This window comes from Grus americana, chromosome 4, assembly GCF_028858705.1.
Source record: "Grus americana isolate bGruAme1 chromosome 4, bGruAme1.mat, whole genome shotgun sequence".
NCBI classification, from domain to species: Eukaryota; Metazoa; Chordata; class Aves; order Gruiformes; family Gruidae; genus Grus; species Grus americana.
This window is the reverse complement of record NC_072855.1, coordinates 26009231-26128827: the sequence shown is the minus strand read 5'-3', so window position 1 is coordinate 26128827 and position 119597 is coordinate 26009231. Positions and strand designations below refer to the sequence as shown.

General features: G+C 43.7%; 1 protein-coding gene across 16 annotated transcripts; it reads left to right on the top strand.

Moving 5' to 3' along the window:
* The first annotated feature begins 38333 nt into the window (after positions 1 to 38333).
* On the top strand, positions 38334 to 119132 carry RBM47 (RNA binding motif protein 47). 16 transcript variants are annotated; one of them, XM_054824091.1, is made up of 7 exons: positions 38334 to 38450; positions 38635 to 38771; positions 97012 to 97162; positions 109257 to 110416; positions 111903 to 112109; positions 115723 to 115925; positions 116324 to 119132. In XM_054824091.1, the coding sequence occupies exons 3-7, from the start codon at positions 97050 to 97052 to the stop codon at positions 116576 to 116578; spliced, it is 1938 nt and encodes a 645-aa protein (XP_054680066.1). In that variant the 5' UTR covers positions 38334 to 38450; positions 38635 to 38771; positions 97012 to 97049; the 3' UTR covers positions 116579 to 119132. The 16 variants fall into 16 exon arrangements, with proteins under 16 accessions (XP_054680066.1, XP_054680072.1, XP_054680080.1 ...); XM_054824092.1 differs by lacking the exon at positions 38334 to 38450 and adding an exon at positions 38518 to 38537; XM_054824097.1 differs by lacking the exon at positions 97012 to 97162.
* Positions 119133 to 119597: the final 465 nt, after the last annotated feature.

Genomic DNA, 119597 nt, shown 5'->3' with positions numbered 1-119597 from the left:
TTCAAAAAACCAAGTTTTGACACTTATTTTTTCTGGATTTATTTTTTTTTTAAAGCTAATGGCCAAATGAGTCCAACAATTGCTAATAGCATCAGAATGATCAACTGTTCACTAGAAGGGTTGTCCAGTTATGTTCTTTACTCAACAACTGTGCTTTTATTTAATTTTCTCTTATAACAATTACGAGAAATCTTGGATTATGCTTTGTAATAAGGAAAAAACCAAGTTTGGTTTGATCTGGAATGTTATAATTTTTCCCCATTCACTCTTCAGACCATTTATTTTACAGCTTGGAGAACAATGACTGCAACTCAGAATAGCACAGAACAACTAACAGGAATTGGCTTGACACTAATAAATGCCCTGGTAGAAAACAGGATTATTAATAAGATGGGTAGAGACTTGGAAAAGAACTGGAGGAAAGCGAGCTGCTTCAGGGATAGTCAGAGTAAGAGACAGAGGAAACAGAGCCCAAGTTTCTAGCCAGAGGCTATCAGAGAAGAAGGAGCAAAGTATAGCGCAGCTCCCAGTCACACAGAAGCAAGGTAAAATGGCCATCATTGCAGCAGTAATTAACATTTTCGATACTCGTGACCTTAGCTTTCCAAGTCTTCAAATAGTATGATTAAGATTTTTTTGTAAAACCACAGCAGTCAGGGTATTAATAAAACATTCCTCTTCAGTTTTATAGGTTATGTAAATGCATTTCTATTGTTTACTTACCAAGAAAAATGCAAGGCTGAGTTCCTTGTTTCTGATGGTTAAGACCTTTAGCTAATATAGTAATCATTGCTGCCAATATTAGAATTGAACAGTGATTTTCTAATCACAAATACTTTTCATAGACATTTCCATCTCAGGCAGAAATTCCCGTTGGCATAAACGAACAATTATCAAAATAATATTGTTTAGCAAATCTAAAGTTTGACATATATATCCATACAAAAAAATCTTTCAGATGTTCTTAAAATAAATGTAGATACATTTATAATATTATTCCTTGAAGTTAAGAACAGGAGAACAATTACCAGTACAAATATTTCCCTGCATAAGCTAATTGCAGCTCAAATGTAAGGATTTAACATATAAGTCACCTCAGTTGCCAGTGTTTATAGTTTATGAAGAAAAACAAGTGTGCTGCATACATTCCATAGAAACCTTTTGTGCAAGACAGTGTTGATTTATGTATATACAAATAAAATTGCAAAGATGTCTGCCAGGAAGATAAAGGAGATACAGCACAGAGAAGTAAAGCACAGTCAGATAATTTGACACCAAAAAACAGTAGTCGTGTGGTTTGGCAAGGTGTAAGAGAGAACATTCTTTCACCTGTCAGGGACAACATGTTCAGGTTTTAGTGACATAAACAACTCATTTAATTTTCATCTTGTACAAAGGTAAGCATATCTATACACAATGGAAAGCCCTGAAGCTATAAACGCATAACGAACTGAAGCTCAAAAGATTTGTTCATGTCACTGCAGTTGCAAATAAAATTATAACCTGCCGTGTTAGTACATTTTTTGTGGAACATGTCTAAAGTGGTGCATAACACTTTCTCTCTCTGTTTTTCTCCTTTCTCCTATAACTTAGGTTCAGAGACAATCTGAATGTCTAGGACAACTTTAGCAGATGCAAAGAAGTGGGATCCTCTGTTCTTCTCCAGCACCCCTGCACAGGTAACACTAGATATCAGGACAGATTTAGGCTCCTGGGGCCCCAGCAGCCTTCCGTCTATCCACCTGCTTCCACTGAACTAAATTTAAACACTCTTACTGAGTTCAGTGATACAGGATCAGGCTTTGTTGCCCCATGCTTCTGCCCAGGTAATATCCACCAGTGGTGTCAGCTTTGAGATCCTTAGTTCATTCCATCAATTGTTCCAAATAATTTCCATTCCATTCACAAGGAAGTTGTAAGTATCGAGTTGCATGGGAGGACTGGTGGTGTGGGGTTGGGCATGTTCCCTTCCGCACTCCAGCTTTCCACTCTGTTACTGATATCCCTCTCACTGTGATGGCAAAGTTTCAGTTACAGAGACCACAAATCTGTGCATGTTAGTTCTGCCTTAAACCCAAATTCACTGCTGTGTCTCTCCTCTGATCTTGCCTCTTCTGTAAGTCTCACATGTCAAGGCCAAGGTAAACTCTAAATGAGACATTAAGATATCTGTGTGTCTAAACAAAGTGAACACACATGCTGCTAATGTCCACAAGCATCTACGTTAGAGTGTTTAGTTTTGTTGTTAGCACAATCAATGATACACCCAAGAATCCTCCTGAGCTTGGTTAAATTTTCTTCCTTTTTCTGGAGGAGAATTCCAGTTTTCAGATTCCTTCCATCTCTAACTAAAGCTCCAGCCCCTTATTTCTAAAACTAAGAATATCTGTCTGCCAGATCAAACAGCTCTTACAACTCTGCCTGTTTATACAGCGTACCCATGCCTGACTTGGGGTGATTTAGCAGATGAGCCGTGCATTCCAGTAGTCTTCCCTGTGACTCCACTATCTTCTAACAGCATTCTTTTGAAGCATTTCAGCCACGGCCATTTTCATGTGTCTCTTAAAAGTTTGCAATATGTGTTAGGCAGTGTTATTAAAAAACCTGTAAAGCTTAAAAAGATGGAGATTCATACTTCCAGGGTTCAAACCCTCAACAGCATAGGCACATATTGTAAGAAATCCTGTTACCATCCAGTAGATTTTACAGGATCAGGCTGTTAACCATAAACTAAGGCAGAAAATGAGCATCTTTGTCATGATTTTCCTGCTTTCTTTGCCTACTGAAAATTATTCATCTAAGAGCTAAGTCTCAATTGAATGTCAACATGCTGACTTTGCAATTTAAGATACACCCGTTTGTTACAGGACATCTTTCTGATTAAGAGCATTCATCACAGTGCCTGTACATATTCTTCTCTGATGATAAAGCTGAGTCCTGTTTCAGAAATCTCTGGCACTGCTCTGCAGATAAGAATATTGTAGAGAAAGCCACGAGTGTAACTCTCCTTGGAATGCCACCAAGCATTTTAAGTCTCAGAATTAACTTAACTCAGCCCTATTCACAAGATCAATCAGTTCCCTCTCAAATATATTTTACATGAAACAGATTTGTGAAAAGTGTTTCTTAAGCAATACAATTTTAATGCAGCTACTGTCGCAGTGTATATGCGTCATCAAATCATTGGCTGGGGATGAAGTTGCTTGATCTATTATGCAGTCATAGGAATAAGAAACACACTGTGCTCCTATTTATTGCTTTTTACCATTTGCAGCTCACTCGATAAGTGCCTTTGCATGAAATTGTCCATTTTGCCCTTCTGAATACTTTGTCACAATATTCCAGCAATAACAACAAAATAGTCTGTTAATAACATGAATCGACAAGTTTTTTTTTAGTATGATCATTGTGTTTTCACCAATACCTAGCAAACAGAGATAATGAAAAGGCACATTCTTTGTCCTGACAAGTCACAGTTGCATTTCCATATTCTTGAAAAAAAAGAAATTAAACAGTTCTCCCAACCAGAGATTAAAAGAATTTAATTCACACAACAAGCAGAGGCAACCTAAGAGTATTCATCAAAGCTAGGAGGATAAAGAGGAGGCATAGTGGTTTTGGATCACAGTTTGTGCTCTGGTCTTTTGCTGGAGTTAAATGTTGCTTGGGACATAACCTGAAATTAGAATACGGCACTGGGTGCCTTGTGACACATCTCAGAGTAGTGCCTTTTTTTAGACCTGTTATCTGTGAAACAGGTAACCTGCTTACCCCAATGACTTTCAAACTTGGCTTTTTGTTGTATAATAGGACAAGTACTGCTTAGGCTTGGAGCCTGTCCTCACAGTGCCTATACTTTCCTCTCTTTGTACTCCTAGTTTCTTTCAGGGAGTGAAGAGCAGCACTGACCTGATATAAAGTCTGGCTCTTTCCTAGCCTTTACCCTGCAGTGTTTAAGTATTCTATAAAATAGGGTAGGCTTTAGAAAACACAGCCTTCCAGCTGATTTCATGCATCTAATAATAGCCTCGTAGGTGAGGAATAGTGCATGTGCCTCATGTAAGCGATCATACTGTCAAAGTAGACAGAGACATACAAGCTACAAGCTCAGAAAGCTAGTTTTACAAGCTGCTGATAGGTTTTGGTTCTTCCCATGCAGATCAAAGGCATCAGTTCAATATTGGGATGGCCAACGTGGAGTGAAGAACACAATTTTCTTCCCTGTGGTGTTAGCATTAAAAGATTTATGCAGTTCTCACAGTTCTCATTGAGGACTGGCCTAAGTGTATCTTGCACTTGACTTCATGACTTACTTGCTTTTTGTGTTACTCAGTGGATGTTGGTGATAAGGTTGTATTTTCTGAGTGGTTAAAGTCATTAATAGCTAGGGCTGTTGCACACTGCAGTGATCATATTGAGCAAAACTTTCCCAAACAGAAATAGCAGTGTGCTTATCTGTCCTAAATCAAAACAGCCATCAGGCTTCCATTTAAAATTTCACTGATTCTGCATCTGTATGCTGGTCTGGTTCAAGCCAAAGAACATTGTGTACATTAGCATTTCACAACTTAGTAATCCATCTCAAACATGGGTTCCCGTAGAGACTATTGGAATTAGATGTGATACTTTTCATAGGAGAAAAAATGTTTCTATTCAAAATACCACAAGGAAACTAACAGGAAAATACTAAGAAAATAATGAGAAAATAAAAGATTGAGAGTATTTTAACATTTATCATCTATCTCCTTTTTCCAAAGCTTTATATCTACTAAATTCTTTGTGAAGCATTCATTCTATTACACCAGCAAAGGATATCATAACATTGTTATAAAATTATGCAGAAGGTTGTTGCTGCTGTATTCTTTCAGTTGTTAAAACCTCCAGTGATAGTATTAATCATAACAGAAGGACTGCAGGGCCCTGAGTTTTCATCTTGTTAAACAGATGAATGAAACACTGATTGTTTGATATCCACGTATTTATTAGTAATTTGGAGGTTTTATTTTTCCTGACAGCAGTTTCCTATGTGCTTCTGAATTCCCCTTAATCTGTAGAAGTATCAATGAAAGGAAAATAAAGGGATGAAAGTCTAAGCACCTTTTTCTCAACCAAGATCTCAAATAGATTTATATTTAAGTTACAGAAAGAGTCCTCAGTTATTTAATCTTTCTTTTCTATTAAATCCCTGTCTTGTTCATTCAGATCAATTCCCCTTGGTTTCAGCAGTTTATTACTGATCATAGCAAGCCCTGGGACAGGCAAAATTCTACATTAACTCACCCAGCTTGACTTGAAACTGCATGAGCTAAAGGTTTGAATGAAACATGCCCTTGTAACATGGAATTGTATCCTCTCTTAATTTACTCATTTAGGTGAGTGACAGTTAGGGAAATTAATAAAGGTTGCTAGAACAAATAAAAAGCATTTTACTTTTGCCTGAGGATATTCACCCAGCAGTTTCATGCCACTTAATTAGCAAAACTTTTGACTTGAGGTCTACCAGTGAAAATGAGAAATAATTATAATTATGTTAATTTCAGTGATACACCAGTGATGAACCTGAACCTTGACTCCTAAACAGGTGTCAAGTTACTCTGAGAAACCTTCCAGGTTTAGTCTCTCAAGTTTGTCTTTCAAGTTCACAGCATGAAGACCAACAACACATTCAAAACTTATGGCAAAAATCTCATATTTATTTTACAGATTTTAGCTCTGATGCTTGGCTGCTTCTGCTCAGCAATAACCCCCCATGATGTGGAAGCTCCCACAGAATGTGTGGTGAAGACAGCTATGGGGTAGGGGGCTACTTTCCTGATCTAAAAGATTTCTAGTAGTGAGCTGTGTTATAATTTTACTACAACCAAGAGAACAGTAAACAGTAGTTAAAACCTGATCTGATTCTAGTGCTGAATTTTCTATATTTCTAGTATACTTCCTAGCAGTGTTCAGACTCTTTAAGCTTACCTTGCAGAACTCTGGTCACACTTACATCCCGATACTTCAATTGCAGCATTTGTAAATGGAACTGTACTGCCTGCTATTTCTCAGCATAAAAAGAAATTCCAGAGGAAAAACAATATTCCCAAACTGAACTTTATGGAATAATACAGATTTTTTTTTTAATTAAACATGACAATAAAATTCTATAATGTTACATTAACTTTATTACACAAAAGATGTTTATGAATTCAATAGATGGCACGGTCAATTTGGCAATGTTTGATCAGACAGCTCAGTTATCTGATTGCATTAACACTACATATCCAAATTCTCCTTATTCTGTCTTTATATCTCTCCCTGTTGGAATCCAAGCCCTGGAGTCAAATAAGAAAATTTCCCCATCTCTTTGAAAATCTTGGATCAAAGGAATGAGTGACAGTTGTGATCTCTGAGAACAGAAAAGCATACACTTTGGTAAGATCTCACTCACTGTTAAGAAACTGTGACTGGAGACACAGCACATTGTTAAAGTGGAGTTAGGGTCAACTTGTGAAGTCCAGAGCTCAAACTTCATCTGCCGCTGAATTACTGTTGTGATTCCTGGTGTAGTGTTTGGATTCAGCCCCACACTGAAAATTGTAGATCCAGCTTTTTCATGTTTGGAACATAATGTTTAAATATGATAAAAATCATGAAGCTTATCTCTAACCTAGCTGGATTTAATCAGAGCCTCTCCAAGCCCCACATGCCAATCTGCTTTTGTTCTGGATTTCTGATCCATTGCCATCACTTCAATTGCTGTGAAAAAATACCGCCTCTAATCAAATGGAGCAGCATCATTAGCTGGTTCAGAAAACTCCTCAGGTATTAAAGAGACCGCTGTGTAGCTAAGTACTCAGTGTTAACTAGTTCAATCAGACTGTTGTTAATCTGGGGAAAAAACGTTGTCATCTACAGCATGATGCATCACAAAATGCAAAGAATAAATCACTCTACATACACTTGAGTATGCAGGAGTTGTAGTCAGCTTGGATGCAGACTGAGAGCTGTCATCCACGCAAGGAAAGCTCTGTCCTGTCCTCAGGAGCATGCATGGTCTCCAGTTCTCCATTGCCACCTCCCGGCCAAGTCCTGGCACACCGGTCTGGGAGGCTCTGCCTTAGCAAGAGGCCTGGGCTTGTGCTGGGATAGCCATTCCCTCTTCACTTCCAAACCAGCTCCACTGTGGGCAGGTAACTGGCATTTCAAGTCTCCCTATGGTGTTGCTCTGGGTTTTTTGCCTTACTCTGGCCCTGCAGGGAAGACTGGTGAACAACGAAAGACATGGCACAAAGGCACCGGGGTCACTGCTTGCATTGTATGTAAACCCGTGTGCAATAATATAAAGGTGTTTCTGGGTATGTGATGTGTATGGTTTGGAAGTATGACACTGCAGGTCCTCACTGCATTTTCAAATTCTAAGCTAGGCTGAGACGCCATCGTTGCATGAGAGATGTCCTCACCCATCTGCCTTGTTGACTCTACGTGTTACCAGCTCACTTTAGGGCAAAGTTCAGTATTTCTTTACTAGCACCCAGGACAAATGAGAAGTGGTGTACAGCCTCATTTGTCTTGCCCTTGCTTCTCCATTTATCTCATTCTCCTATATAACCAATAGTTGGTAGGGGCACATCACATATGTCCATCACAAAAGTAAAGCTAAGTTTAGACATACTTTCATTTAACCAGTGAGTTAAAGCTAATGCCTTCTTACCACGCCTCTCACCCTGGGATTTGTTATCGCTTCTCTGCCAGATATCACTGGTGGAATGGCACACGCGAACACTCTTCAGCCACGTCAGTGCAAAGTCCAATGGCTTCATTTAAGCTGTTGTGCGAGGCGGTTCAAGCTAAGCTGCAGGGTTTTCCATGGACCATAGAAAATGTTCATATATTCTTTTCCATCAGTGGGACTGAGAGAGGCACACATTCAGAGAAGGTAGCATACAGCTGGGAGCCATAGCATTGTAAACTGGCATTTTTTTCTGTGAATATTTTGTGTCTGATTTCTACCATGTCTTTCACTGGGGGCTTTTAACAAAAGTGTACATAGAGCTTGGTCTTATTTAAAGTAAAGTGAAAGACTCATCATTTCATTAAAGTATTCCTCAACTTGCTGGATATGAAACATTTTAACATTAAATTTAGAAAATGCACCCCCCTTATAGTTTTACAGATACATTTTCTATTTAAATCGCAGAAATATATCAAAACATTAAATTGCTGAGTGGTTAATAAATACAACAAAACCAGCAGAAAAATAATATAGTTAGCATTATATAGCCTTTCTTCTGTGCCTCTGGTGGGATGAATATGCCCAGCTTTACAGCAGCAGAGAAGCCATTTTAATTAGATTTTTAAATTAGATTTTATAGACCTCTGAAGACGAAAGGGGCAAATATAGGCCAAAAGATACCACTGACTGCAGAGAAACTCATCATGCACCAGCAGCATCCTGGTAAAGAAGATAATGTTCTCTAGCCTGACTATACTGGAGGAAGAAAGCGTTGCAAGCTCTGCCACAGAAAGAGTGCTTATGTGAGGACTTCAAACTATCAGGCGTGCAGAGGGTCTCTACGTATTTGAACACCTCAGGAAAACATACCAAGATAGAGGGAGACCTGAACTAATGGCAGCAGTTTAGAATTCCTGCATCAGTAGCTTTAAATGCAGTTTTCCAAAGGAAAAACTAATTTACTGAAGGTTTTGTGATGTAGTATGATAAAGCTAAGGCTAGGTCATGGATGCTTTTTTCCTTTGGGTAAATCGTACATGCCAGCCTTCAGGACTGGCAGCTCAGCACTTTTCACCATCTTTCCATTAAGAACATTTTAAATATAAAAAAAAAAGCCCATGGGTCTGCTATTTCTGAAATAGAGCAAAAATCACAATGCTAATTGAGAAGCAAACTTCTGAGACATTGTTTCTTCCTCAATGAGGGTCATGAACTGAAATTTAACTAGATTCAAAGAGCTAACTGGGTAAAAGGGTCAACATTCGGGGTCTCACTGATCATGGTAGCATTATTGTGAGGTCAAGAGCTGTAATATGGATGCTGACTTCTGAGTTGTTTTTCAACTAGTCATCTAGAGCTGTGAAACTAAATGTCTGGGCTGGTACTGACTAATGTGTAAAACACTGTAATTATCAGTGCATTTTGGTGTTTTTTTCTCGCTATAGGATCATCTCAGAGTATTTAACAAGCAGGCAAGCCAGAAGGCAACATTTTTTCTTCCATAAGGACTGGTGGCATATAACCGTGCTATTTTAGTTCTGCATTATGGCTGCAGATATTTTCAGACATTTCCCTTTATTAAATGATGAAAGGTTTCATTCAGCTCGGGAAAATGACTGTTCTTGGCAATTGCTTACAGCGCAGAGAGCAAGGAGTGACTTTCTACCTTTTTTCCCTGCATCTCTACCACTCGTCCAGCAAGGGGAGTTGTAGGAACAATGCAGCCAATTTCTGTCAAAATCTTAAAGAAAAATACCTGTGATCATTAGTAAGGCAAATTCCCCTTTGTCTATGCTACCGTACAACAGGTCAAATGTAAGACATTTATGAGAGACTAATTTACTATCTACTGATTTAGTCTTAGTTTTGCAGGAGTAAAAGGTCTGCCATGTAATTAGGCAGTGTTTTCCTTGATGTTGGGTGCTCATCAATACTAGATTTTTTTTGTTTTGGCTGTCAGTCATTAGCAACTGCGTACATGACAGCTGTGCAGTCCAGCTAGAAGAGACGTGAATATGGTTGAAAGAGAAGGTATAGGTTTGTTTCGGTTTGAATTATTTATTGTAGTATTTTTAAACAAATGGAATAGTGTGACATAAGCAAAGGAAATTAAAATGGCAGCCTGAATTCATTGACTATGCATGATAATAGATATTAACTATGGATTACAGAAAGTTTATACATCTATTCAGCATACAATGTTCCCCCTACCTTGCCTGCATATTGGGCTATTTCATTACTAAAATGTATTCATCCTACTGTCGTATCTTGGTCTATACCCTTGCTGTTTTTCATGGAAGTTTGTTTCTTACTGTTCATTTATCTTACCATAGTACTCTGTCAGGATTAGATCCCATGGTAAGTTGTCGGAGGGGGGTGTGGTGGTGGTGGTGATTTCATTCCTATCTTTGTGTCCACGAACACTTTTGTACTTTTGGGGTAGTAGGAATGCAAGTAGACCCAGGGAACAACGGCAGCAAATAGACTTACGTGCTTTAAGTGAAGCCAGAGCAAAACTCTTTGTAGGATGCGGGCCTTATTCTTATCAAGTTTATCCAATAACTTCCCTCTGGTTAGGTTTTGCTGGCTAGTTTTGTTATCTTTGGTCTCCATTGCTCTCAAACTGTGCAGTGTCACAGTGATCGTTTTTCCCTCTCTCATTAAGCATTTGTTAGACAAAGACATACTATCTTTCATTCACCAAGCTGGGCACCATAATAAACAGGAAAATAACTGGCCAATCCTAAAAGCATTTGGCATTCATGTACAAGGAATAAATATAAATTGGTTTGGGGCCCACTATAACTGGATACTTATAATATGTTTTTTGCCTTAATGCCTTTTATAAACATGCTACCTATGCAGCTCTGGTAGAGCTTTCCATTCTGGGACAGGCTGTTACACTACGACCTCCTTCATTAGGTGTGCATCTAAACTGTAGGGCAGAAGCAGCCTCCAGGCCAGGTAGAAAATACCCAAATCTATACTTTAGTGAAGTTTGGGTTTAGATATGAATCCAGAACTTCACAGCTGGCCCTGCCTCTGAAATAGGCTTTTTCAGGTGGTTTGCTCAACACATCCTCAAAGCTCCGGGGCCATGGTCATGAGAGTCAATGTGACAGTTTGCAAATATATTAATTTCCAGCCATACTCTCCTTCTGCTCTTCTGTCTACTGGTTAGATTAGCCTGACATGATCCTAAATCCAGATTAAAAAATAGCAGAATTTTACTGAAATGAAGTTTGTCTTATCTGCCCACTTCACCACATGGTCAAAGAATGCATTAGCAACCACTTCGCCGGGGATAAATTTATGTGAGTCTTGCCACACACAGAGTTGTCACTGCCAGGAATTGTTTCAGTCAGATTGGGGCAGAGAAATCTTTTCAAAGAGTGGGTGAGGCAAAGCCAGAGCTTTTTCTGGAAGCTTTCTGTGCCAGACTAGGCAATAATGTCAGATCCTCTGCTTCATTTAATCAAAAGGGTGAACTTTTAGCACTGTGAACATGTTGATTTGTTTAGAGCTACATGATCAGGTGGAAATGGGACACAGTCACAGGGGGTAACCACAGAGGAGCCAGGCTGGGAGCAGTCCCTATGAAGCCGTGAAAGTCTTGAACTGAAAAGGAAGAAAATAAGAGGCTGGGCAGTCTCTGCCTCACCAGGCAGGGTCACCATGCTTTTGTACGAGGAGATGATGTAAGGAGTCTGTGGCTGCACATGTGCCATGCTGGGGGGTTTCAAGGTAATCCCCTGCATCTGCCTGCCTAAGATCCTGATGAATATAAAATATTGTGAAATTGTTGTGGATATTTGTGTTTAAGTAGGAAACTGAAGATCCAGTGGTTTTGGCATCTTTCCTTCATTACTTTTCTGATAACCTTCAAGGAAAAATCTTAGGCTAGAAACAGAAAGGTGGAGCTTGAGGCATAGATCTGGCGCAGCTGCACCCTGATAACTGCATGCTCACACACAGGCTGAGCATTGAAATGCAGGCATTTGAAAATGGGAAGGAAAAAAAGTGGATCTACATTTGATACTGTTGGGAAGGAATTGCACTGCTTCTGATCACTTTGTATCTGCACTTTTTTAAAGTCAAAGCAACTTGACTTTTTCCAGGTTCTCTGCCTGGAATAATGTGCCATCAGGAAATGCAGGCATTCTGTCCTACTTCAAAGTCCAGTTGAGACCCAGGGATGAATGTGCACCATTATCTTCCTCACACCCATTTTTCTGGGAGCCCTTCCTTTGTTTACTCACTCCTGAAACAAAACTTATCTGCCACTCTGTTCAGACTACAAAGAAAGTGATTTTCCTTCCCCTTTCATCACTTGTATTTTTTCAACTACCACCTTATCTACAGCCTGAAAGGTGGTATAAGTTGTGTCTTCATTTGAGTACAGCTCCAGGCTTCCACTTAAAACATTACAGACAATGCTTTAGCATCTATTAAGAGCAGTGATCCTGCTCCTTGGATTTAGCTTTACTATATGTAGGTTTGAAAGGTCTGCAATCAGTAATCATCCATCTCTGTAACGTAATTATTTATTAGATTCTAATCAAGAATAAGGATCCCAAATTTGCTCTCTAAATGTGTCTAGGGCTTGGACAAATATTTTCATCACTGGTGTTCTAATTATATAAAATAGATGTGGATGCAAACAGAAAGCAATTTTTCTTCAGGGTTAATAAAAATATAAGTAGATATAAATAAGTATAATATGGTGTTTGATTTTAAAAGAAAAGAAATGTATCATCAAATGTCAGATAATCTCTGAGTTTGGCTTGATTCTAGCTCAATTTCACAAATTAAAGGCAATAAAATATATGTTCATGGACTAACATTTTAAATTATCGTTGTTGGTGGATAACGTTATTAAGGAAATAATCCCTGTGTCTTTTCATGCTAGAGTTGGAGTGGGAGAATTTACAGTCAACTGCATCAAATTTCTGAAGAAATGTTGCCTCAAATGTATATCTGTTGTTATATTTCCCAAGCTTGTAATAAACTGGGTAGATCTAACAAACCAGAACTGCTTCATTTTAATACTGAGTGAAAGAATAGCGAAAGTGTTTTGTTTTGACACAGATTCTTGTAGTGAATGGGTATCTCCATCTGGAGTGGAGTCTTATTCTGGAATTTCTTGCTAGAATAAGAAAGATTAGTGTATTTTAATGGAGTATCTCTATACAATGGTCTACTCAATGGTAGAGAATCCCTAATCCTTTTTTGCTCCCTGAAAATGATAAATTACTACTGTGTATTTACTACAGTTTTTCATTATCTTCATTTACGTTGTGCCCTTTAGCTCCCTGATAGGTAATTAATAATATATTTGGGCTTGGGGTTATTTTTATTTGTAACATTACTCTTGGGGAATCATAACCAATCTGGACTGTACCTGAGCTCATTTTTCAAGTTTTTCTTAAGAGCAAAGTTATTATTCTTCAGACTTCTCAAGCCGAGTCACACATTAATGTTTTCAAAGTAACAACCACAATTAAAATCCCTGCTACCAATTTTTTTTTTAATTGTGTTAAGGTGGGTACCCAAGTTGCTAACCAAGAAAGGTAATTTCATGATCTGGCCTCATAACCTTTTGCACTTGTGCTTTTGCTCTGACATTATGAGCAGTACAATGCTGGCTTTGTCAAAAATATAGACATGTCCTTGAAAACCATTAAAACTGCTTACGCATTCCTTAAATCATGACAGACAGACATGCATGCACATATTCATGAGGGTAAAGCCTTTGCTAGTATAGTAGGAGTTATTGAAATACCACTTGTTATTAAGCAGAACCTTAAAATGCACCTAACAACAATCTCTACTGAACTTTCAGCTGCACTTCTTGTCCATCATTTGTATTGACATGCCTTCTCATTTTTTTGCCACAAAACTAGCAAACCACGCCTTCCTAACATGAAGAGAAGGCAGAGCATTAATTGTTTGGGTGGAACATGGGGATAACAATTACAATGACTCCCAGGACCCTTTTAGTGATCCAGAAAGCTGAACATCAAAGCATTTCCCTTTGCTTCACGTTCTCAGAAAGCAAATCCATAGAGGTACTTGATGTATGTCTGTTTTTTTACTCCTTTTGTGCTGCATGGAGTGTTCTGGCTTCCTGCTATTGTCCCTGTTCTCTGTTTTTGTCCCCATGCCACAGGGCCTGGTGCCTGCCCCTGCCACTAATTGCTTTTGTTTACAGGTAACATGCTGCATGTTGCCACGCAACTCCTTGCCCTTCAGAAAATCCTCTAACTCCCTTTTCTCCTCTGATACAAAGGCAGTGGTGCCAGCAGCTTCTCACTTTTCATATTCAAACCGTCTAGGTTGTGTAAGAGGCACAATATTGCACGCCACTGCTTTGGAAGGTTCGTTGTGGTGGCTTTTAATATGGGAGAGCACAACCTGGACGTGGCAGAAAAGGCAGGGTTTGGAGCTGTTTTCCGAAGCAGTCAGACCCACTGTACTGGATCAATGAGTAGAACATCCATTCCTCTCTGCCTGTCATGGCAAAAACATACCAGTGTGCAGCTGGTCGTGTTAGCATCGCTGCTTTAGCCCAAACTGTAGTAATTTGGGGTTTTAACTTCAGAGGTCCTCAGTGATGGCGGCATTACAGGTGGAGGTTTCCATAGGTGTAAATCCTTCCCCAAGTTCCTCAGAGGCAGAGAGAGCCCACCTTCCTAATATCTTCCTTTCCAGCTCAAGAGGAGGAGATTAGAAATTACTCAGAAGTTGTGAAACTGTACACCAGCTATAACCCCCCTCTGCTGAAGAGCAGAGGATTCAGGAAACCAGTGGCAGTGGCCAGAGCCACTCGAGGGAACAGGTTTGCAAGGAAAAAAAGCAAAAATGAACGGTCCATTTATCTCCCCTAGAACTGCCCAAGAAACCATATACCCCTAATGGGGCCATACGCAATCAAGATAGCAGGAGCAAGCTCAGCAGTTTCAGACCTGAAAGTCTCTTGGGCTGGCAGAGGCTTTGCTGGTCGAACAAGTAATGTTTGTGCTTCCTTGGGCCAGCTTCAGTGAATCCAGCCCCTCACTGCTTGTAATGTTCGGGCAATCTACATCTTGCTGTTCTGTTCTCCAGACCTTTATTCCATGACAAATAAATGACAGTTGTACCTTGCGACCTTTTTCTGCCTCTATGTACAGTGAAATTGAGACTACTGTTAAAGTAGACCCAGGAACATCCATGTTAGTTCATCCCAATTAGTTAATAAATAGATCTGCCCACTCCTGTGCATGCAGTGGAATATTAGAAAACTAAAGTGTATTCCTGTATTTACTCATACCTGTTTATCTTTGTGTATGCTTTCCCTATGTGTCACTATGGCCTCGCTTTGAAGTCTTGGACTAGAACTACTCCTGCACTGATTTCCAGAGGTTTTGTGATACACAAAGGAGTTGCTAATGATGCCAAATAGCACTAGTAAATGCTGGATCTCACAAAGTAGAGGAGATAGATAGATAGGCTGAAATGGGTTCCCATTCAAATGTATCATTCAGATGTGACTTTAGGAAGCAGGAGAAGCTTTTCATTTGAAGAACCAAGGCAAACCTATCCAGTGAGCTTCTACAAGCTGGAGACCAAATGTAGGCACCTCACTTTGCTCTCAGAAATCTGCAGGCCTGGTTTAGCTGTACATTTACATTGTCTGTGATCTGGTGCTAGTGAAGTAGATCTGCATTACGTAACTCTTATCGCAGTTTTTGATAGCTTTCTCTTAATATATGAGCTCCCTTAAATATCCTAATATCAGACAAAAGAGCCATTGTTCAACAACATAAGAGAATGAGATGGGAATTAGCATTATTTCACCAATCAAATATATGCTGGATAATAATTTTATTTCCAGAAAAGTTTTGAAATGCAGTTGCAAGGCAGAATTACCTGAACAGAGAAATTTAAATTGTACATTTTCTTAAATTCTGAATCAAACCAGTGTAGCTCCACTGGAATGGAAATTTTGGATGGGACCTAGTCCAATTTTCACCTTTTCTTTCTTTATAGATGTGGCATCTGCTAAAAAAAAAAAGATGCTTGTGTACACCTGTGTTCTTACGGGTTTTAAATTCTCATTGCATTTAAACATACTCTTTCTGGATACAGGCAGGAGAGAAGGAAAGGGAAAGAAGAGAAGTGGTCAGGCAGAGAGGGAAGCAAGGCGTGTCAGTGCTTCCATGCTGCTCATTGTAGCTGAAAAAGGTATGGAAGAAAGATCTTGTCATCCTTTAGGCTGTGGTTCCAAGGACATTTCTCCTGGTGACTTGTGCTGGTGCAGGCAGCTGCCTCCATTTCCTGGGTGCTCATTCCCGCAATGATACGGTCCCATCAGTTATGTCTGCCAATCTGAAATTTTCTATGGGGACTGGAAACTAGCACCAGAAATGGAAGAAGTGGGATGAAGTGCTTATGTTTGCATCACTACTAAAACAAAAAGACCCGTGGAACCACAGGCTTATAACGGTACCTGGGCAGCTCTGGATCTGGAAGAGGCTGTGAAACCGTGGCATATATTTTATCTCAAATTCCTTGCTCTGTGATAGGTAGAAGGTGGATAGTAAGGGTACTGCAACCAGCTTAATTTTGTAGGAGGGTTTATCTGTAACAAGGTGAATGTTTTGCTGCCTCTTCCAGAGGACTTTCTGACTGCTTTACACTATCTCGGGAAGACAAAGATGAGAATTTGAAGCCCAAAACAAGTCATTCACATAACGCCCAGAAATGCTGAAGTGCTTGGTACTTTATAGCTCATCAAAACCTGGCCAGATCTTGAAAATAATTAAGCCATTTTAAGTCAAAATTCAGGCATATTCAGTCATCATTATACTATGACAGAATTGCGCTATGTTGGATCATGTAACAACCCTGTAAGCAAGGAAAGACTGTTATACTACTAATTAATGTATTATTATGCCAGTATATAGATGAGGAAATGAGAAATGGTAGCTTACCTGACTTGCTCGAGGATGTGTGGAAGCACTCATTTAGCAAAGCTCCCACCAACTGCCTGTGACCAGGAGTGATACCTTGAGGCAGGGAAGGATTTTCACCTCTCTTTGTACATTTAAGTGTTTACACATTCTGTTTTCTAGAATGGTCTCACCTGCAAGATGTGACTCAGCAGGAGAATCTACATGGCCTTTGCGATGGGCTGTAATGTACAACATGGGCAATGCTGAAGTTCTGGGTTATTGTGGAGGCTCCCCCAGCACTCTGCTTCATCTGTCTTCTGGAGGGTGTCCCCTCCTCTGCCAGGATATCTCCCCTGCTCAGCAGCACTAGCTGAACTGCCAAAGCTGAAGGACAGCTGCTGCCCAAACTGGAACCAAAACAACAATTTCCAGGAAAAGCATCCTGTTCTGAGGATTCAGATTCCAGAGTTCATGAAGAATTGTGTGTGAGACCCTCACACTGAGGCATATGCCATTTTTTTGCTTACCAACGTGGTTTTCTGCCATTCAAGACTTCCAAATCCTTCCATTTTATGGATTAGCTAATTTACTATATATGTGGAGGAAAGGAACGGAATTTCTGGACCTGTTTTGCCTGACAGTGGCAGACTCAGCACGTGCTCTTTTTCCATTAGACTACAATGCTAGCTTTATTTACCTTCTCAACTTTTGTATAGGATGTTGCAGGATTTGTTATAAAGCCTTTGCTACTCCACTGGAATCTGTATGTGGAATCCATACTAGAGCTGACTTTGAATAGCTCGTTTGTCCACAGTCATACAACCAGCACAAAAGAAAAGAAGCCAAGTAATGCTGCTGGTTAGAAGTTTCCCCTACTGTTCATCAAAAATAAGCACATCATTAGCTTAAAACCAGCTGAGACTTCTGAGGAGAGTGGATACAATCTGCGAAATCCCAGCTACAACAACAACAACAACAAAATCTGTTAACAGCGTAATTTTTACAGATCTCAGAAGTAATTTAAGAGAGGTGCCCTAGGTCTTGTACATCTTATGTTTTTCTTTCACTGAAGTTTCCCCGAATACTTTACAAATGCTTGCTCTAGCTGGTGAATTTGACACTATTGTTTAATACAATGATGTGTTTGCAACACTGGAACGTAATGTTTTTCTACAATGAAGGGATTTTTTGCATAGCTGTGTTTCCATTCTTTCCCAGTCAATGCTTTGGAATGCTTTAAAAAATGTTTAAAAAAAGAAATAAAACTCCAGCTTCTAGATTTCCTATATATTAGATCCCTTTTATTGCCTTGGAAAATGCCAAGAACCTAAACAAAAGCCTGCTTATCTATGAAGAGAGTTATCAGGCCAAAGAGGGTCTTGCTGAGCTTTTGTTCACCTGTTTGGTTTGTCTGAAGCCTTTCATGAGAGCTGTATTTCTGAATTCTGTTGTTCATGTATTTTATGGGAATGGCTACCTGATTGACTGCATGTATGTAGCTGGATATATGGAATGCCTGCAGAAAAACAAACTGATCATTTTAAAGGCTTTTTCGGGTTGGCTTACAGGCCGAACCCTGTAAGCACAATTTGCATATACAGCACAACACCTGCAATGGCAAAGGAGTGCAGCACTCTTGGTTTTGATTGCTGTGTCACCCAAATGAGTTATATCACTATTATATGATATGACTCATTATGAGGAAGACAAGGTTATTTCCCTATAACCTGAAATCTGTGAGTTATATTGTTTCTGCACATCACTATTAAGTCCAACTTAATAGGCTTGCTTTAAATAGCCATGCAAATAGGGTTTTTTAACAGTTTTCTATTAAATACAAAGGGTTTAAATTCGAAGGGTGTTCTCTGGCCTCAGCATTACATTGTCAGAGTTCGTATGCTACTGAAGAGTTCATATTCAAAGGCAGATCTGCATTGCCATCAAGGTAATAAAACAGTGCTGATATTCACTCTCAAAATCAGATGGGGTAGGGGGTAGGAAAAGAAAGCCTTTAACTTTGCATCTGCCTCTTCCAGTTCTTCCCAGACAGCTTTTTCCAACTCAGAGCAGGAAAACAGGAGGCCTGTCCTACCGTTTCATACAGCCACACCATGGAGTTAATGGGATGACACCACAGCAGTGGGTTCTCCTGGGATAACACCAGGGCAGAAGGGCCACTGTATGGCCTGCCAAAGGGTTTGAAGGGACATTTGGGCCTTTAATGACAAAAAAGCTTCCTCATCCTGGTGTAAGGGATACAAGGAGCCAACATCTGGCAGGAGCAGCATCACAGGAGCTCCTCATCAGCCTCCTTCTGGTCCTGGCCAGGCTGGTCACGTGTGCCACCAGGAGAAGGAAGCTGCATGGGGCACCTTGGTGGCTGTGGGCCTGTGCTTACACCTTGTCCTCTCACGTCCCTGTGCAGAGCACTCCTGAGTGGTGGTCACTGCCTCTCTGCACAGCTTCAAGGAGTCATGGGTGCTCTCAGGGTGCTCTGCTTGGTGTCTCACTTCAGTCCTCTATGGATCCATTTTCTAGCTTGTAACTTTTGCACCATTTTCCTTTTTTTTTCTTTTTTTCATTTGTTGTCCCCTGGAATCAGTTGTTTTTCTTCTCAAGGTTTCTTTTGTTTGTTTTGGGGTTTTTTTAAGGCCTTTAACTCCTGGCAAGGGGACATTTAGAATAAGAGCATTCCTAGGCTTTTATTTTCCTCCTAAAGCCATGATTTTCCCTATCTCTTGATTTTACCAGTTTCTGTTTGTATTGCTGTGTTGGGTTTGCGTGGCAAGGTTTTGGTAGCGGGGGGGCTACAGGGGTGGCTTCTGTGAGAAGCTGCTAGAAGCTTCCCCTGTGTCTGACAGAGCCAATGCCAGCCGGCTCTAAGACGGGCCCGCCGCTGGCCAAGGCCAAGCCAATCAGCGCCTCTGTGATAACATATTTAAGAAGTAGAAAAAACACTTAGAGAGAGAGAGCTTTTGCAGCCGGAGAGAGGAGTGAGAAGATGTAAGAAACTCTGCAGACACCAAGGTCAGTGCAGAAGGAGGGGGAGGAGGAGCTCCAGGCTCCGGAGCAGAGATCCCCCTGCAGCCCGTGGTGAAGGCCATGGTGAAGCAGGCTGTCCCCCTGCAGCCCATGGAGGAAGGATGAGGGGGTGTAGCGATTCCACCTGCAGCCCGTGGAGGACCCCACGCCGGAGCAGGTGGAGGCACCTGAAGGAGGCTGCGGCCCGTGGGAAGCCCACGCTGGAGCAAGTTCCAGGCCGGACCGGTGGACCCGTGGAGAGGGGAGCCCACGCCAGGGCAGGTTTGCTGGCAGGACTTGTGACCCCGTGGGGGACCCCACGCTGGAGCAGTTTGCTCCTGAAGGTCTGCACCCCATGAGAGGGACTCCATGCTGGAGCAGGGGAACGATGAGAGGAGTCCTCCCCCTGAGGATGAAGAAGCAGCAGAAACACCGTGAGATGAACTGACCGTAACCCCCACTCCCCGTCCCCCTGTGCCGCTGAGGGGGGGGAAGGTTGAAGCCGGGAGTGAAGTTGAGCCCGGGAAGATGGGAGGGGTGGGGGGAAGTGTTTTAAGAGTTGATTTTATTTCTCATTCCTCTACTCTGTTTTGCCTAGTAATAAATTAGATGAATTCCCTCTCTAAGTTCGGTCTGTTTTGCTCGTGATGATAATTAGTGAGTGATCTCTCCCTGTCCTTATCTCGACCTGCAAGCATTTCGTTATGCCTTTTCTCCCCTGTTTGGTGAGTGAGGGGAGTGAGAGAGCGGCTCTGGTGGGCACCTGGCCCCCAGCCAGGCTCAACCCACCACAATTGCTTTTGTGAAATGCAGTTTTGCATCCCAACACAAGTGTAATTAGTGTCTGCTAGTAACTGTTTGGTGAGCAGTGTGGGAAAGAATATAGGAATTTTCACATAGGCAGTGGTTTTCTGGGTTTTCCTGACAGTGGTAATGGCTGGGATTTAGCCCGTGATTTCAGAACTCCAGGCTGGAACACATGCAAGAAAATCATAGCAGCAGTTTTTTTCCAGAATACCTTTCTCTTTAGGTCATACAAGTGAGGTCAGCTTCCAGACATGAGGTTTGTATAAGCAGAAGACAACTGACCCAGTTGAGGAGTTTGTGCTGGAGACGTCAAGTTCAGCTGGAAGGAGTTTGTATCTGGACATTTTCAGTTGGCTGAAACTCGGGAAGACAATTTCCCAGTGTGAAGCCTTTGAGACTCTTAACCTCAGACAGTAACGCTGGATCTTGCTGTTCTTCAGGACATGTGAAATTACTTAGGGTTGGAGAATATTACCTGCAAATTGCAGGCAGTTACCTTTGACTGCACTGGGATTTCAGTTCTAGCAGCCACACATACAAGTGGAGTATAACTGGTACCAGTACTGCGCGCTTGAGTTTGACTGGTGCATGTCTTTTGCAAGATCTCACTGTTAAATGTGTGCCTAACTCTACATTATTATGGTATTTTTAAATATAGGGTGGCATTATATAAATGAACAGCTTTACTCAGCAGTTTTCTGCAAATAATAGGCACTTTATTAAAAGAATTCCAGATCAGCTTACAGCTTGACAACCATCTTTAACAACAAACCTCTACTTTCAGGGAATCGACTCGTGCAAAATATTGAAAGATCAAGCCTATGGCTGACGTACTTTTTAAAGATCTTAAAAATTAGGTACCTCGAATATCCTTGCAGAGTGACAGCTCCTTGCTTTCATTAGGAAGGTGTCATTTGTTGAGTGGCAGAGCCTCTTACAGAGGTAGTTTGTAGCAGTTGAAGTATTTCTTTACCAGCATAGTTTATAACAGTAGTACATAAGGAAAATAGTCTATTGGTAGTATATGGTCTAACAGAGGGCAAAGAATTATTTTGCCAGTCTAATTGCCAAGTCACTTGCTTTTTCTTGCACAGGCTAAGTGATTAATTTTGCATTTCTTACAACATAGCTAAGCTGGCAAGAGCTTTAAGCACCATCTGTGCCTGTGCTTACTTAACAGATAAAGTAGAAGCATCAGAAAATTTTGAGAATCTGGGGGAAAAAAAAAGGCAAAACAAAGCAATGCAAGTATGATTCAAAATATCTAATAGCACTCCCCATGCCTTTCCTCAGTGTGCCTTCCCTCAAAGTCAGTCTTTGTTCCAGCCATTTTCAAGCAAAATATAGGTATGTGGGCCTCATTTTCTCATGAAAGCAAATGGCTTGGCTGAGGCAGGCTGTAGGATGATTGTGTTTTGGGTAATCCAAATATAAAAGGTCTTTTAATCCTTCTGCGAGGACAGGGCTGTGCTAGTTAGGGGACCATGGCTTGGCTGGGCCTGGTGTCCCCTCCACGCTTCAGAGCCCAGGGTGGCTGCCCCATGCAGAGGGATGTGAGGTGGCTGTCGCGCAGGCATCGGCTCACTGGTGCAAGGTGCTCGTCTGTCACTCAGCCACAATGACAGACGGAGAAAAGCCTGAAGATCACTCTTCCTCCACCATCCTCCATCTCCCAAAGGAATCTTTTGGCAGGTCTGAGTGTTTCATCCAGACATTCAAAAGCTTTACTTTATCATCTTCCCATCACTGCCAAAAGTTCTGAATACTCTCGTGTGTCAAAAACCATCCTTGCTTTAGATCTGAGATAATTAAAATCAAACAGAAATTGTTACAACTTTAAAAAAAAAGCTTAAAACCTGTGAGTTGAAGATAAGGGGGGACTAACTTACTTTAAAAAATGGTTTCTCCAGTTGACAGGAGTTTAGAAAGCTTCTGTGTTTATACAGGTACCTACAATCTCTCCATCTCTTCACCAAGCATTGAAGTAAATACATGAAGAAGATGTTCATTTCTTCACACATGAAGACCGCTTTCTTTGGTGTATGGTCACAACATGAGCAGGGGCAGATTTTTCTGGCTTCTCAAAACAAAGCCAGCCATCCACATTAGCTCAGCATCCTGCCTGCACTTTATGCTCTTTCTGTTTTCCAGCAAAGGTTCATTCCTGGAAACATCTTGTTCTTGGAATAATCCTGGCAGTCAGACAAAAATGGTCATTTTTTGGCTGCTTTTCTCCAATGGTTTTAGGCTTAGCAGGTTGCTAGTGCTACTGTGTACCAGGCCTTCCACCGAGAGTCTTGGCAGTGGGTGTGTTGTTAGTAACTGCAGAGGTTTGAATCCATCTTTTTCTTCTGAAATTTTCAGAAGGGAAAAATGATTGCTGTACTCCCAGTTTTTCCTCTTGAAGTCTATGGAAAATTAGAAGTTCACAAATGTAGCTCTTCCATAGCGAACAACATAAAAACTTTTAGAGTAGACTTTGAAACCATGTTGTTGCTGCTGTATTTAATCCTTCAGACCATTTTTGCTAACTAATAAGTAAATTTAAGAAAGTTTACTTCAAAACTTAGGTACTAGGTTACTACAGTGCCAGGCTTATATGCTGTAGCTAAAATATACTTTTGATCACACTCTGTAGTGAGTGTATAAGTGGTCATGTTTCTTTTCCAAGTTCCTTCCTAAGAAATTCTAACATTAAGTCTCAGCATAGGTGCTACTCCTAAGCCTTATGGACATAATCTTCCATTTTGCTTATAAATCAATAACAATATTGGTGGGTTTTACTTTTAATTTTCTATGTTCTCCCATTTTAGAACAACGACAGCAGACAAATGTACAAGTACCCGAATGAAGCCCAGCTCCATCTCGGGTCATCTTTGTTCATAAAGGATTGTATACACTGACAAAATATATGCTGTGACCTTCCTTGTGCATTTGTCATTTATAAGGTTTCTAGAGATGCACTCTAAAGATACATTTCTTATTTAGAAAGCAATAAAAGTTTTATTCAAAGAACAAATAACCACTCTGAATATTTGCTTATTCCCCAAATGTGCTTTTTCACATGGGATCACAGGACCAGTCTGCTCCTCTACAGCAGCAGCAAAGCACCATTTTCCTATTACATTGCTGCATCAGCTCTGGGGAGATCTAATTGCAGCTTACCAGTTTCTGAAGGGAGCCTACAGGAAAGATGGTGAGGGACTGTTTATGAGGGAGTGTAGTGACAGGACAAGGGGTAATGGGTTCAAGCTGAAGGAGGGTCGATTTAGATTAGATGTTAGAAAGAAATTCTTTACTGTGAGAGTGGTGAGGCACTGGAACAGGTTGCCCAAACAGGTTGTGGAGGCCCCATCCCTGGAAGTGTTTAAGACCAGGTTGGATGGGGCTTTGGGCAATGTGGTCTAGTGGAGGGTGTCCCTGCCCATGGCAGGAGGGTTGGAACTAGATGATCTTTGAGGTCCCTTCCAACCCTAACCATTCTATGATTCTATGATTCTATGATCTTCTCTCTGCAAAGGGGTACAAAGTTTGCCATTAGAGAACTGCATAGGGAGTGAAAGGACAGTGACAGAGATGGGGTGTGCGGTGGGTGAAACACCCTTCTTCCCATGTAAGGAGTGCAAAGTAATGCAAAGTAATGCTCAGGAGCAATTCTGGTAGTTGGGGATGTTGTAGTCCCCTCCACTCCCAGATCCTGTCTCTCCCACTCAGCCCCAGCTGCATCTGCCCCTCTGGCTGGGCAGCATGATCTGACAGCCAGGGGTTTCTGAGCATGCTAAAGAAGCTAAAAGAGAAACATTTCCAGAAGTCTAGTGGAGGGTGTCCCTGCCTGCAGCAGGGGGTTGGAACTAGATGATCTTTAAGGTCCCTTCCAGCCCAAATCATTCTATGATTCTAAGATTCTATGATTCTAAGAGCACATGGGATGATTCACAGATACACAGTTCCAGGACATCATCCGCTGTCTTGGGTGACACCCATGTCTCCTACATTTAGTATGGGATTTTATGCATTTTCTCCCCCTCCAAATGGGTTAAAAAATGTCCAGTACAAGACAAAAATAAATCAGCTCGCTAATTACTTCTGGAAAGCCAAACTCCTCCTCTGACACTTTGAAGCTTTAGCTCCGGCTGTGTCCTGGCATATCTCCTCTGTGCTTGTTTGCCTACATCCTCCCTGGGTTATTTTCACCATGACTAAAGATTGTCCTCCGGAGGAGCTGACGCAACATGCCGGTACAGCATCCCTTGTGTGATCTGCAGCTCAACAGCCTCCTGTCTCCCCCACATTTGCGCTCTTGGTCTGTGTCAGGGATGACTTCAGTTCTGTTTATCTTGGGGAATCAACACAAATCTGTTTGCAGTCTAGTAGCTTTGAGTTTCCCGAGATTACTCCCAACTGTGGGAGTTGTCCCAAAACATCTCTGCTGTTGTGACTGCTTTAGCCAGCATCTCTTTGAAATGCAGGCTCCAGGTGATTGACTTCCAAGTAAGAGGAGCTGAATGGGTTTAGACAGATTAACATTCTAGCAGTAAGTGGCAGTCATTCCAAGGAGCTAAATCAAATTCTCAAGTGCTCATTAGCAACAGGGGAAGGAGAAAAGAAAAAAAAAAAAAGAAAAAAAAAGAAGAAAAAACCCCTAGTTTGAGAACATAAAAAGAATCAGCACATAATGGAGAGATTTGGTGGAAGCCATTTTCTTCATTAGAGTTTTTCATTGATGGCCATCTCCCTAAAAGGGAGTGCCGCTGCCTAGCATTTGTTCGGAACACAAAGTACGAAGGTGCAGTTGACCTAGGTTCACTTCAAGTTCAGAATCAAGCCGGTGAAGTTTGTCTGGCAAGACATGCATTAACAATGCCGTACTTCAGCAGCAGGGTAAAAACTACTGCAGCTGCCATTTGCTGTCCTGTCTTGGAAGGACTGCTCTACACCCCTGAAAAACAAAACACAAGTCTGCTGTGATGATTTCATTCAGGTCATCCAGGGCACTGCGTGTGCTCGTAATAATTTGTCTGTTTGGAGTGTCCTAATAGGATATAATTGCATAAATCGCTGTGTGGGGGAGGTAAAGAGGCCGTTCACCACTTAGCAATCTGGACAAGAAATACCACTCTGTCTCAGGGCGTGCAGGGACAGCGGCTTCACCACAGGTTCGGAAAGGTGCAGCCTGCGTTTCTCACCAACGCTACCCATTTCCAAACAACACGGTGAGGAGAGGGGCACAAGGTGGCTGTGCAGCAGCCGTCCCCAGCATGGTCACCCTGTGTCCCCCTCCTCTGGCAGCACAGGCCCCTGCCCTGCAGCGTTCCCCTCCCTGGGCACCCACCATTCCTTCCCTCCCCACACTGTCCTCATTGCTCACTTCAGGCATGGGAGCAAGGGTGAAACGTGGGCCTGAATCTTACTAGTGAGTGGAGTAGTTTACATTAATTAAAAATATTTACAGTTTTTTCTTAAGCTTGTTTTCCTAGAGTTCTACAAATCATGCAAACAGATTTTTGCAGTTTAGGCAACTGCACTGCAAAACTTCACCTGTTCTCAGTAAAAACATAATAAAAGGAAAGATTTGAAATTATTAACAACTAGTCCCATGAAAGTAAAATCAGCTCTACCTGGGTAAGATTTTCTATGCAGAGTGAAGTCCCCATTTACCTCTTACATTTCAGAAACACCAGAGGCAAATCCTGCCCCAGGTCCCCCTTGCTGCTTGATTTACTCAGAGAAATATTTTCACTGCTATTTCATGCAGCGCTAATGAGTTTAAAACCCCGTCAGTTCACAGCAGCTGAGCGGTGGTGAGAGCACAACCCTGAGCTGTACCCAGCTACAGACTCGGCTGGAGGAGAGGAGGGAAACCTGAAAGCACCTTGCAGACTTGAATGCTTGAAGAAGAGCTGTCTAAGGGTTTGGTTTAAATCTGGCTTTCTGCACATGGGTGCTCCTGCTGCCAGCCCTCTTGGGCTCTGCTTGGCTCCTGGTTCGTGCTGCTTCATCTCCTGCACTCTCCACCTGCTCTGCGCAATGGTGCTTTGTGCAAGTGAAGCTCACCCTCGGCACAGAAGGAGCATCCCTCATGGAAAATGCCTGGGTGCTCTGGTAACAGTGTCAGCTTGTAGCCTGGAGACAGTTAAATGCATTCCCTCGACCAGCACCCACATTTTTAAATGCCTTTTAGAAAGCTGCTCTCGCTGAAAAAAAAAGCGTCAAAGAGAGCAAGATATCAGGAAATGCTTTTACTGACTTGGTGCAAAGAAAATACTTTTCTTACCCAAATTGACAGAAGCAGCTGAATAAGGCACTTGACCTTCCTTCCTTTCCTCTCCTCCCTCTCTAGGCCTTCTGCCTCTGCAAAGGACATCCCTTCAGCCATTTGACATCCCACCTAGCTTATTTATTCTAGTGATTTATTCTCTTGCATGGTCAGCTCCTGGGTCTATTCAAAATGGTGGACACCTCTTGGTTTGGCTTCTACCTTCAGCTGCTAACGTGCAACCTGGACCTACTTTTCTGTGGACCAGCACTGCCGGCATCGATGGGCATGGCTCCCCGGCAGCATCTGGCACGGCAAAGCCTTCTGCTTGGATCCATCACGCACATACGGTGCTTACATGTTTTTGCGGTGCCACAGAAACAGATGCTGAAACAATAGCAAGCAAATTTTCTTTCTGGGATTCTGAATCTCTCTGTTATAGTCTTGATAATTTAAAAGCAGTAGATTTGTGGATCCAAGACCATTCTGCTTGAAAGAGCTACATACTGCAAAAATGCTTGCAGGAATTTGAGTGATTTCTGCTAGGAAGTGTCATGCATTGCTCCCATGATCACTATTACAAAGTACGATCCTAATTAAAACAAAAACCAAAACCCAACATAAAAAGTAACTTTGTGTTCAGAATCTTGGCTCTTTGCTAGCATAAATTACTATTTCCTTCCCCTCTCCTTTGTATTTCTTCGTTCCTCTAAGCCAACACAGGTAAGGAACAGGGAGTTGGATCCTTTTCCTAAAACACTGTGCATCAGCAGCTTAATAAAACCTACTCACATTCAGCTGTACAGCCCTCACTGCAAGCACTGTGGGCACAATGTGGTCTCCGGGATCATTAGTAGCAGTGAGGATTAATGGACAAGTATCTGTCAGAAAAGGCGTGGGAGTAACTGATCATCCCTTTAGGCAGGGGGCCGCACTGGATGACCTCGCAAACGCTCTTCCAGCATCGTGACTCAGTGATAACATGAGAGGAAAAGGATCCCAGCTTGATTTTCAAGTTGCAGGGCTGCATCTATCAGCTAGGAAAAAAAGCATCCTTCTGTCTGCAAGCAGAGCTCGTTGATAGGTGTGCAAAATTCTCCTGCCATGTAAAATTTTCAGGAATATTTGACAATTTTCTTACAAGTATTTACCACACTTGTACTATGAGGATGCCTGCTAACAGTAGGCTCCCTGTGAAAAATTTTGCTTTTTGTGATATCTGTAATGTATGAGCCTGGAACTGGAGCCCAGATGGCAGTAGGTGTCCTGCTGCCTTGTTAGTTTAGGGAAAAAATGCTGTTTCTTAGAATTCTACCCCATGATGCATCATAAAACTACTATTTGTTTATCAGCTTCAATGGAAACAGATTTATGTTAGAGAAGAATGAATGAAAACAATGTATCTCAGAGATTTAGCTTTTTGTAAAGCCATTGTCAGCATTGCTCTTCTTTCTATCTTCCACAAGAAAACTAAGGGCAACAGCGCTCTAATGAAATTTTCATTTTTTTAAAATAAAGATCCTAATTTCTAAAGGGGAAAAATATTTAACCTCGTGAAACTTTGCTTGATGATGGTGTGAACAGAAGCTGGTGCCACTGCAATAACTTGTGTGCATGATCAGGTTTGTCCCCAGGTGGTGGCTGTTTCTCCATAGCTAGGCAATGCCTTCCCTGCTGCCCCCAGTAGCACCTCACTGGTAGCTCAGGGGCTATTTGTGCTGAGCTAGATGACTTGACCTGAACTGCATTTAGGAGTGCTTACATGATTTTTCTCTGTCGGTTTAACTTCAGCTACCTGCAAGTTAAACCGGTGAATTTTGAGATAAGCTGGGGCTGGATGGGTATGGCTGGGAAAAAGAGAAAAAAAGAAAGTGAAGCATAGTAAAGATTATGGAAGTAGCAGAAAAAAAGAATTAGAAGAAATTAGAGTACTCGTCAGGAAGAAAAAAACCAAACCAAAACCAAACCCAAAAAGCACCTTGGCCATCACAGTAGAAAGTGCTGCTAAGGACAGTCAGTCGTGCCAGCATTAGCTGGAGGGGAGGTGCTTCTGACTGAGTGCACTGCCTTCCTCTCTGTCTCTCCTGCTTAAAACAATTCTGTCTATAATGCCAGTAGATATTTTGGCTTTGTCAAGGTTATTATTAACAAACCACTAATTACTAAGCTAATAGTATTTAAAGAAAAAAAACAATTAAGGCCTATAAAATTCATATAAACTCTCTGCTTTTGTAGGAGCAGTCTGGCAGGGATGGTGGAGTCCATTACACGGCACTGAAGGTAAGTCCCGGCTGGCTTCCAGATAGTGTAAGTCATCAGGTCTGCGGCAACTCATACTTCTCAGCAGAGGTGGGACGGAGTCTGGAAAACTCCTTATTGCAAGATAATAAAAGGTAGTTTTGCATTTGTATTTGACTTCCTAGGTGAAGGAATGTTCAACTAATGATTACTTTGATTAGTAATAGCTCTGCAATAATTAAGCTGAAGCAATTCCTTCTGATCAATGGTTTTTTTCTGATTAATTTAATTAACAAAGAGAAATGCTAATCTAGTGAATGAACACATGAGTTAGCACTGGTTTCTATTTGAACTTCTATATTAAATGTAAATCCCTTGGCCTCATTGTCTTCTCCACATTTGCTTCCTGCCACCTCCCTTTACTCCACTCCGCTCCAGGTTAACTATCCCCTTTGCCTTCCCAGCTGGGCAGGACTCTTCTTCACCATCCATTTGCACTAAATGTTCCTTGTTTCTTTGTTTTTTACCCTCCTGTTTAAAGCTTTATCTTCAGTAGACATCTACCCTCAAGTAGAGGCACGCTGCTAGTATCACCTCCCCATGGCTTCCAACCACCACTGCCAGCAACGTCCCTCTAGTATGGCCCGGACCCGGAGTATAATGTATGAAACAACTTTTCTGTCCAAGTGGCACTGCATTTCTTGGTAAGAGGCTGGTTTAGGGCACACAGATTTATTTGGCCTTCTCTTACTAAGACCAGTCTAAGCCATTAGGTTTTCTTCTAGTTAATCCCATTAATGAGGCTTTGGGCAACCTAGTCTAGTGGAGGGTGTCCCTGCCCATGGCAGGGGGGTTGGAACTAGATGATCTTTGAGGTCCCTTCCAACCCAAACCATTCTGTGATTCTATGATTCTATGATTAATCATCCTGCCATATATTTCATTAGGGTTCCTGATGGGAAAACTTACAGAGGAGCTCATGGTTATTATGATCACTAATACAGCTTATCTTACTGCAATGCTGGAGGGGCTTGGTCATGGATCAGGACCTCGTTATGCTACGTGTTGTCAAATATGGATCACATCCCATATTTTTCCCACAGAATTTATCATCTGAAGAGACAATGTCTTTTACTTTGACAACAAATCTTCCTCGGGATAGAGTACACCTGGACTGGAAATATTATACAACAAGAATTACCATTTTTGTTATTATTTGTACTTACACAAAAGTCAAATCAACTGTGTCCGTGACCCTGTTTGTGACTGTGTCACAAATTTTTCCAGTTACCCTGTATGTGTAATCAAAAGTCGTAGTTTTATTTTGATCTTGTTCTTATTCCGTATGAATTACATATGCAATCCTAAACATTGCTTCTAGGTTAGTTTCTTAAAGAACAGTGAATTGCTTAGAATATTACAAATAAATCTAAAATAATGCACGAATATTAATAGACTGTGTCTTTTATTCGTGTATATACAGTTTGCAGTTTTCACATTGGCAGGGTGAAATTCACTTTTGCAATATATATTTTTAATAAATTTTTCAGGTAGGGAGAATTTAATTCCTCTTTAGAACTGTCTTGTTCGAACCCTCAGATTAACCTGAAAAGATGCTGTGTAATACTGAAAAAGAGGAGAAACCAGAAACTCACAGATGTTCATCATTAGCTAACTCCAGGACACTACAAGTTAATTGAACTGATAAATATGTTTTTTGTATAAAATCACAAATCTGTGTTGAACTGTTTGTCTTGCTGTCATGAATCTACAGGTTCTGGTAAGGGTAGGGGTCCCCTTCAAATATTGGAACAAGACACAGTGTGCTGCTTTTATGTAATTATCACCAGCATTGTCTCACATGCTCCATTGTAAAATAATTATCATAGAAAGGATCAAAACTGGACTTCAGTGCACCTCAGAGTATTCCTGCCAGAGCTCGTCACTCTTTCTAGGTTTCAAGCTGGTTTGACTGGCAAGCAGAGTGTTTTTAACTTTGCTATACCTGATTTGGGACAGCACACTTATTCTGTGCAAATCCAGCTCTTATAATGGTTTGTGGTACAATCTGCTCATCAATGTGATGTGTGTTCCTTTTGTGGTTCTTGGCTTTAAAAAAAAAAAAAAAGACAGCAGAGAAAATATTGTGAGCTGGAAAATTGCCCTGTTACATAGCCTTTTGTCCCTATTTATCAGCAAGATATTTTGTAATGTTGAATTACTCCTTCCATCCCCATTGCTGATGCTTGGCTCTCCTAGTAGTCTGCACCCTCTTTTTCCCTTGTGCATCACCAGTTACTGATTTCTGTGTCCTCTTTGGAGGGTGAGACACAAGCAGCCAGATTCTGGCTTTTGCCCAGCCTTGGCATTTGGGATTTCATCACTGGGGGGGCAGGCAGCAGCTCCCCAAAGCCTGGGATGAGGAAACATGAGTAATGTTTGATCAACAGTGGTCAAGGGCCCAATCTTACTTTTCTTTTAGCTGTATCATGGCCCCATGGAAATGTTTTAAGGAATTACTTTGAAAGTGAGTTAGATGTCCTGGAAGTTGGTTTGTGACATCTGCCACCCGTTATTGAAGGTAGTTGTCAGAGGCTTTCAAGTTCCAGTACCAGAGTGGGTATTAGAAACAACAAGAGTTTCCAAATTTGGGTATCGACACAGAGCTTTGCCTAAAGCCAAGGTAAATGCAAAGATAACCATAATTTCCTGCTGAAATTCATCTTTGGGCATATGTCCTTCTAGGGTTAGAAGGTCAAGAACATTACTCTTGGGTGGGTGGGTTGACTGAAGACAACTCAAGGCTCAGAAGCTGTGAGCTAATGTACAGAGCAGAGAAATTGTTGGACAGTGTACAGCAGAACAGGTGGACAGTCCTACTGAAAGCCTGCAGAGGGGCCTTCTGGTTTACTGTCATCTGTTGCTGCAAATAAACTATTTCATGATTATTTGATTTCTTCTGTGTCCAAGAAATCACACACTTAAATATTTTTGCAAGTAGTCTGAATTGCAATAAATGTTCCTGGTGGTGTTGCAAATTGCTGATTTAAAAAAAAAAAAAAAGAAAGCGCCTTTTAATTTTACCCAGCTATTTAGGTCAAAAAGAACATCAGCGTTTATTAACACAAGGCTTATGTGGGACAGAGATCTCATGTATCTGGATGACCTTCCTGTTTGATGGGTTCCTTTTTCTGCGTTATAGTCCCACAGCCTGTGTCCCGTGTCCTGCTGGAGCACTTCTGTCCATTGGAGAGTGGAGGGGGTTCAGCTCTCACCATTATTTTCAAGTCATTTGAGTACATTGTTTTCTGAGAACCACCCATGGCTATTATGGGATGTGTGTGAACACCCCCTCCTCCTACAGGCACAAACCTTCTTAGTTGTTCTTCTGACCTCTACACAAGCTCACACCCAGCCGAGCACGCAAGTGTCTATAGGCACTGCAGTGATATCTGATGTTGTGTTGGGAGCCTCTCAGACCTTGCTGCTTCTGTGTGCTGGGAGTCAGAAATTGTGAATTTAGGCAGCTTCTTTTGTTTTCTTTCCCCCTTTTACAAGGATTAATAAATAGCTGAGTTCTACTTGGCTTGGGTTTTTGTTCTGTTCTTAGAGCTCGATTTGGTACATAACGATTATTTCCTGCTGAACTGCTTCTGCTGCACTTTGCCTGTTTCACTTCCCTTTCAAGAGAAGTGACTGCAGAGTAAATACCAGACCAGCACTCAGTGTGTCTCCTAGCCAGGGTTAAATCTGACCACAGAGCCTTGTGATTTTACCCAGCTTCTGATTTTACCAGCAACGGCTTCCAGTTTTGAGCTAGAGAAATGTATGTTTGCTATGAAGAGAGCGCCCAGCTTTTTGCCTGTGAATTCTCAACCATCCACAAGGCAGAAGACATCTCCAAGATCTCCAAGATCCCCTGGGCAAACCATCCACTCTTCTGAGCTGAGAAATTGAGAAGAGCAGTGCCACATCCAGAGGTTTTTACCCCAGCATTTTCAGCTCCTTGGTTTATTAGGGGGACTGGAAAACTGCTTCACATATGTGAGAGTGGTCAGAATAATAATAACAGAAAACACATTAGTATTTCTGTGCTGGAGGAGGCGCTGCCCGTGGCTGTGTGAAACTGCAGAGCTCTCTTCCCTCCAGAGCTTTAGTAAAGGCGAGAGGGAAGAAGAGCAGCAGCTTGGTGCAGCACCCTGCTAGTTGTGGCCTTAGGTTGGAGGTGCAGCGAGGGTTACCTAAGGGCATGTTTACATGCAGCCAAGATGCATTGTGTGTCAGACACCCCTGAACTAAAGCACCCCAATGTACCTCTCCGGCTCTAGGAGCCTCCAGGGACTATTTCCTGGCCAAATGCAGCAGGAGCACATGGCACACCTGCCATGCCCGCTCCTCTGAGTAAAGGGATTACATCAAAGATAAAATAGAGCTGCTGCTATCAAAGGCAGGCATTGCTGTGACATCCCTGCGCTGGGGCTTGCAGGGGGGTAGAGCTCCTCTCAGCTCACAGGCCCTGGGCAGAGGGGAACAGCACATGGAGCCGCTGTGGCTGTGGGGCTCCTGTGCATAGCAAACCTCAAAATCAAAAGACTGCCTTGTACCTGGTTCCCACAGGCGTAACCGGCGAAGGAGAGCTGGGACTCAGAGGTCAAGGAGAGTCATTGCAGTGAGATGAAGGGCAGAAAGAGGACAGCAAGCTGCAGCACCACCGGGCAGGCTGCATAGTGTCTGCCAGTGCCAGGCAAGGGCACATCTCCTGGCATGCCATCTCCATCCCAAAGTGTAACATTCAGAATCTCTCACTGTTGTCACAACAGACCTCCATCTTAATGAGGGACTCAAGGAAAAAGCACCAGTGGCTTTTACCTGCTTCTTTTAGTTTGGGAAGGCAGCGTGGAAGAACACATAGGTTTCTTGTAGAAAAACAAATCTTAGCGTGACTTGGGCTGGCACTGCTGGAGTCATGGCAAGGCAGAGGCAAAGTGCTGAGATGGGGAAAAGAATGAGGAGGGCTGAGATACGAAGGGTTTAAGTGAAAGCCTGAATCTGAAAGTGTGTAGATAGAAGACGAGGCCTTTGAGAGGGCTAGGATGGTCAAACTGCCCAGTAGGAAAGCAAGATGTACAGTCTCAGAGAAGACAGTGGGGAGGGAGGGAAGCCACAGAGACAAAGGTTGCAGTCAGCATGCATGGAAGTATGAGAGAGAAAACAGCTCAGGTGAGAAAATATGAGAGGACAAGAGGATGGGGGAAATCATGTCAGCTGCTACAATTTCTTAATAATTCAAATTATAATCCTTATAATTTGGATTATCAAGAATAATTTGAGCTGTTCCATTCAGCTTTTGCATTCAATGTGATGAGGTGTTTTCACAACCACATGAGGAAAAGAGACAAGATTTTTTCCCTACCCGTAGAATATTTCTGAACAAATTCTTCTGTACAAGTCTGTGATGCCTTTCATGAAGTTATGTGTCTGGATTTGATCTTTGAAAGGAAATTCATTCTCTTATATTACGCTCTTTTGGTCTTGGTGGAAAATGATATTGAACCAAGCTGGTTTTGTTAGTAAAAGGCATTATATCCAAGCCACAGGATCTCTGTGCGCATCCGAAGTGACAGGAGTTAGTTTAATAATTCTGGACTGGTACCAGTTGCAAAAAATCTGCAAATATGTTCTGAGGAGAAGCTGGGTGTTTTCAGTATTGGGACCTTCGTTGGTAAGAGGCATTTAAACCTGTAGGCAGAGTCAGCCCTGATACTTTCAGCTATGCTGACAAAGGGCTGATTTTTCTGCCCCGATGCTACGCCGGCTCAGCCAGCTCCCAGCAGAGTGGATAGGACAGAAGACAGAATGGTCCTGGGAGAAGACTGAAGAGCTGTGAGGGTTTCCTTGGGCTCTCTCTTTCCTTCCACTACCCTCCTCCTTACTTGCCCCTGTCTGTCTCATCCCCTCTCCCCAAGAAATGGGGTCCCAGGTCTGCTCCCCACAAGACCTCTCTGGAGGAGAAGGTGCTGTGTCACAGACTAGTCATACTGAGACCTTTTATGTAGGAAATGGCAATATTTCACAAACTACTTTCAGAAATGTTCACCCTCCAAGCTTCAACTTTAACTGGGAAAAGAATCAAACACTGTAAGATTTAAATACTGACTTAATTGCAGACTGTCTTTGCTTACTGAATTACATCCAAATATTTAACCTGTATTCATGTACTAGGAAACATTCTGTGCTAGAAAGCTTAAACAAAAATTTAGAGTTGAAATAGAGGCTTTTTAACTTTTCATTTTTACAGAAGTAACAAATATTCTGCTTCTCCAATTAGTTTTCTGATATTAAGAAACATTTCATTCCTGGGTAACACACTTTCTCACTTGTGTTTTTCATAGTTTCCCAATTAGGAAAAAAAAAAAAAAAGGTTTTCATAATCTCCTGAATGAAATACTGTCGCCAAAATTTCAATGTGCAGTTTCTTGCTGCAATAAAGTCAGTTCTTGGCAGTAGTGATAAACTGTACAATAGGTATGACACAATTGACACCACAATAAGCCATATTCAGAAGGAAGTGTTACAAACTAGGAGACACCCCCAAAAAACCCCAGCCCCCCCAACATTAAATGTTCATAGCCAGACATTTTTTATTGCGATTTTTAGATCAGTTTTGGAGGACACCTTTCTTAATCAAATACTGTTGCCTTTAAAGATTAGTGTTCACAGCCTAATCATGCTGCACTTAGCTTAATTTGCTTTGCTATGGACTCATTAAATTCTTTTCTTTTGGTCAGAAACCCTACCATGGCTTGGCAGAGGAACAGGAAATCTCTGCTCCATGCTACAGGGACTGCTCTTTCATTTTAACCTGTAGACTGGAGGGTGCTGCAGCAAATTGTGGCTGGGTCATTCTTTCCTTCCTATGTAAAGAGCTCACAACCCCTTAAAACACTTTGTCAGCTGAACAATTGGGACTTACAGAGGAAGAAAAATTATTCTGATGTCAAAAAAGCCTCAGACTGCCATTAGATCAATTAGATCTAATGTTTAATTTTATATGACCTGAACCCCCGATGGCAACAATCCCTACAACTGTTCATAAATTTTTGAGGATGCTTTCATCTCATCTCAGCTTGTGATAGATCCAGCATTTGGTGGTCAAGAGGAGACTTTCCTGAATTGCTACTGTCATCTGAATGGCTGCTGTACACTGAGAAAGGAAAGTGCACTTCAGGAACAACCTGGCAACATTTACCTGTTATTTGAACTGGAATCGATGAATCAGAGTACAGTATGAAATACTCTATTTAGTGCCACAAGCAATAAATAGCGGAGGTTTTACAGTACTGTTTTGCTGGCAGCTGTGCAGTGTAGAAATCACTGTCCTCACCAAAGTTTGGAAATCCATTAAAAAGTTGTGAGCAGATGTGTCATGGTCATCCCTATACCTGCAGGGGCATGCAGACAGATGTGGTACCTTGCAGTCTCGCCTGGGCCCATAGAAAGTGTCTTGTGACACACAGGCAGTGAGCAGTAATGGATATTTTAATTGCTGGATGAGCTGTTGCCTGGCATTGGCTCTAACTAGACTCCCCACGTGCTGTAATGCTCTTCACCTGCAGCTGAGCTGCCCTAGAAAAATGTCAAACTCCTTCCTATCTTTGGTATCTTCAAAGCAAACCTATGTGAATCCACCAGAAAAGAAGACATAACTGGCTTTCAGAGAGGATGTCGAATCCAGTCTGACCAGCACTGACAAGGATGTCTCATGGTAGGGTAACTGCGACGACTGTTACAATAAGAGGAATTTTTTTGTTTTTCAGAGATATATCAGTCAGAGGTGAGACCCACAAGTGCATATGAAGAGTCAGTAAAACAGGCAGAGCCACACTTTTAGCAGCGTACGTTACAAAAGTTGGCCTTACCGCACTGATGCGACCACAGCTCTTGGTAGTATAGTTGCCTCCTGGATGCATAGGGCAGTATATTCATGTGTCTTTCCATTTTCTATACTATTCATTGTATTACAAATACTCTAATTTAGAAGAAGTAATCTGTACATGTTGGCAAAGAAGTACTTCTGCCAGTAATGCCTATTTTGCTCCTCTAAATGGAGCATAAGCTCTCTCTACATGAGATGGATTTCCTGGGGACTTCATTGGCAAACTTATCGGATGAAGACACTACGGTGTTGCTTTAGGACAAATGGGCCACGTTTTTATAAGGAAGACGATGCCAGAACACCTAAGAAATTTTTGTATCACTAAGATCCTCATTATTTGCTTTGCTGGACTATTTTTCCTTAATGAATTTAGCTGCATAAAATGTTTGCAGCCAATGCTGAATTCTCATTTTAATTCAAGTACGTGATGACAATTTTCTCCATGGTTATTTGCTCATTAACACTGGTAAGTTCTGAAAGATTTTTTTTTTATATATATACTTGATGCATTTGCTAAAACAGGAATCACATTGCTTTATCAAATTTGGAATTATGATAGTTTGGAGAGAACATACTGCTAACTTGAACTTTGCAACAGGCTGTGTGGCTTTATGTGGTATCCCAATTACAGTTTGATTCATCAGTTTCTGCCTGAAGCAAAACTCTCTTAGGGAGTCAAGGTGGATTTGCTTAGGTAAAACCTGTGGGATTTTTCTCTACTGGAAAATGAATACAATTAGAGAAATACATGTTTAGAAGGACAAACTGCTTTCAAAAAACATAGGTAATATAACAGCAACAAAGCAGTGTGTACTCAGCTCTGAATATTTCTTTTAAAAATTAAGAAGAATTAAGACTTCTTAATTAAGAATTCCTAAGAATTAATTAAGAATAAAAAGAATTATTTTAAAAATTATGAAGAATTAGGAAGAATTAATTTCTGTCACTAGCTTTACCCTCCAATAATATTTATTCTTTAAAGATTTAACGTGTAGGACTCCTAATCTACTGTTTGTTGGGGGCTTACTTTGTCCACCTATCCTAGATGAAGAGCCTGTGTCTAGTCATCAGATGTTAACTGGGGGGGGGGGGGGTGGGCAGAACAACAACTAATCAGTTGCAGAAACCTCCTGCACAGGGAAACAATAAGACCTTTAGATCACTACTGGTGGTAAATATTGTTCTGTTAAATATTTGCATATAAGTGATGAAACATCGACTGGACTGTTCTCCAACAACAACAAAAAAAAAACCCAAAAACCACCAAAAAAACCCCTGCATTTGAACAAAAGTGGCTGAAGGGAGAAGCAGAAAACTTTTTTTAAACTTTTTTGGTTTTTTTTTTTCTTTTTTTCTGTTGCATGACAATGCAAGCAGGAATTACTACTAAAAAAAAATGAAATCTGCTGGTGTGTGCTTCCTGTTGCAGTTTGTTTAGTCACAAGTCTGAATTAGATCTCTCTGTTGGTTGGTTTCATTTACTATAAACAAGTCTTGTGCTTGCTTTGTTTCAATACATCAAAGCCCATAGCCAGGCACAGACAGGTAATGTAAAGGGGGGTGAGAAAGTTTACAGTCTGGCTTCATTGTTTCTTTAAGCATCGAGACAACGGTCAGAGGGATCACCCGGAGGTTAAAAGAAGGCTTGGCTGGTTTGGGTTGGGTTTTGGGGTTGGTTTTTGTTTTTTTTTTTTTAAATAAACTTGTTTCTCTTTTGTTCTTTTTCTAGAAACCACATGTAACTTTAGGTCAGAAAAGGGTAAAATGTGGCACTTCTTTAACCAACGTTACCGCTGCCTTGGGGTAACTGGATCAGGCAAAGGCTCCTGTCCCTGCTATGCTAACGCCGGCGATGCTATCCTTCAGGTGAGTACCAGCGGTTTATTTTCTTTTCAAATCTCCATCCACCTGAAGGATGCAGGTGGCTGAGGGGGGTATTTTCTCATGACTGACACTGCCGAAAAAAAAAAAAAATCACTAGTTTAGCCCTTTAAACATTACAGGGAATCTCTCCCTCCCACAGCATTTTTAGTAAAGCTGCTCAAAAAGTTTGCTTCCTTCTAGCCTTTGCATCTCTACAGGTTTCCCTCTCTCTTTTCATCCTTTTTTTTTTTTTTTTTTTTTTTTATCTGCCCTCTTAAAACAACAGGAATGCTGCACTGGCTCTCAGCCAGCCAAGGCTCAGTGAGCAGGGTAAAATTTCAGTTCAGATTTACGGGAAGGTGTTGGGAGTAAAAATCTGGTTTGGTGAGTTTAAGGAAGGGAGTAGTCAAGAGACAACCTTGCTACTGTGAGTGCAGAGAGAAAGGGAGGAGGAAGGGGGGGATTAAAAAAAAACCCAACACCCAGGCTGAGGATGAGAGACCAATTTTTCCCCTGTCCGAGTTTCAGTGCGTGTTCCTGAGCTCCTGCAGCCTTATCGAATCTGTAAGCAGAAAGTCGGGTCTGGGGCTGGAAGAGCTCCGCGGTGCCGGCGAGGAGCTCAGCGTCCCGCTCAGCGCCCTGGAATGTGCGGCTTAGGGCAGGGGCGAGCAGGGGCTTTAGCTTAGCTGGTACTAATTGCAAGTTTTAGTGCGCAAAAACTCTGTTAAAAAAAAAAAGAAAGAAAGAAAAGAAAAAAAGAGCCAAGAGAGGGGGGTAAGGCTGGGAGAGCTGTTGCTCCAAGCAGCAGTGTGAGGAGTTGCTCAACCCTCATTTAGCAGGGTGGTAGAAAGGAAAATGCATTAGGTTGCTGCCCCGAAACATTGCTGTTGCTGCGAATGGTGCTGGGTGCTGAGGCGGGCTCCAGGTAGGTACCGTCGCTTTTCGGTTTGCTCTGCTCTTACTCTGTCCTTACCTGAGGGTTTACTCTTCTGTGATTGGGTTGACAACGTGAGAGGACAGAAGTTTGCTCAGAAAATACGTTTAAAAATATTTTTAGAGGGAAAAGACAAATGGAGAGAGATTCTCCGTGAAGTTTCGGTGACTCTTTCCAAGCCACGGATTTCTGATGATTCTGAGGAAAGATGACAGATAAGAGGCTAAAGCAGGTATTAAATAAGGACAGAGCGAGAAGTGATCTGCAGATCTGAGTTTTAATTTAAAAGATATATGTTTCTCCGTGTCAAAGAAAAACTACACCATGATGTGCCTAGTGTCTTTGGCGGCAATTTTGGAAGGAGTATTTTGTTTGTGTGGCTGTTTCGTCTTTTTCAACATTTAAAATACTGTGGTTTGCACAGAACGCGGAGCAGTGGCACAAGTGACAGGGAGGTGACAAGAGGGCTCTGAGATAGGCTGCTGTCTGCCAGTCTGTTATAGACATTAGCATAAGAATGGGATCTTATCTGGGAAAAGTTTCTGATGACCGTTTAAAATACATGTATGGATCAGGAGGTCAAGCGTCTCCTGCACTCTGAGGTATGTGTGATTAGATGAGAAATACCAGGGACTCCTAATTCATGTTAAAAGAATAGCTGATTTGGGGTGGGGGGGTGGGGTGTGTTTGTTTGTTTTTTTGTTTTAGAGGGAAAGCTACACAGCTCATTTCTTCTTAGGAATTTAAAATAAAATTTTGAGCTAAAGCCAAAGTATTATACTAGTTAAAGATGGGCTGGGACCTAACAAGTCGCAAAATCCCTCCTAAATGTTACCAGCTCAGCTGGGCTGACCTGGCAGAGGGCAGGAGCGTAAGACCAGGCTGAAATGAGCCGCCCGAGGCTAACACAAATTGACTATTGGTGCCTTTATGCACCTCCTAGACTTTGCAAATGATAATTTGGACAAGCCTGCAATTATTCTTTACCAGTTGAGCCGAGTTCACATGATGCGAGAGGGGGAACTTAGGCGTCTTTCGCAACCGAGGAGGTAGCGAGCGGCCGGGCGCAGGCCGGCTGCCAGCGGGATTGCCGGTGGGCTGCGCGCCCGGCCCGGCGTGCCACAGGTGCCAGGCTGCGGGGGCGAGAGGTCGCCCACGGTGTTAAGCGGAGCCTGGTATACAGCTGGAAAACTGGAAGGCAACGCGCGCTCTTGGAGAGGAAACGGAGATAACGCCGGGAATGCGACGCTGTTTGGTGTCCGGCAGACTCATAGCACAATTGCTGAAGGCTAACAAACTGCTGTCTGGGAGATAAATGAAGATACAAACACTTTTCTTGGGCGTTCGTTCTCTCTCCTTCTCTCCCCGCTCCCCTGCATGTTCCCGTCCCAGGAGAGGTTTTTCTCCTGGCTGGTTTTAAAACCGTGCATCCCGCTGGGAGCTGATGGCAAGGGTTCCCACCTCGCCTCCCTGCGCAGGGAGACGCCGGCTCCCTCCCCTGCTTTCGGGTATCAACATCTTCTGAGACACGGGCTCCGGGCCCTAGGTGTTGTTAGGGAAATATTTAGAGTTGGCTGGCATGTAAACACAATTGCTAATCGTTTCTGTGTGTCCCTGCAGCAGCACAGGATGCAAAATCTTCATTTGAAGTTTTAGGAAGTAGAGGGATGTGCTGCCTTCCATACACCAGATTAAAAAAAAAAAAGTTGAAAACCTTGGAATAAAAGTATTTAATATAAGCAGTGGAGATGGCAGGGCCTTCAGGGAATAATGTTTCAATGGCAGTTTGGTCTGAAGCCTTGACCCTGCGTGGCCTGTGCGTGGCTGGCTTTGGCATGGCTCTCCCAGGCACTGGGGTCTGCTTTTGGGGCTGCTCACTTCCTTTGCCACCACTCTGTAAAATGATACACCCTCTTCTGCAAAAGCTGTGAGAGCATCTGACAGAAGGCAGAGGGGGTTGCTTTTGCTTGTTGGGATATTTTTTCCCCACTGTCAGCTGTTTCCCCCCTGTGAAAATTAAGACCACTTGGGTAAAAAGCTGGAAACAATGCTTTTTTGATAGCTGGTTAAAAATATTTAATCCCAGCAACATAGATGCTGATTCATATTTCTACCATCATAGATATATTGCTGGCTCCGACAACCAGTGAAATTTATTTTTATGGTTTTAAGTGTATACTGAAGTCCTGTTCATGGGGTTGACAATGACATATTCAAAATTTATTAATATCCTATTCTTTTAAAGAGCATCTAGAGAAGAAGATCCAGGAGTTACTCTGGAGTGGGCATACAAGCACCTGTTGGTTTACCATAGGAGGCCAGAGCACTATTAGAGTGACAAACTCCAGCAGATGTTATACTACACTGATAGGTCAAGTATTAACATCATCTTGACTTTTCCATTCAAACCGCTAGCCCTGATCAGCTGTGCATGGTTTCCCAAATCAACATTGCTCTGATTTGTTGAGAAATTTAATAGGGGAAAATATGTGCTCTTTGTGAAAAAACGTTGCCAGAGCCTGTTCCTGTTGAAAATAAGAAATCAATGACTTGGAGGAACATAACGATCAGGTTTGCTTGGTACCAAGGAAGCAGATCTACCTGACTATGAAGAGACTACTGCCATGCCCGTGTATGGGTGTATGTAGTTGCCTCCCTCATCAGGTAGTTGAGATCTCCAAATTACTGATGGCCTAAACTGACAAATCCTTCCTTATATTGTAGTTGAGTCACTTTGAAATTTGTCTCAGATGGGGATTTTGAGGTGCAGTTTTGAAGGTTTCTGTGAACAGAATATTTTTGCATGCTGCTTTAGCAGAAGGAAGGACTCTGACCTTTACCTTTCCAGTAAGATGCCTAAAATAATATTTCTTTCTGCTGTTGTAATTTTTTCTTTCAATAAAATGCTTCCGGGTACACCTAGCTCTTGCCAAGATCAGGAACATCTTCTCAGCAGCCTTGCTGAGACAATGCAGGCTTTGTATAGCTATGGCTGTTCAGGTTTTGGTGACACAGTAAACTCAACAGAGCAAAGCAACTTCTTAGTAACTGCAAAGCTGGCTACCTGGTATTTGAGGGCATTTTTGTCCTTTCCAGTATTTCATTTGCCATGATCACAAGCAAACTTTCATCTGAAATGGAGAGGGGTTATTTATACTGTTTTAAGTGTATGCTTTACAAAATATATGTAGAGTCTGGATGTTATCTTTTACCTAGCTTGACCATAAAGCTGAGACTAAATCAGCATAGATGGGCTTATTTGGCACGAGATGGGAAGACACTAGAAATGCACGAGAATCCTCTACCAAGAATCACAATACAAAAGTAACTTTCAGCTATTTCCAAAGTGGACATGGCTTAACCAACCACTAACAACCAAAATCCTCTCTGTCCTGTTCACCAATGCTGGGGCCATGGGGAGATTTACTCTGGAGAAACACCAGCCTAAGTGATGTAGCTCAGGATTTGCATTTGTGTTTTGGCCTGTTGAGGAGCCAGTGGATGCACTTGAGTTCTACCTTTGGAATAAACTGAAACACTGCCTCTGCATTTCTGTCTCTTATCAGAGAAACTTAGTAAGCTCCACCACAACTCAGGGTGTAGGTTTAGCCTCAGCAAGTTGAGTTCTCGGTAACGTTAAAGATGTCATTAATTATTGCACTGTCATAGACCCGGGATTCCTGACCGGGGTGTTGCTGCTGTGTGTACCTGCTCTGCAGGCGGAGTGGAAGGCCTGTCACTGCCGTGCGGGGTTTATGCATTAAATAACTGGCGAGAGGCAAGAGATGGGTTAGACATGGGGTGGAGCATGAGGAAGTGGTGAGAGGGGTCAGCTGCGTACAGAGCAGGCACAGCATGCTAGCAGCCTGGCTGCTGTTGCACTGTTTCAGCAGCAAGGGAGAGGTTTTTAGAAGGAATTTAAGAGAGATGAGCAAAGTTTCTCTGCAGTTGTGACCAGGAAAGTACTCCCAGGGAGGAATTAGGAGGGAAAATAGAAAAGATACTTGATGAGAAATATAAATTGGGTTCAAAAGCTGCAAAAGGCACCCATTCATCACTCAGCTGAGCTCCGCCTGCCTGCGCAAGCGCTGTGTGTAAGGACACCTTATATTTTATTTGTTATGGAACGGAGAGCTGGTCAAGAGAAGCACCAAAATGAGTGGCACACGGGAAACATCAGGCTATGAAAATGACACTTGTATTTGCATTTGGAAGATGAAACAGTGGAACAAGATTGCAATTACGAAAGCAGAGAAAAGGATGTCACCATGACTGAGCTAACGTGAGGGTGAGACCCTGGAGAAGTGTTTTAGCTACGAGGAAAGATAGAATAGGCAATGTCTTAGACGTGTAAGCAGAAGGCATCAACAGATCTTAGCTGTACCTTGAAAGTGAGGCTGCCCAAATAAAAACTGTGCCCTGCCTGCAAACAGAGCTGTAACTGTCACTGAGGAAAGAACAGAAAAGAGATTATGGGTATCCCTTGAGAATGGGGGTATTAGGGACTCTGCTTTATCCACGTTGAGCTGGAAACGATGGCTAAGTTTTCAGCAGACAGCCTTTCAGAAGACAGCAGAAAAAGTGGGTGAGGGGCATCAGCTGGGCTGGATATTGATGGGGAAGCAAACTGAAGGAAATTGAAGTATAGGAAGAAATTGCAATTGAACTTGGTAGCAAGACAAGGGTTAAAAGCAAAAGAGAAGTCATCAGGGTTGATGGAGTGGAAATCACAGAAAGGCTGAATGGTGAGACATAATGGGGGAGGCTAATGGATGGTGCTGAATGGGACCACTTGAAGGTTAGTGCAGGGGAAATTCAGCAGTAGAGAGCCTGGAGTCTGAGCAGTGCATGCCAAATAAGCGGTCTTTTTTTATGAGTAAAAGAAAAGGACCAGGGCAGCAGAGGAAGGGAATAGGTGAGGTGGACACAGCATGATGAGGGGATGATACGGGTCATCAGCATAAATCAGCAACAGTGAGAAGAGGAAAATGGAGAATCAAAACCAGAGGAGGAAGGTGGTGGACTTGGGTGAAGGGGAGGTGTCTGCCAGGCAGGGAAGGGCGTGAATGAGAAGAGAGGGATCCTTGCAAAGAGAAGGAGGAGGGAGGAAGAGGAGAAAAGATCAACCCACTGAATACAGTCTGATCCCAGTTAGGGAAAATCTGAGACAGAGATGCTTCAGTAGGGTTTGAAAGCCTTGCTGCTGAAGTCACAAGGTTTCAGGACCTAGAGGGAGGGAGGGAGGTATGAAGAGACTGTGGCTAACAGGTCTTTAAAGCGGTAGTGTGTGATGGAGTGAGAAATAGAGGCTGTGAGGACTGGGCAGGCAGCACACAGGGTGCGCCTGCAGGAGCTCTCAGGGCTGGGGAGAGAGGAAGAACCAGAGCTGGGAAAAAAGACACCAAAGGCAAGGAGGGAAGATAGTCAAACACAAACGTGCACGCAGGGACATGTTTTTACAGCAAAAGAGCGTGTTCAGCTCACCTTAATAAAATATTCACATTATTAACATGACTTTAGGCCATGTCCACGTCATGTGCCTGCTTTTGGCAGTAAAATTTCTGTTGGCTGTGGACGCTGCAATTTCACTAGAGTTCACATGCTGGTACCCACATCCTAATGTGAGGGCTACTCCTCACAGAGAGCGTTTCACTGTCATTAGTATTCCCATTAAAGATAGCACTAATAAGGTGCCTGAAGCCCGCAGGAGCATAGTTGCAGGTAAAGCTGCAAGCAGAGATAGATTTCATGGGTGGATGTATTCAGACTTTTGGGATTGCAGTACAATCTGTGGCTTTTGAAGTTTGACTCTGTCCTTGGCTTCTTGGCCTCATGAAGTGGGCAAGAAAAGACCCACCTTTATCTGACTTGCTGAATGTGCACGTTCAGTGGATGGGAAGCTGGAGGCACTTCAGATTGGATCAAGGAGATCTGAACGTGCCTATCGTTTCTGCGCTGTGTTTCTTACTCAGTGTTTATGAAGTAAACAGGGCGAGGAGATGATGCTGACAAGGTTGTCTGCTCACCCTGAGCACTCAGGCCCAGGGCAGCTGCAGACGTACCCAGCCATGCTGTACAACCCCAGGGCCCAGGAGCAAGCTTCAACCAGGCCACAGCTGTCCTGCAAGGAACGGAAAAAAAAAAAAAAAAGGGTGCTCTGCCTCCCATGGCATGTGATCGGTGGGAACGCAGTCTGAGACAGGCAGTCTGAGACAGGCAGCGGCTCCTGAATGTGTCTGTGGCTGCTCTGCTCCTCACTGCCTTGTTAGCGCCAGCCTGCAGCTCCTGGAGCCTGTCCTGATATTGAAAGGTCTTTCCTCTGACCTCTGTTTTACTATGGGTGTTTGCAGGTCTTTATTTGAGATGCTGAGAAGATCAGAGACCATGTCTTCTGATGTTCAATTTTTATTTCTCTTGAAAATCCATTTTTTCTGCAAGTATTCATGTGCAAGCTTACATTCCTGGTAAGCAGCAAGACAGACTGACAATTTTAGTTTTTACTGTCTGCTGACCTTATGAGTCTAAGAAAATTCCTGTTGAAATTCCTGTGCAAATTCCTGGCCATTCCCATGGCCACCTGCCTCAGGAAAGTTTATCAGCTGACTGTCTGGTTGATATATAGGGCACTGTATAAAACGTCTAACTCTGAGGGATGTGGAATGAACTGCCAGAAGCCCTGAGTAAATGCAGTTAAGTATTGCTTGAACTGGAGGCACTGGTGGCCTTGGCTGTTGGCTTTCTCATCAGAATGGGAAAAGCCCAGGGCAAATGGCTCTTTTGCTAACAAAGGAGTCCCAGGGCTTTTTTCCCTCTAGCTACAACATTACCTGGAGTTTTAACTGTGGCTTTTTGATTCCTGTCACCTCCCAAAGCTGGGTGTGTGGTGCTATGCTAGCGGGAAGAGAGGCAGTGTTAAAACACGGCAGGGATTTGAGAGGTATGTTACCTGCGATCGTGCTAGCCCCTGGGCCATAAGGTTGGTGCAAGCAGGCTGTTGGCACTGTTGTGGTGTCCATCCCATCGGTAAAGCAACGCAGCGGAGGGCTCAGCCTCTCCAATCCGCCTCAGCTTGTGGCTTTACTGAGGAGGCTGAAATCTGAGCCAGATCCTGGCATTTCCATCTGTAGATCTCTGAGCTTTAAAGAAAAAAGAGAGTGAGAGAGAAAGGAAAAGTATGTTATTTATATAAATATATAAATGTTTACTTTTTTATTTTATATATTTATATGTTACTGCACTCCTCGTGCAAATAGTAGCCTTTATTCTATGCTGGTATCAGTGATCACTGACTTCAGTGAAGTCAGTAAAAGTGCTCTGTACCTGTATAGGTGCAGAGAACAAAGCTTTGCTAAGTTTAACTTTGCACCTGTTTGGGGAATACCTTGCTGCTTCTAAACAGATGTAGGCTTCTCTGTATATACACAGCAGGTATCATCACAAATCAGTCTCAGTGCTGGATTTTTAATTACCAAAGCACTGTCAGTCAGCTATCAGTGTTTAGTTACCATCTTTGTCTCTGTTTTAGGGGGATGATCTTGACAGGATTATTTTCCCTCACTGTGCCATAGTTTCCCCACCAATAGATTAGAAATAAGTATTTTTTTTCCCTCTCCTCTTGTGAAATGCTACAAATGCACTCTTGAGGAGTGCCACAGGAGACGGGCTGTTAAAGAACATACTGTAGATATACAAGAGGTGATAGGGATGCACCTGCTTCTAGCATGAAGCATCTCTCCCTCGTATTTTCCAGTAGACACAACAGTTTTTTCTAAATAAGTTGTGTAAAAAAAAAAATATACAGGGTCTCCAAAGAAAATGAAAGCAAAACTGCTGACAGTGCAAGCTACTTACCTGTGGGCAGTGTAATAAACTTAGTTTTATGAAAAATGCCATGTATCCATAAGCCTAGAAGGTTAGATTTGCAATAAAGCATCATACTGGTAATAGTGAAAATCAGTTAAAGACCACAGCTCTCCATGAATGCTGCAGGTACTCAAGGCACAGACTGCACAGGGGATTTGTAAGCAGGTGTGTAAGTTTATAGTATCTTTGGACACACCTTCGTGTTTTTAATACATAGGCAACTGTATGTTCTTTTTTTCCTTGTACTCCTTGTACAGTTTGGGAGCTGTAATCATGCTACCACAGGGCAGATACGAGGCTATCTGTCCCCACGCGTGGTCATGCCCTAGGAGTACCCACAAATGGGTTGGACAAACCCTTTCCAGAGCTAAAGCTGGTGCAAAGAGCATTAGATAAGCTTGCTAGTCGTTGTTGTGCAAGTTTCTTTCTGAGTTCTGGGTTCAAAACAAAACTCGGCCAAAACCACAGGATCGAAACTCCTCAGTGGCCAGACTCCATCCATATGGTGCGATACGGCAGTCAGCACGCAGTGCCCACTGCTGACTCACTGCTTCTCCATCATGCGATGTCTGCCTTCACCTTCCAGCATGGGTGCCAGTTTCTGGGACCTCTACACTGTCTGCTTGCTCTGCCTGTGCCTGTCAGTGAGTTTGGGTCTGTGGCTGGGGATCCTGGAGCAGGATGCGTGTTTGCAAGGATGCAGAGCGAGGGGTTGCTGAGCAAGGGGTCTGTGGAGCACCAGGGCATATGCTAGCTGGTTCAGAGCACTACATAGCTGGATACAGAGATGCTGGTACCATGGAAAAGGAGAAGGGCTGAACCCCCTCCCTGCCAATGTCGGGAGCTCTGAATGACATGCAAGGTGAAGGAACCAGGCTTTCATTGTCACTGCGTTTCTACATTGTTCAAATCTGGGTTCCAGCCATGACGCCAAAATGCGGGAAGGGCTTAGCTTCTGCCTTACCTCTGACAAGGGGGCACTACCTCTGTGTCTCCTAAAAGAAGCACTGTAAACATGAACAATGTGAGATGAACAGCATTTTATTGCTCCTTCTACGGATCCAAACCATTTCTATCACATTTCCTCTTCATCTAATCTTATCTGTTTCATGTTGCAATCCTTGCTCTGTTTCCCTATTTCCAAATCAAAGCACAATCTTTCTGCAAAAAATCTGAAAGCTGCCTCCATTTTGAAATGCAGCCTGTTTTAAACAAAGAACATCAGTTGGTTGTTAACTCATCAGTTTGTTAATCCTTACCTGGAAAGTAACCGATGCCAAAATCATTGCATTCTTAAAGCTCTTGCAAATGTCAATCACTATTAAATAAAGGTTTCTTATGAGTTCACACATGCTATTTATTGTATGTATATGTGCAATAGGGTGTAGAACAAGCCAGGCAAGAAGCAAAAAGTGTATGAATGACTGGTTTTGCAGGACCAGTGTAAAGCTTAGGAAACCTGGGTTCACGTCCCTGCCCTGCCGCAGAAAATAGCACGGACAAGTTAACAACAGTACGGTCAAGTGGGTTGTTTCTGATTGCTGTGGATATCTGTTTTGTGGTTACTGGTCTCTGCTGGTATAGCTGAACGTCCCATCGGGTTGTGAGATCTTCCAGCAGGATCTGCTATGGCTGATCTTCGGGGAGCTGTGGCAAATCTCAGGGCTTTTTCTGTGTCTTTGGCTTATGCCTGCATTTTTATAGGGTTGGGCAGTTGTGCTGCAAGAGCCCTGAGGAGGGATCAGGGAAGCTGCTGATCAGCTGGACACCTAACCCAAACCTCTGGGCTCCCCTTCCTACACTGTCCTCAGCAGCCCCACAGCCCTGGGGCAAGGGAGCCTTTGGGAACTGCTGCTGGTGTTGCGTAGGTCTTTGTAATCACCAATGGCGCAATCCATCAAGGGAGGCCTGGGAAGTGCCCAGCAGGTTGCGTTTTGTGCCCCAGTTGGGCCCCTGTGAAGTGAGAATGAAGTTCTGCTGCCAGCGCAGGTGAGCAGTGCTTGCTGTGAAACCCCAGGGCCAGGGGAGATCCAGGAGCCCCCAGGGTGCTGGTTGTGACAAGTCCCAGGTTTCTGCTTTGGATCACTGCTTGCGGAAAAGCAGTTTGAAATGCACTGCTAAAAGGCTTTAGTATTAATTAATAGAACTGTTGTAGCGCACTCTGGATAAACCTGTGCATGCAATATAACCTATAGAGATCTGGGACTGTAACTGTTCCACGTGCAGGAAACTTTGCATCCAAAGTTCCCATTGTACAAGCAGATGAAAAAGAAAGAAGACAGAGCAGCTCTGGTTAATAAGGATGCCCTGCATTTTCTAGTAGGAGACTATTTCCATTTGCTCGTAATTTTGCAAAGCTTTAAGTCTCTGGATTGAAACATCGCATGGCAAAATGTCCACCTGAGGCACGTGAATTGTTCAGCATTTGCCTGGCTAGAGGCCTGGGAGTTGCTTAACCTAAAATAATTCAACTGTTTCTGAAAATCAAAGTTAGAGAATTTGCTTTTTTTGCAACCTCTTCCTAGGGCAATGATTTGACCTTTAGCAGGGAAGTGGCTTTTCCACAGACGTACCCAGGTTTAAGCAGGATATAAACCTTTGAAAATCACAGTTTCCATGTGTTTAGTGGAAACTTCAACTTTTTACATCCAAGTCCCAGAAACGACTGTTCACACTGCATATGCTCCAGTCTGAGCAAGACTTTAGTTGCAGGTCTGGTATGAGGCTGCTAGGTTCCAGAACAGTATATAGGGCATCTAAAGGTAAAGGAAGCAAAAAAACAGGTACTGGGGCTTGGGGCTGTGATGGGCAGGTTGGATCTAGGAGCAAGGGAAGAGAAGAGAGAGAAGAGGGACAAGAAAGTAGGAGAGGTAAGACAACTGTCTGCCTGGAAAAGCTGATGGGGAGTCAGAAGGCTGATGGAAGGGGGGATTTAAGGGGATAACTCAAATGGAAGAGATTGAGAACTGGTGGCTGCACAGGGAGACAGCACTGTTGGGAGCAGGGTCTGACATGGGGGCGCTGCAAACGGAGCCAGCCAAGTAGGGGAACTTGGGGTGAGAGATAATGACCAGAGGGAGGTAATGGTGTGAGCCGGGGCACAGGTATCCTACAAGGGCAGGAGGGGGAGATGGAGCAGCTCATCCAAGGAGCCTGGATGGAGCCCGAGCTGGAGCGCTTGGGGATGTAAATCCAGAATCCGGGGCTTTTTCTAGCACCACCTTTCCCTTGGAAAGCTAGAAGGAGCCCCTCACTCCTGCCTCTTCTCTCTTTCGCTGCTGCTGCCAGTAAATGCCAGGCTGGGCTGCTGCCCTGCCTCTGTGATTTACTCAGTTACTTCATGGAGCAGAACTCCATGCAGTAAATCTCATGTGCTGCCCCTCCGGGTGACACACACATCAGTAGGATGCCACATGATGGAACTTGGGGTTGGGTTTCAGTTTGCATCCAAAAAAAATATATACAAGCTTAGGAAACAGTGCACAGATACATCCTACTCAGAAAAAATATGAAGTGTGTAATACAGCTAGTGCCAGATTTATAGCCTGCACAATCCTCATTTGTCTTCTGGTACGTATTATTATAGTATGATCCTGTTTTTTTGACACAGTACTGTTGAGGGTTTTTCGTAGGATCCTTGCCATATACCATGTATGAAAAGGAGGGTGGTCAGTGAGCAATTTACTTTAAATATTTAGATTTCTTTGCTCCTGCTGTTCAGGACGCAAATGGTTCATGCTCTTGCATTGCTTTGCTCTGAAGAGAGATTTTTTTACTCTTTGGCTTTTTAATGGTGTTCATCTCTATAGCATTTAAATACTTACAAACAGTAATGAGATAACCTGCACAACAACCTTTTGATATTTATTTACTAAAAAAATAGGGACACAGAATATAAATTAAGACGTTTACCATAGTTTTGACTCTACAGTTTAGGGTGCCAGGGCCAGGCACAGGTGAACTTTTTTAGTTAAAGGTCGTCTTCACTGAAAAATGTGCTTAAGGGCTAACAAGCTGTGGCTATAGATTTATGTCAAGCTGAGAGGTTATTTTGGGTGATCAGAAATAAATGTATGCAAATACATTGAATTGTTATTTCCAGATTTTTGAAATAATGCAACCACTTCTTTTGCTTTGGAATGACATTTCATTTAAAAATTTGACCAAATTTAACAATAAAAATGGGGTAGAGAACCCAGAAATGAAATGTTTGCCTTGGGGCAAAATAAATTGCTGCTTTTTTTTTTTTTTCTTTTTTACACTTCAGCTAGCAGTATGAGTCAGTCCCACTGCTTGCCTTATGACTCTATTTTCCAGAAAACTTAGTTACTTAGTTTTGCTTAAGATCCACATTTTCAAAGTGCATTTCCCAGTGAGTTCATCTGCAACTCTAAGTGCTCTTTGCTTCTGCAAGCAAATTGCAGACCAGAAAATGTTCCCACCCCAAAATAAGGAACATGCAGTTGGTAACCATCTGTACAAAGCTTGGTTTAAATGACTTGGCCAGTGATACAGAGGATCCACGTGCAGAGCGAGGACAGAAAGCAGTAATCAAGAGCCTATTTATCTGCCTTAGCTACAAGTTCCCTTTTCTTGCAGTGGATCAGGCAACACATCCCCTCCGACATCTCTGGGACAGTGGTGGGGGCAGCAACCACCATCAGTGCCCAAACCTAGCTTCACTGCTGGAGCAGGGCCACCCTCTGCACCAGACGATGAATGAAGGAGGCCACCGTCTCCCATGAGGGTCTAGGGTAGTGCATGATCCAATTTGCAGCACCCAGCTTCCAAATATTGGGTGCTCCAGGGGACCCCTGACCCTTTGCAGGGGGAGCAGCACATTGCAGCGCGCTCTCTCTCATGCGCAAGTCTGCAGCATCCTTCCAGACCCAGGCTGGCACCTTTGCCTAGTGAAACACAGGGCTGAGGGCAGTGGTACTGCTTGTCAGGATGGAAGGTACCCAGGGAAAGCACCGTGACGCTTCAGTCCCTTCTAGACTGGAGAGGCTGTGTCGGGGTGCATGCCCGGGAGCAAGCAGCTGGGGTGGGATGGCACCAGCCCCCTGCCACTGCATGGCCGGGGAGCTGCAGGACTGGGAGGAGACACCACAAGAAGAGACATCTCGCCACCAACAGCTGAATAGGTTTGGGGCTGGGAAGAGGGAATCCCAGGATGTTGTGTCTGCGCCATGGCCGTTTCTGTGTTTTATCACATCTCTGCACATCTGTTGGGTAAAAGAGGTAGGAGCAAACATCAGCCTCTCATGGGTGAGAGTCACCCAAGCTCTGAATTGTGCTGGTTTAGGGGCTGGTTTCGGGGTTGTTCTGGATGCAGTGGTCCCACACGCAACCCCGCTGGCAGGCTGGAGAACTGGTGAGCCCAGCCCAGCAGGGCAGATGACCAGTATCTTGCAGGGGTAGCATCTCACTGACACCGTTACAGCTGGAAAAACAGCCTGTGGAAAAGATAAATGAGGCTGGTGTCCTCAGCATGATAAGAAAAGATAGGAGGATAAAGAAGGAAGAGATTACAGAAGACAAACAGTGAGGAGAGTGCCGAGGACTGGGATATTGCCCTTGCTAGGTTTCCTAGTGTTAGATGTTTCCTCGCTTAGGGAATACATCCAGCATGGCTCTGACCACCACATTACACCTCTTCTAGAGATCTGTTTAACAAAAGTGGTTTGTAAAAGCAGGAGTAAAATGTAGCAATCCACACTGTGCTGCTAGGGTGTTTGGCTCTCCTTTTCCTGGTGTATGATAACTGCAAATGACAATTACCTGAAATTAAGCTGTTTTCAGGTGAGGTTTGTACTTTGCCTTCAGCCAGGCTACTGCTGAGCCACAACCGTGCAAGAGGCTGCTTCCCCTCTCCTAGAGGCATCCCCAAAGCCTCAGTCACTTGAAAGATGCAAGGATCAAAGCCTGAATGCATTAAATGCCCCAGGCAGAGTGACCTGGCAAAGATTCAGTTCTTTCAATGCATTGTTCTGAAGCAGAAGCAGACGAATGAAAGATACCCGTTGCACTGCAGATGCTGAAGGGAAAAGCAGCCCCTGGTCAACCAGTTTGAAATCCAGAGTCAGAAACAAAGCACACAGAGTAACCTCCCATCACAAATAGCAAATGGCTGAAGATAGATTTAGATTAGATATTGGGAAGAGATTCTTCACTATGAGGTTGATGAGGCACTGGAACAGGTTGCCCAGAGAGGCTGTGGAGGCCCCATCCCTGGAAGTGTTCAAGGCCAGGTTGGATGGGGCTTTGGGCAACCTGGTCTAGTGGAGGGTGTCCCTGCCCATGGCAGGGGGGTTGGAACTAGATGATCTTTGAGGTCCCTTCCAACCCAAACCATTCTATGATTTTGTGATATGATTCTGTGAAACCTACTGTCCTGAGTGGTCTGAAAGACAGCAGATCATGCTGCAGCCTTCATTGAGCAAGCTCGAGTTGTGAACATGCTTATGAAAACTAGTGGGTGGATGATTCACAAACAGAGAAAAGGACCCAAAAAAAAAAAAAAGCAGAAGAGTTTGCACCCCTTTAATAGGAGACACAGCATTTAAACTCTTCACCTAACCAAGCGTGGTAGCGGTATGTTCCCTTTCATGCACCTGTGCCCATGCTCATCGGCTCTTTCTCTGTTCTGCAAGGTCACTGGCTTTGAGGTGGACCTGCAATGCATGACGACAGCTTTATAACAGATGATGGTAACTTTTAAAAAATGCAAGACTGTCATTACCATTTCATGTCTGTCCATTTTTCTGTTCATTTAATGGGATGTTCATAGAGAATGCAAGCCACCTTCTTTTCATCTTCAAAGCTTTGGTCAGGTCTACAGTGCAAGCGTTGACTGGCCCAGCTGTGTTGGCCAGATCATATTTAATTCTTTCTTCTCCCTGTGCTTCCCCCCTGCTTTCCCCCACTGCCAAAACTAGGGGTCCTACCCAACCACCTTACCAGGAAAAGCTCCACATCTGCTGGCCAGATTTTTCCCATATAGGCTGTATGTACAGTGTGCTGGTACAACATACAGGGAAAACACAGCCTGAATTTTGTGTGAGCCACTGCAGCCTGCACTAGTGACCATCCAGCTGCAGCTCGCAGCTGCCTCAGCTGTGTAATGGTGGCAAGGAGAGCCTGTGTCTGCACTGGTTATGCCTGATTTCTTGGAATTGGTGAAAATCAGCACGTGGTTTTCTGGCTTTCAAAGCTGAATTGGCGTCAACCCCCTTGGAAATAACATGCATTATTCTTGTTGTACTTGAGCGGGTTTTTTTCCTTTGTATTCTCTCTCTATTTGGAATTTCATTTAATATTCTTTCTCTCCCTCTGTTTTGGTTACTCTGTGTCTTAGTGCTTAGAGATTTCCTGCCCGTATATTGAAAGTTTTTAATGAAGAATTTCAGTAACACTCAGAGTTACCAGCAAAAGCCCTCTGCAGATTTTGACAGAAGAAGGAGTTATATGAAATTACTTCTAATCTCTTTATCCTTGTCACACCACTCTGCTATGCAGTAATACACCAAAGAATTTCCAGAAAGCAAAGGTTGGCGACTTACAATACCTTCCAACTTGGTTGAAAAAATAAATAATAAAGGAATTGGGAGGTGAATGCAATCTGCCACTGTGTTAGCTGGGGGACAAAAGGGGAGAAGAGTGTAGAGAGAAGGCTGGAAAAAGTAAATGCTTTCTCAGGTTAAATTTAAAACAAAACAAAACAAAACAAAAAAACCCATGAGGCCAAGCAAGCCGTTACCATCAAAAGTTTAGATCACGTTCTGAAAGTTAAAAAATGAGACGTTTTGGTTAACTTTATCATGGCAGCTATCAATGGCACATTGTTAATTCCTGTTAGAGTGGCAAAGCTGCAAAACAAATAACAGTATGTCCTTGAGTGCACCGGTTCTGTGCCTGACAGGTTTTCATTTTTCACCCCGTTGCATAATGCTGGCATCCACGTATGACACGTAGCGTATGAAACTTTCTGGGTAGGGCTTGATCCTGCCTCCATTCAAGTCAAGGGCAATACTCTTCCAGTTCTCAAAAGAGGCAAGGTCATGGCGTGCACTAGAGCTGACCGCAGCCCGACTGGGAAGCCAGGCAGCAGGATTTTAGAGTAGGTCAGCTGTCTTCCACTCCAGTCCAATCCCACATGCACTTGTGCAAGGACTTACCTTTTGAAATCCCATGGCAACTAATGGCTTTCACCACTTGCCTGCTGTTTTCTCAGATTTATTTCCTTAAAAGAAGAAAAAAAAAAAAAGGAAAAAGAAACCCCAGCTATTATTTCCTCCTGAGCTACACAAACACAGAAAACAATATATTGATTTTCTTGTACTCTGTGTTTGTCAGTCTTAGCCAAGCATTGTGTGTAGGTGTTATGTGATTTAAAAAAAATAAGATGAAATGTGGGTGGGACTGAAAATGCAGTTGCTATTATTCATCTATTTATGCCATCATACACGTGTGATCAGGCTGTGATCTTGTGCAGCAGCCTAGGAACCTACGGATTGCTTGAATCATCCTTCTGTAAAAGGGCCAGAGATGTGTTATTTAATCCGTCTACTAGATCAGCAAGATCTGTATATACTAAATTTGTATTTTATACCTACAGCCAGTATCTGCCCACACATGTGATGAAACATCAGCATAGAAATCCATACCTGTACTTTTTCTTTCCCTTACAATATGCAAATTCATCAGGATTCCAGTTGGGGGAAAAAAAATTGTGTAAACAGCACAATTACCAAAACGTAAAGATCTTGTAAAAATAAAACTACTTGTAAGTTTGGGTCAAGTTTTCAAAATGATCTGATCTGTGTAAAATAAAAATTCCAAGGGAAACATTGCTGCTTTTTAATTTGGAGCACCTTATGTGGAAATTGTAAGAAATTTTAAAGAAGCACCACAGAAAAAAAATCAAATTGAAATTTATTTTTTTTTATTTTGTCAAGAAAGGAGGGAGAAAAGAATCTGTGTTATTGTTGTTTCCAGAGTCAATTTGTGATAGAAAGAAAAAAGATTGTTTACACACCTCTACTTTTGATACTTTCACCTTCCCAGCAGGAATAAAGATGTGGCACTGGCACTTGATGGCCAAGCCATCCTCAGCTGGTTTGAGTAGTAAGTTTTTACATGAGTGTTTAATCCTGAATGCTCTTTCAGCTCCGTGGAAATGTACCTTTGACATATGCAGACCATCCAAAAATATTAGGTATAGATCCCTTATCGCGTTTTTGCAGGCTCAACCACATTCCTGCTTCTACAGAGAGCAGTTCTTCTAGCTGCAGGCAGTACAAACTTGTTGCAGTACTAATTATTTGATCATCTTCCTCAATATTTCCAGATGCAAAAGATTTCTTTATTTTGGTTGTTAAAGAAGGAGCTTGGTTTTCTATCTCTGTTGCCCATTACCTACATCTCTGCTACTAAATTAAGCGTGCCCAGAATTGCTCCCTGGCACAGAGGCTGATTGCCTCCAGAGGAGGATGCTGTCTCGCCCGCCAAAACCAAATGGCTGCACCCAAACTGTGTGTTAGGAAGGATCCAGAGATCATCCTAAACCCTGGCCTGCTCCTGGCAGAGCAGTATTTGCCCTCTCGTTTGGGCGACTGGTATTTAAATGACACGGGCCCAAAGTGTGTCTGGGGCTGTTCTGACCCTGAAAGGGTACAAGCAGTTTCCAGTGCCCAGGAACGCTTGCTGACGTCATTTAACTTCATTTACTTCTGTAGAGGTAGTTCTTACATCTCCCCCTTCCTTATTGGCACTGATCGGCACAACAGCCTTCTTTCAGAGGCTCCAAAATCAGGTGTATACTTATTATGTCCTGAAGCAAAGTATTTACCTTCAAATAAAAGTATAATTAGTGCTACCAGCATTAGCAAGCGTTCTAGAATGAGGCTGGTAGGGGAGCCATCAAGATAAAACCCTGCGATACGTGGGATGTCTGCCCAGGAAGATGCAGCGAAACAAGGGAAAAGACAGGTAGCAGCCGATGCTGATGGCGAGGGCTGCTGGCTGCTGTCGAACCGAACAGTCTCGCTGGGAATAAAGTCGAGAATTTCTGAGCAGGCATAGGACGAGAGTGTGTTTTCAGAGGGGGAGGAGGTGTTTGGAGGCTCTGATGGTCTATTTTTGGTGGGTTTTTTGGTGGGGAGGAAACATTTGTTCAGCACAAATCTAAATTCTATTTTCCTTAATCTTTCCTTACTGGGGATGCTATTGCAAGCAGTTCCTTATTGGAGGAAGAAAACAGTTGACTTCTGATTCCCATGGATATGCAAAAGAAGCCAATTCTTTATCCCAGTGGAAGGACAGGGTGGAAAGTCACCGAGAGCCACTGACTTCCCGGCTGGTCAGTACAAGAGGAATGAGAGTTGGCCGCTTTCTCAGTTTAGTAGCAGACAATCCTTCTGATGAAAGTTTGGAGTTACACTGTCCTTAGCCAGCTTTTGGTGCTATTTGTATATACCTGTGTAGCCAATGGACTACGGCAGTAAACCTACAGAATAATAGAAAATACCTACATTTCCTTTACAAGAAGAATACTGGAGATCAAACAATTTTAATTAAAGCTGGTTTTGCCTTCTGTATGTAGAACAAAGTCTTCCCCTGTTTTGTGGTAATACTGAATTCAAGGGAGATACTTTTTTCTATGGAATATACCTGATTTAACTGTCATCTGAGACTTTTGTTTCACAGATTAATTTTGTTATCCACTCCTTCCACCCGCACGCACTAGGGTAGCATTTTTAAGAATTAACAGCAACAACTTTGTTTCTCAGTTATGTCTAGTTTAACTAACATCTAATCCTCTTAGATTTTATACCTTCACAAACAGGGATTTGTTTGGCTAAAAACTTTTAATTAGCCCGATCACATGGAGCAGGTATTTAACAACCCCAAGGCAAACCCATTTCAGACATCAGAGGTGTCTCATCACCGGATTGGGAGAGCTAATTCTAGGAGCCCTTTGCTGCAGGCTGCAGAACTTGAATAACAGGGTCGGTGAGCGGCTGGCACCCAGTTTTTCTACATAAGTGGGCAGCATTCTTTAATGGTAACTTGCTGGCTCCAGTATTTCGCTAGCCCCCCCCTCGTCTCTGTTCTCCCTCCAAAGCAGCCTTCCAGTTTGTGCTTGTACAAGTCAGGCCAGCTCTGAAGAAAGCCGAGGATCTTCTCATGAGTTTGGTAGGACTGATGAAGACCTGCCAGGTCACTGGAACAAATAAATATGTTAGCAGACTGAGCGAGGATTGAACCTGCTGAACTTTTGATCTTAGAAATTTGAATCCAGAAGAAGCGCTGCTGGAGCAGCATACGGGTGCTAACCCAGGAAGCACGGGGTCACTGCTGCGGGGCAGGCGAGGCTGGGCAGGGAATGCTGATGCCCATGGGACCCGTGCTCCTGCAGCGCATGAAATCAAATAAGAAAAGGAGTGGCTATCACAAAGCAGAAGAATGGATGCTGGTGAAAAAAGCAGGAGTGAATGCGTGCATAATATGCTAAAAATGTAATTATTGAGACTAGCTCTGCCACAGAACCAGGGCCACAGCCGTGCGAAACCCACCCGTGAGTGTACATAAGCGATTCTTTCCAGCAATCTCTGTCAACAGTGATCCTGTGGGGCTATGTGGAGCGTTTAGCACTGCCCCTCAGGCGGGTCTCTGGGGGAAACAAGGGCGATATTGTGATGGGCTGAGATTGGAGGGAAAGACTACATGAGTGGTGGCTAGCAGGGGTATTGCTTCATTGCACTTTTCCAGCAGTAATCTCTTCTTCTGCATGTCTGTCGCTGTGGAGTTTTTGTAACACCTGTGCCAGTAGGAGCGATGCTGACCAAGTCACCTCCACTGAGGGTGCTGCCATGGAATTATTTTTGGCCTATTTTCTCATCTTGAACTTGCTTTGGAATATCTCAAAACATAGTAGAAATAAATAAGTAAATAATTGAGAAATAATATCAGCATCTTCTCTTTAACTTCAGTTGCAGAGAAGTGAGCCCTCAGCATCTACCAATTTCAACCCTGACTGCAACATACTCAGAGCTTGCCTAGACATCAGCTTTAACTGATTGCCAATTAACTTAAGGTATTTCATACATTTGTCTTCACATTCTCCACCTATTCATTCCTGGCTCCAGCTGCTCCTCTTTAGGATGCCAGTGCTAACTCTCAGAGCCGGGTGGCCCTGCCTCAGCAGGGGAAGCAGATGCCTGGAAGGTCTGCCTAGTTAGCGGGGCATGACGTGGTCTTAGGATGCCTTAGTGCGCACAGATCTGTGAGGAAAACAGCTGGCCAAGCTGGTTTTTTTACAGATGTGGTTATGATGAGCTGCCCCTGCTGTAAAGAATTAAAAATATCCTCCCATCCCAGTACGGGAGGAAAACCAGGTAGCCATATGGTTCACGTGCTAAGTGCAGGTCACTTGGTTTAAATCATATTTGACCATGTTCTAGCTAGAGATAAAATCAGCTTTAAAGCAAATCATTCTGATGAATGGATGTAAAATCAATTGAAAGTATGTTGCCTGAGCAAGACCTGCATGATCAGGCAGAATTTCCATTACGGACCACTTACTGAGAGAAGTTAAAATAGCAAAAACATGAAGTATTACAAGTTGTTCCTTAGGAAGCCAGCTCTTAAAAAATATCTGCTGAGCTCATCCTGAACTTTTGACCTTCAGAGGGCAACTGAAAAGCTCACAGAGTTGTCAGTTGGGTTATTTAGCTCAGTAGCATCACATGCAGACATTTGCAGGTAACAATAAGTATATGAGTGCTCACAGTGTTGGTGATGTTCATATCATTAAAAAGTCCGCTTTCTGTCTGACTCTTACAGCTAACTGAAATTAAAACATGAGCCAAATGAAAATCTGGTAGAACGATGTGATGGAAGGAAAACATGATGTCAGGTAGTATGACTAAAAGCTAGCAAGTGCATCTAAATAATGAGGGGGTCTTACCTTTAATAGCCCAAGTGCAGCACACCAAATAAAGCAAAATCTTCTTCTACTTCACAGAGTACCAAGAGCCAGTGAAATTGGTATCTTTGGAAAAATTATCAAATAGATGGGGTACCTGAGAGATGTGCAACACAGCTGCAGAGGCTGCATAAATCCAAGGAGAAGATAATACGCAATATTCATGAGAAGTAAAGTGGAGACTGGATCAAGGCAGAACCCTATTTTTTCCAAATATCCATTCAATTTTAGGAATGTACATGCTTTATTTTAGCAATCTCACTTTCCTGAATGAACAATCCTGCAGGGCAGGTCTGCCTGTGGATGTGGCCATGGAGTGCAGGTGCTGGACTTCATGGTCAGGCAACTGTCTTGGGCACACTGTGTTGTAGGTGGCCAGGACACCAATTACCAAAGCAGGAGGGTGGATTTCTACATGTCTTGCTAAAACATGGACACGCTGGCAATTAAATGTTTGGGATTATTGGGCCACACCGAGCTTTGTGTGAATGTTACATTCAGCATGTTCAATGTCCAACTGGTGAGTGTGGGGTGAAGTTTTGCAGTGTGGATGTGCAGGGAGCCTGGGCAACGAGAACATTTTAGTCAATTCCTTAATCCCTTGGAAACAAGCAGCCAAAACATACATGTGACAGCTTCTGGCTGAGTAGGCTCAGGCTCAGGCAAAGAGACCACTTGGAAGAGAGGTCCACCACTGAGTAAACTACATCACGCTCAAGGAGTCCCCTGAGCTGAATGTGGTTGGACACTGGAAAAGGACTTGCAGAAAGACCACACATGCTTGTCCTGCTCTTGCTCTTCTGTACAGGTCAGTTTGTGGTCACTAGTGCAGACAGATTACTGTGCTACATGGGCCCCGAAAATCTGAACTAATAACACCGTTCTTAATGTTTTTATTTGGATGGTGAACAAATTTTGTGCTGATTTGCTGATGTGTAGATGAATTCAAGGTGCTCTGTCTTCCCATCTGAGCTGGAGGAGAGAGCACTGCAGGGAGCAGTGGTACCACAGTACCTGTGGGAAAGGAGGTCCCTCCCCCAGCTATACCGTGGCTATAGGTACCAGATGCAGAGGAAGACAGTAGTGCTCGGTGCCAGGAGCATTGCATGATGTTGTATGTTGGCTGGGGGTCCAGTAGGATGCAGGCTAAGCTCTTTGAAGCCGTGCTACTCACATGTGCTTAGCGCTCCCAGTTATTTGCACTAGGAAGGTTTTTTAACCCTGTTAAACTAGCCTGGCAAGATTGACTGAGCCAAGAGCACCTTCTTCTCTATGTCCCCTACCCCCTTTTGTCCCTCTTTCTGTGCATAGGAAGACTCAGAATTGAGCTCCGTGCTTTCTTTTATGGCACTAAAATAATTCTTGCAAAGTTTCTGGATTAACAAATGACCCCACGTTCTTCCTTTAGCCTCTAAATAAGTAAAACACCCTTCACAGCAATACAGCGAAACTTGTATTGCCCTTGTGCTTGAAAACATATAGCAGGAAACATTATACTCAGTACTATAAATTAACTTGCTTATCTTCAGACCACCAGAAAAAAAAAAAAATTAAAAAAAAAAAAGGAAGCATTATTTATCCCCCTGTTTTATAGTGCAGCAATCATGAGCACTTTGTTAAAGAGCATTACAGCAGTGCAATTCCATTGCCTTAAAGTCCGAAGCTGCGAGGAGGGGAGACTCTGACCAGCTGATTCTGGCCCACTGTGTTTTGTAGATTTATAATCTGAGTGCCAATGTGGCACAGTACAAGCAAGATATGTTAAGAAATCAGAAAAAAAATCACTCTGATGTTCCTATTGCTTAGAAATTTTAAAAATATATTTAAATATGCAAATTTTTAATTTTTAAAAATAATAAATAATTAAAAATATTTTAAAATTCTTTTTAAAAAGTGATACTGCAGATTTTGCGCACACATACATGCACAAAAGCATGAGGATTGTGTCAAATGTGTGCACAAATGCATGTCGTCGTAAGCCGTGAGTGTCCTTTCTGTGGCTGCAGGGAGTTAGGATATGTTTTCATATGGACTTTTTTTTTAGATCTGTACATCCCTGTACTGCCTGCAATACAGACTTCTATAAAAAGTTTTCTAAATGGAATCCGCATTTTTTGAGTTGCATTAACTGCTATAGCATTTTTAGGTTTTGTTGCAGAGGGGATAAAGCAACTTATTCCTGATATTAGTCACATTGCTTAAAGCTCTGCTGCAAAGCCCTCAGATGCTAAGAACTTATCTGGAATAGTACAGCTACCTTGACTGTAGCGGAATTACGGTAATTTGCTTTAACGAAGAATGCAGACTCATTAGGTTAAAAGACGTCTCAAATCATAATCTGATATCCCAGACAACTTGGTGGCTTCTGACTGATACGTTAATTTGCATGACTGAGCACTGCATCGTTTTTCTTTAGGTTAGAAATGCGGGCATTTAGCTTGGATATTGCTTCTGCATCTTGGTCACAAGGCAAAAAAGACCTTGGAGACACAGGTTTCTAAAAGAATGTCACCAATAACATGAAAGGAGTGAAACCTCTTTTTGAGCGACTGTTGTAGTTCCACCGTTTCCTTCTTCAATCAACTGGAATAAAATCAGTAGAAAATTTTATTTCTAGAAATCCATTTCCCGGGGATACGCATTTTAACGAGGCCGTGCAGAATTCCTTTCACCTTCTCTGGAACATCATTTACCTCCTTTCTTTCTTTGCATATAGTACTTCATATGGGCCTACAGATGGCAAGGGAGGGATTGCAGCAGAATTAAGGCGCCACAACACCCTCGCCTCCATTTACAGTTACAGTGTGGAAGGAACGAACAGAGAGCCTCCAGGACGAAACAGATGCGTTGGGTTGTCCCATGCGGCACCCAAGGGATGCTAACCCAGGGCAGGGGACACGTTGCAATGTTTGCTCACTAGAAATAAGTTCCCTCACCAGCAAGCTCCGCTAGCTGCAGAAGCCCAGAAGCTTGCAGAGCTCCTGACAACCAGCAGCATCACAGGTAGCACAGGGATGGAGGGTGCTTGGTTTAAACAGTGGCAATTCCTTGGTATAAATCCGTCTCTCCTTCATTTCTCCCCCTTGGAGATACAGTATCATGGGTGGGAGACCCGTATGCCAAAGGAGTTGTGAGCTACCACTTTCTTTTCTGTTCCTTAACAAAGAATGCAATCAGCAAGATGCTAACACCCAAAACATTGACTAACATACTGATGAAAATGAAGTTTCAGCAAGTGTTAATCCCTGTGCCATTTTTTGCAAAAGATCACTGCAGGCTCTGCCACACAATTCGCAGACTGATTCATAGCCTGGAATTTCAGGCTCACACACGGTGTGATCCCAGAGGCTTATATTCATCACCGCTCCGCCTGATGCACGTTTTTTGTGGGCTTAGCGCCGTAAGAAAATGTTGATTGACACTGGTGATTTACTTAACCGCAAGCAAATAAAATTGTATTCGACCTACCAATAAAGTAGCATCAGTCAAGAACTAGAAATGGGCTCAGTAACTGGGATTTAATCAATAAGTGAACTGTAGCATCTATTGTAATAGCATCTAACTGTCAAACGTGCATATGAGCAATAGCAGCAAATCCAAAAGGTGCAATTTTTCTTCCCTCTGTGCTTCTATTTGTTTATTTGTACTGGCTGAGTTGCCCTCACTTGTTTGTATCTAGGAGTGTTCCAACACGCCATTGCCTTCGTTCCTGAGAGAAGCCTGGTGTGAAGAAACACCTTACCTTTCCCCTAAATGCGCTGGGGTTACGGCTCAGCTCCCCAGCTGCCTGCCGCTCTCCTGGCATCCTCCCAGCCACGCTGGAAGGGAACGCCGGGGTGGGGGGAGGACCTCAGGAGATCCGCCCGGGTGGCAGGCTCTCAAGCCCAACTCTTGAACCTGTGCCCCGGCCCAGAAATGAGCTTGCAGAGAGGAATGAGGCTGGTTGGAGGTGGTGCCAGCTGGTAGGGCAGGCTCTTGCCGGCTGCGTGCCGTAGCTCTGCAAAAGACACTGCGGTAGCACTTCTCACCTTGGCTCAGACACACCCGGTGTCTAGCAGGAGATAATTTATTATTTTTAGTGAAGAAAATATAAGTGGCAAATAGCAAATTTCCAGATGCAGCCTTGGCTGGCCCCAAACCAAACATAGCAGAGATGTTGCTCTTTGTTGCGTTGGACCCGTTCTAATCCTCCGCACTTCTTCACTTTTGAGCAGTCATGTGTCCCTACTTCCTACCTGAGCAATGGGTGAGGGTATGGAAACACTATTCGTGCTCTAAATTTTTTTATTTTAATAATTAAATAGATAAGAGCTTTCTGACTTTTCCTAGGATGAATGATGCTTGCTGCTGGTACTCTTGGAGACACTGCTGTACTTTAGTAAGAAGAAAATCTTCAGAAAGGGCCAGGACACTCAGTTTCCCAAGCATAGCCATCCCTACATTTTTAACAAGTAGCCAGCTGATGCGTGAGGTCAGATAAATGTATTCTATCTCTCAAAATGCTCCCAGTAACCTTAGTGAAACCAAGTATTTTTTTTTTTAATTTCTAACTTTAATCATTTCACACTGTGTTCTCCTTCAGAGCTGACTGTCTATCAAAGGAGGTGAAAACACTATGTGAACATACTTCAGCAAGTGAGCTGGAATTCCTCGAGGGAAAGGCTGTGCAAGTGTAAGCCATTAATAGCTTTTAAAAGCCCACAAGTATGTAACTGTAATATGAAATACTGACTATCACTGCACAACACTTCAGGATTATTCCTAAATACCAATCAAGTGTGGGTTTTGATTCAGGCAATGAGTTGCAAAAGAAAAAGGAGAGTAAAATCATTCATGAAAAAATCGTGTTTTCAGCTTTGCCATGCCATTCTCACACTTCTCGACATTGCCAGACTGCTAATGGTTTGTTTGGGTTTGGAATCTGGTATTTTATTAGCGTTGGGTGACTCTTAGACAGCCACCTAGCAATCTTTCCCAAGGCATCTTTTGAGCCCTTTCTCATAATCTGGTGATGCTTGGAGTGTTGGTAATCATTAAAATATGATGTGTCATCTCTCTTCACAATGGTCTGTAACATCCATTTAGTTCTCTGAAGGTATGTTATTTCAGAACAACAGTTTCCATACATCTATTTCCCTCTGTTTACAAACAAAAAAAAAAATCCAGCTGTCCATGACTGGTGTGCAGTACCATAAAAATGACCCAACTAGAAGTTCACAACACAGGCAAACTCTTCAATACTCTACAAATCAATACTCTTCAATATCCGCATGGAATAAACGGAGCTGTGTTGAATCAAATGCATCCTTTCATTTTAGGTGTTTAAGTCCTCACCGGTTAGGGGACCATTTTGAATCTACAAAGCCAAAGATCTGGCTCTAGCACAGATGCAGCTCAACTCAAATGCAAACTGTTGTCCTCAGAGAGGTTTTGTTTTAAGCAGAATTCTTGCAAGAACAAGCTGGCCCTGAGAGTCCCTCTAGCTTGTGCAAAGGTTAATGAGAGCAAACTGTGTAATTGCAGTTTTAACGTAAATCAAATCCAAGCCTCAAATCGGAATTGTAGCCTGCAAGTAAGCTGGACTGAGACCCAGCCAACCACAAATATGTGCACCTGTGCTTAAAAATAGCACTTCTTTTCACTGAAATACATGTATCCAACAGCTCTTGATTTCATAGTAGTGATCAGAGCAGGGTTCTGTATGTCGGCTCTCAAAATACAGTGTCTGCCTAAGCTGAAAGGTTACAATGTTAATTTTGCAGAATCTGGTAAAGGTTTTTGAATTCTAAAACCATGTGTAGGAACAAGATGGATTTTATAACTTGGGAGTTTGAGTCAGGATTTTCCCACTAGCTGTGCCGCGAGCCTCAGGACAGCTGGATTGAGATCAGTTTGCCACTGACCTCAGAAAATGCATCAATGTGCTTGCCAGAGTAGGCATTACAGTTTTTCACTCATTCCTTTGCGTGGAAAAACAGATCTACTTTGAGTGTTAATGGAAGATCTAAGAAATAGAAATACCATAAAGCTCTGGGACGCTGATACACTGGCTAAATGGTGCAGTTTTCTGGTACAGAACGTTGTGTTACTCAATTCTCCAGCTTTCATACAATGGATGGGAACACTACAAGCATAAAGTATTACTGGTTGTATGTGCATGGGAGTAAATGATATCTGGTTTTTGTCCTTACATAGAAAAAAAACCCAAACAAGTTTAGCAACATATTTTATTTGCACATGTGATGTAGTTACTGTACAGAGGGTATTGCTGGTTCTCCTAGGCTCCTTTTATGTCAAGATTTTTAATAAGAACATCTGCTTGGGGCTATTTAGATCATAAACAGGAAAATGGTTTGTTGTTTCATCTTTTTTTCTGAACCGTTACCCCTCCAGTTCCCACTCCTTCTTTCACCCCTGCCCCAGGACCAGCTCCACAAGAGAAGTAATTTTGGCCCTAACCTCCCTGTTTTACTGCAGTCGGGCCCTCTTGCGCTGTCACCTCCAGCTCTTTTCCTGTTCTCTCTCTAGGTTCACTCCATCTCTTTCACTTTTGTGCCAGTGTGGCTTCCAGCGCCCAGTACAGTGGTGCCAAACACCTGGGTAGAAAGCAGATGACCCACCAATTCTTCCCTCACCCAGGGACTAGCTGTCCTTTTGGATATGTCCTTTCAGTACACTATTATTTTACCTGACTCATTCACATTTCTTTAGAGCCAGCATTTGTAAATTCTGTACTTACTGCTTCCTCTTTCCAATTCAACCCTCATTTTCTCCCTTCTCACAAGCATTACCATGTCTCATTAGTTGTCCCTCCAAAACACCTTACCTCACCCCAGCAGCTGGGTTGCCCCATCCTATTTTTTTCTTTCCCTTCAGAAATGATGGATTTCCTCTCATCTCTCCTACATGCAAGATGCCTTCCAGCTCTGCCCCACCTTCCTTTCCAGCTATCACCTGCCCTGTAAGCAGTTCACAACTGAACCACACCTGTTAATCTCTGTGATTCTGTATTAACTTCCTTCCAAACAATTATCAAGCATCCTCAATCTTCCTCGCATTTTTGTGGTTGCCCGTCTAGCTCCAGCCATGTCTTAGCCACATTGCTACCTCTAGGCACCCTCCTCCCTTCAAGCTCCTTCTGTTTCAGGAAGCTTCTCTCCACCTTGGGGTTCCCCCAAAAGAGAGGATCTAGGGGCAGCTGGACACCTCTTATGGGTAGAAGATAGGAAAACCGCAAAGGAAGAGGTCCTCTGTGGGGATCAGCCCTTCAGGCCTTCATCCCACTCATCTACAAATGTCATTTCTTGTGCCTTGAATTTGGCGATGAGGTTGATGTGCTGTAAAAGGCAGCTGTGTGCTGAAGCTGAGGGGTGTTTTTGGTTGTATGGAGATAACTAAGCAGTAAATAACAACTTCTTAATGTTTAAGTACAGTCCTGAGGAACTGACCTCGCAGAGATGTGTATCAATAACTCCTCTGAGATTCTCAGCAAAGCAAATAAGAACAAAAAATATTTCATTCATCTGCTGGAAAAGCTGATTCATTCCCAGCTTTTTCATTCAGCTATAAAATCTCTGTATGTATTATCTTCTTAAGCATTATTTAAAAATAGAAACATTACTTATCTCCTGGGGTTCATTCAAAGCAACTAGCTGCACTTGCAGAGTCTGATGAAGATGTTTCATGTCATCGGATGTTAGGCACTGAGTTAGATGGCAACTATTTGCCCAAATTTAACATAAGGCACTAAGAACGGTGCTAAGATGACTGCTCATTGCTGAAACAGCTCCAGGCTGGTTTCAGTTCCAATGTTAAAGCCCAAGAAAGTAGAATTACGGCATTGTTAGCAAGACATGTATACTCTTTTATTAGAAATTCTTACTTTTACATCTTCACATACCCAGTTGGATGTTCCAAAGCATTGTAAAACCTATTGTGTCTTAATAGAAAGTTAGATAATAGATAAATAGATATAGGCAGATAGCCCATAGATGTTGATTCAAGTACTCTTCTGTATAAAGTAAACAATTTTATTCTTATCTTAAAGGAACTACAGGGAAAAAAAAATTTACGTACCAAGCTATGGCTTATAATTATTTAATTCATATACATAATATATGTATTTAGCCAAGTAATTAAAAGTGTCTTAACTGAAATGTAAGCAGAAGAAATCTGTCTTCCTAGTAATACCCCTTTAAAGGAGGAAATTAGTAAAAACACTATATTGATATTAGGGTTGTTTAATTTTTCAAACTTTTACATTTTCTAAGTAGCAGTCACAGAAACCTATAAATACTTTATTTTAGTATATTTTCTACCCGCCTTTCACGTCTGGCAGCACATGTGTGTGGCAAACAGCACCGGCTGCGAGGGACTCCTTGCAGACCCTGCCCGGCTGCTGCTGGTCGTTGGGGAGCCCGATGCCCTGGGTTGGTGTTGGCAGTGCCTGAGCACAGTCTGAGAGGTAGCAGCTGCCACGCCAACCTCCGTGGGAGAGGGTCTGATTCATAAAATGGCTCCACTCTTCGCAACTCCTCTTGTGACACCTGTGCCCAGGTAATGTATGGGGCTCTGTTTTCGGCTTAGGTTTATTTTGGTGCCTAAATGAGAGGTGAGTTCTTCTAAAAATATGGTTCAACGCACTCTGTTTTTCCCCTAGAAGTACTAATAATCTTCCACCACAGCTGAAAAGCTCTCCAGCTTTTCTGGGGTACCTTTCTGTCGTGCTCCCCATAGCACTATGGACACTGTTACATGCACCCAGTGCCATCCTGATGGCAGGCAGGTCAGTGCCACGTGTGCTCCTCGGGGCATCTCCCCCCCAGACTACTGCCAGCCTGCCCGGTTGCTCCTCTGCTCCCAGTCTGCATGGGCAGACACGAGGGACCAGGGCTGCGACTGGGACATTGCTCAAGCACCTCAACCACACAGACCCCTCCCCAACTGCCCGGTGAGGATCCTGACTAAACCAGCAGCATCAAAGCCCGAGCCTGAGATTCTTCCTGTTCAGTAATCGTCACATCAGGGAAATCCCAGAAGCAAAGGCTTTTGCACTAAAATCAAACCTATAGGGAATGCACATCTGTGATTTTAAACCATCGCATTTCCAACATGATCCTTTCCTAAGTGTGACTGTGGGTGGCATCATGCAATGCAGCAATACATGTAAAAGCAGTTGAACAGCTATGAAGAAGGGAATATTGTGAAATATCTGTCTGCAGTGTGAAGTTGCTAAATCACCAGTATAGTGTGGTTGTACAAAACACAGATAAAGTTGAAATAGGCAGTTCTCAAGCAAGCTTCAGATGATAAGGTTTTGAAATATTATTTTTGCAAAAAAACCCCTGCAAATAAGGGAGTGAACAAGAAAGGTGGGATGGGGTTGGTTGTTTTTTGAATAAAACCTCTTCTTTCAGGGAGTTTATAGCCTGGCATTATATGATTTTCTACCAGTGTTGCCCATTCTTTGCTAGCCAGGTGCTTAACAAATCAGCTCTACAGAAGTCACTTGTAAATATTCTTTCCATCAACATTCAGTTTCCCTGTGATTCGTGGGCAAGTTTTCTTACATATCTTATGTATTTTGCATGGTCTGTTCCCTCCAAGGGGACAGTGATGACTGAAACTCTGTTCAGTAAAACCACTAGCAAAACAGCTCTGAGATCAGCTAGTAGAGGCGGTTTGTAAATAATTCCCTTGCTATCTCTTTCCTTTTATCAGCCACAGGAGCACTTTGTCCAGTGCTGAGGACTCATTCTGCAGTAGATGAAGATCTACAGGGCACTTTGCTCTGAAATGTCAGCACGAGACACTCAGTTATGGACCTAAGGGAAGAATAGGTATGGCAAGGCTGTAGCTCTTGTACTGCTGGCATGGCCAGGTATGATTTCTGAGAGCCCAGACACCCAGCCAAAGCCACAGCTGGAGAGGTGTCTTCATGTGTGCCACTTTCAGGCCGCTGCTGAAGAGCCCACTCAATTCACTCTTCACATCTATGCTATTTTCCTGTACGATAACGATCTTCCACAGCTCACAGCGATTATTTTCCCCCTCCCACCTGTTTCTTTTGCAGCAGGTAGTTGCTAGTCCTTCTGCTCCAAAGGAGGGGACATAGCTCCCGTCGGAGGCAATCAGTGTATTCCAGTATTTCCTGGGGAGGTGGTTGCGACACGCTGCTTAGGGATGGGTCTGAACATATTCCTGACAGCTCAGATAGAGGAGGTTCTTTACTGGGAATGTAAAGGTTTCAAAGCCTCTGCAGTAGCCCCTCTGGATCTGTCTGTACTTTTTCCCAAAGCGAGTGTTGCCATGCAGGATGAAATACAAATGCATCTGTTGAAAGAGAACTGGAACAAAATTAAACCCCGCTTAAGATTCACAGAAATTTCCCCTTCTGTTACCTGATCCCCACGTTTCAGTTTCATTGTTTGAGCCATGTGTTGTCAAGGCTGCTAACACTTTGTAAGTAAATTGGTGTTTCATTGAAAGTGTTTTGCCCAAAAGCCTGTGAATTTTAGGTGCTTTTTCACTTGTAACACCCGTATCTTTTACTTTACTTGCTCCTAAGCCAGTCTGAAGCTATACGGTGTCTGTATTAGATTAATGTTTGACTTTACAGTCTGTGTGCTGTACAACCCAGCCCCTCCTCCATTTGCAGTAAGTAAATACGCAAGTGTTACGTTGCCCTTGAAACCTGTGCTCTGTGACAAAGGTTGTGAGCTGAGAAGAGACGCCAAGTTTCTCTGGGTCACGGTCCCTCCTGTCAGCCGTGCGTTAATCAGAAACCTGCTCCCTGTTATCTGCAAAAGTGTGGTGCGGGGAACTTTGGAACAGGTGACACAGGGGCAGACTTGGCCTCATGGGTAGCATCCACCTCTCTCTGAGCCCTTGGCTGTGAAAACCTCCTCTCTGAGAGTGGAAAATAAGGAGAAGCATCTTAAATTCAGGTTGGCCAGAAGCCGACCGCACTCATTTCAGGAACACGGGCAATGATACCTGTAGAGCTAACTGCAGGTATAGTACTGTCTTGCTGCGTGACCTTTGGGAAATTACTTTATCTCAGCCTACTCCAGCCTGTGAAGAGCCAAAGGCATCAACACTTCAGGGAAATGCCTTACAACGGTACTTAATCCAGTCGTTCATGTTTGCAACTTGCTTTCAGATGTAACAGCCTATAAAAATTACTACTGCTATCACTTTATTACAAAGAAAGGTAAAACTCATTGGGCTTGGATGATTTTCATTTAGAGGTTAATCTCTGAAAAGCAGAGAAAAGGTTGCACAAGTTTGTGTGAATGAAAGACTGAGTTTTCACATGGTAGTAGCTATACAGAGGTATGTAGGGAAGATAAGATTTTTTCTTATTGCTTGTGCAACAATGAAAAGAAAGTTTGGTTTCTGTTGCATTATAGAAGCTTATTTACAAGGACAGATTTAGCGGGAGGACCCATCAAATTGCCCACTGTTCTATTTGTCTAGTGTGACATGATACGACTTCAGCTGTACCATAGTAGAGCCATCATTATTCTGTGGTAGCTATACACCTGCCAGCTATGCCTGATAACTGAGTTTCTCTGAAGTCCTTTGGCCTCAGTGGGTCATTACTACACAGAATTTGACTCTCTTAGGCCTGCACCAGGCTAACATGCTTTGCAGAAGTATTAGCACCGTGGAAAACTGAGCATTTGTACAACCTTCCCATAACAGGCAGTGACCTTGGCTATGCTGGCAGGCAAACTAAATTTGAGCTGGCTCCATAACCTGAGTACCAGTGAGCCGCTCTTCCACTTCCAAATCTGACCACTGCAGCCTCAGTTTCCAGCCTTGCCAAAGACTGGACTGGCAGTGTCATGACATGAAACACAACGGTGATAAAATCTGGATCTGATCCAGATGAGTGAGCAACACTCCTCCAGAGTCTTCTACTGAAACACTTCTGCAACCAGGAAACACCAAGCTGCCAAAAGCAGATCTTTTCACAGAAACATGGTCTCTTCCACCTAGGTTTTGTTGGGAAGATCTGAGAGATCTTGAGTGGAGTCCTTATCCAAGCAGGAGAGAGAAACAGCATGGCTGGACTTCCCCCCTCACCCACCTAGTGCACCTCTCTGGGAGCAGCTCTCAATATCAGGTGGAGCAAGACTGCTACGAGCAGTTCCTGCTCCTGGGAGCTGGTTAGACAGGGTCTCAAGTGCAGATAAGCTCTTTCAGATAAGACCTCTCTTTCTGCCCAGGGGTCTCAGAGGCAATAGCTGCAGCTCTGTGGAATAGCAGGTTGTTATTATGTCCACTTACAGCTGGGGAATCAGCAAGGCATCGAGAGCCTAATGTGATGTGGCAAGTGTCCTGCCGCAAGCCTGAGAAGCTGGCAGAAGAAGATGGGTCTCTCGCTCCCCTGTGTGTTCATCACAGTGCTCTTCCTCACAGGTTGGGAGCAGATGCTGTAAAGCAGCTGTGAGGTTTTTTTATCTAGAATGAATACAAGTTGATGGGAATTAATAAGGCTTATGCAAAAGACATTGTCAGGTCTTGCAGGTTGTCCTACAGCAGCTGGATTGTGTCTAGCAGCTGTAGGGAAGTCCATATGCCTTCTCTGCCTGTGCCAACAGCCTCTCCTACCAGGGAGTCACAGGCTGCTGCCATGGTGGCCTTAAATACCAAATCTGTGAAAGATTCCTCTTCTGCCTGTCCTTTTCCAGGCAAAAGGAGCAGGGAGGTCAGTGCAGACCAGCAGGAGGGAACACCACACCTGAAAGGACCCATAGAAAATGGTGGCACCTTGGAGAGGTTGGTTGGTGTACTGGGCATGCAGCACGGGCTGCAGCCACAGGGCTTGCGTTGCCGCAGTGGCTGGCTGCGCATTAGCCCCTGCAGGCTTGCTCTGAGCCCTGAGGAAACCCCCTCAGGAGTCCTGGCTCGGGGAAGGCATGTCTGCTTTCAGTGATACATCTGCTCGAGTCCAGCCACAGCCCGTTGCTGCACTGACGGTGTCAGACATGCATGCCGGCTGGAGAGCTGGACACAGCTGTGTGCCCCTGGCCACCCGTGAGTACACTGCAGTGTGCACAGCAGGCAGAGAAAGTCTCTGCAACCCGACCAGACTCGGCGGGTGTCCCTCAGCCCAGCAGCACTGAGAGTGGACAACCCCATCCCTGTGCGAGGCTGTACAAAATCCAGATCAACAGCAAATCCAGCACATGGACATGCTCTTTGTTGCACTATGTGGCAGGTTTTAGCAGCTAATCTGACTAGCTAAAGCAGCCGGTGATGTAGATTTTTCTCCTTAAACACATGCATTAAAATATGTACTGCTCAAGTCAGGGATCCTAGGTGAGACAAATGAATCACTCTTCCCCAAAACAGGACTGAAAGGCCATGACAGATGAGGCAGTATCACAAAACCAGTACACACAACATAGCCTAGATTTTCCCGTTGCTCCTCCATGAGCATACATCTGTGTGCCAGGTCCAGAAAGGATCTCCCAGGTTGAGAGCAGCCACCAAGTCCCTGCCTCGGAGTCCTTCCCAAGCTCGGCAGCTGTCCTCTCCTCCTCGGGGAGCAGCAGCGGCACCTTGTCAGCACCACGCTCGGTTGCCAGCCTGTTTCGGCTGCCCTCTGCTTGTAATCGTTAACTTGCTGGGAATGGGAAAGCTCTGGTTAGCATGGGTAGAGCTTTAACTCTGAGACACTCCCAAGAAGCCAAGACACAGGAGCAGAGCCTCTACCTGCAAGGTAAAACGTCGCAGATTGCCTTGGCCATTTCTTTCCCCTGTCTTCGTGTTTAGGCTCCCTTCGCATTACTTTATCACGCGGTTTCAGGCCTTTTTGTTGTCATTTTGAAGTTTTAGCTGTCATTTGAATGACTGCTTTCTTATGCCGAAGATTTATTTGGAAATTTATGTACTCCCATAAATTAAGCGTTCCCTCTCAGCTTTCAGCCAGGCACGCCTAGGCTTGCACGCAGCCTTAGAACAATACAGAGAAAGGTTATCATGACTTACCTGCCACAAATCATCTATTAATAGCACCAATCATGTACCTTTTTTTTTTCCCCCCTTCATGGCATGCTTTCCCTACATCCCCCTCTTAGCAGGTTTCCCTTTTTTTGTGTGCTTTGTTTTCCCCGTGGCGGACAGGGCAGGTAGAAGAGGGGCGACCTTTTCTGCACCAGCTCTGCCCCCGCGGCCCTGGTGCTGCCTTCGCCGCAGGGTGTTTGCAGGGAGGGTGGGACAGTGGGCAGCTCGCAGCCTGGTAAAACATTGACCTGTGCAGGCAGCCGTGGCCGCGGCGGTGCTGGGCTGCCCAGGGAGGCAGACAGCAGGAGCCCGGCGGCAGCCAGCACCCACAGGAGCACGCCAGCTTCTCCCCAGGTACTGTTTTCCACTTCGATTTTCCTAGCTTTGAGAGGCAGAAGGGCAACAGCGCTTGGTTGTAACATTTGCCAAAGGTTTGCTCCCTAGAAGTCGGAAGAGGAGTTAGGGTTGTTATTTTGCAGTTTGCTTGCATCAACTGTAGTTGACTGCATGGATTGATTAACCCATGCTTGATTAGCTCGTTGTTTTGATTTTGTTGTATCTTCAGCAAACAAACAAAATTAATGCACAGTTGCATTTGAAAACTTGATGGTTTTCTAACAAAACTCAGAACAGCTGGCTTCTGCTCATCTTCTAACTGAAGAGTAGGAACAGGAGTCAGAATTTCTAATGAAATGTGTAGTCCAATTATTGCAACAGGGATGTGGGTAGTGACTCATGCTGAAAAATACTTGCTAATTTTTGAATGAGCTTTGCAAAAATAGGCAAAGTGACTAATTTTTTCAAGATTTTTTTCCATGTTCCAAGACAGTAGACACAGAAAAAATACCAGGATTTAAGTTCCTAGTATACATATGCCACTGAGAGAGATGAAGCTGAATAAATTCAAATAATTGTTTTAAGTTTGCTCAGTGACTGAAAGTTTCTGCCACACGGTGGAAACTGACTCGTTCATGCAGGAACCATCCTCTGCGTGTGCTTTGCTGGTCTGGATGTGTCTTTATATAAGTGCATATGGTGACTCCCCAAAAATGACCTTTTACATCCCAGGTAACTGTCAAGTAATCCTGAAGAGCGCTCAGTGTGAAGAGACTGTAGTCAGTATTCACAATTTATTTACAGTAGGTTTTGTGTGAGGAAAAAAAGATGCAAGAAAGATTTTTATTTTTTTTTAATTTATCACTTTATTCGTGTCGGTCCCTAGCTGTACTTGCTGCTTGCTTTAATCCTCCCTGATTTGACAGAGATTTTCTTGGTGTGTTTGCTAACTGGGCTTGCACATGACATGCTATTTATGCTTAGTAAATGCTCAGTAGTGTTAGGCGGTACTGAAGTGTGGTAACACATGTACTTTATTAAAAGTAATCTTCAGTAGTGGCTTCGGTTCTTTGCAGTACTAAAACTCCTAGAGCAAAGTGCAGGGAAAAAAATTACTGGAGAACAAAGGAACTGGATTCCCACAAGTATCTGCTTTAAAGGATTGAAATATGATTCAAGAAAAATTTTGGTAAAGGCTGCACCATAGTTTCAGTCTGTTGGTGAATTCATAGATGTAAAGCGTGACTATGATTAAAGCCTGTGATTTTCATGTGTGTCATAGCTGATGTGTGATTCTTTCTTGCCATCTCCTCCAAGTAACAGTGGTTCCAATAGTTGACAGTAAATTGAATTGATGTAGAAATTTCTTTCGCAGTAACTAAAGAAAGAGATCAAATCTTATCTCAGAGCTCACAGAGACTGAATTTTAAAAAATAAATATCTAAACCGAAGAGAGTGATGACAGTATTATCTAGTCTGTTTTCATACAAAGATAGGGTTCTAGCTGGTGACTATAAGGGAGATTATGTGGCTTAAATGGAAGGAATAGGACTGTTGACAAAATCTGTTCAGTCTTTGGGTTCTGTTTGCACTACGGAGGACTTCTTTCAGAGCAACACCAACCCCTTTCTGTCTCTGAATCAAGGAGTCAAGGAAAAAAATCATTAGATAGACAGGTTTCAGGGCAAGGGGGTCATAACTGTCTGTAAATTATAAGCAACTTAAATTGTTTTGGTAAATAATAACATATTATTATGCACTAAAATGAAGCGAGCGGGTTTCATTCTGTGTGCTTGATTTTTAGCACAGCTGTTTACCAAGTTTCAGTTGGTTAAACCTGTGTACATACACTGAAAGGAGCAGGGCTGCACAGGGATCCCGAGGACAGCCTGGTCTGCAAAATTTTTTTCTGGATATACAAGGTGGAAAAGCCCGAGAATAAGGCTTAGCCTGGGCTGGTTACAGAGTGGCTCGTTTCAAAGAAGTCTCTCTTCACCCTTAGAGGCAGTCCCTGTAACACAGGCATTATTGCCAGACCTGTGCAAAATAAAATCTCCTGGATCCCACAAAGATCTCATAGTGATACTTTTCCAGATTTCCAATTTATATTTGAACCAGAAATGACCATATTAAAGGGATATAATAAAATGGGAATAATCTCTTCAGATGTTTTGGAAGGGAGAGATACTCTTAATAGAGATGCCGAATATTCAGAGGGCAAACAAAGAAACGCTGCCAAAGAACAAACCCCATGCAACCAGGATTACAGAAGAGTAACGGGGGCATGGCAAGACTCTGCTGTCTCCTCCCCGGAAAGCGTCAGGGTTTCCCGGCTTCCCCACATGCACCAAGGCCCTGCATGCTGAGCAGTGCCCTTGCAGAGGCAGGAGCAGCCTCGGTCCCTGTTCTCCGCAGGTGGGTGACAGGGCTGTGACCGGGAGGGTGCCACGAGGACCCTCCATGCTCTGTGCTCAGTGACCTTCCGCACTCGAGCGCTCATTCCAGCGGCTTTCATTTGTTTATTATATTTGTTTCTGTAGCAGCCATCACACCACGGGTGAGATGCTGCAATCACTTTCCTTGATTCCCCATTACAAAGACATTGACAACAAATCACCTGGATCAGACAGGTTGCTTCGGGTTTCCTGTGCTGGACCTCTTTGTTTAAGAACATATCCTAAGTGGAGACCTTCATAGTATTTTTTTTCCCTGACACAGCAGCCATATGGCACCTGGATAAGGCCATTGCAGATGCTTTGGGCTTGAAACAGAAGAGCAAGCAGCTCTGTGGTCTCTGGCAGGAGTCTTGATGCTTCTATGAAGATGCAACTCCCTGCTTTTCTCTCTGAATATTGGAAAATCTTTTCTACAGCTGCCCAGTTGTGCAACACCCACATGACCAGAATAGCTCCTTCGTGTTACTTTGGGAGCAATTTAAAACTTTAGCATTTAAGTAGTTTATTTCCTTAAGGCAGAAGTGTGAATTTTACTGGGGGATTTTTGCCTTTTATAGGACTAAGAGTTTTCTGAGGGAAACGATTTACCTTTTCAGAGCTAGTTGCAGAAGCATATTTTTGTGACAATAAGCTCTTTTTCCTCTTTCTGTTGCAGTAAATGAAATGATCAGGTAAAATGCAAACCTTAAAGGACAGCGATTAGAGCCAAGCAAACTTAGCTTTGCACATTTCCAGCTGAGCATAAGTCCTAGCGACGCATTGAAACCCGTTTTTCAATTTTGCTAAAATAATGCAAAGTGTTAACCCGTGAATTGCATCTGAACATGAAATATAATTTCTGTGAAATGAAGTAACTTTAATTATTTTAATTACCAAAATTATTTTGTGCTGGGTGCATGTATATGCAGTTCCCAATGATGTCAATGAGAAATGAATGCTTAGATCTTGATTTAGTTTTTTTCTTCTTTGCAATGTGTACTTTCAATGAGAATATTTCTTTATGCGATTTGTTGCTTTCGGTAATACCTTTCAGAACTTTTATCTCATCAGAAGTCAGATGCTGCACAGATCAGAGTGCAGTATATAGTTGATGATTAAACATATCTATCCAAATGAATGGCAGCCCTGCCCTCCCCAGTGCTGGGTCACAGTGTTTCCCTTTACTTCCAATATTCAACAACAGCTGTCAATATCAAACAGTATTTGCTTACACGCTGGAAGGCAAAAGTAGAAATAATAACCAAAAATTTTAGCAGGAATAATTTTTTAAATGGTTGACTAAATGAAGGCCTGCTTCTCATGCTATAGTATCCTGACTCACGTGGATTTAATGGTCATCTTCCCTGCATCTCCCAGGCTATGAGAGTGAAAAACAAAAAACACAGAGCAAAAGTTGCCATGCCATTTAACTTTCATATTTGGAAGGAATCGAGTTTGCGAGGTCATCAGATTGCCTCTCTGGTATCTATTGAGTATTTGGCTTAAAAATGAAATGCATTGCTCAAACCAAAACCTTTTGGGTGTTGTGTGAAGGAAGTCGTGTTTTGCAGACATGAAGCCTCTGCTGACTTTTCATCCTCTCTGAAGAGCTGCAGAAAACAGTCATTATTCCAGTCCTTCCTACCTCCTGCAAAGATATTATCAGACATGTGCTGTGGCACTATAGCAGTGATGTATTTTTTTAATTGTCTCCAGAAAAAAAATGCACATCTTGCTTGGATCTTCTTTCCTCTGAGCAGTTTCTGTAATTGCAACTGAAAGCAGCCCCAGCAGCAGCCCTTAGACAGACTGTCAGCTGGGATCATGCTAAGCTTTACTGAACTGAATACTTTCACCTGAAAAATTTGGGTTGCTTGAAAGGGAAAATTGCTATGTAAACATTCTGTAATGCATAGAAACAGCTTTTTCTAACCTGGTTTATGGCACTTTTGTTAATGCTTCTCCAAGCAATACTCAGGGCAGCTACTCTATTATGAAGCTCTTCCACTTGAATGGCTCCCAGAGATGCTCAAACCACACCTGTAGTTAGCTCTGTGTGGGCAGACAACTTTATAAATAAAGCTGAAACTAAGGACTTGACAATAGAAAATTCATGGATAGGCAGCTTCAGGATGACTTTAATGGGATTACTCAGTCCATTGGTGTTAACTGGTAGAATTGATAGCTAAAATCTTGATTCTGCAAACCCTTCTCTACCTGGTACCGTGCTTACTCCTGCTAACGTTATCCTTGGGACCTACATTGCCATTATGTACTGCAACCTGAAGGGGCTTCATCGGGCTATGCTTATGAGTAAATGCTATACCTGATAGGGCTATGCCTGCCTGGGCCCTTAAACAGACATAATGGCAAGGATGGCCCTGAATGCAGTTCCAGAGGAAAACTAAGGCTGTAGTACTAAAAATGTATAGGATGTGCCTGTGGACATCTACAAGTCTCTTCAGGCATGAAGATTTAGGAAGAGTGCCTGGGATTACCACATGGGAAGCTTGTTTGGCTTGGTGGTGGGTATCATCACTATGGATGGCAGGGAGTGGGTACAGTGGAGGTTACTGGAGGTATTACCACAACTTCATTTTTACTTAAAACTTCTTGTCAATCAGTATTGAAGCACAAAGCATAGCTCCGCGTCAGCGGTCAGGTGGGAATCCCTTAGCAAGGGGGACATTGTTTGAAACTGCAATGTTGTAAGTACAGGCATAATCACAGTGGCTGCAAAAACGGTAGCATAGGTAGGAGCATGAAATGATCAAGCACATCTACTCAAATGAGGACCACTGATCCCAGAGCTCTCTGTGGAGAGGGCATGAAATGGGGGTGGGCATAGGGGAGCCCTGCTGACCTCTGCCAAGGAGAGGGCTGGAAGGCAGGGAAGGAGGTCTGGGCACCCAGTGTCTCAAGACAACCCTGTGAAAAAACTTCCATGGAGAGGAGCAATATCACAGAAACAAACAGGGAGAGTGGTGGGTGAAGGGAGTGGGGGAGCAGCAAGAATGGCCAATGTCCAGCTGTCAGGATGTTGGAGGAGCTGCCTGTCTCTGAGGCTTATCACACCCCATGGCAGAGTGGGGTCATCCAGGTGGAAATCTGAGATGACAGTGCTGAGAAGCAATAAAAAGGGCCTAAACAAGCCTGTCTTCTTTATTTCTCCCTTTTCTTGATCTTTCCACTTCTGAAAGACCTTATGCTTCACTGTCCTGTGATATCCTCTGTACACCAAAATACCAGATGTACCACACCCGAGGGAGAAGGATTTCCAGAGGCTTACAGGCAATATGCTCCCTCCTTTTCACAATCTGGAGTTAAGGGGAATGGTCCGTAAGTCCAACAGGAACATATTTTGACATTCTCAACAGGCTACAGTCCTCTTCCACAAAACCCTGATGGGGTTTCACCCTGGACTAAAGTCAACGAAGACCCTCCTGGTCCATTTTGTGCTGTGCAGTTCCTCCAAGGAGGCTGAAGAGAAGAATTTCTGATCAGCCAGGGTGAAAACCATCATTGTGATTCTGTACTATCACCATAATTACAGATAGCCCCCATTAAAACTGGAGTCATGCACAGCTGTTTAATGTGCTGCTGTTCTGTATGCTAAGGTTTTTTGCTCTATGTAATAATCTATTTGCTGCTGCAGAATATTGTGATGTAAAGGGCTGATGAGTTAATGCTGATGTTGGATACAAATGCTACGACTCTCACTAACTGGAGTAATGTACATATCTGCAACTGAGAGTTTTTCAGAGACCTCTTTCTGCACAGACATAAAGGGCTTTTTTCGATGAAGAATGTGTTTCTTTTTAGTTAGTTTTTAAAATGGCAAATAGGTGAGCAGCCTTTTGTAAAGAGAAGCAGGATACATAGAGAGCTTTCTTTTAAACTTCATGATGACACATCTCCCCTACGGAAGAAAAGAGGGAAGGCATGGAAATGAAATCCGGTTAAGGCATTTCAATTTATGTTCATTCAACACTGTAGGCTCAGCTCTGCTCTTCATTTGCATTTAAACAAGGAAGTTTCAATACGAAATTGTTGAATTACTTGGGAGTGTCTTCAAGGCAGCGTGAAAACACAGTGAAAGCTCTTCTGTGCATTAACTGCAGTGGTAGGGAGGTTACTGAGACCTCTGGCTACGTTTTGGGAGAGGCAGGTAGGGTCCACCCCAGCCAGCACATGTTTAATTTTAAACACATTGTAATTGTGTTAATGTAGATGAGATTTAAACTGTTTTCACTTGCTTAGATACTTTGCTGCATTGAGAGCCTAGTTAGAGATTTGTTTTGTGGGAAACTGAAGAACTAGGTTAAAAAGAAGTCAAGAAGGAATGAACTCAAAAACATACATAATCATTCTTAGTCAAATCTTAGAATGACTGATGGTCACTAGCAAAACTGGCAAACTCATGCTTTCATGAGTTCTTCCCTTTCTTCCCTTACAGAGGTGAGCAGCCTTCTTAACCTCCCTCCTGATGAAAGGAAGGGGCTCTGTGTTAGCACCCCGTAAAAGCACTTCATGGTGCAGATCTTCATTAACCCTACATAGCGCTCTCCAGCAAGCTCACTAGACTTTGTGTCCAGAGTCCATGATTGCTCTGCTTGGCAAGCTATTAACTGGCACTTAATTTTAGTGTAGTGTAGTGATAGGACAAGGGGTAATGGTTTTAAACTGGAAGAAGGTAGAGTTAGATTAGAGATAAGGAAGAAATTCTTCACTATGAGAGTGGTGAGGCACTGGAACAAGTTGCCCAGAGAAGCTGTGGATGCCCCATCCCTGGAAGTGTTCAAGGCCAGGTTGGATGGGGCTTTGGGCAACCTGGTCCAGTGGAGGGTGTCCCTGCCCATGGCAGGGGGGTTGGAACTAGATGATCTTTAAGGTCCCTTCCAACTCAAACCATTCTGTGATTCTATGATTTATCATGGTGCTGAACTTTGAGGGCTGATGGTTTTGTTCTTGTTCTTGAATATACTGGAGATGTATGTAAAAATAGGGGAGGGGGGAATTGTTTTGAAGAAGTCAGATTTTGACAGTGTTTTGGGAATAGAGTTGTGCTAACATGCCAGGCTATGGGAGATAAGATCTGTGTCTTCTCTTTTGTTTTTCTGCTCATCCAATCCAGTTCTAGGGAGTTTACTGTTTTGTTTAAACTCAGGTTTTCCGCAGTTGTAATTATGTAAATTACTTATAGTTAATGTTATGTTTTTGTGAGTGAAGTCCAAGTAATTTAAAAAAGGGTTATTCTAGCTTATAGACTCATTTCTGTGTTATGACAGCAGGCACGTCTTTCTTAAGGGAAGTGAAAAACTGAAAATATCACTGTTTTGTGTCCTTCAGACTGTTAGCATGCAAATCTGCGAGTTTTTGTAAGGGGGGACATCTGCAAGGATCTGACGAACAAATTTGCAGGCAAGGCAATGACTGCAACCTCCCTCTGCTTCTCCTCTTTTATCCAGGTGACCACCTTGACTCTGGAAGACAGTTAATGCTCAATAATCCAATATCTGCAGGTGGAGTTTTGATATTAGAGATGATAGCAGTTCCCGAAAGAGGAGCCATTGCACATAGCTCAGCAACTGGCATTTGGCCATTCCAGATTTAACTTTCATCGGACTAAAAAACCAAAAAAAAAACCCCCAAAAACCACTACTTTTTTAATTAAGCAACTTTATAAATGTTAAATATTTTTAGCTGTCAGGGCTTTTCGAGACCTCAGATAAGTGTATTACATTGGTGGTATTTTTATATGCAATAGATTTTCCTGTTTGCTTAGAAAAATATTTGGGAGTAACAGTTTTTAGTCATATAGCTAATTTATAGTGGGTATAAGTCTCCTGTCAGCTCTGTCAGTAGGAGATGGAGAGGGTCAAATTTTGTTTTGTTTTGGTTTGGTTTTTTTAAGAAAATTAATGTAGGGTTGAGTTAAAAGGCTGGGAGGTGGGTTTTTTTTTAAGAAAACCATCACCAGAACAAATGTACCCATATGGATCATCTGTTCAAGTCAGCTTTCAAACAGAATTTATTTCTGATTCACGAGCATGCTGTATTTCTCATTTCTTCCTCTGGCTGCTCATGTGAAAAAGAACAGACATAAATACCAGGAAGATGGGATCCCTTCCCCAGGCCTAAAAGTGAGGAAAATGCACAGCAAAGGGCAGGAGAGCTGCAGCCCAGCTCACAGTCCCAGCAGTCTGGAGGGCATCTGCATGGTGGGTCCATACCCAGGACCATCACCAGATAGGTCTGGTGATGAGCCAGCAATTTTGCCTTGCTGAAGAGGACATAACTCAAAAACATGACTGACGTTGCCTGGGCTGGCGCTGAAGGGGGAAGCATTCAACCTTTTGCAGCTTCTCAGATTATTATACGGCAATTAAAATAACTCCCACCATGTAAAAACCCGCCATCAGATAACAGGACACTCTGAGTCATTAAATATACCCTTGCCAAAATCGTTTCTTGGGGTGTTCCAGTTTCTTGCTTGGGTCACGATGTTAAATCATTACTTGCACTCAAAATCCATGAGCCAGCTACTCGCTGATTGAATAGACCCATAAACACAGCTGTGCTGGCCGCTACTTTTTAGAAGGTTTTCTTCAAGCATTCTGCTTGACTTTTAAAAATAGCCTATTTCTTTTGCACAACCTCTCATCTCCAAAGCATGACCCCCTTGTTGAAATCTGATTGTGAAATACGACTTTCTCATTCATGTGCTAGCAGTGGGACGCTTTCTGTATGAGCTGGGTATAATAGCACAGTATTTCATTCGTGTTATTCAGCGATGTGATGCTCTCAGCGGCGGGCTGTGCTGTGAGGTGTCTCTGTCTCCTCTGCTTGCCTGTCTCTTTCCCGGGGAAGGCTCCATTTTCATTTGTTCAGGGGTTTTTTTATCCACTCGCACTGCAAATACCCATGGGAGGGGGGCAGGCGTGGGGATGTGTATATTAATGTTTACACCTCCCTGAAAATGCTCCATTGCTTGATGCGAGTTTCTTCACATTTATAAAGGAAATAACCTTTTAGCTGTAGGCCTACATTTCAGAGAACCGCTCCACTTCCAAGGAACCAGAAGGAAAACAAGTTTTGTCTCACCTGAGCCCAGGGTAGGTTTTTCCTGGCTGGTTTCAGTAGAATGACACAAAATCTTTTGAAGGTATGACACCAAATATTTGCAGCTTGTGCCTCAGATTTCCAAATTTATTTAGCCTACTGGACATTATTTTTGTTCAGAGTAACTTTTGTAACCAGCAGTTTTCACTTACATGTACTAACTACGCTGTGTTGCTTAGGTGAAAACAAAAAGTAGGTAACAGACAATTTATTAATTTAAATTAATATACATTTATTATTTATATCAGAAGATGTGGTGCTCCACTAACCCCTCTGGAGCAGGCTGGCTTATCCACATGACGTGTGTCCTGCGTCTTCTCTAGCACCTGGAATGACCCTCCTAGTCTTACGGCATAATTATCATTTCTCATATGCTTCTTGTTAGCTGTCGGCTCCTGAAGTGTAGCAGAGGGGTGTCACAAAACTGAGGGTGTATGTTTGGCCGCAGCACAGAGTCACACAGGGACACCTCTGGGTGCAGGGACCTTAGAAGACTGTGCTGCATCAGCCTGGGCAACTACACCTGGGACAGGCTAGTCCATTTCGTCTGTCCCTGGAGCCACATCTGGGCTTTGTTGAGGAATAGCTGGTTGGTTCTGTCCAAAAGATGACCCAAAAATAAGCATTGATGCAGTGTGGATGCTCAGCAGACCAGGACAGAGGATGACCTGGAGAAGTGAGCTATCGCATGGTGCAGATGTGTAGAGCGCATGGGTCTGCCCTGAGCTGCTCGAGGGATCAAAACAGGCAGAGGGTTTCACCAGCTGGGGCAGTGGAAAGGACACATGTACCCTCGTCTGCTCTCACAGGCCGAATGGAGGTGCATCACAGGCAGTGGTCCAGCCCTTCCTCCACCAGGAATCTCCTCCACCTTCCCCTTGTAGGAATAAATGTGATCCTCCTTCAGAAGGGAGAATCTGCAGCGCCTCCACAGGAGACAAGTGCGAAGTGGGGGGTTATATGCTTATGTTATGGCTTTTTGAGATTTTTTTTTTTAAAAAAAACATCATTTTGGTGGAGAGTATACATGATTAGAACCAAAAGTGTTTAGAAGATCTCACAGTTTCAGTTAAACTTTCACATCCAGGTTGTGATTTCTGGGCCAAACCAAGAGAAAGAACCTCTCCAGAGAAGCCAGGAGGGCAAAGAACCCACCTGAGATGTGAGACCCCCAGCAGCAACCTGTGCCCTGGCTACATCAGCTGGGGGTCTTCTTGCATGCCACTCTGCTACCTAACTGCAACAAACTCATTTTCCCCAAACCAGGTCTCTAGCCGTCGGGTCCTCTTTCTGAGCTAAGAACTGACACCGGGGTTTGTAAAACTTTGTGCTCCCAGCTTGACAGGCACTTAGAGAAACTCCTGACATGTAGTGATGGATTCCCTTTGCTCCTCTTATGAACTGCTTTCATGCTGTTCCTTATTTTCTTTGATAAGCCCAGTCTAAATGTATAGTTATATTTCTTCTGGCTGTGCAGTTGAGCAAGACTTGATTTCCCTGTTCTGATGAGAAATAAGAGCATTGTTTGATATTAAACAATGCATTGTTTTGGTGCTTTTGCTGCTTTTGAGAGTAAGGACATCAGAAACAAAGCTCTATAATGGGATAATAAATAAACTGGGTTTTCCCTTTGCTGAAATAAATGTACAATAGTGTAGTACGTTAGCTGTCAGGGGTTTCCAAACCGCCAGGCAGACAATTAGTGGATTGTTCCCTTACATATCCTTATTAAAGGGCATCATTGGCTCTTCAGATTTCTACCTGTTCTAGGTGTTTCTTCCTTCTTTTATTAGAAGGTGAGCTCTTTCTGAATATGCCTCCTTTGTTACTATTGCCTTAAAATTAAGCGCTGTTATAAAGAGCAACTGAAAGATAGAAAAAGATAAGAGAAAAACAATTTCTCCTTCAAACCATTATGTTCCTTCTGTGCATTGTCCTCTTTCTAGAGAAGGAGGGAAGGAAGGAAAGCAGCTCTTTCTGGAGGCAATGCTTCTACTAATGAACTGAAAATAGCAAAAACAGCTGCCAGAATTTTCCACACACATCTCCTCATTCCAAAAGTGCAAGAATCCATTCATTTTCTCTCTCTGCTGTAGGCCACACTTTTAGATGTTTTTATTACTTCTTCTGTGACATTCCAGTAACTTTACATTTGTATTGGTAGTGGACTTAAGGAAGCCTAAATTTAGTACTTTTTAAAGAGAGAAGGACCATTTTAGGGTCTAGGTTAATTAAAAAATGTTATATGCTTAATGAAATGAAAGTGTAGCATAGTCTCAGAAATTTGATTTTTACTCAGAATTAGAATGTATCTGTGTACTTTTTGCATAATTTTGTTGATAAGGTTTCTGTGAGTTGGGCAATGTAATGATTAAAGTTTGTGACTGAAAGACAGAACTTTTTTTTTATGTGTTGTCATTTTAAGACAGGGGTATTTAAAGTCAGACCTCACCAGGCCAATATCTAGGCACTTATACAGTCTTCAAAGGCTCTTGAGCATACTTAGTTCCTACTTATCTCGCTGTGAATTTGACAGACAAGGACTGGAGGATTTAACATCATTATAACCGGCTGATCTATGAATAGTAGAACTTATTAAGTCTGGTTTTCTATGGTATCACCGTAGGAATGCAGAGCAATTCCAGCTCCATCCCATCCTCCCACCCTTTGCATTCCTCCCTTGCTCATCTCTGCACCCCCTTCCTGCAGGCTAGGTGGCTGCTGGGGGCCATGGGTGCCCTCGCCTGCAGGTTGTACAGTCCTGCTGGCCACTGCTGCTCAGGGTGGGGGAAAAGCACCACTGTAAGTGCCTCACCCTCAGCCCGAAACAAATTTCATCTCTCCGAGTTAGCCCTGGCTGTCCTAAAGCTGTGTGAGCTCTGGGACCTCTCTCCGTCCGTGTGCTGCTTGGCCGGAGCTGGGCAGCAGGTCCGCAAGTGCTGAACGGGGAGAACGGGGGCTGGCAGCCACAATTGGTACGGCTGGGGTGGGGCGTGGGGCCGTTTTTAGGAACACCACGCATTCAGCAAAACCAGGAAGAGTGTGCAAGTGCTAGGATGTGCAAACAGGGAAATTAACTCCCAGGCAAAGACAACGAGTCTATTTATTGCCTGTTTGCTCGGTTACAGCGGCAAATGCTGTTTGTCTGCTGTGCCAAAATGCACTCCCTCCCAAATTTTACAGTAGTTTATACCTGTGAGCTTTGAGTGTCACAGCAGCTTTACTTCTGGAGCACCTGCAGTAAGCTGGAGTGCCTTTAGCTGTTTAACCATGAGCTACTTCTGGACTTTGTTTGCTTCGACCTTTGGCCAGAGGAGGTAGGAGCTAGTTGCTCTTGGCGAAACGCGATCACAGTGTACCCAGGGAGGAACCTTTTGTAAAGTGCCCTCTAATCAGCTCCGGTCGTAGTTAGGGGTTGTAATGATTTAAGTTCCCTTGATAGTTTCAGTAAAAGAGCATCGGAAAGAACGAGGTCTGTCCTGCTGTTTCTCCGTGACCTACGAAGTCCCCGGCTGAGGTGTTGAAGCAGCAGGCGGCTGGGTGCTGGGGACGCAACGGCGACGGTGGCACCAGGCACGCGACGGCTTAGCGGGGCACAAGCCTACTGCTGCCGGCCGGCTGAGGAGCGACCTGTAGGTTAGTAACCGTACCCTGCGGCGGTACTATGGCCACGGTTATATTTCCTATGGTATTCAGCAGGGACGCAGGCTGTGTTGCAGGGAGCCTTGTCGGTGAGGCACCTGTTTCAGCCTCCTGGGCAGTAGTGGATGCCCTAAAACACAGTGTAAGTGTTCACAGAGGAGGTGGTGATGGAAAATCCTTGTTTCAGAGAAATCTGACTTCCTAGTCACTAAATGCAAGAGACTGGTTTATGCTTTAGACGGGAAGATTGTTTCTTTTGTGAAGCTGACTGTGTTCTGAGTATGAGTATCTCTGTTAGAAATGGGCAGTCACGGTAGAGGCTTCTGGTCTTCCAGGTCCTGCACCGCGAAGGACATGACATGTCCTCCTACATGGCCTGCACAGCAACCACACACTGTACTCCACGATTGCTCTTTTACCGTTATGTTTAATCTTCTAAGGTGATCGATAGCAGACCAAAAGTAACCTTTTCATATGTATAAAATGATCTTTTCAGGAGTATATGCACAAAGTATTACATTTTTTCCTCTCTGAAATGACGTAGGTCAGTGACTGCATAAGGAAAATACTTTTCTTTTGTTAGCATCATCAGTATACTTAGGAAATTACGTGCAAGGCAATTTTAATCGACTTAGGTTTTATTTTAACAAGAATTGTTCCCAAAAGATTGAGAGTTTCCAAAGAAAAGCAGTCTAAAGCCTCAGTATAACCTTACTACTCTTCATCGGTCTTGTGGCACATCTTCAGAAAAAGATTTTGCTTCATTTTACAAAGGCCAAAGATCAAAACAAGGGAAACCTCACCACCTGATGGCTTTATTTGTATTTTCTGTGATGCGCCGTCTTGTACACGCCATCAGTTTCATACCATGAAACATATGAGAAATCAAATTAAATCTCTGATGTAACATTGTTCATGTCGAACATGATGATGTGGCATCCAGAGTGAATTGGCTTGAATCAGATAAACTTATACACCAACACAATTTCAACCATCTCTTCACATACACCCCTAGATATAAACAGAGCAAATAATTCCTTCTACAGATAGAAAATTCAGGCCTCAAGGGCGAGGTGGAAGTCTAAGTCTTTAGACAGGTGAAGGACAGGTGACAACCTGGTTGTTGCCACATTAATCTGTGTACTAGATAGCAATATATTGCATTTTCATATTCAGAGATTCTGTGCTAAATCAGGTACTGATGAATCAAATGAGGTAAAACTGGGACAGACTGCACAAAAATGTCTTCCTTTTTTTTTTTTTTTTGGAATAATCTCCTGCAATGTAGCAGTAAGGGCAACGTCCTCAAGCATAGGTCTCTGCTTACCTCCAGTGGTGCTCTGAAGACAGCACACAACCCTAGAAAGGTCAGATTTCAACCATTTTAGCTGCACGGAGATTGTAGCAGCCCTTACCTTTAAAATGTAACCTATAGGTATTCCCACCAATTAAATGTGCTTCCTTTAGGAGTATACCGTGCATGGTTTTGAGAAGGGTAAAGTCACTGACCTTTTAAAGTTCCTGAGAAGATTTTAACTATCCCCTCCTGCCCCCCCCCCCCCCCCCCCAAAAAAAAGGGAGTTTCTCTGCAGGATTATGGTAATTTGTCACCTGGTTAACCCACTGACAAGCTGCAATTTCCTGTTTAATTACAGAAGCTCCTTGTGAACAGCTAATGTCTCAGGTGCAGGGAGAGAACTAGTTTATGCCCAACAGTTGGGGACGGTAGTTCTCATTGGTTACATCTCTGCTAACGAATAAAACATGCCAGAGTCTCTTCCTTGGACCCAAAGGCATGACAGCAGACAATCTTTTAGCTGAAGTCTTCTCCTTCCCCCCAAAACAAGGTGGACTTGCCAACAGTGCCTACCCTGAGCAGTCCCAGGGTCTTCACAGAAGACCCACCCTGCAGAAGAGAAGAAATGTGAGAGAGAATCAGGGCAGAGCTGAGAGTGTGGATACTGCTCAGAAGAGCTCATTCTGTGTCTCCAACCCCTCCTTTAGCCAAAGTAAAGGGATCTTCCTGTCTGGGGACCTTTTCTGAGTTTGAACTCAAGGACTTGGTTATTACCAGTTTGGAAATGTCCTCTTAAAAGTACAAACCTTCCCCTAGAAATAGGAAGTGTGGGGCTTAGGTGTGTCCTGAATGAGATACACCTCCCACTTCTTAGGCTTTGTGAGTGCCTCAAGAGCGGCAGATCCTAGGTCATTGTAGAAACATTTTCTTTACTGAGGAAGGGGTAGAGGAATTTAACTAATGGATTTAATAATTGCACTAATTCAGACCATTCTTCTCATTCCTAAATGTTTCGGCTATTATGGTCCTGGAAATCACAGACACTTTGCCTGGTTTATCTTGTCCAATATCTATAGAGGTAAGTTAGGTCAACAACGCTCTGAGGTCTGTCTTTGAGAAAGAAGTGTTTTATAGCAGAAGTATAGTCCTATAAAAAAAAATCGCCTTCCTGTGATTACTGAGAGCTGCCCATTACCACAGCCCTTGAGCACTTTCAAGTTTTATTAGGCCAACTCTACCCCACAGGGTGACCTGGGGGAGCTCTGGCAGTCAGGGGGATGATGCCCCCCGAGAGCCCCGCACTGGCGGTGGGCCCCAGCCCAGGTGCAGCTGCGGAGGTAAAAGTGCCCTTTTACTATTTAAGCATGTTTGGTTATGGTGGGTGGTTTTACCACAGGGTTGCGAAGTTCATACCAAGAGCCGCTTACCCCACCTGGAGTACTGCGTCCACCTCTGGGGGCCCCACTACAGGAGAGACATGGAGCTGTTGGAGCGAGTCCAGAGGAGGGCCACAAAGCTGATCCGAGGGCTGGAGCACCTCTCCTGTGAGGACAGGCTGAGGGAGTTGGGGTTGTTCAGCCTGGAGAAAAAAAGGCTCCGGGGAGATCTAATTGCGGCTTACCAGTACCTGAAGGGGCCTACAGGAAAGATGGAGAGGGACTGTTTATCAGGGAGTGTAGTGACAGGACAAGGGGTAATGGGTTCAAGCTGAAGGAGGGTCGATTTAGATTAGATGTTAGAAAGAAATTCTTTACTGTTAGAGTGGTGAGGCGCTGGAACAGGTTGTCCAGAGAGGCTGTGGAGGCCCCATCCCTGGAAGTGTTTGAGCCCAGGTTGGATGGGGCTTTGGGCAACGTGGTCTAGTGGAGGGTGTCCCTGCCCGCAGCAGGGGGGTTGGAACTACATGATCTTTGAGGTCCCTTCCAACCCAAACCGTTCCATGATTCTATGTTACACTTCTGTTTCTGCACCATGAAAGCGGCTCGGTATAGACGTAGCTCTAGGGCTTGCCTGTGCTGTAGATAACATGTTTGGTGGAATAACAAGCAAATCCATCCTCTTTCCCCTGCTGTAGAAGCGCATCTTAGACTGGCAGCATAGCTTAAATAAGCCCCAAACCAGAGCAAGCCTCAGTGGGTCAGGAGCAGCATGCCTGCAGCTGGTTTCTGGTACAACGCTGAGAAGAAAGCTCAGCTGAAGGCAGGTTTGCAGCCCAAGTCCCGCCTGCCCGTAGTGAAGGTCAGCAGTGGAGAGGAGCAGACAGGATGCAAACACCGGCGGAGGAGGAGCCGGGGCGCTGAGGTGAGATTAGGTAAGGCGAGAGCATGTGACGGCACGGGCAAATCTGCACTGCGCCACGGGGACAAAGTGTGCCGTGCCGAGGCAGGGTGATGGGCCAAGAGGTGTGACCTCGCTCCCGATGCATGGCAGCACGCACTGCTGGCGGGTGGCTCGGTCACAGGAGCTTTTTACCATGTAAAGTCCTGTCTCGGGTATTCTGGCAGCATAGGAATGGTATAAAGCTTGGTCTGCTTAACACAGACTCCTTTGGTAATGATGCCTTTTCTGTGCGTGGCAGTTCACTCTGCTGACACCATTAAAAGCTGCTTTTTCTAATCCTGATAATAAATCAGTGTTCTGAGTTGTGGAATTTGTGAACGTATAATAAAATGTAATGTAAGAGACACCGGAATACAAGAATATTAAGCTCATTCAGTCTCCTTCAGTCTAAATTATTCCTTCATGTTACCAGGAGGCAGAAAAATAAATTTGTCTTCCTGAAGGAAACTGTGTCAGTTCCCTTATCTGATAACCTCTTTTTACAAACAATTTCCGAGTGATGCTTATTGTCTTATTTTCAACAAGACATTAAGAACTAAAATGGAAAAGCTTATGCCCTATTTAGGGATGATGCCTGTTGGCTGGAGGAAAAGCTCGTTCGCTTAATATTCTTGTATTCTATTATGAACTGTAAAAAGGCAGAGCAATTGCTGGAAGAGAGGAAATGAGGGTTATGTGTGCTAACCATGCTCATTTTCATACCTCAATTCTGGAAGCATCCTGTAAATATAAGTTTGGAGGTCTTTATCCTCCCTCTTGTGAACACATACCACAAAACCCTGTAATGGTCTCCTTTGCAAAAAAGGCCCCCAAGGGAACCAGTGAGAATGTTATTTGCTGAGAACCTTTTAATTATCAAAATTGGTTGGTACATGGTTGGCTTGTGCTGGCTGGACGTCCCTGCTAGCCACAGGAGGTGACCATCGGGTGCATTCCAGTGACCTGTGGAGCTCACACTACCGCACTGCGCCTCCCTCCTTGATTCCTCCAGTACCTTCAGGCTCTTGTTAACTGCAGCACTAAAATTCACTGGCTGCATCCAAACTTATAAAGAGTAACAGTTTGCTTCTCTACCCTCTGATCTCTCTGGATGGTTCAGTGAGCTCCTTGGTGTTACAGAAGGGCTCTCATCTCCACTGTGAAATCTCATCGGTTTCTCTAGAGTGGGACCTGTGCTGTGAAAATAGATTCAGCAGGCTTCAATAGAAATCTTTCCCATTTTCCCATGAATTTGTTCAACGCCGGTGATTCGACAAATGCTTTAAGCCAGCAATGCTGGCAGAAGGACCGGTCCCACCTTCTTCTTCCCCTCTGCCAGCACAGGTGTTCAGGTAGCGTGTGTGCGAAGGCTGCGTGGGGTGGCTGTGGGAAGGATGGAGCGGGATCTCACTTTGGCAGCACCAGTTTAACATGTTTGTGAGACGGTGGTGTGAAACGCTGGTCTTGAGCAGCCACATCAGGCTAGCGAGGGCTAAACCGTTTTCCCATAGAGTGTTCTATTTACCCAGGGACTGAAAAGCAATCATCGTATTAACCTCCCTTGTAGATATGTCTATCGAGAACCTACCCTGTATTTACTTTAATGGAAAGCAAACATGCCATAGAAATGTAATGGTTGTGGCTATATAAAAAACTTTTGGGTTTTGCTGGTTTCCTTCTTTTTTATGCAGTAATTAAAATCTATTGCACTCCATGGGCTCATTCAGTATCTGTCGTCTTACATTTTGGAACTTAACACGTGCTTTCAGGTTAAAATGAAAGCATAATATTGCACATGGGGAAACAGCCTACTCTCCAGGGTGATCCTCTGTGCTGACTTTCATTGCAGAATGACAATTAAAGTGTTTGCTAAAAATAACACAAAAACTTTGTCTAGTAACCATTAAGGTTATCAGGGCAACTCTCACTGCCCACAAACCAGAGAAGCCTAAGATTAAAAAAGAAAAGGGGAAAGCCCAAGGTGTCCTTGGCCAAATTTCCCCCTGGTGGGACTCCACCTTCAGGGCTGTGACTTTGTCCTCTCCGTGCTGGGATGGGGGATGTGGCTGGGGCTGGCAGAGCAGAAGGGTAGTTCACCTTTGCAAGGGCATTTACTGGGAATCCTCCGTGATGTGGTAAGATAAAGGTCAAAGCACTGACGTAGGTTATGCATGGAAAGGGCTTTGGTGTAAGAGAACTTGAAAAGCTGTTGTCTCCAAGTGTCTGCCTGAGTGCCTGAATACCTCTGAAAACCTCTTGACACTATGTAGTAAAGCTGTTTTGAGGTATACAATTATATGTGCATTGTATACCATCCACCTGTAAAAAAACAAGAGTGTTGTGGTACAGACTGTATGTTCTCTGAAGGATCTCCCCAGTTTCTGGTCTGCAATAACATATGAAAGTCAGGAAACGATGAATTGTGCTGTATTAACTCACATGGTGTAAGAACAGGTATAAAATAACATGTTATTCATTTAAATAAAGTGGTGTTGTCTCTTTAAACATTCAAATAGGCAATAAAATGGTTCTACAAACATGTGGGAACCTGTTCCACCAAACAGAAAGTGGTTTTGTTAAAAAGAGAAGGAAAAGAAAAAGAAGGAAGAAAAAAAAAGGCTGTCTGTTACATTATGAGATCCTAATTTTTGTGGCTGTATTGTGGTTGAGGACGGGCTTATGTGTGATTATACTGATAAACTAAAGATTTTCTGAGATTGAGATTGGGGCCCTTGCAAGTCTCTCTTAAATTCATGTGTCCTTTTGGTGAGACATTTTAGTTGGCACATTCCCTTTTCATTCCACTACAGCCTCTCAGTAGTTTTTGAAGACCAAATATAACCATAAGAGCCAACCCACTGCTAAGTCCTTACTCTCCCTTCTCCTTTCACTTGCTCACGTGTCTGCACTGTCATGCAGTCTGAAGCATGCCTCTCATACGCATGTCACACGATGCCAAGCTGCCACCCTGAAATACCTCCTAAAGCCAATTTCCTACCACGATCATCAAAATTACTCACTCTCATCCAGAGAATAACCCCACCTCAATAAAATGATGAGCCTGCGATCAGCCTCTGGATCTCCCAAGGCATTTGGGTTTGATCTTTGTAAAAATCTCAGGGAGCAGAACCAATGCTTTAGTAGTGCTTGTCATCGTGTGGAGAAGCCCAGTGCACTGGATCAGCAGAGGCCAGATTGTGTGTCTTGTAGAACAGAGCCAGCCGAGGGGAAGCACACCATCTCCTTGAAAGCTTTTTCTGTGTTAGAGAGCAGGTCCCCATCTGAGAGGCACATTCTAGTGAATCTCACTTTCTTTCTTCAAATGTCTGGCCTTTTCTATTACTGTATTCAGGAGAACAATTATTTAGGAAAAACCTTTCATGTGTAATCCCACTACGGGAGAGAATAAAAGGAAATGGAAGGTCTATGGGAAACATAGTCATGGACTGCTCTGGATGGACTCTTCTTTCACATCTCTTAGGATTTGGCCCCTGCTTAGCTGTCAATCATCAAAAAGAGGAAAAACTAAATATTTAAGGTATTATTCTAACAGACAGTGACGCTTCATTGTGTCATTCAAGCTGTACATTAGGAGAGAAGATGTGTTTATATCCTTACACCAGTGCAGTGGATGCTGTATGAGGAGAGAAGCATGTGTGCATGTACAGAAGCCATCTTCCCCGCTGCTTGGATGGCCCTGCCCTTAACACTTTTCCTCTCTGCCTTATGTGTATCCCTCTCATGATGCCAGAGTCATCATAAAGAGGCATATAAAAAGTCCTGTCGTTGTTATGAATGCAGCGTGCTTGAAGCCGAAGGGAAGTAGGTGCCTAACGCCAGGGAAAGCTGGGGGACACACTTGCAGTATTCTGCCCAGCTTTCTTAGGTTCCCTATAAAAGCACAGCCTGCAGGACAACTTAAAATATGTTCAAATTCTGCCATTGGGGATGCTAACACCTCAGAATACCCTGCAGCAGCTTGATCGGCTGATGTTCATTGCTTGAAACAATAATGGGGGCATAACTTGGAAACTAACAACAAGCTGGAGCTAAAAGTGAAAGTATAAAATGCAAGTCAAGGGTTTGAGCTGCCTCCTGACGTGAGCCTAATTGACATGGTATATTGAAGAGCCTTCTAAAAATGAGCCCATTGGCTCACTAGCATCGGTGCTTTTTTCATTCCACTTAGACCAGAACAGTCTTCCCTCTGCATTCAAGTACACGCATGATTGTAGCTGATAGGATTCGCTTTACAATGCTTATGGCTACAAGTTTAGTTTGTTTTCCAACAGACTAATGCAAAGTAAAGAGAAGGACACTGACTTAAAAGGTGAATTAATCTGCTGGAGGGGAGTTTTGCGCACTTATACCAGCTAAATATTTTATACTCGTTTCCCTGTATAGATCAGTGGGATTGAGGCATGGATCTGATTTTAGCAGAATCTCCTGGGTTTTATCCCCGAATTTCAGACTGATTCCTTCCATCATCTTGGGCAAACCACTTAATTTCCATGCTGCAGCTTCCCTGCCAGCAAGCAGTACCTGCTTCTCTGCAGCTCTCATAGCTAACGAGTTAACATTTGCAGAGAGGAATTCTGAAGATGAAAGACTTGTACAGTAGACTTGGGCTGCAGGCATTTTGGGACCAGGATCTGGGCTGCAGGTGTGTTTGTACAGTGCCTAACACAACGGCCACAGTACTGTGGATAAACAAGTATAAAAAAACCAGAACAGAACAATTGCAATCACCCTTTGGGTTTGCAGTATAAGTAGAACAGGTATCCTTCCTGTTGGCTCTCAGAGACTGCCAGAGCTGCTTCTTTTGCCAGTCTTTGCCATCCTTCACATTTCTATCTTGGAGCCTTCTAATTTTAGAACTCTTATCTCTACATCCATTGACTCCCCTACCCCTTTTCTCTATTGACCAGCCTCTGAATCTGCAGTACAGGGATGTCTCTAAGTTTTACATGCCCAGATTAAGCCGCTAAGAGGGCAAGAGCAAATTATTATGTAGGACCATCTGATACAAACTGACAGTGCTTCCTCTGCAGAATCCACCCCTGTGCACCGTCTGTCACTGAGAGGTTAAGACATTTCTCCTTCCACACTAGGATGCCCTCAGGTTGCTGCCTGCGTACTGCTTGGCTGGAGATCTGGACCATGTTTTACTTTTTGGAAGAAAAGAGAAAGAAGAAAGGAAGGGCTATGCCAGTAAAAAAAACTGGCAAAAGAACCGAAAGCTGTAGTTGTTTTGCTTCTGTAATATGCTGTTTGCTTTTCACCTTCTCCAGGTATTGTCCTTTCCCAGAAATTAGTCATCTCCCAAGGCATGCCCTGCTCCCTCTTCTCCCGCTGGCTGGTTGTGCACACTGCTGCCGACCGGGCAAATCCGTCATCCAAAGAGTGTTTCGGTGCGGTTCCTCCTCTTGGCTGCTCAAGAAGGTGTGTTGTTTGCTTTGCCTAAGTGCTCCCGGGGCCTAATGCTCCGTTGTTATGTACAGACCATTTCTGCTGTCATGATTCATGTTTTACCACCCCTGTGCCTTTACTTCTGCACCGGGCTCTTTTTTTTAATTTCAAGCAAACACGTTTGAGTTTCCGTGTTTGTCACTGAAACAGTGCACGCTGGGTACGCGGCACAGGCTGAGTTAGTCCTAACGTCCCACTGCTGCCGAGATCAGTAAACCTGGAGCTGCAGACCATTTTTTTTTCTTGCAGCCAAAGGTAAATCGATTTGGCGCAGCCTGAAATAATTTTTCCAGACACATATAAAGAAAAAAAAGATTTCACTGAAAAAAAACTCATGCCATGAAGCAAAATATGCCCTTATCTTATCTGTTTTGAGTAACTCAAGCTATTTGCACAACGCCTTGTGCTAGGAAGGAGTTGTTTGTACATGTTTCACTCCCTTTTTTTTTTCCAAGTTTTGAATTTTGAATGAAATCTTTCTCTTCAAATTCCTCCTCCCTGCGAAAATGTCATGGTTTCTCTTTCCTGTGCTTCCCTGAAGGTTGGACCCAGCCCTCCCTCCAAAGATCCCTTCCTTGCAGATGGTTTTCTATTAATCTTCAAACTACTTTGGAGAGCTCTCTGCGTCTGGCAGCACTAACATCCCCTCTCCCTCCCGTCCCACCCACTTAGCCTCAGCCTAAGAGCCCTTAACAAATGACTCCCAAGGAATTTAAATGGCTAACGCTCGCTGGCCAATAAAGAGATGCATAAACTGTATAACCAGGTTACACGGCTCTTGCCATTAGGAAGAAAGGTTGCTCGGGCAAAGGCGCAAGTCCTCTTTAACCTGTTGCACTTCGATCGCAGGACGGGAGAGGTAAGGGAAATCTTGTTTGCTCTGTAGGGCTTTTTATCTGGTTTTCATTTATCAGGGAGTTGAGACTGAAAGTATGTCATTGTCAAGGTATCGGGTTTGGGGTTTGCCTTCCTTTAGAGGGTCCTATAGAGTTGTTTGAGAAGGAAGCGACTACTTCTAAGCTGGAGCTACGAGCTCAACATGTGAATACCTAAAAGAATTGGCGTAGCAAATAGCAAAGCGAATGTCAGAGCAGTGAAAACTACACCACTGGTATTTTAGACAGAGGAAAACAAACAAAATTGTGTCTCGGAGATATTTTTTCTATTGTCTTAAATTAATGAAGTGAAAGGTAGCCATTTACAACCGCCTGACATTGTGTTTTCAATTTGTCTGTCTCTGCTGTTGTCTGTTTGTGCTGCCTGGCATTGTGTTCTGCTTTTTCAAGAGATTGACATAAGAATCAAGCATTAAAAGTGGTTTATTAGCTTTAGGTACAGAATTTGGGGCTTGTAGATTGAAGGTGGCTACGAGGGTTGAGCAAGCAGGGTATATATGCAAGTATTATTAATGCAAATGAATCTATGTACCTCATTCTGCATACTGAAAATTTAACAACATTTTAAGGAAATCAAGTTCTGATATTATTCTATTCATATTCTACTTAAGCAGCATGTGAAACATTTAAGACTTGTATATGACATAGGACACGTGATGCTAATCTGTTCACCCTTATTTATTTATTTATTCATATATTGCTTTATTGGAGTCGGTACTGATAACAATAGTGAAGTTTGAACTTAAATCTGGAAAAAAATCAGTTGAATCTAAAACTGTAAAAAAAAAAAAAAGAAAAGGAAACGTAGTTGTTGCAAGTAAGGTTCGATTAAAACCAATAACCCAGTTGTCCATTGACATGTGTACCAGATGCAGCAGTTGTGTGTAACGGTGTCCTGTCCTGAGCTAGGTGGGATTGAAGCCATGCTTCAAAATGCGCGTGTAAAGTTCTCCTTCACCCTTTGCACACCGAAGCTCACCATGGATGACAGCCAGTGCTCGGAAAGTGTGAGGGATGTCACAGCAAAACGTTACTGCTATCCCTTGCAATGCTCTGTGGCCTGAGAGGCTGGGTGGCAGAAAGGGCATCTTTTTTGATCATGTTATCGCAGCTGATGTCTGGAGGCCTTCACACCCAACACAGTCCATGGTGGCACATGCTGGTGATGGCTGATGATGTTGCACCAAAGGCCTTGCCAGTGTGTGAAAGAGTGAAGAGCTTTTTAATTGAATTAACACAGTTAATCTAACAGAACTGCAGAACATGTCCTTTTGGCTTGTCAAGACAAGGCCACATGACTGTCTATCAAGAGCTTGTTGTAATGTTGGTTTGATTATTTTTCCATGGATTTCTCATATAGATCTGCACTGTATAACCAAGATTAGATAATGTGTTGGATAAAAATAAATAAATTTAACAAAGGAGGAGCCATTTTGCTACTCTTTTTAATCATTTCTATTTGATTCTGCACTTCATGTCCATTCTTTGCTGAAGAAATGATATTGAGTCAAATGTTGCTTGTCTTCTTTCTTCAGCTTTTAATTTTTAAAAAAACTAAATCCCGGTTAAGGTCAGCAAAAGGTGGATTTCAAATTACATCTGTCTCAAATCCCACTCCTTTTCTGAAGTGCACAGAAATTTCATTTCCAAACCCTAGTTATTTCCAACTGAGCTGTAGTTTCAGCAGAGTTGAATTGTCTAGAATTCACCCAGCACAGGAATGGTGCCTCCTAAGTTCTTGCCTTGGTTAAACATTTTTTTTTTAATTTATAATATTAACCCCGGGCACAGGTAACGAGTGCTGGAAATCTCTTCCTTGTACTTGTAAATCTTGTTTCTCAATTTCAATCCAAGGTTCAAAGGTTTGTACAAACTTCTTAGATCAGAGGTCAGGTACAAATTGCTGCACTTTGCAGCTCCTTTCTGCCGATATGACAGAATTTCACAGCAAAGATGATTGCCTTTCATCCCCCTCTCCTCCGCACATGGGCAACACCAGGCAGTTAAAAGCGTGATATGTACAAGTCAGCTATTGGTACCTGAGTTTAATAAATAACTAACTGGGTTTCAGTGGTGCAAGGTGCATATTATAAAAGGGGTCAAATGTCAGTGCACAAAGGAAAAAAAACCCACAACCACCCTGCCACTGACTAAGCCAAATGCTTTGAGTTCAATGTACTTTCAGCAGCGAACATTCACATCCCAACTGCGGTTTGCTCTATGCTGATTTTCATTTCTGTGACCTGGGGGAGGGAACACGTTGGGCCACTTTCAGCTTTCCCTGAAATCTCTGCCTCGTGCTGAAAGCAGGGTTGCAGGTTGGGACCCCCGTTGTTGCGGTGTTCGTGTGGTAAACACAAAACTGAGAACGTTGCAATAAAAAGAGTGCATAATATTAGGGTGAACAGAAGAGTCTGAAGCTATTTTTATTGTTATAAAATTGATGAAGCAAGTAGACTTTGTATGAACAGGCAGGATGTGTTATGTTTCACTCTGGGATCTCCAGAAGAGTTAGCTGAAAAAGTCTGATCAGAAAAGCTGAAAAGGGAATTGTAGTTTATAAACTTTATTTTAGATACTGTTGGTTGCACTGCAGAGTGGAACATGTTACTGTAATGTTTATGCAGACAGACAGTGTTCTGCATTATAATAACAATGAAAAATCACAAGCACGTGCACGCATATCCCTACTCCATAGACTTCAGCAAAGCCTTTCACAGACATTTTCAATGATCAAATTAAATCACTGTGTTCATATATAAGATTTTTCTTCAAAGAGGCAAGAAGTGAAATAGGTGAATGTCTTCTCTTTCCTGTGTAATAATTAACAGAGGAGTCTAGTTGTGGTTTTATTTTGCAGTTGCAGAAGATCGTTTTTCCTGTCTTATGGCAAAAGCTTGCAAGCTCCTAGTCCACACGGAATAAAACACTTCTTCCTTTCCTAGAAAGAATGCTTTTTAAAGCAGACAGTTAATGAGGAGGACACACTTATCTGTACCTGCATCTCTGCAGAGAACACTGTTTAATTGCATTTGTGGTAAACAAATGCCTCAAAAAGTTTCCCATCAAGTACAGCTCATCTAGAATACAAAAGACTTGTTATATACACTGTGCTTTATTTATATATCACACATTTTCCTCACTGACCATGGTAATAATAGGCTTTGTTGACTAGACTGAAATATGGGAATTTGGGGACAAGGGAAGGGTTGTGTTGTTTCCTGTTTTGGAAAGCTGATAAGAATGATTACACAACCCATCTCTCATCTTCTCAGCTTTCCTCAACATGTGGCTTAAATATCTTGCACGATAATAACTTCAGCCTCAGCCAGCGATCGGTCCTATCAAAATAGCTGAGAGTTATAGAATTATTTTGAGTTGGATTGGGGAAAGATGGAGCTGGGGCAAACGGTACAACACACAGGTTTCACAACTTGTTGGGACAAAGTCTGAATGACTTGCAGCAAAGTACATTAGAAGATAAGGGAGGAGACGGGGTTTTGCTTAACCAAACTTCCTTCAGAAGTGGTTTAAACACTGGTTTGGCACTGCAGTAGAGTAAAAACACTCAAGAAACACACATTGCTTTGATAGAATTCACATTGCCAAAGCAGGGAAAATAACAACCATGTTGATAGGATGCTCTAGGTGTTGGTGGTGCTTTTGCATATCAATAACTTTTTCATCAGCATCACTTCATTCTTGCCGTAGGAAAACCATATATGCATGAACAGAATGTTCACTTGTGATCGTCAAAAAGCAATGGCAAGAAGTGCCAGGCTCAGGCAAGTTTTCTCACTTTAGTATTTGACATATCATCATTGATTTCTCATTGAATACTATTTTTGCAGTTTCTAGGCCAGGAGGCCAGGTCATTGAGGGACCTCCATCCTGGGAAAGCTGGGCACTGATAATGCTTATGGATAACACAAACGGAACCTTTGACAGCCTGTGCAGGATCACACCTCAAATTAAATACGCCTTAAATTAAATATGCCTTAGAAAGATGCAGAGAGGGTTGATAACAGAATAGGCAGGAAGTATGCACAATACAAGGAGACGTTATTTTGTAGGGGAATCATAATTTCAGCTCCATTTTTAAAATTGTATATAAAATTGCTGTGAGGTAAGATTAATATGGCTAAGGGAATGGGTATAATATGGCTAAGAGAATTAGATCTGTGATTGTTATTGTTCTTAATGTTAGTGATGAAAATAAGAATTTTAACCTTCAAATCCTAGTCTGAAGTTGTAGCCAATTGTTGACTGTACAAATTCAGTATTCAATTATCTGATTAGCATTCAAGTTTTAACCTGGTAAATTCCAGGATTAATTTACAGAGTAATTTCAGGTGTTTTCCTCCTAAACAGGGGAAAGAAGTAAAAGGACAGATTTATAGTAATTTTGTTATCTTTTTTAAGCCAAATACGTTGCTTTTCATTGATGCCTAGAGGACATAACCAGTCCCTGTAAGACTTTTAAGGGAGGATTTTCAGTAGTGCTCATCACTGTCTTAAATATATCCCTACAGAAGTGATTAGAGTGTTACAGTTGATGTCAGGGGGAGGAGTGCTAGATGCTGAGTACTGTTGGAAATATCACCCTTAATTTTCTGTTTCTTTATGTTCCTTCTTTGAAGGGAATACAATCAAAAGACAAAGCAAAAAGGTTTTGGTGTGTTTTAAATGGAACTAACCATTTTTACCGTGCTTAGGTCACTTAGGATGAATTTAAGCAACTAAGAATCATGCACAGACCCCCCCTCCGCAGCAGCTCCACCCCAAAAACTGCTTTTCAGGCCCAGAACATTAACTTTAGTAGCTCAGTCTTATCATAGCCCTTAGGTACGTCACACTGTTTCTCTCTACATTTAAGATTAGTACTTAGAGTGGGCAGAGAGCCGCTGCTGTACCTGTTCATGCCTGAACACACGTGGGAAACGATGTGGTGCAGCAAATGCTGCTGCATGTGCACCTCCTTGGGTCCCATGAGCACCAAAAGGTTTCTCCCAGGTGACCCTAGCTGGAGATAGACAAGTTTGATTGCCTTATTTCAGGCACACGCATGACGATGAGAATATGCAGTGCTTTAGCGGTGCTGGCAGCGGGATAACTTGGACAGCAGGCAGACTTGTCACTGTCAATAACTAGTGCCGATCTCATCTATGAGATTACTCTTCCAAGCTGCTCATCACAAGCTACTCACAAAGTTTCTTGCCAGTCGATGTTCCTGCCCCTTCAGGTCTGCTGACACAGTTCACCACTTTCTCCACAGAGTTTTGCCAAAATGATCCAGATTAAGAAAATTCCACCTTTCAAAGTGTTTAACCTAGCCTGGGCCAACTTCTTCATCCAGTTCAGCTGCAGTTAAAGCAACGTGTCTGACACACTGCAGGCACTGTCATGGCCTGTTGGCCTCAAGTACTGCTTTTTAGGTTAAAATTCGGAAGACATCATCCATCCCTAGTAACCTTCCCTTTCCTGTATGAAAGACTTTCAGAGAAGGTCCCTAGCCAAAAAGCCATGCTGAAATGCTGCAATCCCTCTTACACTGACCCACCACAAGATTCCACTTCAGACATTTGCATTTTGTTCGCAACACTAGGTAGGGAACCAAGCTGTGGTCCAACTCCTGTTGAAAACCACACTGAGGACTAGCCCTTGACAATTGAAATACAAATTAATTTGGAGTCAGGCAAAGTCTTTGCATGGATTTTTCACCAAAGATCGGACCTTTTTTCCACCACACCTGCTGCCTGCCTGGCCTCTGTCTGCATTGTGCATGGAGAGGAGCCAAGGACGCTGCTTCCAGCAGGATGTCTCCTAAGCTGATTGTAAACAGAAGGTGAAGCCTTCTGCCAGGAAGCACATGGGAGGGCAGCGAGCACTTGCGGGGCTGGTGGCTACATTAGGCACGTTTGTCAAAGAGGTGGGACTCTCTACTTTGCCGTTAGTTTGGGAAGGAGCATCTTGCACGCCAGCTCCCTGCCGTGGCTGCAGCTGCAGGACTGCTAGGCTGGCCCCAGGTCCTGCAGTCGGGCACACCATGGCTCAGCTTCAGTAACAGCCCCAAGGACACTGGCTTTGTTCAGCTCATTTATGCAAATAAATCATGGGAAAGGACTGACAGTCTTGCCAAGAAAAAGAAAACTGATGTATAATGATACTGTAGTTATCTTTAAAAGGGGAGGTGACTTGCACATTACACTTGAAGCAATGCTGGAGCATTGACGTGGCCCCTGCGTTTTTCTGTTCAGCCGATAAATCTGTAAACAGGCAAACTGGGTTTTCAGCAAGAGCATTTCTGTGGATACCTGATGTTTGTGATAAAGTTATACAGTTGTTCTTAGTAAGCTATTGTTGTTGTTGTTGTATACATTTTATATATCTAAAGTTGCCATGAGAAAAGAGTCAGCTTTTAAAAATAAAGAGCTTTAACAGCAGCCATGCTTCCAAAGCTGCCATTCAACATCATCAGCAGGATTACCATTTGCCCTTATTATTTCAACTAAAAAACTGGGAAGGTCATATTTAAACCAGTAGCTGTTATTTCCCTCTGTCAACAGGGTGTACTTAGTTAAAATTTCAGTGACCGACCTTCCCTCTGCAGCAGCTGTGGTTTAAAATACAAAACTGCGGTGGTTTCTTGAAGCAAGCAGGTGGCCGTGCGGTGGCCGTGAGGGCACGCCGTGTCAGCTCAGCAGGAGTTCGTACGGTCCAGGGTCTGCAGGAGGGGCACAGGTGTCCCCATCCCCTTCTCCCTCCCCCCAGTTATCGCAGAGCCAGCAGGTCTCCCTGGGCTCTCCTGCTGCCCACCGTGGTGCTGGCACCCGTCCCCGTGCTCTGTGACTGCCGGCAGCTGTGTCACCCGCAGAAGGACACACGATGCCACTAAATCTATGTGACACAAAACTGGAGGGATGAATTAAGAGCAAACAAACAACCCCATTTTATAGGAGCACGTGAGTGGAGTGGACACGCGGTTGCTGCCACAAGGACACCAGCTGTGTCCCTGTGTTTGTAAAAGCCTGTTTTACCACACCGGGATCAACAGAGGAGCAGGTGGCTGCGTAACTTCACAAGGCACTGCCCAGTGCTGGGCAAGCCCAGGGATAAGGTGTTATGGGGGCTGTGGGCATCACTTTCTCGCTGGGCCCCTGAGCTGCCTTTGCCCTGGCACAAGGGACACTGGCGTTTGGCCCTGCGTTGTTGTTAATCAAGGCGCGGTATTTCTATTTAATAAAAGATCTGCCTCGGTTAATCAGCCTGCTCACAGTACACTTTAGGTCAGTCACTGCCAACACAGTAAGTTTCCCATTTAATATTCTGACCTGTGATGTGAAAAAAAGATAGGTTAAAAAGAAGGTAATTAATGTTTAGGGCAAGAACTATTTACACCCGCCCAACTGGCAGCAGGGAAGGAGTTTCGTAAGCAAGGGGAAGTGAAATTTGAATGGTTTCAGTGAAACGTGTAGGTCTGAGAGTTCACGAGGGAGAGTCCTTGGAGCAGAGACACTGAACCAAAGGGCTCGCAGGCCTGGCTCCTGGCAGGCTGGCAGACGTTAGCATCCCTCGAACGTGGCGTTGAACAATTAAGCAGGCTTTACCTTTTTCTAAGAAAAGAAGCCAGTCTTGTTTCAGTCCTGGTAATTAGTCATTTAAAACTTAGTTGTCTCCAGAGCACAATCTTTCTCATTAGCAATTAATATTTTTGTCTGTCTCTCTTTTATGAATCTTTGTCAATGAGATCAGGTGTACCTTCCTCCTCAGAGACTAGAAATCAAGAGCTTATATTTCACAAGACACTACATTTTAATGTAGCTTAAATTTTTGCCTCTTCTAGCATTAATCACAGTTGGTGGATGTACTGAAATCCATCTGGCTTTATTAAGGCCACTAACCCCACAGTATTAGCTCATGCCTTGTGTACACCTAGAACACATGGCAGCAAGTTTTCAGGACTGGTTTACTGTGGACTAAAAAAATGCACAAGTAGGGTTGAACACTTTGGAAACAGGTATTTTTTAAAACAATTTTCTTGAGATGATTGCTTTTCGACATAAAAAGGTTAGGTTGTGTTGGCAGCCCATTTTGTAAGGCAGTAACAACAGGAGGAGAGAGCTCTCAGACCAGACACGCCTGCGTTTTTTCTCATCAAGGTAGATGATATCTGAACTTTGTGAAGGTGTTGATTGTGTCATGTGGCAATGAATGTTGTTAAGTGTGTATTTAGCTACAGCAGGTAGGACTACATGGGCTCTATAATTCTCTTAGGTAGTGTATACTTATGAAACCCAGCTCTATGGAGCAGCACAGAAAAAGATTAAACACATTTGATCATGAATCTTGATTCCCAATAAATTACATAGGGATAACTGCATTTTAAGTTCACAAAGAATTTTTAATTATTCACTGTCACAAATGGTGTATGGTAGTGTTTGCAGCAAAGGTGGTCATCAGCACTTAGCAGCATCTTCAAGTACAACTTCCTCCTACTAGAAATCGTCCTGCTGGTGCAATGCAAAGTGCTGGAGAACATGCCGGTTCCAGGATGGCCACCAAATGACCAGCTGGTTTCTGGTGGGCAGGGGAGGCTTTTCTCCATCTCTCCTCTCTCCACAGTCCCAGGGCCCATCTGTGGCTTTCCAGACTTTAGCCCCAGTGACTGAGCCCTGCAGATAACACAATACAGAGACTTTTGTTTTGTAAGTTAACCTAAAACTGATGGTAATGACTCATTTCTAACCTTATCCAAACCTGGGGCTATAATTCACTTGCCAACAGGTGGCCCATGTAAGGGTAATGATTATTCCTCAGTAAAGTGTTTGTTTAACAAACTTTGCTTTCATTCAGCAAAAGGTGAAGTCACATTTTTAGGAACAAATCCTCAAGTGAAAAATGCAAATGTTTTTTGCTGCCTTAATTTTTTTTAATTATGTCAAATAATTCCCAAGACTAAAATGAAAATATCTGACTGTGACACATTAAAACATTTGAACCTGAGAATCAACAACATTTTAAAACAAGAAGCTATCATCAAAACTGATGCACTTCCATGAAAGACCTGGTTTCAAAGAAATTGTTTTCTAAAGTGTTGCCTGGGCACCAGCATCACTATTACTGTCCTCCATCTTCTCTCCCTCCCCCTCTGCTCTCCATATTTGTAAATTAAAATGGCTCAGAAGTGTCAGCGTGTAACACCCATGGCCCAAACACACCTGCAGGATCAGGCCCCACCACAGACCGAGGCTCAGAGGTCTGGTTTCCCAAGCCCAAACGCATTTAGGAGCTGACCCATGCACAGACGTGTTTGCCCTGGCTGGTGCAGAGGCATCTCTGGATAGAGACCAGCACAATTCTGGGCAGCTCAGGAGCTTTACTGAAAAAAAAATCTAAGGTGTTAAGGTTACTAGAATTTAAACAGGTTTTGTGGACCATAGAAAGCAGACTTAGGTGCCTAAATTTTGTGCCCATATTTCTGTGGACTTGGGCTTACTGTACTAGTGAAAGCCTTGCCTGCATGGTAATCAATGTACTGAAAATGGCCAAACCATTCCAATGATATATCAGAGTCCTTGTGGGACAGAGAGGAACCTGTGTCCCACTGAATAACACAACTACATAGAATAAATAAATCTGGCTGAAGCTTTGTCCTTTTTTGGAAAATAAGCCTGTCAAACCCAGATTGGGAGCATAGCTTATGGTGGTTTGCAGAGTTTCCTACAGGGGCCAGTGTTTTTTGACAGTTCCATCAAAAACCTGGTCATGAATTCAAATCATGGTAAATAAATCAGTGGATCATGCAAAGGCTGATGGAGGTGTGAAAAACAATGAGGAGGTGCCAATGATGTAGCACTCATTAGGTGGGACCTTCTCAAAAGGCAGTTGGGATAGAGATCTTGAAAGACTCTTTAGTCTATCAGAGAAAGGTTTAACATGTAATCATAGCTGGAAGCAAAAGCCAGACAAATTCTCATGAGAAATACAGCATGCTTGCTTGTCTGAGGGAGTGATTAGCAAACAAGCCATAAAGGGAAGTGGTGGGGTCTACAGCTCTTTGATTCCTTAAAAGCAGGGTCCTTCTGGAAGATACAATTTACTCAGATAAATGTTATAGGACTCAATGTGCAAATAACAATAAAATGTAATGGTCCATGTCATATACAATCACTCATATTAAATGGTCTGATGGACCGTTCCAGCTTTAAAAGTCAATGAATTAACTACTCTGAGAGACCCAAAGTGTCTTATTTAATTGTGCTCAGAGAGGAAACCCACTGTCTTGCAGTTGTCATCATTAGCATGGTCATCTCCTCCCGTATGTGTGCATTTCCTGCTCTCTGCCTGTGTTCAAAGGAGGTTTCTGCGATTTGCCTTACTCCTGCTGGCTTGCACAGGGCTGTGCTGGCTGCTTGCTCTAAAGCAAGGTGCTGGTCATAAGGGAGTGATTCTCTTCAGCTTTTGTGAATCCCTGTTGTAATAACAGAAGAGACAAACACAGCAGACATTGTACCACAAGCAGCAGGCAGCTCAGAAGCTTGCCAGATCACCCTTTGCACAAGAGAACAAGAATTGGTGTGTCCCCCCCCATGCTAAGGCATATTTATTATTTCCTACTTGACAATTACTGTGAAGGCATAGAGAAGTGAGGGGTTGTTATCAGATGGAAACTGTGCCTGGTACTTCTCATGCATTTGCCATCTTTCACTGTGGAGTATGGCACCTGGCACTTGGACTGTTCAGGCGTAGATGGATTAACTGAGGAATGACTGAGAGGGAGGAGAGGGCTCTGGAGGCAGGAACCAGTGGCTTCACGGCAGCTCCTTCCTACTCTTTCAAAGAGGATACAAGCCTCCCTAGGGTCTTGAGGTTTGGAGGTGCTTGGTGGCATCTGTTCATGCGAATTCAGCCTCCTGTGACAGCAGCTCTTGGTGCCAGGGTGGTATGGGCAGGTGACCCTCAACTGTTCCCCTCAAAGGGGGGCTGTGCCTACATCCAGGATGCACTCCCCCTGCAGTATCAATGTTCAGGCTGGTGTGGCTCATTCATCTGCTTTTCTGCAGCCTTAGTCCCAGTTTGAAAAATGAACGTGCAGAAGACAAAAGAGAGGGGTGGGATTCTGGTGGTAGCTAACAGCTTCTAACAAGTGTCCTCCTTCTTCCTTTGCCCAGGTTTTATCAGGCTGTGAATGAGTTTGACACCATGACTGCTGAGGACTCTACTGCAAGGATGAGCAACGATTCCTCCAATGTGGCTACCACAAAAGTCCCTGAAGGTGTTGCTGGTGCACCCAACGAGGCAGCTCTGCTGGCCCTCATGGAGCGCACTGGATATAGTATGATCCAGGAGAACGGGCAACGCAAGTACGGCGGTCCTCCTCCCGGCTGGGAGGGCCTGCACCCTCCTCGTGGCTGTGAAGTCTTTGTGGGCAAAATCCCTCGCGACGTCTATGAAGATGAGCTCGTCCCCGTGTTTGAGTCCGTTGGCCGCATCTATGAAATGCGCCTGATGATGGACTTTGATGGGAAGAACCGCGGCTACGCCTTCGTGATGTACACACAGAAGCACGAGGCGAAGCGTGCTGTCAGGGAGCTGAACAACTACGAAATCCGCCCTGGCAGGCTTCTGGGTGTGTGCTGCAGTGTGGATAACTGCCGGCTCTTCATCGGAGGCATTCCCAAGATGAAGAAGAGAGAGGAGATCCTGGAAGAGATTGCCAAGGTGACGGAAGGCGTGCTGGATGTCATCGTGTATGCCAGCGCCGCAGACAAGATGAAGAACAGAGGCTTCGCCTTCGTGGAGTATGAAAGCCATCGAGCAGCAGCAATGGCCAGGAGGAAACTCATGCCAGGAAGGATCCAGCTGTGGGGACACCAGATTGCTGTTGACTGGGCGGAACCAGAGATAGATGTGGATGAAGATGTCATGGAGACTGTTAAAATCCTCTATGTGAGGAATTTAATGATTGAGACCACAGAGGACACCATTAAAAAGGTCTTTGGGCAATTTAATCCTGGCTGTGTGGAGCGGGTGAAAAAAATACGTGATTACGCCTTTGTGCACTTTACAACCAGGGAAGACGCCATTCATGCCATGAACAACCTTAATGGTGTCGAACTGGAAGGCTCGTGCCTGGAGGTTACCTTGGCCAAGCCAGTAGACAAGGAGCAATACACTCGCTACCAGAAAGCAGCAAAAGGAGGGGCTGCAGCAACGCCCGAAGTAACTCAGCAACCTAATTATGTTTACTCTTGTGATCCGTACACACTAGCGTATTATGGATATCCATACAATGCCTTGATCGGGCCCAACAGAGATTACTTTGTGAAAGGTTAGTAAGCACACTTCGGGGATGTGCTGGGCAGGTTTGATTTCAGGCTGGTGTGACCCAAGGTCTGCCTGAGCCAAAGGACAGCTGGTGCCATGCACTTGTTTTCTTAAACATTCTTTTATAAGTCTTTTTGCCATATTTCTGTTTGGTATCATTTTATGACTATACCGAGTGTATTTATCTATAAATAATTGCTAATGTACAGGCTAGTATGATAGAGGCATCAAAAATATGGTTAAGAATGAGCTAATGGACCAAGCACGGGATGGGGAAGAGAGGGATCTGGTTTTTATGAGTGCTGTACTAAGTCTGAGCAAGTCCAAGGACTCCAGCTTCTCATGCCTCCTTCCAAAGAGCTGGATCGTAAGTATTAGAGATCGTGACAGAGTGCTCCCTTTGCCTTCTCCTGGAGGTGTGCGTACAGTGACCTGGTCATCTGAAGGGAGGGATGTCATGGCAGGCCTCAGTTGGGAGCTCTCCACGTGTCATTTGCCCTCCACATTAAAATGACAGTAGTGCTGTGTCCTTTATAAAGTCATTTGAGAACTACGAGCAGAAGGAATCACGTGAGTGCAAAATAATTATTTTATTACATATACTTTAATTAGTTATCAGTTACAGTCATTAAAAATTAACCAAAAATCAGTTATTCATAAAAAATCCTAGCAGCTATAACTGGTGTTATAATGACAATCATCCTGTACTTACAGGAATTATAGTTTCCTGAAATTTAATGTGTACTTCCATATAACAGGCAGTTTATCATGAATATATTCTTAAAACACCCACGTAAGACAAGGAATATTTTTAACCCTAGCTGATCAAGAATTTCAGCTTCTTCTCAATTTCCAGATTCGTACTTGCAATGAGCTACAAAGGAGTTAACTGACAGTCTAAGTATTCAATTGGGCCATTGTAGAGTGCATTAATACTGCAAAGTACTGTCATAATGTGCGTGGAGTCACTAAGATTAAAAAAGGCAATATTTTTTGGAGATGGGGTATATTCACATTACTAATAAAATAGCAGAAAAACCAAACAACACTAGTAAAAATATATGTAATGGTGGGACAAAGTTGGTTAAAGGCCAGGTACAACTTCAGGCCATCTCTGCAGGGTCCCATCGCGGCCAGCTGAGAGGCTGGGTCTCCTCTGGAGGACAGCTGAGAGCAGAAGGTGTTCCTACTGCATAGACATCACCCTGGAGAAGCCCCCCTCTCTCTGCTGAGTGCATTCGACCCATAACACTGGCCACGGTTAACGTATGGTCAGAAACATCAAGAGCAAAACTTGCATAGGCTTACTGGGTGCTTTTAAGGCCAAGCTTTGTTTTTGTAAGCAAGGTCATTAAGACTCAGATCAAACTAACTTCAGCAGCCTCATTTCTAAGCACATGCCTCCCGGTCGCATCCTGGGGCCGTTTGTGCTGCCCACGGGGCTGTTGCTCTCCGTTATTCACGATCCTGTTCTATGTTGTTATCATAAGCAGGCAGCATACGAGGCAGAGGGCGAGGTGCAGCTGGAAACAGAGCCCCAGGCCCCAGGGGCTCCTACCTGGGTGGGTACTCCGCCGGCCGTGGCATCTACAGCAGGTACCACGAAGGCAAAGGAAAACAGCAAGAGAAAGGATACGAGCTGGTACCCAACTTGGAGTTACCTGCGGTCAATCCAGTGGCCATTAAGCCCGGTGCAGGTTAGTATGTGCAATGAGGGAAGGAAAGCAGAGGTGGCAGGTGAACCCCTGCTCCAAACCCCATGTCAGACACGCGGGGAACCCTCCAGGGCCAGCCCATGGCTGCGGCAGTGGGCACAGCCCAGGGCCGGGGGTCAGCGCTCCCCTGTGCTGGATGCCTCCTGGCCCCAGCCGGGCTTTCTGCAAACAAGAGGCACGCAGCGGGACAGGGGACATGAACATCTGGGAGCTCGGCTGAAGCTGTGCCCACCCCTCCTGTCCCCTTTTGCACCTCCTCGGGAGGAAGCGGACTTTCTTCTCTGTCTGGTCATGTACATTAGAGCATAGTGACTAAGAGCAATCCTCCTCTCTTTTAATTTCTTCAATGCTAATTTCACCCTGGGAGGTTCCCAGCCCCGATTTCCAGCCAGGCTAGAGCTCTCCCCTGCTTAGTTTGTATTTCTCCAGTGCTATGAGGCTGGGAAAAGGACCTGGGACTTTCCCATTTCAGGAAAGTCCCTGGCTGAGGCAAACTCCTCCATCACCATCAGCGGCATGGGGAAGGAGAAATGCTAGGAGCCCTTGAGGTCCAGGTTGCACCGAGCGTACAGGAGGGCTCTCAGCTCTGCTGGGCTGTGGGGAGCCAGCCCAAGGGCCGGGGCAGGGATCGCATCCTTCTGCCACATCCTCAGCTGACTGTCCAGCCCTCGCCCTTCCCAGGTGAACGGGATGAAGGCTGAAGCCCTGCAATTCCTCAAGATCCTGTTTGGAAAGATTTTTATTTGGAAAAGTAGCTTGAGGAAGAAGTTCCTTGCAGGTGATGGGGGGCAAGCCCTTTTGCAGAAATCCTCAGGTCTCCTCCTCATTCCTCTGTCCAAGTAAATTGTAACTGCAGGACCTAAGCAGTGTTTAATAATAGAGAGGCAGTGGTTTCCCAAAACATGCTCCATACTTTATGCGGAAGCTACTGCCTGCATCTAATGAAAGCTGTGAAGAGTTCTTCATAACAGCTGGATGAGACAACGTGAGAAGAGGTCTAGACACAAAGGAAGGCTGTTAAGATTAGAGCCATTTCTGAAGGAAGATCAGACTTCCTGAGAAAACTACTCTCTCACAATCAGAAAATATTACCGCTATGCCTGTTTGTAAAGATACTTCAGGAATTCCAGGTATTACTAAAGGATGCTTGAAAAGTGGGCTTTGAAATGCACACCTATTAATGGTGTCTGTAATTCGTTCGTCTGCCAAACAAAAGCCTGAAGCTCAAGTCTAAATGTTTCTATAGTTGAAGCATGTTGAGACAGATTTCTTCATCGGGTCTTCCCCTCTCATACAGTTCCAGCACAGCCTCTGAGGACAGAAGCACCCGGTCTGTTTTCCCCAACCAGATCAGATGATCTAGTAAGCGGTACCACATGCCAGACTTCCCTCTGTTATTAAAAGGGTATGACTCTGAAAGCACATTACCAGAACGGAGGAGTAGAGATGTATCGACTCTGCAAAGTTTCCTACTGTTTAGAACAACCTTAAAGCTCATTTCATTGCAAACGGTTAGAAAACTCTTGAGAGGTCACCCCAATTCCCCAGTTGCCTGTTACTGCTTTTCTGGCAGAAGTTACCGCAGAATAGAGCAAGTGAGCTCTCTGCCTTTGCTTGGGTGAGAAATTATCCAGGTTATTTAAAACAGTGATAAAATTGGTTTGAGCTGACCAGGTGGACTTCATGTAGAAGGAGTACTGGAAAACCTCAAGGATGGAAGTCTCTGCTTGAGGAAACAATGGTAGTCCACTACTGGTGGCAACATCTCTGTCTGAAAGATACCTGATCAGATCCCTTCTTGCAGTCTCCAGGATCAAAACGAGAGTACTGCTTGCTGGCACCTGTCCTTCCCACAGGCAGAATTGCACACTTCCACATTGCAAAGCTTCATCCCAGTGAAAGAAACCCACGTGCATGTTTGGCTTCATTTCTGACTTACTGGCTGCACCCCCAGAGATGCCAACATCAGCCTGTAGTCCATCATTTATTGATTAGTCTGTTTTCCTTGTGAATAACCTTACTGCTGAAAGGCCCACAGGCTGAATGCTGAAGTGTGCACTACGAGGCAACCATGGAAATCATAGCATCATAGAATAGTTTGGGTTGGAAAGAACCTTTAAAGATCATCTAGTTCAACCCCCCTGCCATGGACAAGGACATCTTTCACTAGGTCAGGTTGCTCAAAGCTCCATCCAACCTGGCCTTGAACACTTCCAGGGATAGGGCATCCACAGCTTCTCTGGGCAACCTGTTCTAGTGTCTCATCATCCTCATCATAGAGTATTCCTTCCATATGTTCATTCTAAATCTACTTTCTTTCAGTTTAAAACCATTACCCCTTGTCCTATTGCTACAGACCCTACTAAAAAGTCTGCCCTCATCTTTCTTATAAATCCCCTTTACATATTGAAAGGCCACAATTAAGTGTCCCCCGAGCTTTGTCTTCTCCAGGCTGAACAACCCCAACTCTCTCAGCCTGTCCTCATAGGAGAGGTGCTCCAGCCCTCCAATCAGCTTCGTGGCCCTCCTCTGGACTCGCTCCAACAGCTCCATGTCTCTCCTGTACTGGGGCCCCCAGAGGTGGATGCTTCTCCAGGTGGGGTCTCATGAGAGCAGAGAAGAGGGGGAGAATCACCTCCCTCGACCTACTGGTCACACTTCTTTTGATGCAGCCCAGGATTGGATTAGCTTTCTGAGCTGAGAGCATACATTGCTGGATCATGCCCAATTATTGTGATTATTGGGAATGTTCAGCAAAGCACACCTCTTCCCTAAGCAATGCCACAAAGCTCCATTTTGGATTATGCACAAACTCACCGTCTCTGAACACCCTCATTCTGACTGGAGAGTTTTCCCTTTGTCTGAAAGACCATAGCTCCAATTATTTTGCATTGTCAAATTTTGGCATGAGGGAGAATTCTCTAAAGAGAAATTTCTTTTTTTCTTTTTTTTTTTAATGTCATTAAATAGATTGATCCTGTAGCAGAAAGATGGGATAAAATATATTTAGCCAAATTAGTCCTGGGAAATGCATAGTAGTAAATGAGCTGGTATGTCACAGAGTTGGCCAAAGGACAGCATATAGACTGAACCGTTTGCTGCCTGCGAGTTCTGCAGTACAAACCACACTTTTCTTTCCTGGAGCAGCTCTGCCTATGGCAGCTACACATTCCTTGATCTCAAAAGCTGGAGCAGGGACCCTACAGGGACAGTATGTGCTCCCACCTGTCCCTGTGCTCAGGCCACACTCTTGGCCAGGGGGAGGACAGCGGTGGTCAGAAGGGGCTGTGTAAATCCAGGTCGCAGATCCTGGTCCCCAGCAGGGCTCTGGCCCTGGGACACCCATGCTGGGAGCATGGGGGGAAATGCTGGGCTGAGCAGGCAGCACCGAGTCCATCGCTGCGCACCAGCCATGGTGCTCCCACCCATGAGAAGGGCAGAGGTGCCCCAGACCCCCCGCCGGCACATGGTGCTACCTGCCCTGACGAAAGCAGCGTAGGACCGCTGCAGGAGAGCCAGTGCAGCCAGGAGGGAGGGCTCTTTGAGGTCCTGGAAACCCTCTCTCAATGCACCTGATGTGTCTGGTCTCTCCTAGTGGCCATCCCTGCCATTGGTGCCCAGTACTCCATGTTTCAAGCCGCGCCGCCTGCCAAGATGATGGAAGACGGCAAAATCCACACCGTCGAGCACATCATCAACCCTATAGCCGTCCAGCAGGACCCGGCTAGCGCAGCAGCTGCTGCAGCAGCCGCGGCAGCAGCTGTAATACCGGCCGTCTCAACGCCTCCCCCCTTCCAGGTGAGTTCAGCACATTAGTCCTGCTTCCCATACATCTCACTTCCCATACATCCTGCTTCCCATACGTCCTGCTCTGCATGCCTGGGTGGAGGGAAAGCCTGGCCTCTTGCCCTGCTCCCATTCAGGAGATGCTGTCAAGGATGTTATGGTGCCCAACAGTCCTGCAGTTCATCTGACCTGTCTTGGACATCTGCTCTCCCCCTATGGGGGACCCAAATCTGGGAGGGAGGGAAAAGCCCCCCATGATCGCACAACTCTCATTCAACAGGGCACACACTGCCTACCCTCCCGTTATCACCTCCCCTTCTAAGGGGTTTGCAACTCAGGGGCTGGAAACAGGATATTACAGCAATTTAAGCACTTTTTTTGGAGGTCTGAACCCGATGCTTTCCTTCCAGGGCCGCCCCATCACACCGGTGTACACCATGGCTCCCAACGTGCAGCGGATCCCTGCCGCCGGGATTTACGGGACAAGTTACGTGCCATTTGCAGCACCCACTGCAGCGACAGCAACGATAGCCACGCTACAGAAGAACGCTGCTGCCGCCGCTGCCGCCGCCGCTGCCTACGGGGGATACGCCGGCTACATCCCCCCGGCGTTCCCGGCCGCGACCATCCAGGTCCCCATCCACGACGTCTACCAGACGTACTGAGACTGCTGGCAGAGAAGGGCGGCAGAGAAACACACACTGAAGGAACACTTTACTATTTATGAAGAAAGAACAGGCTGCGAAAGAGTAAACGTTTGGGCTCGGTAAACTGATGCAGAAAGTGAAGAATGTAATAGAAAAAACGTGTTCGAAATATTTTCTACGCTTGAAGTTTTCACTAACTTTTTTAGGCTATTTTTAAAATTTAACACACTTGTATTCAAACATTTCTAAAGGACCTCGATGCATCCAGCCCACCGCTGACGTGCATTTATACGCATCCTAGTGGGGTTGCATAGGGTCTCTTTTTTTTTTTAGCAGTTATATTTTCAATATATTTGTGGTATGAAGGTTATTTTTTAGTAACTTCTGCACTCCAGAGATGTCTATTTTGTAGTGCCTTTAATAATATATCAGCTATATATTAAAAAGCACACCTGAGCAGCTAGGGAAAGTTTTAACAATATATTTTGAAGAATATATTCAATATTTAAAGAATACATACCTTAGGTTTTTTTTTTAAGGAAAAAACCAACAAGTATCTTATTTAAAAACTTATACTGGAAAGTGCAATTTTAAAAATGTGCAAGACCTCTGCGTTTTTGTGCTGGCATTAATACAATCTGCTCATTCTTATTTGAAATCAGAAGTAACTAATATTGCCCGTTTGGGAGAAAGAGAAAAAAAAAGCCTCCTCACACAAACCTCTTCACAGTGTGATTCGCAGGCTTGTGTTAAAGGAAAGGCTCTGAGTTTTCCTTAACAACTGGATTTTCTATTTATTGAAGCTACTCGTAGTTGGAGCATGTGCAGAAATGAGTAGCCAATATTTCGCTCGAGGTGTCTTGACTTAGATCTTCATCCAGTATAAAGCCTAGGCTCTTTTTCAATGCTCTTTATTTTATTCTTTGAAGTATATGCTGTAGTGACTGAGAATGTATGCTGCTGTTGGCAAAAGCAGGTGCGCTCTTGCCAAGAGGATGTGCAGCATTACCTACCCATCGCTCCATCATGTTCCATAAGAAATTTCCGAGGTACTAGGGGTGGTAGTGATACTGGAATTAGTGAAACAGGGCTAGCCTCCCTCCCGGCCTCCCTTCCATGCTTAATTCCCCTTCTCCGCAAGTGGAGTTGTACATGCACATCAAGGGCGGGAGCGATTAGACCCGATGATTTTAAGACATAGAGTTTGTACATATCTTTTAATATACATTTTTAAAGTCATTTTATGTTGCAAATTTACATGGTATGTGGTTTGCCACAAAACAAAAACCTTTTATTGCGATGTTATAAAAAAGTTTGTTTTATTAAGAAGTAAATATATTATTGCAGTGTTTTGTGGCCTGTTTAAAGGCTTTTATTTAGTAGTGTGGTGAATGTAAAATATAGTAAACCAGTAAAGAAATATCTTGCCCATTGTATGAAGTGCAGCAGCCCTGCAAACACAGCTCTGGTGACACGAGCTGTGAAGCAGGGAGTGAGCAAACAATGTTCCTTTACTTTTTGTGATGTAAGTATCAACCGAAGGGGTTTCGTATGGAGTATATTTTGACAACTGAACCACTTCCAGACCACATCCAGCTCAGTTAAGTGACCTTTTGAATACACTCTTTTTCCTTGCCTCAAAATCAAGCGGTTGGTTTTTAGGTGCTCTTGCTCAGCCAAGCTGAGCTCTCCTTAACCCTGTTGACCTGTCAGCAAAAGCACTGTGAGGAGGTTAACCATTAGGTTGGACTCTGCCCCTTCGTGCCTCTTCCCGGGAGACTTTTATTGTCTGTCCCTGCGCTTCTGAAAGCCAGACCTCAGCCCCAAGGCTCTGCCCCTTTGTAAGGCAAGAGGAGGTGGTTTGGGTGAAGCCCTGAGGGGAAGCCCCAGTGGGGAGGCAGGCCCTCCGGCTAAGGCCCTGCACCACTCAACACTAAATGGCCACGTCGTGGCTCCGTGGGCTTTGCACAAACACCCCTGGGGTTGGGAAAAGGCAGCCCAGTGGTTTGGGATGAAGGAGGGATCCCTCTAGAAGAGGGATGAAGGGTGATGACTCCCTTCCCGCTCATCATCTCTCCGCTGGCAGGACAAGGGTCCTGCCGCTCGCAGAGGTGGCAGGGAGAGAAAGGAGCCAACAAGAGCAACCCCAAGGTGCCCCAGGCCACCGGTGGGTGCTGCCCGCACCAGGGCAGGAGCAGGCAGGACCTGGGGATGCAGGCAGGACACGGGGATGCAGGCAGGACATGGGGATGCAGGCAACCAGATCATGCTGAGCCTCCCACCTGTGCCTTTTACTCTTGCTTCTAAACCATTTCATGTACACTACTACTGAGGTAAGTCTGATAACTTGAAATGTGAACATCTTTAGGTTAAGAACAAACTATTCAAAGAAAAAATATATTTAAAAAAAACCAACAAAACTAGCGTGCCTTATTTTCAAAAGAGCTGATATTTTAGGTGTTTTATTGTATCTCTGTTCTCTGTACTGTCAGAAGCCTCTGAGTTTATTTAGTTCTTGCTCCATTTACGGTACATTTCTAGGATGTAGTGAATAAAGCATTCTTTAAAAATGGAGACTGTTATTTCATTGCAACATCCCACTGCCAGGTTTAGCCACTCCACCAAGTCTGTGCTCCCCTCTGAGCTGGGGAGTGGGTGTTTGGGGCAGGAGGGGAGCGGGGCCCCGCAGCCGGCATCCCTGCAGGCTCCTGTGCAGAGGGGAGATGCACTGTCCCACTGGGTCCCCCAACCCACCACCTGCAGAGGACAGTGACCTTCCTAGCAGGTGTACTGAGCATGTCCTCACTCTTCCCACAGCCTTCTGATTAGCCTAAATTTCTTTGCACATCCAGTTTAGAGTCAGTGCCTGGATGTGGATGGACCTGAAGGTGGCATCCCTCCGTGCTTTCCACCCACCCAGCGCACAAACCCCCTGTAGCTCTGTTGCATGTCCTCATTGCAGAGCAGAAGCGCTGTGGACTGGCACATCATTTCCATCTTGGCGTGCTCCACCCTTCAAACACACAGAAAGCTAAGC

What these genes read in the sequence shown, in the direction of transcription:
- RBM47 (XM_054824091.1), top strand. Translation starts at nt 97,050, where the DNA reads ATGCCCTGCTCCCTCTTCTCCCGCTGGCTGGTTGTGCACACTGCTGCC. An exon ending in CCTCTTGGCTGCTCAAGAAG is followed by an intron (nt 97,163 to 109,256) that starts GTGTGTTGTTTG and finishes TCCTTTGCCCAG; the next exon opens with GTTTTATCAGGCTGTGAATG. An exon ending in GGCCATTAAGCCCGGTGCAG is followed by an intron (nt 112,110 to 115,722) that starts GTTAGTATGTGC and finishes GGTCTCTCCTAG; the next exon opens with TGGCCATCCCTGCCATTGGT.